Raw genomic sequence first — 144,179 nt, forward strand, 5'->3', positions numbered from 1 at the left:
TATTATAAATAATACGTAAATAAGGCAAATGATGGGAAAGTTTTAGTTTCAGTATGATTGTTTGGGTTAAGATGCGTGTTTAAATGTTTTAATCTGTAAAATATTATCTCAAATAATATCTCAAATTGGTTTATTTTAATATCTAGTATATTTTTCAAGATAGTGTTCCATTAAATAATAAAAAAAAATATTACGATTAGTTATTAGATTATAAAACACATAGCTAAATGTTTAAAGCGGTATTATCTGTAGATAAATGCTATTTCATTTCTCCTGTCTCTGAAACTTTTCTTAAATAAATTATTCAATCTGATCTTTCAGCTATTTTTCGTAAAATTAAAAATTGTATTTTGCGGAAATGTGCATTTTTTAAGTACATCAATTAATTTTAGAAATGACTTTTTACATAAGGTTATCATCAAAAAAGGTATACAGCAAAATTTTAGGGAAAGGTAACATAAAAGCTTATCTACCCAATGTTGCAAAAATATAATTTAAGAATATTAGTGAATGAAGTAATTCTTAAGACAGACAAATAATGAGGTTAAAAAAAAATTTGTTGATGCCTGTTAAAATTCTGTATAGCCATCCAGACTCTTAGAGCTTCTGGCAGAATTCTCTGCAATCACTTATTCCCCCAACTTGTTGTAATTTTTTTGTTAAAGCATCATTTCAGTCTGGTATCTTAAATTTTGTAACGATCCTATTTGGTTTTTGTTTGTCAAAACTATTTAGGTAATAAGCTTGATAGCAATATTCATAATTTTATCCCATATCTGGCAAATCAAGTCGCTATAAAGATTCTATTTACATTTAAAGTATATAGTATAATTTCGATTACGTGTTTGGTTATTACAGTGATCATTTTATATGATTACAATGGTTTTCACCTATTAACACACTATTTTAATCATACATACTAAATTATAAAAAAAGAACTTAATTTTTTTTTTGTAGTTTTCAGAAACATCTATTTAACGTGGTCGGTAGCTCTATTATGGTTTATTTTGCCTACTTCCTCAACACCATAGTATAGATAGGCAATAAGAATTTCTTTCTTGTTAGTGTCTTAAGAGTCTTGAGGTTCTTAGAGAAATTTCGGTGGCATGTTTGCTAGCTCATTTTTATCTAACCTCTTTACAATACCTTTGGCTATTTAAATCAGAGAGTATGAATGTATGCATACTATAAGGAAACTTTTTGGTGGTCACGTGTTTTGTATCTCCATTGTGAATTTAATCTTTACCATTTCCGACTGTTGAAAATTGCTTAAATAATGTATCATTAATGATTTAACGATCCTATTTGCATTTAAAACTTTCTGCACCATATAGGTAACATGTTCGTTTACTCAATAGTTTATTTTATCTCGTGATGGTGTTTTTGTCCTTTGAATCTCCGTTTAATACAGGCATGCATAATATTATTATTGTTCTATTTTCATTTAAGATTATTTTTCTCTGGTCATGCTACAGAGGATATAAAATATACTGCTGTAAATCTCATATGTTTTATTACCACCACATCTTTGATAACATCTCTGTATTTTTATATGCTATCATTCTGTCTCTCACATAAAGTTAACCGGAACGAGTATCATATAGAATATTTAATTTAAATTAAAAATCACAACATCAAACATATCGTATTTGCAAGAATAATTTCAAAGATTTTATTCAGCTTCCCCATTAAAAACTGATGACGCTTATTCTTTATTTTTACTCATTTAGAATAAAACTTTGAAAATACTTTTTAAACGAGTTAAATTTTTACAGAAAGATTAAAATAACTTCATAAATATTTCTTAAACGTTATCTTATCAAAGAGTATTTTTATGACAATTGACCAAGTATAAAACGTTTTTTTTTAATATTTCAAAGACATTTCAGGAAACTCCCAAACATACCAAAAAGGCTTCATAATATTACAAACACCTCAAGCACATCAAAAATATTCCATACATGTCACAAACATTAAAACCATATTTTATGACCGTCGTTGAACAGCAAACCCAATTTTCAGTTTACAACTGCCAATGTTCAACTCCACAGCTTTCTAATTTTAAAGACGAGGAACTCCTGGATAAAGTACTCGGAAAAAATTTCCTTCATAGGGGACTTTTTGCTTAAAGTAACCTGCATTTGCGTTACATGGTGAGAAAAACCACGAAACCGTTCCACAGTTAGCCTTATGGCAAGGGGAATCTAACCCATGATACTTCGAGCACTGAAGATATTTAACGTCAGCACTGTTGTTGGTGTCAGCCTGGTGCGGAATTCGTAACAACTAGCTATCAGTGGAATTTGAAACCTGGATTACCTCATTGGGAGGAGAGCACTGTATCCCCTGACCCGTAATCCAAACATATTTAACAATTCTCCAAACATATTTTATAACCGTCGTTGAACAGCCGACCCAATTTCATGGGTTTACGACTACTAATGTTCAACTCCGTAGCCTTGTAATTTTGAACCAATCCAGAAGACAAGGAAACTCCCGGATCAGTACCCCCAGAGGTATTGATTTGTTATGGGAACATGGAGGACTTTGAGACTCGACAGATTTAACGTGCATCAGTCACCATTTACTACACGGGGAGTCTTCGGCCGGCGAGGATCGAACCCACGACCTCTTGGGCATGGGCCCAGCACCCTACCGACCAGGCTATCCCGGCCCCTCCAAACATATTGAGCATATTAAACATATCAATATTTACACGCATTTAATATCACACTCGAAAATTATTTCTTTTTCAACTATATCTGAATTTTGACGCATGCTTTAAAAAAGTCTTACAGTGAAAATTTCCATTAAACAGTAATGTTTAATTTTGTCAATAACAGTAACAGTTCAATTTTGTTTTGACCTTTTCGATAAATTGATTTAGATTTGGTGTCTTTACAAACAATAAAAAACTACTTTTATAGAGAAATCATATTAGAGGAATTATCAAAAAAACATTATTTTTGAAAAAAAATTTAATGCTTTAATTTAACAATTTAAAAAAACCCTTTGGTATAACTATTGCTCTCTATAGCTATTAAACCACGTTAAATTACCACTGATAATACGTAAAATAATTCGTATTGATCAGAATTTCTTGGAGAAATTCCCCTCACTAGGTAAACTACATTAGCACTAAATCGACTAATGTATTATTTGCGCAAATAGTGGTTACGAGTAGAATGCTTGTAGTTGGTGTTTGGTGACGACTTTTGTTTACTTTATTTACTTAACGAATAAAACTTCCATTCAAACAACGGTTACAGTAATTCCAATAAAAGATTATAAAATTACATAAGAAGTATTTTAACTATAGTTCAAATACCATTTTGGTGATATCTGTCTGCTTAAACCATAATTAGCATAATAAATAAATACTTCAATAAATAGGAAACTTACTAATAGGATCCATAAAATTCCTTGTGATGGAATTTAATTAACTTTAATGAATTTAGCTTGATTACAAAAGCTTTCCGATTTTTTTTTTTTTTTAAATTTAGATGTTCCGTTACATCTTGCATTCGAAAATTTTCGTTAACTGGAGTTGTATCAGTTTTATCCGATTATGTTTAAATGTTTTGTTATTTGAAGAGTTTAGAAATCTGAAAGCTGCAATTTTTCTAGTGATATCCACCTTTTCCTTTTAACCTATTAAATATGATTGAACAATAATCTTCAAAAAGTATTTTTTTAAAAGGACACTTCTTTGCATATTTCAACTGTCTGAAGTAAGTGTGATACCAATTACTTCGAAAACAAATATGTCTTACTCTTATTCCAGAACTTTCTCTTCTTATTCTATTTTTGATTAGCTCAATAATAACTATGTGAATGACAAATACTACTTTGAGAGATGATTTTGCATGGATATAATGTGCTTCTTTGTACATCAGGTGTATATGTTACAGTTAATGACCGAACTCAAAAGAATGTCGTCTTTCACCGGTGAATGTCAGGAATCAGATAGTCGCTTTTCTGAATGACAGGAATATTTATTATATTCGATTTGATATTATATTATTCGTTGATATTATTATATTTATTCGATACTTTAATATCTGCTGAGGATAGATTAGAATAAACATCACTCTTCCGAGTACCGGTTAAATAAATGCCAGGCAGTGGTATCTTACTTAAAAAAACATTGATGTAGGGCATACAGGGCAGTGGCACTGAATCCTAAAACTGCAGAATAGGGAATACCGGACAAGTGTATACCGGGAAATGATACTTAACTAGATCTAGTATACATTTCTTGAACATTTACCAAAGTGATTATGTGATTGTTAACATTTACCGGAGAAATCAACAACCACCAATTTCAGTATTTCGCAGTAAAATATATACAACAAAATATATACAACAAAATATTTATCTGTACTACTCATTATAATAAAACATCTGGATGCTTTAATCACTAAATATATTCTTTATTAAGATCAGTTAAAAATATTTTAAGCTAATACAATCCTTGTCATGTTCTTTACGTCATTAATAAAATAATATTAACTAAATAATATTATTTTATTTATGTATTATTATTATATTATTATTATATTAATAATAATTATTATAACACATATAATTACGTAATAATAATAAAATAATTATAATACATAATTAGTCAATTAAGTATTATTATGTTAATATATTATTAATAATTATACATAATAATAATTATTATAACACATATAATTACATAATAATAATAAAATAATTATTATACATAATAATTAGTCTATTATGTATTATTATTATTATTATTATATTATTATTATATTATTAATAAAATAATGATTTAATAATAAGTAATAATTTAGTAAAATTATAATTTTATAATTTATTTAATTGTAACAAAAGTGTAAGTGTTTTTTCAAAGTGTACTTTCTAAAAAGTCTTTTGGGTAGCTTTTAAAAATTACTTTATTTTATTTCTTTCATTTTTATTTTTATTAATCAAAACACAAATATCAGAAATATAAACCACGTACAAAACACCACAAACAATTTAAACGTATATCACGTAAGCACAGATCAGATTGGAAGGTTCTATAGAATAATATGTTCGTAACTCATGGGACTCTTTTTAAACGGTAAACATACAATTTTGAAAAACCATAGTCTTGAGAGAAAACTCTTAAAAAATCTCATTTCGGCATCCTTGTGTCCCAAATATTGCATCCACCTTTTTCTCGTTACCTCAAACTTAAGTATTTGGGCATGCGCTTTAAAGAATCATGACGCCACATTCCCTCCTAGTATTGAACGAAGTATTAATTCTGAAGTTGCATCAGTTGGCAAACCTTCGTTGGCGAGATACAGACATCCTCGTCGTGTGGTCCGGATAAAATGCGAGTTGCACGTTGTTCACAAACAATTCCGCGTGTTTCAATTGAACTGAATTATTTATAATTTGCTGAAATTGTTTGAATTGTAATTCTGACATGGATTTTGAAGAAACATACTTAAGTACTAGCTTTAAATTAGCTATATTCAAAATACATTTTAATGCACTTTTCCAATAGCTGAACATTTAATAGTACAAAATGAGCAATTATCTAATTGAATTACAATAAATAATTTTACTTTACGATTCGTTTTTTTATTAGGAAATAAACTTATTATTGATGAAAGATTTAAAGTAAAAGATATTCCAACTGTACTCATTGACGCTGTAAAACTATTTAACTTTTTTACAGTTCTAAATTCAAAGTGAATCATAAAACTATATGTTGCAATTTAATATAGTTTATTGAATTTTCCTCTGATTCACTTTTGTGTTCAACATTTTTAAAATTTGTCGAACTCAGAAATTTAAATAATACTGAGTGTGCATTTTTCTTAGTCAAAAGCTTTAAAAGAGATTGAAGACTTGCAAGAAAAAGTATAAAGAAAGTCTAAAAAAATCCATATTATGGATGCAAGTTCATTTTTCTTTGAAGATAAGAAAAAAATAAAATAATTCCATCGTATCCATCGCCAAAAGACAGCATTTGCAGTGACAAATCTACAAAAAATGCACGCACTTAATTGCGTTCCAAGCGAATTTCGTTAAACCAGAAATAAATAAAAGAAAATATAATCATAAAAGAGACAAATACTGGCAATATGCAACAATAACATACTCTGTATGTCAGAAAAAAGATGGCAAGAAAATGCAATCTTCAAAACAAGTAAAAAACGCCTACTTTTTATATCGAACCTAAAAACATGATTACTATCATTTTTGGTAGTAGAATCTTTTTAGGTAGTATCGATTGACCCGTATCTTGGAGTTTAATAAAAAGAGGTAGACAAAAAAGTGAAAGGAGCTTTTTTTTTGGTCTTAAAGGAAAGAAAAAGGTTATTTTATTCTTTTCTGCAAACTTTCATTTTCTGTGCATTGTTTAATGAATAATGTAGGCTGTTCTCTGCCACCTTCATGGGATTTAAGCTGTTTCTTTGAAAGCCACATACTTTCACAATGGATTATTTGACAAGCACTTTATTCAGACTCTTGCCGGGAAACATGCTTTTAGACTTCCCGAAATGTGTAGTGTGCCAACTACTTTTTATTATAGGTAAGTGTTAATATCTTTATAAAATCATTTAATAAAAAGAACCCAGAAAGTCTTATTATTTCGACAGAAATTTATTTTATCAGCTATAAGTTATCTTTAACGTGTTTTTCAGCTATATTTTATAAGTTTATTTATTTTATCAGCTATAAGTTAAGTTATAAAATCTATTTTATCAGCTATCAGTTGCTGACTTTTCTGAGAAAAAGTTTAAATCTAATAATTTTGCTTAATTATCACTGAAACTTTATTCACTTATTTAATTTTCCATGGTAGAAAAAAATTAAATATTATTTGCCAAAGACACTATTTAGCAATACAGCAAAATGTAAATATTAGTATTTCTTTGTAATTTTAAATAATCATTTTAAATTTATATTTTAATTACATGATATTGATAGTGCACATTTAGAGATAAAATACAATATCAGAAATTTAATATTACCTATATTAAAATTTACCATTAATACAATTGCAAATCAGTAAATCATTGTCATAATTGTAAAAAGATGCATTATATGTTAATATTATATAATTACCTTGTTCTAAGATAAATGTGCATCATTTTTAGTTCAAAGCAATTTAATTTTGAATACAATTAATTTATATAAGATTATAATTGTTATTTAAGTAAGATACATACATAAACGTAAACTTCACGTCTTTTTTAAAATCATTTTTGTTTCATTACCTTCACATGTGTCAAGTCTAGAAAATGGGCCCATATTTTTGATGCACTTGAAACTGTCATTTTAGTCATGTATATTTTGTGAAGTGTGAAGTGTTCAATCAGGTAATATCCTGGAATAAGTTATTGTTAAAAATAAATTATAAAATATTTTATTGGTATGATACATTAGCCTAAAATTAATAAAAAAACACGCAGGTGATATTTTCTGTTTTAAGGTAATTATCTATTAATTTAATTCATAATAAGAAATGCCAAGCATACAAATGATGATAAAGTAATTATTATTAAAAAAATAATCTGAGTAATTAGATAAAGAATTTGAGACAAATAGTTTGATATGGCAGTGGTGGTTGGACTATTAACAAAGCAAAGTAAGAGCATAAACTCAACTTAATAAACTTGGAGAATAAACTTAGAAATTAAGAGGATATTAATTAAGAGAATAAACTTAGAAATAAACTTAAAATAGAGAGGATAAACTTAGAAATTAAGAGGATATTAATAAAGAGAATAAACTTAGAAATAAACTTAAAAATTCTATTAAAGACTAGATGCACTAATACGCGTGAAAATAAAATGTTATTTGCTATTGCTTACGACTTTAATTGTTTCAGAAGGATATAATTAAGTCACAATTATTTTTGAATTATGAAAAATTATAAATATATGTAATTAAGTGCTTACAATTTGCTAGAGTAAAATGATAATAATCATGAAATTCTGCTAATAGTAAAAACTATTTAAATAAAGATGATGTACCATAAAGAAAAAAAGTATTTAGTCTTCATTTCATAAAAAGAGACATTAATCACTAATACAATTTTTTTAATTCAAATTTTAATAAAGATAAAACTTGCTGGCTTAAAGTAAAAAATAAATCTCTAACAGTATTACATGATAAAATAATCTGTGCACATTTTAAAATGCATATCAATGTTCATGAAAAATTCATTATGTTAAATGAGATATCATTTTTTTTATTTTGACTAGTATAAAGTTTCTACATTAAAAAATAAATTTATATTTTTAAAATATAAAATGACTACGTAAACAAATATTTGAAATGCCATTATAAATACAATTTAAATCCTTTTGAATATTTATAAAATGCAAATTATTTAATAGACATATCAGTGGGGTGTTGTAAATTTTTTCTAAGCTGCAACCAGGAAAATATTTTATTAAAATGCTGTCAAAAAATATTAGCATAATGACACTAAATAATAAGTAATCTTAATCTTAAATAATAAGTTTATTATTCAAAATTTTGAGAGTAATTTTAAAATGTTTACACTAACATGCGCAAAGTTAAAGCATTTGTCCAATGCTTTTATTTGGAAAAATATTTTATAATCACGAAAAATTTTATTTTTTTAAATTCATTTATTATTATTTTTTAATAAAAAGAAAACTACGCTTCAGTGAATGTTTCATGAAAAAGTTCAACAAAAGCTTGAAAAAGAAACTTTGTTGTGTACGTATAATCTCCTTCACTTTTTATTACCATTTAAATCGTTTAATCTTATAATAAGAAGTTGTTTTTGGAAAAGTAATTTAAAATGTTTCTGAATTGTCTCAATTCAGTTCATGTTTTTTTTTGTTTCGAATATTTACATTTCCTGGAAATTAGTTTTTATAACATAAGATATATATATATATATATATATATATATATATATATATATATATATATATATATATATATATATATATATATATATATATATATATATATATATATATATATATATATATATATATATATATATATATATATATATATATATATATATATATATATATATATATATATATATATATATATATATATATATATATACAAAGATAGGGGATATATATATATATATACAAAGAGGAAAACGAAGAAAATTAATAGGTTTTTTTTTACTGCGCATAAGTTGCAAGTATATAGAACTCATAAAATTATATAAAAATGAAGAGAAAACATGGAAAATAATAAAGATTAATGAAAAGAGAATAAAAAAAAATTAAATATATTATAATATTTTATATTATTCTTGAAAGATTACGGTACAAGTAAGTTAATTGGAATTCGCTACTAGCTTTTTAGATTTTGTTTTGTGTTTTGTACTGTTTTTCCTATCTGTTTATTTTCTGATTTTTGCGTAATATATGTTATAATTTATGTGTTCTATTGTGTTTAAATTTTTGAGTGCTCCTCACACTATTGTATTGATATATTTTACTTTGGCTATCTCGATACAATAGTTGAAAGCACTCCTTTTTGCGAATAGAATCGTGCGAACTGATGAAGAAATTATATCTTTTCACATTTTTTTCCGGATCTTGAATATCAAGATTCAAGAATTAAATTGATTTATATGCCAAAATGAATAACTGCAAAACTGTGAATTAAATATCTGAAGTTGTAGAAAAAGATTGAAAAAAAATCGAACCAAACTAATCAATTTTAAGTATAGACAGGCACGCAAGTATGTTTGAAGGTGATCCAACTGAACCTTTAATGTTAGAGTGTCCCTTGCATAGCATAAAGCTAAGCGTTACTTTGCCGTAGAAGGCACTTCTCAAATACTACAAATCCAATAAAAAAAAATAAGAGATCGCGCAAGAGATTTTACGCACATATTTACAGTTATTTAAAATAAACATTTCATTATTAGAAATAAGCTTAATTAAATTAAATTTAGATATTATGTGTCTGTAATTACTCATCAGAATATTAGAAATCCAGTCAATTAATTTGTTGACAGGGAACTGAAAATTATTTCTTTTATCAAAAGCATCAATTTGAGTTTTTGAAAAATTAAATGTAATTAATAAATCAATAAAATCTGAAGATAAATTAGATTAGTTAGTTTTTATCAAAGTTGACTCCTATCAGATATTATTATTCGGTTGTCAATAAATTGAATACAATAAAAATCATTAATAAATATGAAACCCTTCCTGATAGATAAAGCAACATTCTTTTCAAAGTAGTGTAAATGAAGGTTAGCTAGAATATTTGAAAAATGAGTTCCTTGTTGCATGTCCAGGAATTGCTGAATGGCATTGACATAAATAAAATTTTAAAAATACGGAAATTTTTAATGTTATGCCAATATTCAAAATCTATAACTAAAATCATAAAAGTATGAGAAAAAGATCAACTTTAAGTTTGTTAAGTGGTGTAATAGTAAAAGAGATGCTAAAGAACTAATTTTGTGTAATGGAATTTATAAAGCTTTATTATTATAACTGGCTATTAATTTTAATAATCCAAGTAAAACCCGAATCATATGAATTAATAAATAAAATATTTAAGTATTTAGCAAACAATTTATCTAGTGAATTCATATGAGTATTCATACCACAAGTGATAAACCAAAATTTTATGATGTCTTATGAAATTTCGGGATGATTATAAGGTAATTAAAAATTTTCTTATTTTAAATATTAATTTTTTATTCATTTTTAAATAAATATTCCTTAAGTAAAATATCTTCAGAATGAAATTAGAATTAATTTAAGTTACATGAATTGTTTAGATGTACATTAAATAAAAGCCTTTACTATTGAAAGAATTGCTATTTAAATTAGGTTTTAAAGCATATTTAATTTCCGCCGTACCTCAGACATCTAATCTTTTACGAATGGTATTCTTATGATAATGTATTACTCTTATTGTCGACAGTCCATTTATTATGGTTATGATTAATAATTATACTTTTGATGTTTATGAAAACATTAGTTTCTTAAATGATTATTTTCTTATGAAGCAAAATTTGAGCCACATGAATTACATTTTCAACTATACATTAGTTTAATTCTAAAATCAACTTAATGTAACGTATTATTGGCGAAGTTATAGAGAGTTGTTTTTTTAACAACTCATACAAAGAAAGAAGTGATTCACTGTAAGAATTCACTGTTATAAACTGTAAGAATTCCGAATCAGTTTCTTTGATGTTTTTTTGCTATCATCAATCATATTGAATGCTAGTATTTAAACACTGCAATGGAAGAAAAGGGCTAATTTGCACTAAAAGTGTTTGGCGTACGCAGTAAAAAATACCAGATCAAATTACGGTTAAAGTTACTGTAAATTATGTGGCAATTTGTAACTTACCAGGCTTCATATTAATTGATATCAGTTTTTATCCGAATTAGCTGTGATGAACGGTATGATGAGCTACAGGTCACTTGATAGTATTGCATCATGTCATTTGTCAGAAAATTAGAGAGCCTTAACTTCCATGACCCCCTAGACCAACAAACTTTCTCTGTTGCAGAAGTTTACATTAGAATTTCCATACTTAGTTTATTTTCGCTATCAAAATAAATGATTAAGTTAGAGAGCAAATCTAAATGGTGACAACATTTAATTAATTAATTATTATACTAAGTAAAATATTATTTGCATTTTCAAAATCGTGTGCATCATAAGCAGATTAGAGATTTTAATAAAAAGTTTTTCGAAAAATTTATATTTTGAAACTTAGATCATTTTCCTTTTTCTAGACAACAAAAAACTGTGATGAAACACCTATCTAAATTTGGTTGAGAAAAACAATAAAATGAGTGTGCTATTTTCAGTTAATGCCTAATCGAAGCTTCACACACAGTTTAAAGTATGTAGTTTAATCTAAACGCTAATATATGAGAAAACGTACACCAATACCAGGGCCCCGCTGTGAACTGATCGTTAAGACAAGGTACCCAGCAGATCACCGAAGTCAAGCATCACTGGCTTGCGGTCAGTGTGCAGGTGGGTGACCATTTGGATTAGTCTGTTTAGGGACCGAGGGTGTGCAGTATTGGTCCTAGTTAAACTGTTCTACTGTAAAGTGCTCGACTTCGAGTGTAGGTCGTCGGGCTACCGAAAAGGGATTGCCATCCCCTCTGTAGATGACCAAAATTGTGATGGCATGTCTTCGGATCATCCTCAGGTATGTTTCTCAGATCGTCGCTAATAACCCATTGTACAGCACTAGCGCGACGTAAATGAGCTACAACAATTACTACAACTTCAACAACCAATATCAGGTGCATTAACACTACAAATTATCTTCGTCACGTCAATTTCGGCGTAAGTTTGCAAACTATCAGATGACAACTGTAGATTGTTTGCAATTCGAGTACAATAAAGGTAGAAATTTCTTTGCAGCAGGAAGGACGATTCTGCTTCGTATGAACAGAAATAAAAAGTTATAAAATGCATGCATGTTCTTATTTGTATAATAAGCATATTTATATTCTATTAAGAATATTTACAAAAATCTGTCAGTTGCATTAATATTTTTTATAATATTTCAATTCTTTCCTGTTTGGTTCTGTTAAGTTTAGCTCAAATTCATACTAATATTATCTCTGCGTTGGGTGCATACTTGATCAAAAACTAATTGTGTTTAACAAAAATATCAGATCCATAAATCCTAAAGATTCTCGCTTTACATTGTACCGTAGTGATAACTTTGCTGACTCTTACGTGCATAATATTTTACTGTAAATGCAAATTTCAATTTTACTGAATAATAAAAACTTTTCTTCTATACACCAATTAGGGTAGAAGAGCATTCATTGATGTAATATGTCAGAACAATTGACATAATGTGTACGTTTCAGAAATTTCTATAAAGGCCACATAAAGCTTTTCAAAATTTTCAATGTTAGCTTCTAAGAACCGTGTGATTTTGTTTAGAAGAATGTTAAGAATTGCTTTTTCAAACAGAATAAATTTTTATAGTAATCAAATGATTTTACAGTGTACAAAATCTAGGGAAACTTGAAAAAGTAGAATAAGATAAATGCAATGTGTGTTAGAAGATTCCTAATTTAATTCCAATTCTAGTTTTATTAGCGGTGGACGAATAGCCGACAAAAATTGAAACGTTTTAATGGTAAAATTGGTCGCATTTGATAAAATTCAAGGTTTTTGAAGGAAATGCTGTAGCTTTACATAATTTCTTTTTCGGATATGTACATAAAAATATATTTAAAAAATTCAACATATACTATATAAACTAGCTTTATTTTGATAAAATTAAAAGAGATTACGTTAATATCTTAATTAGCTTAAAGATTATTTTCTTGATTATTCATTTATTTAAAGAAATAAGTTTTTTGCTTAATAAGTATTCATAATTATATTTACCGGAACGTGTTAGTATTAATGAAACATATACTTTCCTAATTAAGTTCTTTCTTATGTTGAGAAAATGTATTTTGATTTTCTTTTAAAAAAACACAACAAATAAATAAACATCATTAAAGCATTTCGAAGTCAAACTATGAAGTTAGATATTCTCTTTGTTAGAAAAGCGTTTGCAAAAAGAGAAAAACTGCATTTATTTCAATTTGAACGTCTCGTAAAAAGGGAAAAAAATAATAAAGAAGAGAAGAAAGAAGAAAAATGTAAATTCTGCAGTAAACAGTTGAATTTAAATGTTCCTTATCTCGGAATTTTTTATCGTTTTTATGCAAAACGCACCCGTTAAAGACTTACAAATCACACAAAAAATGCTGTTTTTAGAGCTTACTGCATATTTAAACAGCCCTGATAATTAGCTTGAATAATTTACAAGATGCGATAATCGGTCTGTTCTACAAAAGTGTTGAACTTTTATGTTTCCTCTGAGTTATCAATAAAAATGAGAATTAAGCGATAAATATTCCTGCATTTATTTTCATTAAACAGCATAATGTTTAGAAGGCTGGTTTAAACTCCATTTCTTCTTGCTGGTCAGAAAAAACGGGAGTACATTTTAATGATAAAAACACATAGTTATGTGAGGAAAAAAATACTATTTAATACTTTTTTCAAGGGCTATTTGATAGGATTATGTTTTAGCTAAATGAGAATTAATTGCATTTTTTAAATATTTTTTTTCTAAAAATGCAATTTATTTTGCGTATTATAATCATCAAATCACTAGTTTATTAGTATTCAACATGATTTATGATAGGATTAATTGGCGATTTGAATTGATTGATAAGTATCATTGTCGGTTAGGTTTATTGGTAATTATTAAATGATTGCAAGGGGAAATTGTTTGTTATTGTTACCGATTGTAATATGCAATTACATTTGAAATAATGTGCTGAATATTATTAACCTTATCATTGATGTCGTTTCACATTTTTGATAGTAAAAACTACATATTTTCAAAGAAGTTGCTATAAAACGTATTTTACTACTACGAAATTCTAAATCAATTTTATTCTAACAATCTTGTAATTGAGTAATTTTTATTTCAAGATTAAGATAGTACACAGACATTACCTTTCTATTCATTTGTTACCCTTATTGAATGTAAGCTTCGTAGTGAAAACTAGAACTTTTTATTGTTTTATAAAATAATTGTAGAAATTAATTTAAGAAAATATTTTGCTAGTATATATATAAATTTTTTAAGAAGTTGAAAAATCTGATTCTTTTAAAACAGGGTATAATATAAAGACGGTTTCCTTTTTAACTGCTGTGTTTTGAAAGTTTAAAATTTAATTTCAACTTCAAAAATGTAAAATAACATTTAATGAATAAACTCTCCTCATGTACTAAAAACAATGCTTAACATGCCTGTGTAAATGAAACATAATTTCCTCAAATCCCTCCCCCCATTACAGAAGAAAGTAAAGGATTTTCAGCCACTGTTTCAAATTAAATAGAAGAAATTTCTGTGAAACCTTGGGCATTAATTTTTTTCTGAAGAAGCGTATATTCCTTATTTTATTTTATTTATTTATTTGCTATAATTTCTGAACTATATAGTTTAATATTGAAAGTAAGTTTTGGGGAAAAATTTATTTTCCAATAAAACTGATCATCTTAAAAACTCAAACTTCAATTTTAAAAAAGAATTATTTCCCTCATTTATCACAATAACAAGATCTGTCTAACGCCATTTTCAACAAAGATTAATGACTCCACTAAAACAATTGTTAGAGATCTAATTTTCAAAATGCTTTATTTTACTCTAATGGAATTAAACGTGTCAGATTTGAGCCTCTTAAATTTGAAATATCGTTATACGCTGCCATTTTCTCGGAGAAATATAGAAGAAATTATAATTAATTGTATTTTATTTAAACTGATGAGGTGGGCATAAGTTGCTTGTCAAATATATTTTCTTAATTGAATTCTTGTTCTCATGATTTATAAGTTCCGTTCAATTTATTTCAATAAGAAGAAAATAAATTAAAAATTTAATTAAACAATTATATTTTTGTTTGACATGAAGTATTCATTGTCATCGATTAAAATAATATATAGATTTAGTTACGCTCAAATATTTAAGTAATTTATTTACTTACATTATATATAATTTAAAAATTTAGGTTAGATATGAACTTCAAGATTGCATTTTTAAAATTCAAGTACGCTGGCTTAAGGTAGTATTTCCCAAATTGTGGTACGCATACCCCCAAGGGTACGAGAACAGTTTAGCGGGGGTACGCGTTCTAATACGAAATATCTTACAACAAACGAAAATTTCACAAATTTTATTTAAAAACAAAGCTAGCCATAAAAAATTACGATGACGTATTTTTCTACAGACTAGTTTTTGCAGAGTAATCAGTTAATAATTAGTGGTGTCAACAGCCAGTTGAGATTTTAAACTCTAGTGCAATTTTTTTATAGTAAAAAGCACATTCATTTTTTTATTAGTGGTACACAGCGTTACGAAAAATTCAGAGAGGGTACACAAAAGTAATAAGTTTGGGAAACACTTTGTTAAGGTAATGATTTTGAAATAGTGATTCAAAGTTTCACTTGCCAAACCAATGATTGTTAGCATTAGTCACCATTTTTTGTCTCTTAAAAATGTACTTAATCTTGTCATTTTATATTATTATTTTAGAACTGGCGTTGAAGAACCGATCTGATTTTGAATTCAGTACTATAGATGTACATTTCTATAGCCTTGTAATTTTGAACCCTATCTAGAAGAAATTGGAATTCTTGGTGTTGGGGTAAATTAGTCTTCACCGAGGACTTTTTCAGGGAAGTAACACGTACCTGCTTTACATGGAGAAGAATATCACGGAAATTTCTCTTGTTTAGCCGAGGGGATTCTAACCCAAGAACTATTTCCCACTGATTATATTTTAAGTCAGCACTGTGGTCGGTCCTAGCCCGGAGCGACTTCGTATCAACCAACCACTGCTGGGGTTGAAACCTGGAATACCTCATCGGGAAGTAAAAGCACTGACCCATGAGCCACTGCGGCTCTGTAATTTAGGCTAGTTAACAATGTGAACTCAAATTGAATGTAAATATGAAAAATTCAAAGTTTATTCATAGGTGAATTTTTATATAACATGACCAAGAAGGGAAATAGAATTTTTCATTTATATTCTGATATTTTATTTGATGAAAAAAAAATGACAGAATGGATTTGGGTAATCTCAATTGATAAGGAAGACATTCAGTTCAGTCTTTTTATTTGTGTTGAATACTGAATTTCTGAGCCTGTGTCCTTCTTCCTTAACAATGGGGCCTTAACAATCAGTAAATGATTATCATTGACACTGAATGATGATGGGCAATGAATAACTTTCCTAAACTGATAACCTGTTTTTATTTTAATTCTATTACCTATTTCTACTCCATTTTATACCTTTTAAAAAAAAATCTGGTGACCCCTCTCCTTTAATTTCACTTAATCCACAAATGTGCCCTTTTTTTCAATAGTTGTTAATTGGAATTTGCTATGTTTACGATGCACATCTTTCAAACCATTAATATAAATAAATAAAAATAAATAAATTGAAATAAAACTACTTCAACCGGAAAATCATATATATATATATATATATATATATATATATGCGAATAGTAAATGTATGCGAATAGTAAAGATATGTGAAAAATGCGAAATTAAATCTTACATTAAGAACATTACTTTTAACCGCTGGAGAAATGACTGGAGGTCTAGTGACAAGGGAAGACAAACCTATAAATTTTTTAAAGATCCAAGCATAAAGCGCCTGCAGGCCAATTTTTATTTAAACCAGCTCCTTACTGGCCACGGAGTGTTCGGGACCTATCAACAAAAATATTTCAAAAAATCAGCTTCATGCATTTACTGTGGAGTGAGACAGGACATTGATCATCTACTTAAGCACTGTCCAAGATTCCGGGCACTTCGTGGAACCCACATGAATAATTGCGAAGAGGAACATCAATTCTTCGCTATATTGACCTGCAGGAAAATTGTGACTCAAATTATTAAACAAACCCTCGAGGACATTCTAGCCCCAGATCAACTGGCCCCAGTCATGAACCAACAATAGAGCATGTCATCTTTAATTTTTACTAATCAACTTTTAGCCTTACATTTTGAATTTTTATCTACTTTTGATTTTAGACTTCATAGACTTCTAGTCAGACTTTTACTTTTAGACATTTACTATTTGGACTTTTAGCTTTCATTGATTTTAGTTTTGAGATTTTTTATCTCTTGTTTCCTTATTATTATAATCATTTAATTCTCGACATTTACACCGGCGCTATTGGGTTTCATTGCCTTTAACACATGTTTTTAATTGTCAAACTTTATTGTTAATCCACTTTTAACTGATCACCACCACTGTCATTTGGCGAAATGTTACTGTAACTTTAGTTTTTAGAGAAATTTTATTGTAATAATTTTACTTTTATCTCCGTATACCCCCCTGGGGTGGGTCGGAGTTCAACCTTACTTATATATATATATATATATATATATATTTAATTTTTGAAGTGTATGCTCAACAAAAGTTTGAATTTAAAACAGTTGACATTTTATTAAATGATGGTCTTAACATGTTTTAACATTGCAATGATTCGGTTTATTCAGCTGATGATTTTATAAACCAGTAATTATATTACTGGTGGTGATTGTAATTACAAGTTAACTGTAAGGATTAGAAGAAGAACGCTTGGATCTAGTAACTTCACCAACAGCTAAATCAACTACTTGCCTCCCAATGAGGTGACCCGGGGTCGAATCCCAGCGATGGATGGGTGATACGTACTCGGCACCCTGCTCACACCAGCCACAGTGCTGATGTGAAATATCCTCAGTGCTCAGTGGTAACTGGATCATAGCTTAGAGTTCCCTTGCATTCAAGTTAACTGTGGGGGGTTTCCGTAGTATTTTTCACCATGCAACACTAAAGTGGGTTAATGCAATCAAAAGTCGATTTTCTCCCTATATTTTACCCAGGAATTAGTTACATTGCCTTCTGGATTGGGTTAAAAATTACAAGGGTATGGAGTTGAGCATTGATAACCGCAAAACCAGAATTGGGCCGGCTGTTCAACGTCGCTTATAAGTTTTTTTTTTTAGTTAAACTTATGGGTAGAAGCTAAAGAGCTTCGTATTTGGTAAACTAATTTATGTTTATGCTAATTGACAAATTTTAATGTGCTAATTAATTAATGAAGTACATATTAAAAGCTGAAATCAGATATTAAATCAGTCAAAAACATACTTTTTTCGTAATAAACATGATCGTTTTACAATAAATATAAATTCCTGACTCTAAAGTTGACTCAACTCTAAATTTGGAGAATTTAAACACAATCCAGAAAACAGAACCCAGTCTCAATAGTTTTTGAAGAAAATAGGACCTTTAAGTGTTATTTTCACTTTTTTTGTATCTCTTGAACGCTTTATGGAGAAAAGGAAATTTTTCGTACTCAATCCTCAAACTCTTATATCTATGTAAAATATGGTGTCTATGTAAAAATTTATTTGTTATATTATGTTATTTACTAATGGTTATAAATGGTATGAATTGTAAGCTACACAACTTTTTAACCATTTCGACCTATGCAACTGCAAATAACAAAATTCAGAATGCGGAGAAATTTGCTGAGTAGTTCCTGCGGGCAAAAGATTTAAAACGCAATTTCTTTGAGATTGCTCAATATGCAGAGAGTAAAATTATCGTAAAGGAGTCTAAAGTTTCGATTGCTCCTCTAACCAAACTATTGGGAATTTGATTCCCCATATTGCAATGATCCCGCATATTTTGAGAGTCAAAAATCCGTCCCACAGTGGACTGATCGTTATGACACGGTTCCCAGCAGATGACCGAAGTCAAGCATCTCTGGTTGCGGTCAGTATCCTGGTGGGTGACCACTTGGATTAGTCTGCGTAGGGACTGAGAGTGTGCCGTTTTGGTCCTCGTTAAACTGTTCTACCGTAAAGTGCTTGACCTCGCGTCCAGGTCGTCAGATCGGGGGGTGCTATCCCTTGTGCAGAGGATCAAAATTGTGATGGCATGTCTTCGGATCATCCTCAGGGATGTTTTCCAGACCGTCGCCAATAGCCCATTGTGAAGCTCAAGTGCGACGCAAATTAACTACAACAACGAGTCAAAAATCCTAATCCGTAGAAGAAAAGAAAAAAAAGCGTTTATTCTTATTTCATATTCTGTTTCTGTAAAAGTATCACCTGCATTTATTAGTTAGCATATTTATAGTTAAGTTGAGATCAATTATTAAAAACTGACAACAGATCAAAAGTCATTAACATGTTTCGCCATTTATTTTGTGCACTGTACTCCTTTCTGAGATTATGTGTACTTGTCTTTGGAAAAGTGTCAATTTCATTTAAATGATGGAAACACAGAACTCGGTGCATAATTGGATTAAAACACTTCAGATAAGTTAACACCAAATGCCAATTATTTTAACTTAGTCTTACTCTAGTGCATCACTATTTAATTATATTCAGATAAGTTTACAATCCATTTTGAAAGTCATTTTAGAATACAAATATTCTTTGACGATCTGACAAGAGATATGTCAAGTATTTTTGAAAGGTTGCGAAGTTTCTTTCCCTACTGAGTTTATTTTGGATAAAGTTGGTGTTTGACTTTAAAATCGAAAATTTTAAAATATTCCAGTCACGATTTATTTTAAGTTTTAATGTTCTTTTTAAATTTATTTTAATTGTTAAATAGAAGTTAGAGGTATATTATCGGTTTCAAAATTCAGAATTTTATTTCAAACAGTTGATATATCTTGTAATAAAGTCTTATTTTATTTTTACATTAAATGGTGTATTTCCAAATGGTTATTTTCATAAAATGGATAAAAGCAAAATGTAAAAAAAAACATTAAAAGTTATATTAGTTTAAATAATCAACCAAATAAAACATTAAAAGAATGTAAACTGACATTTCCATTAATGAATAAATATACTAATTAATTACTGTAGGAAATTTTCTAATCAAATACAAAGCAATAATAAAATTTATAAAAAAAATTAGACATTTTCTATTAGAAATAACAGAAGACCTTCTATATGCATCAGAGTTTGTTTATGCAGCCTGTTACACATGTTAAATGTCCCATTGAAATCGTACATTGAAAAATACCTACCTATCCACATCGAGTCAGCTGGTACATTAAAGAATTATTAACTGTTTTTAATTCAATTAATATCGCTTCTCTATTGCAATTTTTTATTGATATATCTTGCAATTTTTTATTGCAATTCAGACCGATTCACATGATAGCATTTAAAGAGAATGTAAAATCATCCGGAGAAGAATTTGTCAAGAAAATTGTGATACATTGTGAAGATACAATGTGTGATACATTGGAATATATTGTGAAGTAGTACAGCTTCTATCAGCAGAAGGTGATGGCAGAATTCCTTTACTTAGGTCTGACCAATAACTATTCAGAGTTGGGGGATCAAAACTCTTTATTTACTTATAATCAATCTATTAACCCCCACAATGGTTGTCCTATGTCTTAACAAATACGATGATGACGTTTGCACTTTACAAAGAACTTTCAGACCATTAGTTTGCAGACATTTGTATTAATCAATTAGTTTTCATAATGAAGTTCTCCCATGTGACGATAAATGACCTCATTACTACTTTGTTAAAAGTAGTGGATAAACATTTTACTGGTAAATTCCTACATTAAGATGCAATTTACTGGTTGCAGGAAGTTCATACATATTCCTATATCATAAACGTTCAATTAAATGTCTCCAGTGTAGAATCGGGAACCCCATGGTTTGGCAATAATTTTCGTTGAGTTTTGCTGAAATCCTATTTCTGGTTACCATGATATAATTTGCTGTCTGCTTTCAATAACGTCATCTTCGGGTTATCGCAACTTTTGTTTACATTCATGTGCTTGGTTCTTAGTTTATTTACATAAATATTCGTTTATTTCTAGATATCGTCAAAAATGAGAGGGCTCCCGATTGTAAACTATTACCAATTAAATTTGTTAGCAAATACGTTTCAAATGATTTCACCTTGTTCAAGATGTAACCTAGCGTAACTGTTATCGTGTTAATGGAGGATAGCCACTTATTGAAAGTGTTCCATTTTTATTCTGTGCATAGAGCACTTAACTACTATTTAAATTGCATTGTTCACATTGGCTTGCAAAAATTTCAAAGGTAGGAATAATTGCACAAACTTTTCAGATTTTTAAAAATCTTAAAAATATTGACATTATGTATTTGTTTTAAAATTGATTTAAGTTCAATTATTTATATTCGAGGTTTATTTTTTTTTTACTTAAGAAACTGAACTGCATAAGAAATCCCATCTAACAAATGTCTTTGCTGATAATCCATCAAGTCATTAGTGCGACACTTTTGAATAATAAAAACTATTAAATTTAATCCAACATCTAAACTCAGTTGTTATAGCATCAAAATACGCGGTTAAAATTTTTCTATAATGTTAGATTACAGAAGAACCTAAAAATCGTAAATTTTGAAGAATAACCTTGGACTTAGTTCAACATTTTACTACAACAATTTTCCGATTACCGCTGATTGGCACAAATCTGCACTTTATCACTTACTATATTGTTTGTAGTTAAGAATGCACCTATTATTTAGCGAAACAATGAACATTATTTTAAAGAGTGTTCATTTATCCTCTGTATAATTGTCTAAAATTTCTATTGTTACATATTGTTCTGTTCTGAACACAACCATCTCAGCATGATTTTACGCTTACTTTAAATGTTCATATGCGAACTGTTTGTAGCCTATCTGGTTATATTAATTTGCACTATCACTTATAAGACTTTAATTCGTAGCCTAAGAGGTGGCACTGTTACAGCTACTGTATTTTTGAGGTCGCTTTTTGGGGGAAAACTTTGAGCGTATGTTTAGGCGTGTATTAATAAATCATTACTGTTTAAATGTAACCCTCTTTCAGTTGAAAGAATTTTCTTTTGTTTCAGATTATTTCCTTTCAAAAAGAAAATCTATTCCATAAGTGAAATATTCCTTAACTCTAAGTGAAATAAATGTGAATAATTCTTCAAATAAAGCAATAAAACTAACAATAAAAATCAATAATCAATAAAAGTCAAATCAATCAGAGTAAAAATACTTTTATTTTGTTTTTGCTTGCAATACTTATAAAATATCACTGAATGCTTTCAGTCTCATTTATTTTTTTCTAATCCTTTAAAAATTGATTCTTTCAATTGCCACTCAAAAAGTTTTTCGTTTATTATTTAACTAGGGACTTAACTCACTGCATTATCTAAATGCAATCAAACAATTGTAACAAGTAAGAACAAGCTGAATTTTTTTTTTCTCTTTTGAAGTTAAATGAACTGCATATTTCATGTTGTTCTGTCCTTTTTTTTAAAACTACTTTTGTATTTTTAATTTCAAATATCGATTTAAATTAACAGTGAATAATTTCACATTTATTTTTAATATAAAAAAAATTTATTTGAAAAATTTAATTACACATGGGGATTATAATATTTTTTTTTAAAATTTTTTTTTATTTAATATTACTTCTATTTGAGGAAATAATGTTATCTACAGGCTGTCCTAGATAAGACTGGCATTTTTTTAATAATTTACAGCAGTTAAACACTTAAGGTTCCAATAATACATCTTGCTGCAAATTCAAATTAATTTTTCCTTTCAAACTTTCTGTTTTTGAAAAAAAACCTCCAAAATAGGAGTTGCAGATAACCATGTAAATAGAAGAAAGTTAATTGGAAATGACATTTTCAAACTGAATCAATTGAAACTAAAGTTTTTCAAAAACTTTAAATGAAATTTTCTCTTAGGAAAGATTTGCTGCAAAATAGCTTCCACATTTTCTAAAGATCCACCGTCAGCCACATAATGTGACAGGTTGCGATGTGATTTTTCAGTATTTTACTTCGATTTATAAATTGTACTGTAACATCTGACAAAATATTTTAAACCAAATCCAGAATATTTTGGAAAAACTTATGTTTTTCCTCATAAATTTGCTACAAATTATTTTTTAACGTAAACTATTTTCCTGTCATAAATTTTTGAGAACCATCTTTAGATAGGAAATTATATTGCATTTTTATATACTACTACTCATTGACTAAACAGTCTCTTGATGACCCGGGCCTTCCTCACAATAGCTCTCCATTTTTCACGATTTTGGGCTTAACTTTTTAATATCCTCCAAAATATTATCCAATCATTTTTCCTTGGTTTCCTACGTGGTGTAGACCAACCTAGTTTAGATTCAAAGGCACTGTAGTAACTCACGACTTACGCAATTGAAAAGCGCTCTTCGATTAAAAACGTTCGATCGCTATATGGTGACCGGTTTCCAAATTCAATTGTAACATTAGGTCACTATCGAAGTAAAAAGGTTGCGCTTGTCGAAGAAACTTATCTCTCTCGACAGTTCACGTGTGCTATATTCTTTCTCTGCCAATAAAAAAAATCATACAACATACAAGTTCTCACCATGAGATAAATTCTCACCATGCAAGTTGTGCAAACTTCAAGTTTAGGGCCGGGATAGCTTGGTAGGGCACTAGGCACATGTCCAAGAGGTCATGGGTTCAATCCCCGCCGGCCCAAGACTGCTTGTGTTGAATCACAAAGTCCTCCATGTTCCCGTAACAAATCACACCTCTGGGGGTGCTGATCCAGAAATTTCTTTGTCTTGTGAATTGGTTCAAAATTACAAGGCTACAGATTTGAACATTAGAAATCGTAAACCCAAAAATTGAGTCGGCTGTTCAACGACGGTTATATACATAAAAAAGCTTCTATATTGTTTTCTGACCACTAATGTTAGAATAATTTCCAGTATTACCCTTATTTTTTTCGTACTCAACTACTTAGTATATGAACAATAAATTGTGTTTTTGAAAGAAAATTTGATGTGATTGATATAATTATTTCAAATGTCTAGTGAAAACTTTTGAAGCCAATTTGTAATCAATTTTAATTTTTGCTTGTAATTTAAAATGATTTATTGAAATTCCAAATATATTTTTTGGGATATTCATTAATAACATTATCAGATGAATAAAAGTCTGTTCAGAACTTACTGTAATGAATGCATACTCACATTACCCAAAGTGTTATTATCTATTTTTCCTTTTTTATTGATGACATTACAATTTCCACTTACATTAAGATAGGAACTTCGTCCAAATATAAGACAGATTTTATTCCGTATGATGGAACTATCATACAATTTTTCACAAGCAAATGTATTTATATCATTACGATCCCGCAATACAGGGCATAAGACTATAATAAATATGCATATAATGTATAAGAACTAGTAATGAAGAATAATGAAATACAGGATGAAAAACTACCTTCTATTGAAACTAATATACGCTAGTTTTTTTAGATAGTTTGCCTATTTCTATATAATTAATTAAACATAGATTCTTATACTATGTCAAGTCAAAATTCTTGATGATCCCATCAAAAAAGTTTGATGGTTTATGTTGGTTTCAGTGTGGTTAGTGGTGATCCAACATCATTTCATAGTCACCATCATCCAACATCTTCTATTCTGCGTTCATGGTGCTTATGGTTGCTGGAAAATGATCCTTAATACTATGATGGCTAACCATCAAGAGAAGTTTGATTCTCATGAACCAACAATCCATGATGGTTCCACCTAAACATTTCCATAATGGTTTTAATGGGAATTCTTGTTTGGTTCTCAGGAATATACCATCGAAATAATTTAGTTTTTTTTATGCTGGACCATCAGAAATCAGTCCAAATTCCTAAATTAGGATGATGGTTTTCATGATCTTTCCAACATTTCATTTCCGGTATACTATGCAAATTCGTGATGGCCCATAATGGTACCTTAATACGTTTTCATGATGGTTTAATGGAAATTATTGTTGTTTCTGTCTATCATCAAAAATATTTATTTTTTATGTTAGCTCATCATGAATCAGACAGAATTCCTTTGTTGGGATGATGGTGATTCACGATCATTCCAACATTTGAGATATAAGAATGATGGAAGTTTCTGACGATTAAACATGAACAAACCCTCAAAACAAGTTGCCATTTTTATGTTGGACCATCGCAAATCAGTCTGAATTGGAGTGATGGTTACTTATGTCGGTAACCATCAAAAAATATAACGGTTCATAATGAAATTATTGCTGGTTACCATCAAGATTATGATGCTCCATCAATGGAAAACCATCAAAAATTTTGTCTTAGGAAATGTTTATCGAACAGGTGGCAAACATTCAAGCATATAATAGTAGAGTTAAAAAGCAACATATTCAAACATTTTGAATGTTTTTGTTTCATCAAAAATGACGTCAGTTGATATTTCCCGTTCAAAATTAGCTTAATGCGAACGAAAGGTTGATAAATCGCTGAAAGTGAGAGCTTTATTTCGTACAATTTCATTTTATTTCATAAAATTCATTTCATTTCAAAAAATTCATTTTATTTCAAAAAATTCATTTAATTTAATTTCATATAAAAGTATCAAACTGTTAGAAGTTATTAAAAATACTTGCACAAATAATTTATTCAAGGAAATCTCATCTTGAATGCATCTCACAAATAATTTATTCAGGAAAATCTAAGCTCTGCAAAACAGAAATTTTCAAGCAGACATTTTATAAATTAAAAGTAATTTTTCCGAAAATAAAACTTTTTAAAGATTTTTTTAATTTTAATTTTGGAAAGTAATGTTTTTGAAGCAAGCCAGAATAAACTATTAGATTATAGAAAGTAAGTTAATATTATAAAAGTTTGGAATGCTTGTACGTCACGTTCATTTCAATGTATTAACAATTTATAAAATTCACAATTTATAACATTAACAAAATTTTTAACATTATGAGATCTGCATCTTTTTTCATTATTCATTATTCCAAGAAGATTATTCTTTTTAACTAACGCAAAACTGTTTTAGTTAGAATAACTAATATTTTTGAGCATATAATCCATAAGAAAAGATTCATAAAATTATGAGAAATTCACAATGAAAGATTTTACTAAGAACGTATGTGACAAATACCAAATTAAGTTTTGTTCTTTTTTTCCCACACTATTTCCATTTTCCTTTTAAATTTTATTTTCACAAAAATTTTGTATTGGAAGTTATCATTCCTAAGCATATTAAAGGAAATAGCATCTTAATTAAATTAAGTACAATCTTATGTTTCAATACCTTCAAAATTTTTTTATTGGAAATATCCTTTCTTAAATTCGGTGCAATCTCTGTATTTAAAATATTTTAATTCTTGAAATAATAATTTTTCTAAATCCATTTTAAAATTTCTTCATACAAATACAGATTATTTGAATTGTTTCGAGTAAACTTTTTTTTCTCGCTATTTGATAAGTTAAGTACTTCCCCAACACAACTGTGGATATATGGGGATTAACCATAGAAACAAGAAAAAGCTTGATGTTCCATAGTAACGTAGAAATAATTGTTTCGCGTAAACAGCTCGGCCATTAGGGAGAAGAGATAAGCCTAAATGTGACGACCCAACATTTCCTTCTATGAATGCCTCTTGAGGTTTGTTTAATAGCTAATGCCGGTACTGAGATCTATTTGCTATTTTGATCACGTAGACTAGCAAGGGTAGAGTGAGTCATTGAAATAGAATGGATTTATTCCAAGAAATGATATCTGATTTAATTTATTATGCTATTGCTATCAAATACATATGTCTTTGCATGGATTACTATTATTATGTAATATTTCAAGAATTTGCTGGGTCCTTGTTTTTAATGGAAAGATAAGGGAAAAGGGCTTAAAATATATTGAATTTGCTTTGAAAATAATATATAAGATGCATATGAACGAGATTAAAATATTTTGAGTGCGATACGAAAATTGCACATTAGGCTTACTATTTAATCAAACTTTTAAACAAATATGTAATGGAATTTTTATCTATAGCATTTAAGGGACAATATACTTAGATGAATTCATGCAAAATAAAATTTGACGAAAACTTTTGAAAAAGGCGTTTTTAAATCAGTATTATTTTGAATATAAATGAACTGCATTATATTAAATTACATCACTAAAAGCCTTGATTTTTCTGACAATATCAGGAATGAAATATAACAGGCAAAATATTAATGCTCTACAGCTACTCAAAAATAAATGGTTGGAGAGAGCGGCATACGTATGTCCAGACAACGCTGGAATTCGAACCTAGAACATCTAATAAAATGACGAGTGCTCTCTCCTGTGAGCTACCACAGTTCTAGCATCTTAGTGTGAAGGAAATGGATTGTACTGTTTGTCTAAGATAGGTACTCTTCCCGCCACAAAGTCTGCGGCAATCTGGTGCCATTGAAACAAGAAGAGGGCATCTTAGGGAGGGTTGCTTCGATGAAGAGGTCTTTTTTTCTCTCTCCGAAACCAATCCTAAAAAGGGACCCCGCACCCCTACTTGAAATAATCATACCTCGTTACCATAGTCACCGTCGCAGCCCCAGACGAATGTCTGGCAGAGTACCTATCTTAGACAAACAGTATGTATTTTATCTTAACAGTCGTATTTATTGAAATAGTTTTCAAGTTGTTTTTGTTGTCATAGGCCATTAAGGCAAGGGCGTCGATTGTTCTTGCTATCCAGTTGCGACATCGATGGACAAGAAATCGACTTCAGCCCTACCCATACGTCTCACCAGTTTATAGGATTAAACCCATTCATACATCCACAGATCATAATTTTGACTTGAACCAGAGAACAATCAATCTCCAATTCAGTATCCTTATAGATATTGATTTCTTATGGGGACATAGAGGACTTTGAGATGTGACGTGCACCAGACACCGCTTACTAAACGGGGAGTCTTCAGCCGGTTGGATTCAAATCCCCGTTCAAACGCACAACGGAAAAGCTTAATGCTCTACAGCAGCGTAGAAAATAATTGATATAAACAGCTTGATCATTAGGCAGAAGAAATAAGGCCTAAATGTGACGACCTTACATTTTTTTCTATGAATGCTTCTTGAAGTTTGTTTAACAGCTAATACCGGTTCTGAGTTGATCACGCAGTTCAAAAAAAGTACAGCGTGTCATTGAGGTAGAATGAATCTATTCCAAGAAATCATATCTAATTTAATTTGTTATGTCTTTCCTACAAATGCGCATGCATATGTCATTGCATGTGTAATAAAAGAGGATGTTCTGCATATATTTAGATGAATTATTTTGAATAGGAGAAACTAACCAGTGAAAGAACACTTAAGCTTCGCTTGCCTTTTAAAAAATCATATTAATTTCAAAATTCGTAATTTTAGTTAAATGACAGTGTCAACATACTAATTGCAATACATAACATACTAATAATGTCAACATACTAATTGGATGTTGTTACTAATTGCAAACCACGTAAAAAAATTGTAGAGACCTTACATAATATTGTTTTAAAGTTTTGGGAGTTCAAATAACAAGTAGTAAGAAGACCAAGTGAAGGAACAGCTCTTACCAGTGAATGAACACCCGGTAAAGGAACACTTAATTTTGGTTATTTTTTAATGCTCTTTATGAATTTATAAGCCATACAAATATTTAAAAATATATTTTTGAAATTATAACATATAAGTACTTGGAAAATGGTAACTTTTTTTGTAATCATGAATTGAAAATTAAGGTGTCAACATATTAACACATACTGTTCATTAACTGGGAAATCTATGCCCAGTAAAGGAATATGCCTGTTCCCTCACTGATTAGAAGTTGCTTTTCGAATTTTTAACATACTTTTCATGCGGAACTTCACTAAAGGTACAAGAAAATTAAAGTTTATCTTTTATTTTCATTAACTTAGAAAAAGCCCAGTAAAGGAACACTTGTTCCTTCACTGGTTTTTCTTCGTTTGGTGATCCAGTGAATAAACACCCCCTTATCTCAGTACTTTATTACGTTATGATAGTAAAAAAAATAAGACGTAACTTCAATAATTATATTTTGAATTCTCTTTTTCACAGTGAGAAAAATAAAACTATTACAGGCAATTATAAATAAACATATAAATACAAACACTCACCTTATAATTTTTTTAAAGAAACAAGGTGTTGCAGAGATAATAACAAATTCAAAATTTTTTCCAGAGAAGTCTATTTGACCAGGTAATTAAAAACATTGCTAGGGGACTTCTCGTTGCTTGGCAGTAAACTATTGTTACCAATCAATCTAAAGAAAAACTTTCAAATTCTTATTTTTAATCAATATATATGAAATGTTCCTTCACTGGTTGGTTTACCCCAAATTATATTTTAGGAGCGTATGGATGTTTTTTTTTTTTAACAACAGCCAATAGGAATGAAAATATATTGAATTTACTTTGGAGCTTACTGTAAAGGGGTTAAAATATCTTGAATATGCTATATAATACCTTTTTTTATAGAAATGATTAAATTAATATCTAATAGCATTTTTTTAATACAAAGTGAGCTTTTATATTCTTCAATAACTTGTAAAATGTAGCAAATAGAATAGAAGATAAGATACCAAAGTGATTTGTAAGAGAGTTTTAAACATAAATAAATTGTAATAAACAAAATGTAATCCTTTAAAGATTTATTTCTCGATTGCATTAGTACATATCATATTTTTAGAATTGTATTTACATTTGAATATAATGACAAAAAAAGGGATTGAAATAAACTGCTCCGAAAAATGGACCAATGTGTATAATTTTTGATCTAATCGGATCTACTTCTTAAAGGTTCGATTGATGAACTCAAATATGCTTAAAAATAAGTGGTTACGATATCTTAAGTGGCGAAATAAGACACAGAAGCGTACTTGCTCTGAATAAACACACCATTTTTTTCAACGGATTCAGATTTTTGACCCCTAAAATATAGAGGGTAGCCGCAATCTGGGAAATATGGTCCCTATAGTTTGGGCAGGAAATATATAAATAATATTTCGATAAATAAATATAAAATTTGTTTATCGAAAGATGCCATGCAAAAAATAACTTTCAGTAAATAATTATTAATTTTATTATTTTATTTCAGAATGGTTGAAAAACAGTTTTGAATTGCAGTATACAATTTTTAGCATCATTTTAAAGAATATAATTTAATTTAGCAAAATAAAAATTTGGGCAAAATCGGTCGAATAGTTCCTGAGAAATCCGATTTTTAATATCTGACTGTTTTGAAATTCAATTTCTCAGGAACTCTTCGAACGATTTTTGGCGAATTTTTTATTTTGCTGTATAAAATTACATTCTTTTAAATGATTCAAAATATTTTATACCTCACAATTCAAAACAATTTTTTACCATTCTTAAATAAATAATAAAAAATAAATAATAAATATTTAGTTAAAGTTATTCTTTGCATGGGATTGTATTTGGATAAACGAATTTTATAATTGTGTGTAAAAATGCTTCAATTCGCTTAAACATTTCTTCAGATATAGCGAAATGAGGCAAAAGTGAAATTAACATTAAGGGGTTCAAACTTTGGAGAGCTCTCTTGACCAAACTACTGGGACCACTTTCAAGGTCAAAAATCCGAATCCGACAAAAAAAAAAAAAAAAGTTGGGAGGGTCAGAAATCCGAATCTGTCAAAAAAAAATATGTTTCTTCAGAGAAAATACGTTTTATGTTTGATTTCGTAACTTAAAAAATCGTCTGCGTTTATTTATAAGCATATTTGAGGTCACCCCTTCAGCCATTAAGAATGAATGCTGAAAAGTAAAAATCCGACGATTAGATCAAAAGTTATTCAGGGTGGTTCGTTATTTTGCACACTATACATTAAAAATTTGAGTATGTTATTCAATAACTTCCCTTTTAAATAAATTTTAAGCACATATCCAATAGAAAGAATAACAAAAATTAAATTTCGAAATTCATAAATATTTTTTACAGAAAAAGCGTAATTTTATTTTTAAAAAAAAGTAGAATTAAGATAATGTTTCACAAACAGATTAGATAGTAAGCAAATTGAATGGATTACTAAGCATTATAATTTTATCGGGAATAAAATATCACCAGAAATATCCTTCTTTAATTGTAACTTAAAATGATAGTCCTGTCTAAACAGTTCAACCATCAGAGGGATGAGAATTAATTCAGGAATTTACTTCTGGGAACACCTTTTAATCTTTGAATGTAGGCTAACGCAGGAACTGAAATATATTTGCTATTTTGATTATGTCGGAACAGGTAAGTAAAGGACATCTTTGAAATAGTATGTATTTATTCCATGAAATGTTTTCTCATTTAATCCACACCTTAGTTGCAATTAAATAATTTTACTGTATCAATATCTTCATCTGAAGTATTTTGGAAGTATTTGCTTAAGGACTTTTACAGATATATGTACTCAAAAGATATAAGAGAGACCATTATATGTATTTATTGCTAGAGTTACATACATATGATTTCTGTTCAAATAAATATTTTGAACGTCTATCTACTCTAGCAAGACTTGTTAAACTAATTACATATGAAAGTATTTTTTTAATTTTTTTTTGTTTCATTCTAAGTTAGCATAAATAAATTGTAACAAACAACCCAAAAAATCAATGTATCAAAACAGTCATCACTCTAATTATATCAGGGATAGCAGGTAATGAGAGAAAAGCTTGATGATTTATAGACTTGTAAAAATAATTATTTCGTATGATCAGCTCAGCTGTTGAGGGAAAGAGTTGAGGCTTAAATATTGGGATCTCATAATTTCTGAGTGTGCCTCACAAGTTTGCGTAATAGCTAATTGGTATTTATTTGCTATTTTTATTACTTAAAATTATGTAGAGTTTTCGAAACAAATTGATTTTTTTTTCCAAAAAAAAAAAAAAAACTATTATTTAACTTATTTTATAAATTCTATCGAATATTTTTAAAATGTGTATTTTTTTATGTGATTATAAATTTTTTTTTGCCATTGGCCTTTAATATTTTAAAACAGGGAATTATTTGGAACATTTACATGGAATGTATCTTTTATGATTTTTTTTCTATGAATTAATTTTCTGATTTATAATTACAACACATATAATTTTTTTTAATATTGAAAAATAATGTTGAAAAAAAATGATAACTTGAACTATTTTATTATTTTATTTGAAACAACGTCAGAATTGTTACAGGGAATTAAATTCGAAGAATTTATTAAGTATAATGAAACAGTAAGAAACGTAATTTAACATAGTTTTACTTTCAAACACAGGCAAAACCTTGAGGTGTCTATATCCTCATTACTTCAGTTGATTTTTATTTATAGGTTTCAACTGTGCCTATTGTTAATTTATTATCATAGCAAATGTTAAATATATTGAAAAATAAGCATTTAATTATGGATATTCAACTCATTCCTGCATATTGTCTTTTGCATTTTTCAGTGTTTGGTGAGATGCAGCACTCAAAGGCACCTGTTTTCACCTTCGAGCCAACGGGCTTGAATGTATTTTCGAATTCATCTGGTGTCACCATACCATGTAACGCAGATGGCCGTCCTCCTCCAACGATTCGTTGGTTAAAGCATGATGGTCAACCTGCCCTAGACATATCCGGATTACGACACATTCGACATGACGGAGCTCTCGTTTTTCCACCTTTTCCAGCAGAAGATTATAGAGCTGATGTACATGCCACTACCTATAGATGTGAAGTGACAAATCCAGTTGGCACAGTTGGAAGTAGAGACGTCCATGTTAGAGCTGGTAAGCAAGAATTTTTTTTAAATAATTTAATTTTTGAATTGTAATAAAAATATAGCCTGATGCTGTCGATTCAGGAATTCTCAGTTGAGGAAGCAAATGAAAATTGTTCCATTTTAGGCTGCATTTACTCCATAGACTGATGGTATCTAAAGTGAAGTATGATTGCCCGGTATCCCTTAGCCCGACGTAAAACTGAGGTTCCACTATATATATATATAAATATATATATAAATATATATATATATATATATATATATATATATATATATATATATATATATATATATATATATATATATATATATATATATCCCAGTTTTACGTCGGGCTAAGGGATATAAATACTTTTGTATTAATAACAACATTAAAACTCTTTCGTTTTCATAGAATGTCTTTGGTAAAGAATAGGTGTAGAAATTCTATTTTGGGACTTCAAGGATGAAAACATACCTTTGAATTATAATTAGATCTATATTTCAAAGGAGGAGTAATTTTTAGAAACACGACCCTCTTTCACTTCCATATTAGGAAGCATTAAATGATTATCGATGATGCTTAGAGTTTCAAGGTATGTACAATTTGAGCCTATTTACCTTTTTTTTCATTAGTATATAGTGCAGGAGCAATTGTTTTTGCGTGTCTTTTGCTGTACGATGTTGCCAATCTAACTTTCGCCGCTACTGTCTTGATATTATTCAGCTGGGAGCTGATATTATCCTTTTGGGTGAGGCTTCTGTTTACACCATACTCCAGTAATAAAGCCTCTTACAATCTATCGGCTTATGTTTTCTACTATGTAAATTAAGACACTACCGAAAAAAAATAACGGGGTTGTTACCCTGTTATTACATATATATATACATATTTAAATGAATTCTATTCTTCCTTATTTATGTATAAAAATGTTAACTAAACACCTAATAATTAAAATAAATAAATGATAAAAATGAATAAATGCATCAAGGCGTCTTAGAGGAATGAAAAATAATTTTTGACATTAGTTAATTTGATACCTGCTCTATGAAAAAAATATTATAAATATAAAATAACAGATGACCGTTTTCCTCAAAAATTAAGTTTAGTTCTCTAAGCCTCTATAATTCTAAAGTGACATCAACTAATATTCCTTAAAAAATATTGCTGAAGGTAAAAGTTAGCCAATTCCTTCAAAGTTAACGGCATGCTTTATAAAAAGCAGCTTTTCTTTTGTCGCAAGTTCCGTGCAAAGTTACAAAATTAAAGTTTCCGGAAGTCGTTTATTTTATTTCCTTAGAATACTTTCTATCAAAGGCTTTTGCTTCAGGATCTACTGTGTTGGTTTTTTTTCTTGAAACTCTGGGATTTGTTGAAAGTTTTTCCCCCAAATAATTAATGAATAAAAAAATTACTTCATGAAGAAGAATAGAAAGTAAAACATATTTTCACTCCACAGCAGCTAGAAAATTGTTTTTTAATTTGTTTAATAAAGCTCATTTTATCGTTGTTAAAAAACTTTATTTACTTTTAATATTTTTTTTTCGTTTAATGAAGAGAAAAGTTTTAAAAAAAGTACCCAACACTTAAACAAATAATATAAATTAAAATAAAATAAAGTTCCAGCATTTTTGTAAGAAATATTTCCTTGTGTTACATTTTTCCTTGGAAATAATAAAAATGTTTAAACTGTTAAAAAAATCCTTTTTAACAGTTTAAACAAATAATAATGTTATTTAAAATTTTTATTCAAAAAAATAAAAATTTCATTTAAAATTTTTATTTAAAAATAAAATTTTAAGTAAAATTTTTTATTTAAAAATAAAATTTTATATAAAAATTTTATTTAGCCATATATACTACTGAAAAAAGTATTTTAATGAATAATCAGTACCAAGTTGAAAAAAAAAATATTTATAACTTATTTTCTAAATTTAGCATAATTTGATAGAACATTTATATTCAGTGTCTTTTGCTTATATTTTTCTTACAAAAGGATTAAAAAATAAGTTAATGCATCTATAATAATAAAATCACGACTTCGTTCTTGTGTCTCTTACAAGTTCAGAACTGTTTGTTCTATAGACCTGAAAGTGGGACAGTGTGTAAAAAATGTAGCCCTTTATTCTAAGAATTGTACAAAAATTTCGATTGGATCGTGCATGAGAGACATTTAAAAATGGAATTTCTTCCATGGTTTAGAACTATTGCCATTGATTTAAATGAAACTGCAGATGATTTTAAGGATAGTGTCCATGATTTTTACTTGCTTATAGATCTCATTAATCAATAAAAGAGTATATTGCAAATTCTTAGTATTTAATTACTTTTTATGTCATAAAAACTCAATGATGAACGAGAACGTAATATAAACTAACAACGTCACCAAATTAGTATTCCCTAAGTTATATGAAATAACGTGTTTATTTTTTTGATATATAATTAGGCTTTTAAAATTTGAAGTTCAAAAATAAGTTATGAACGGAAAAGAAATATTAATGCAGAAATAGAGCTAAATCATTTAGGAGAAAGGTATAAAAAAACACCATCGTATTAGTGGCGCTAATGATGCTTGATTATTTTTGGTAACAAATTACTAATTGGAATAAATAAATAAACTACATACTTAAGGGAAAAAATTAATGACGAAATTATACTAACTGATTTCGGAGATGCAAAGTTAATCCTTGAAATATTATTGATGCCTTTGAGGCTTAAGTAATTTTGTTAATAAGTGCTAACTAGAAGAATAATAAAAAAACTATTGACTAAATCGTAAAATACTGGTAAAATGATACTAACTGGCTTAAGAGAAAACTTAAAAATCGCCATCCTATAATTAATTTCAATGATGCTTAATTAATTTTGATAATAGGTAGTAATTGAATTTTTTTAAAAACAATAGGCTATATACTTCAAAGCAAAATTGATGGAAAGTTGAAATTAAGTCGTTCAAGAGGAACATAAAAAATATCACAATACCATTATTAACACCGTCGGTGCCTCATTAATTTTTTAATAAGCACTTTTGGTATCATGGTAATGGATGCAATTTTAACTAATTCCAAATATACTAATGTGAGTAAAATTAATATATTTGGTACCTTTTAAAACTGCATTGATACTATTCAGTTTTATCATAGATTATGTAGAAAGAGGTGTTTTATGGCCTTCAAAAGGTTATCTCAATCATGAGTTGACCTCGAGTAATAATATCATTCCAACAGATACCGAATACAGTTATTATTATTTTGATGGGATGAACTACTAAAAAGGTTAATTTAATTACGTTAAGTCACCGTCAAAGGCAAAAATTATTAAACAAAAACAATTGGAATTATTTTAGCTATATTCACTGAATTGGAACTTTAATATTAAGGCATGGTTTAGTATGATTGGCACGTTGTTCAGCACTGATTTAATAATATTTTAAATTTTTTACCCCATACGCACAATAGGTATTCAGATCGCCTATAAAAATATAAAATTAAAAATCACGTAAATAACTTTTAGGTTCAAAGCAGTCTTCGGTGTTTCGGTACCAAGAATCTACTTCTATTGCCAATATAAAAGAAAATCCGACAACCATTTTACTTAAAGTTGAAGATTAAATTTGTTGGCGATGACATTTTATAAAATTAAATAAGTAATTCGAAAGGAAAAAGAATATTAAAATAAAATTTCGGTATCATCGCAATAGATATATTCTTTTATACACTTCATTCCTTAAAAATACGAAAAAATAGCAACGATATCAATAATAGCGATTTTCAAACAATGATATTTTGAAGAAAAAAGTACTGCAGTAAATGAAAGAGGAGCAAAAATTAAAAAAAAAAATGTTTTTCTATTTTTTTTCGTTTACATAAATTGATATGTATATTCTCAGTGCCTCTTGCTTTCCTTTTTCTGATTTTTAAAACAAAGTTTTAAAAATAAAATCTATTTAAGATCAATAAAAAAAGAACATCAAAATAACCTTAAAAGTCTAAAAAAGGCTTTTGTGCTTTGCTTTAAATTTCTGCAAGCAATATGAGTAAGAATGAAAACACTGAAAAACATTTTATTCTAAGTTTAGGTATAATTAAATTAACTATCACGCGTCTAATGCGACACAAACTAATATTTCTTTAAAAAAATATTGTTGAAGGTTAAAATTTAACCAATTCTTTCAAATTTAACAACACGCTTTATAAAAAATTGCTATTCTTTTGTCGTAACTTATGTGCAAAGACTCCGGAAGTCATTTATTTTATTTCCCTAAAATACTTTATATCGAAGACTTTTACTCCAGAATCAGCTAACATTGTTTTATTTTCTCAGGAATTCTGGGGTTTGTTTCCCCCCCTAAAATAATTAATGTTTAAGAAAAATTTACTTTGTAAAAAAAAAAGAAACTCATACATATTTTCACACCACAGCAGAAAGAAAATTGTTCGTTAATTAGTTCAACAAAGCTCACTATATTCTTGTTAAAAAGAGTTACTAAATTTTTAAGGGGGATTCTTTCAGACTTAATGAGGGAAAAAGTTGAAAAGAAAATTACAAAATTGCTTAAAAAAAGTCAAGTACCAGCAAATTTGCTACAAATGTTTTTTGTAAGATTTGTTCCTTTAAAAGAAAAGAAAAAAAAACAAAAACGAACAGATAATTGATTTATTAAAAATACATAGAACTATTTAAGTTTAAAAAATTATAATGAATTAATAAATAATTACCATTTAATTTTAATATTATTAATATTGCCATGAAATTGTATCACTTTAAAATATATAAAATATTTATTTAAGTTCTTTAAACTTCATTTCAATCTGCGTATATCATGTTTTTAATAAATTATATGTAAGTAATTGCAGTTTTTAATTATATATTTAAATAACTTTAAGTTAATATATTTCCATTATTTCAAGTTTATATTTTGCATTAAATAAGAATTTTAATTATATTTTTATGTAAACTTAAGTTAAACATTAATTACTCCGCAAAATGATGTTGATAGCACATACTGCAAAAAAAGGTATCTCAAAATTGAGCCAAAATAGCTCCGAATTAAATAATACTCGAACTTGAAACTGCACGTACGCAAATTTAAGTACAATTCATAGCCTTAAGAGTGAGGTGGCAAAAGGAGAGCGTGATAGAAATGTTCACTGACTAGCTGCAGGATTCGAACCAAGGACCTCTGACATCGTTGCAAGATGCTCTGAAATCGGTAGTTCTAATCCCCAATCCAAGGAGAGTTAGCAAGCTTTATACAGTGGCAACCGCAATGACAGCCTATACGAATTTCCGATTTCAAGTATAAAAGGGGTTGCGATTTGGAAAAAATAACTTAGCCAGGAGATCGAAGACTTTAGTTTCACTTTTTACTAATTTCGCTAGATCTTAAAAAACTCTTGAGCGATTAGAATGTCGCGACATTATAAAAAACATCCTAAAAGTTCCTCGAGTAGGGTGTGTGCCATGGTGGTTGCAATTAAGGTGGTAGCATCCTACTAGGTCCCAGGTTCGAATTCCACCTGCAGCTACCGAGCATCTCTTTTACGCAATTCTCCTTTCACGTCACTTTTGAGACTGAGCATTTTGCTCAAAAATTAGTAAATGCTGTTTCAATTATAAATACATGAGTTGTCCAATGCGACTTTATAGCCATTTTGACACATTTTTGCTCAATTTTGTGAAATCCTTTTACAACTTGCAGTGATTAAGGCACTAACTAATGGTTTACAACCTATGTTCTAACCTCTGTGGAGGTTTAAAGTTTACCTAACTTAAGATCAATGTTTTCAATCTCATTACCTAGAAATTAAGTATGGCCGGTGCGCAATGTTGACCGCATTGCTAAAATCACGCCGATGGTCTCGGAGACCTATCCTGTGTTGTAGGAGGGCTTTCCTTTTGATTTTTAACACAAAATATGATTTATTTTGACGTAGTTGTCAACTACTAGATTTTTCTGTTCTATTGGATTTCACTAATATCTTGCGATTTTTGCATGCTCGAAAAAAGTCCCATAAACTTGAAAGGCTTCTAAATATATCCCTCTCAAACAAATTTTACTCACCTTTTGCTGGTGTTTCAGAATTTAACCAGAATTAGAATTAAAGTCAGCCTTAGTAAAATCAGACTAAAGCTTTATATATTCAGTTGAAAGTACTTTGTTTTAAAAAAAATTCTAAAAATCGCAGTTATTTTTACAGTGATCAGGTCAGTTGTTTCAGTTAACTAAATAGTCACCATTCGAATCCATGATGAAATCCATTTGCAGTGTGGAAGCTCTAGTTGACTTGAAACGGGCAAATGTTTCAAAACCGTGATACCACTTAAAACGTGGAAGTACATTGTCATACAAATAAGATCATAAGATGCTTTTTTGAGATTACCAATAAATCGGAAGAAAGTTTTTAGTCAATACCAAGAGAGGCCATTCATATTAACAATCCAAATATATCCAAATCCAAATCCAATATCGAGTATCCAAATGCTCATTTGATGAGATAGTACTAATTGTTCGTTAAATATTTGAACAATGTCTAAGAAAAGACTTGCGTTAAACTATTTTTTTAAACTTTTAATCAAAAAAAGTTTGTTTTTGAAAAAATTAGTGCATTTTTTTGTAGGGCAAGATCAGTATTTTCCGTAAAAATTTATAACAAGGAATAGAAATAAAAAGCCTAATTGAAGGATCATTGTCAGAACTTTAACCCCGGAAGCATTTTACATAAGCTTCCACACTAAACCCCATACCTTTTCATCCCAGGTGGTTTTAAAATCAGGCACAGTTTTAAATTCAGTCGTGACGTCATAGCAAAGATAAAGAAGCAAATTTTGCCTTTTATTAATGTTACAACATACTTTTCTTAGTTAAAAATGAATGTTATTGCAGAAAATGCATGTCACTACAAAAGTTTCATAAATACTTTAAACTAAAAACACATTGTTCTTTTTTAATTTATGTGGAATAATTGGATTACAATAATATTTTCATACATGCATTTAATAAGGCTTTTAAGAATTAAAAATCTGAAGAACAAGAATAATATTTTATTTATATTCCTGAACAACACAAAAAAGTTTTTCACCAAGAAAACATCTTTGAAACTAGCAATTGGAGTTATCATTTCTTCATAATTACTTCAAAATTCTTTTTTACAGTTGCCAACCAGAAATATGAAATTCGTTTGTCGGATGAGTTCGTCTTACGCGGTAATATGGCTCTTTTAAGATGTCCAATCCCAAGTTTCGTTAGTGACTACGTAAAAGTGGCTTCTTGGGAAAGAATAGATGGATTTCTCATTACTCCTGGAATCATTAGCGGTAAGAGACTTAATATTTCCTTTCTTCATACGGACTACTTTTCATTACTTTTTTTCTGGTCCAATCTCTACAGCTTCTTTGAAATTCGAAACAAAATGCTAAGCCTCATGGAAAGTTAATGGTTCTTTTGAGTTCATATGAAATAATAATATTTTAAGAAGGATTTATTCGGAATAGAGTTCTATTTTTTTTCTGAATTTAATTCTAAAGTGTTTGCAGTAAGAAAATAAATGATTATTAAAATGTATAGTGTGTAAAACATTTTAATGCTAATTGTAAATAAATAGATAGTTTTACTTTTAAAAAGATTGTTGTATATTTGCTTATACAGAATTTGTTGACGAATTTTTTCGCCAATAAGTGGATTCTGCATATTGTTTCTTTATTTATTCATTTAATTTTAATTTTCTAAGAGTTTGAGTGTCACTTTTTAACTTTTTAATAATTTCAATTCAAATTTTGTTTCCCAAACACAGTAAAAAAATCAGGATGAAAAGACAAGAAAAAGTAAGATTTTAAAAACAGTACGATTTTAATAGCACAATTTTTTTACCGTAAAATTTTAAGGAACAAGGAATCTAATATACGTAACTTTTACAGTCGTTTACTATAAAATCAATATAATTAAATAAATATTACTGTGAAAATTACAGAATAAATTTTACCGTAAAAATTTGTTTTACAGATGCTACAGGCTATGCTTCTAAATGTAAACTGATTCGGAATCTCTTATAGTGGAGATGCATGTCAATTTTTCTTGGAAAATAAATCTCCTTAATAAGATTAGTTAATTAGATTAAATGTATTTAATTAATAATAGCCTATTAATGTACAAACGATAATTTGAATGTGCTTTATCACTTCACTAACGGGAAGACAATGTTTTTACATTTTTTTTTCATAGTTTTATCTAACATTTACGTGCATTGTTTTAGAACTATCAGCTTTATACTCCACTCCTAAAAGTATTATTCTTATGAAAAAAATAACCTGATTTTTTTCAGAAACAAACTTGTGATCCACTGTTCGTAAATAGCATAATTTATTTAACACTGTCTGTGTAGATAGTAATTTACCACGGAGAGAAAAATCTTTTTGATATTTGCATGTTTCTTAACACTAGAAAGACGGTTGAGGCCTTTCCCGCTACTGTCGTTTTTTTCCCCGTAAATTAAAAAACAAACAATAATATACTAAAAGTTTGATAGTTTCTGACTGTTCATAATTTAATTCAATTTAAGTGCCCAGTTAATTATTCAAGTGTTCGCCTTATAAGAACGTATATATAGAATCATATACCTAGAATGACGGAGGGGGCAGAAAGACTCCTAAAGTATTCTGGTAGGTACCCCAGGTAAATTTGGGCAAAAGGAAACCTATAGGATATATGGTATACTCCTGTCTCCTTAAAAACAGAGAATTCCAAAATATATTAAATTTTTTTTTTATAGTTAAAAGAAAACTCAATAATCCAAGAATCTAATGCATAAGAATAGAGGGAAAGTTAGTGTTCCGTTTAGTCAAATATTTTCGTTAATCAGATTGACTGAAATGCCTCAAAACTTTGATGACCGATTCATAATATATATCCTGTGAAATGATTAGGATAATATATTATGATTTTAGATGCCAGATTGATAAATTGTCAGACAGTCTGGGAAGGGTCAGACTGGCCCCTTTAGATTCCCCAAGAATACAACAATGTTTAGTTTTTCTAGCATTAAAGCTAAATATCAAAAGATTTCTAAAACATTTTGTTTTAGAAATGCTTGTTTTATGTAATTTTATTTTATATACACTATCCAACAATAATGGAAGAGACACTTTCAGTTTTTGATATTTTGTTAAAATTTCTCAATAAATACTTAAAGGAATTTTTGTAACTTTAGAGATGTTTAGTCATGCGACTTTTCATACTTAGCAATAAAATTTATAGCTTTCGGAGGTTTGAGAGACATACAATAAATTAAAAAAGAAATCAAGTATTTTTGAACACGCTGTGCCAGGAAATCAAGTAATAAGCTTGTAACTTGTAAGATGACTTTAGTTGCTATTTTTAATAAATGCATAAAGGTTTGTAAGCCTATAGTAAATATTTACAGATATATGGACATTTTTGTAAAAGGCCTTAAGTTTTCACTTAACGTTTTTTGATTATAACTTTATAGATATTCAATAGAATTAAACAAAATATTTGAGCAAATTAATTAAAAAATTTTCGATTTGAAATTTTAAAAAATTCGTTGAAAACTGCGCAAGTTTATGAGTATTTAAGCTTGTTCTTTAACACTGCGCAAGTACCGAAGAAAATTTAAAAAGTTTTTTTCATAATTTTGTAGTGAATAGTATTTGGCAACTAATAAAAAAATTTGAATTTAATATCTTAAAAATTTAAAAAGTTTAATAAATTTTCTAAGAAGTTTTTTTAGTTTTAAAGGATGCCTCAAAACGATCAGGGATTATTCAGAAATTTCATTTTGAAATATTAGACAGAATTTAATAACATATGATAATACCTTACAATAATCATCATGCAAAAGAAAACATACTTTTATGCAGGTGATCCTCCACAAAGCCGGTCTCATTTTCAAAAATCTAGGTTAACAGTACAAGATGAAATTTGAAGATAACCCCTTATCGTTTTGAGTTTTATTTTAAAAGGTAAAAAACGGAAATGAATTAGAAAATTGCTTAACAATTCAAAATTTTAAGATATTCAAATAAAACTTTTATAATAAGTTGCCAAATACGATTCCTTCCAAAATTATGAAAAAACATTTTTAAATATTTTCTCCGTATGCACAGTATAAAATAACTAACTTAAATAATCATATCTTATGCAGTTTCAAAATTTGTTTTTTAAATTTTAAACCAACAATTTTGTAATTAATATTAAATTTTCAAAAAATTTTGTTCAATTCCATTGAATATTTATAAAGTTATAGTACAAAAACGTAAGACAAAACAATTAATTTTTTAATAAAAATATCCATATCTCCATAAATATTTATCTCCATAAATACTCTAGGTTTACGAAACTTACAGTTACTAAAAATAAGAACAAACGTAATCGATGCATCTTAGAAGTTTTTTGCTTGTTTTTCTGGGATAGGGTGTTCAAAAATACTTGTTTACTTCCGCAATTTATTGTAAGTCTTTCAAACCAATTAAAGCTTTATTGTCAAGTAAGAAACATCGCTTGAACTAAACTCCTCCAAAGTTGCAAAATAATCCTTTAAGTATTTCTTGAGGAATTTAAAAAAATGTCAAAAATTGAAAGTGTCTCTTCCATTATTGTAGAGTAGTATATAAACATATTTTAGAAATGTAAACATATTATACGTATTTGTTACATATATTTGCTTTATTCTGCCATCACATAATAATTATAATTTCATTACAGGGAAGTATGGAATGTTACAAAATGGTGATTTGTACATTCGTGATACTACAGAACATGATAGCGTATACACGTTCCGATGTCATGCGGAAAATATTGTAACAAGAGAGAAAAAAGTCAGCATGACTTATGCAAAAGTCATTGTGACTGGTAAGTTATTGCAGATTTTCTTAAAAAGGAAAGAAATGCCTTGCATAGATAAATATATGAAAAAATAGTTATCATTAATCAAATCACAATAAAAATACTCGAAATATAATATGATTTAATATCTAATCCTATCAGCATAAAAGAAATTATCTATATAAGTAATGTCACAAAATTATTTTCATTGTTGTCGTTGTTGAATTCTTATTGATAAGAGAACAACTTGGTTTGATCTAAGGCTACTATACTAGTTTAATCCAGTTTTCTCACTTGTAAATGCAAATTACTTTGGTCGTCATCAGTATGAAATTAATAAAAAAATTAAAATTATAGTTTACTGGAAAATAAATCTTGATCACCCAGTCCCAACCTAAATTAAGCCTTACCTATTGAAACGCAGAGCTATAAGCGATAAGCAGAGAGCTCGCCGCACTTAACTATACTCAATACTCAATAAATCTTGATCCCTAATTTAAATGCGTTTGTCGGTAATATTTATTGATCATACTTATAAGGGCTTGAAACTGAAAACGTTATTTCTTCATTAGAAAGGAATATAATGATATTACCTTAATATGCAATATTTTCTTCTAAACATCCTGAAAACTGAAATTTGTATTTAAATTTTTAAAAAGTTGTACTATTATTGAAAGTATACTCACTTTTATTATACTTTTTTTGTCATACTCCATCCAGTCAACATATACAATTAAAATAGTAAATTAAAAATTGTAAAATTTCATTATGGATTTATTTTTTATTCTGTTACTGGTAGTGTGTCAACCACTACAATTGTTAAAGACCAATTCACCGGCATGTAACATATGTTAACTAGTCTCTATCTCGGAGCTCCTTTTCATACATAAGGATTGACATTGTTTACTTTCTTACTTTATTTAACAAAAGCTGGGCACCTGGGCCGCGCAGAAGACCCATATCCCATTCTTCGTGAAATTACTGTAAAATTAAAAAGTAAAAGCAGTTTGTATACAGAGTCTCTGGGGTGACTGTTTGACATTGTTGATAAATACCTACCCCTTATTGGTGACCATCGGATATCATCTGACAACGCCTACCTCATCAGTAACTCCCACTTCTACTAAAACACGCCTACTTCGTTGGATGGCCTACATTGAGCAGTTGGCTTGTTATTTCCGACATTGTTTTCTTCGCGCTGTTGCTTCTCAGTATTGATCACACACAACGAAACCTGTCCACACTCGAGTGCTAATAGCAACGCAGGAGTGACCACGCACACAATCGAGATCTTTATACAGCTTTGAAGTACAGTATTCAAAATCCGGTGACCTCAATACAAGTCTCCCGACTTCTCGCGAAAGCAACAATGAATCAACTAAGTGGTATGGTATTCGTTCATCGAATTCTATCGCAAATAAAATTCTGGTGGAGGAGTTATGTAGCGTGTCTACCACTTCAGTTATTAAATTCCAGTTCACTAGTATATAAGACATGTTAACTCGTTTACTAGTGTTCCACTGCCTACAAGTATTCCTCTCATATGACTTCCACAGCTTTAGGCTGTGGTGAACTTTTACATATATTTCTTCTTGAAATTTATGCCTAATCAACTTAGGACTTTCCAGTTTCGATGAATCAGTTAGCAGTGCTTCGCGCCGAATACTGAGATACAGAACATTTCCAGCTTTCCAACTCGTTTATATTTCAGAGTACCTATAGATAGATGAAGGGCAACATTATCGATAACTCCTTCCCCACATTACTAAATTTCTTTAGCTAGAAACAACTATTTTTATTAATAATTAAACGACAAACGGAATTTTTCATTTTTTACAAAATGTCTGATAAAGAAAAGCTACATTGTGATTAGGTTTATATTTTATCCCAATAGTTTCGGGTACCAAACCTATGGAACCAAATATGTATTAGTTAAAGCACTTGTTAATTTTATGTTGGTGACAAACAAAGAAATTTTGATCTCTTCTTCCTTACTGAAAGATATCACTGGCAATGTGAATGCACAAAAAAAAATTAGAAATGGGTTAAGAAAATTAGCTTTATATGTTTGATGGAAATCATAATTTATTAAGTTATTTTTTTAAGAATATCATATGATATATTTTCTATAGAGTCTCTATATAAAATTTAATTCTTTTTTTCGCAATAGAGCCCCATCACAACCAACCACCGAGGATTATAACTCGTTCCAGCCGAGTATCAGTCCCCGTTGGCCAAAAAGCTACTCTCTCCTGTTTGGCACAAGGTCATCCCATACCAACATACAGATGGCATAAAGTGGCAGGAGAACTCAGATCAGTTCCAGAACTTGGCTCAACAGTTCGACAAGAGGGAGGAGTTTTGGTGTTCCATAAAGTTGTGTCTGCAGATGGAGGGACGTATATTTGTGAAGTAAGCAATAGTGTTGGGCAAGACAAAGTGGAAGCCGAATTAATAATTGAAGGTAATAAATTTTTATTAAGTTTTCGTTCTAACATACATAAACAGATTTATTTATTTTCATAAACTGAATAACAATTGAAGATTTTAGTAGGTGATGATTATAAGTTTAATTTTAAGGATTTTGGTTACATAGGCATTAAAGTTTACTCGTAAACCATGACTTATTACTAAGCTGTCGTTGTTTGTTTTTTGTCCAAAAAAGCCCAAAATAACCTAAAAAGAATTTTCGCTGAGAAATGTTATCTAATTTCAGTGAAAGAGAGATTCAGTAAGGAGAGATATTATATAAACATTCCATTTTATAAAAACAGGAGAATTGAGTTAAATCTTGTCTGAAAGTTTTCAATTGACGAAATTCAGAAATATTTAACACTCATAAAAATTGATCACGTCATAGTACATATTCTTGGAGTTTTAAATTGCGAAAAAAAACATTCAACTGCATGTTGTCAATTTATATCAGAACCTTATTCCACTTCACAAAAGTCAAAAACAATCACTGAGTAATGTTGTTAATTAAGATTTCTGAATTAAAGTGATTTTTCAAAATAAATCAATGCTGAAAAATTAAACAAGACTGAAACAAGACCTTTTTGAAAAGAAAAAAAATCACTTTAGGAAAGATAAAGAAAGAAGTCTTAGTTTCCATAAGCAGAGGAGTATAAAGAATTGAATCTTCTTAAAATTGAAAAAAATTATATATTTTATGTCATTTTCTATACAAGAGATAATTGAAAAAGTTTGCAAAATTTAAGTTTATTCCCTGAAAATATAATAGAGAAAGGTTTATAATGATAAAAATTGAAATCATCTAAAAACAATTATCAAAATTTCGATTTAATTTTAGCGAATTTTGTTTTATCTTCGTTAGGCTTAACTTTTCTTTAGAGAATCTGCAACTAATTTTCAGTGCTACAAAAAGTCAGATGCAAAAATATAATCTCTCATTCTAAAAGTAGCTTTTTGATTAATAAAGAATTTGAATTTTAAAACAAGTGCAAAATATTCACTGATTACACTCTTAAAACATTACAAATTCAATAACATGATCAAAAATTAGATTTAAGCTATATTATTTTTATATCTTTAGCATGGATAACTTGTTGTGCAAATTGAAAACTTTTTTTTTCCAAATTAAAAATAATTTATCTCTACTAAAACTGGTTTGAAAATGAGATAATTATATATTCTCCCCACTGCTGAATAAATTAATTATCAAGAAAATTAAAAAAAGGAAAACAGAACTTTGGCATTTCGGCAATTCACGAGATGTAAAAAATTCTACAAAAGTTGGACAAATGAAAAGCATAGTCTCTTAAATGAATATAACCTATTTAAAAATATTTATTATAACTTCTTATGAAGTGTCTAAAATTTATATAATATATTATTTAATTTTATTTATTATATTATTATTATAATTAATTTATATTATAATTATAATAATATTATAATTATAATAATAAAATTATATAATAATATAATTATTATATTATTATATAATTTTATTATAATTAAAAAATTAAATAATAAAAAATAAGAAATAAATAATATTAAATAAATAAAAAAATTAAACTAATACTCTCCAAACAATTATTCATTTATTTTTACTTTGAGTTAAACTTTGAGGCTCATCTTAATATAAAGGTATTCGCATATTAATCATTTAATTTCTTTTTTACAATAAAAAATGACAGTATCTATCGTTTCAAATCACTATGCTTGATATCACAAAAACAAAAATAGTGCTAAAAAATTTTAAAATGCGCGTTTTTGCTTCATAGGACATTAGAAAACTTAAAAAAGAAATATCACAATAATTATATACTAACGTTATAAAATTCATACAACTTTGAAGATAATGTTAAAAGATAATATATAAAATGTATTTTCAGTCTGAAAGATAAATATTAAAGTGAAAAAACATTTACTTGCTCCGAATAAACATTCCTTTCTGCTGGATGAGCGCTTAGAATACTTACAGGGCCCACGCTAAGCATTCGCCACCTCGACAAATGTGAAAAAATCATAAATTTGGCAAATAAAATTGTTCTTTGGTGAAAGCATTGGCGAATGATTTAGAAGAATAATTAACTTTAATAAATTATACTTTACTAGAAGTTACCTTCTAGTAAAGTTAATTTTTTTGCCTTCGAAATGTTTTAAGAAATTGATTAAAGAATAATAGCTATTGAGAAAAATAATCCGCAAAATTATTCTGATGAAATATGAATTTGATAAACTTTAAATTAATAAATTTAAAAATTAATTAAGTTTGAGCATTTATATAAACATTCAAATTCATAAAATAAAGTTACTTTTATATTAGATATTTTACTACGTTTCGTTAGCACCGTTTCCAACAAAAATGGGGAAAAAAATATATCTATCAACTCATATTATTCAAAATATTGCAGGAAAAATAAGAGAACTAAAAAGTAGGCAGAAATCCAAACGAAGATAAAATTCCAACAAAATTTGTGACTTTCGGGTTATTGGAAGATCTATAAAAGAAACAAAATGCCGTAGACAGACGTAAAAAATGACGTAGCCATATTGCTACTTGAGTCAGATTTTCATTTCGAGAGAAAAGGAATACCTTATAGCTTTCAACAAGAGGCGGCTACAGAGAAGGAAAAAAAAATGCCTTCCCTTTTTATATAAATTTATGACCACAAATATATAGGAGCTGAAATTGAAAACATGTTGCATGTTTTTGCTTGGAATGTAAAAATTGGTTTGAAAAACATGTCTATGCTCGCATTGAGGTTCAGTATTGGATGAATTTAACGACCATAAATGCTTTCTTCTCCTAAGGAGATAAAACGTAGATAAGTAGGCCGAACGATGGTATTTTTTTTCCCTATTCGTGTTAGGGGAAGGAAAAAACTTATCGACTCTATCCGTTTTTCATATCTACCCAAAGTTTGCAACTCTTTTTTTCTCCTTTGCTATGTTTGCAATTTATATTTTTCTTAGGTAGCCGTATTGACTTTTTATTGGAAAGGTTTTCCTCGGTATGCATTCGCCAACTGATAAAACTATGTTATCTTTCTTTTTTTTCCAATTTTTATATTCTTTGAAGTGAGCCCTCGGAATTCTGTATTCCTGTTTTATTTCTGTTTATGATGTTGAACGCAAGATCTGATATTTGAGCTTGTAAACTAAAACATATTTTTACTACATTTTTTTTTATATTGATCGAAACTGTCTGAGTTGCTTTAGTTTTCTATTTACCAATACTAATTTAATTTAGAAAAAGAGTTTTTACCCAAGCTTCAGTCATTCTAAAAACATCGCAGCAAAACTAAATAAAAATCCATTCTTGCATGTGACACTAAATAATAAGACTAAAATATACATCTCTCACGAAACTAAAACAACAAAGCGACAAGAAATGTAAATAATTTCGTAGTTTTCAGAATAACTTTATGTTTTTTTTTTTTTTTTTTGATCATTTTAATTTTTATGTGCACTTATTTAAAAATATATGAAAAAAAGAACATTTCCGCTATAATTAAATGAATTAAATAGTTAATTAAAAAACTGTTTTTTATTCATATTTTCTGGTTCTTTTATTTAACATTTTTGTGTAAATCCAGACATTTGGAAACCAGTGAAATGTATTATTTAACTACTTTTATTAATCACTAAGTTTTAGAAAATGCTGCACTAGCTCCATGTATGGGCTTATGTGGACAAAAACAACCGTTTTTTAAAGAAAAATATCACAATTAGATTTAAATTAGAGAAAATAAACGCAACTTAGATTTAAGTAAAAATGCAATAAAACGTTACTGTAAAAAACGCACTTCACGAGTAAAAAATTATATTTAACACAGTTTTTTTTTGTTGATAAATTTGTAAAAAAATGTCCATACCAGTCTTTTTTTCCTCTACTCAGAGATAATTAAGGTAAAAATACATTATCAGAATTAAAAAAAATAATACATTCAAATTGAGATTAAGATACCGAACATATATAAAGCGTGAAAGACAAAATATTCTACAGTTTACTAACCAGAGACTCGGATGATGATGAGTAAAGTTGTGCTGCCATCTAAGTTTGCTAGAGAGTGTTAAATCTTTTTGCAATACAGATTCACCAATTGATGATTGCATAAGTACATTTATCCTTCATTACAAAATCTATATAAGTAATTAACAAACGAAATTGCATTAATATCCGTTGTTTAAACATTATTATAAGGAAACATTGTTTCAAATTAAATAATCAAAATTCATATCATATATAAATAGAGGAATTTCCATTAAAATGCATAAACACACTTTTCTTTAAGAAACTGATACATTTTTTGACAAGAAACTGTTGCATCTATGATATGCAGCGTTACGCACTTTTTCACATACTGCTATTAGATGTTTACTGCTTTTAGTACTGTAGCATTGCAATAAAATTTATTATCACTTTATTTCATTTCCGAGAAATATTCTTCTTTGGACCAAATAGAATTTAACGCCTTAACTCAGTTGATGTTCGTCAATTTAAGATAAAGAATTAGCTATTGAAGACTTAAATAGGAGATTTAACTTTCTTCTCCTAAATGACTCTCCTTGTGGTTTCGGTCTGGTGATTGTAGATCATCTATCTTGAGACCGGGCATTATCTCCGTCATTCCACATCGAAGAAACTTACGCTACTTTTCTAACTCAAACTACTCTCTTAAGTAATTTATTATGTAGGATCTTTTTGCCGGTCTGTAGTTTTTAAATCTTAAAGCTTAATATTTTATCAATTTTCAAAAGTTTTGTATTTAGAGTTACTGAAGATCTAAATTATGGCATGCAGGATAATACTTAGCGAAAATTTTCATCGTTCGTTAAAAAACCTCTAGCTTTTCTTCTTTCAAACTAAGAAGTAAGTTATGTCTTAACTTCATTCAATTTCCATTATATATTTGACTTCCTTAATGTAATAAAAAGAAAATTATTGTATTCAATATCATATATTGTAAGACAGTAAAAGGTTAATTTTATCAAAACTATATTATATCATATTAGATATGCTTAAGATTTTATATTAATTATACCAAAACATTATTTTGCATTGCATATTATGCATAATATAATTTTCTTCATAAAATTGTAATTGGGAATTTTTTTCCAAGCCGATTTTGTCCCGAAATGAACTAATTGTAAAGACGCGGCTCCCAGTAGAACACCGAAGTCAATCATCATTGGTTGCGGTCAGTAAGCGGGTGGTTGACCACTTTGATCAGCCAGCGCAGGGACAGAGGAAGCGCGGTATCGTTAAACTACTCTACCGTAAAGGGCTCGACTGCGCACGCAGGTTGTTGGGCTACCAAAGTAGGGGAGCCGTTCTATAGAGGATCAAAATTGCGATAGCGTGTCTTCAGATCCTCCTCAGAGATGTTTCCCAAACAGTCGCCAAAAGCCCATTGCGCAGCTCTAGTGTTACGTAAATAAAGTACATACCAAAGTTTATTTTCGACCTTATCCTAAGAAATTCCTTAAGAGCTATAATAACAAAAAAATCGCTGAAAACACATAACAACTTATCCACAAGAATATGGCCAATTCGATTCTTTTCCTTTTCAATATTGAAGCATTCTCCTTAGCAGGAAACAAAATTTTTCTAGTCAAAACTTTATTGAAATTTATCTCAAGAATATCTTAATGTCACCAGGGAACAGCTACAGTCTTACATATAAGCGTATTAAACAGGAAATAACACAAATTCTTGAAGCCAAACTGAAACCATTGAAGGAAAATGTCCAGAGTTTGATGATATCAGTGGGTATCAACTGCAAACTCAAAACTAATAGTTCACAAATTGCGTTGTATAATAATTGAAAAAAAAACTCATATTTTAACTTTCAGCTGTATTTTCTTGCATTGATGTTTAAGATGATGAAACATTTATATCGCACGCAGATTCTTCCACAGGAATTTTGGCCCATTCTTTTTCTTCTTCATTCAACTGAAGCGTGCTCCTAGCAGGGAAAAAAATCTTTTCATGTCAACCTTCTTGCGAAACTCATTGCCGAATTATTCGAGTTTTATAGGAAAACAGCTGCTGTTATATATAAGCATATTTCTCAAGCAATAGCACAACTTATACAAAACCAAACTGTAATATGTGAAAAGAAATTTTCAGAGTTTGGTGAAGTCAGTACATATACTACCGTTGTTATCACATTCAACATATTGCTCACAAATTGTTTTGCATAATTTTTGCATTAAAAATATAGATTTTAACTATCAACAAGTTTTATTCTTATATAAATGTTCGATATTATTGACTTTTTAAAGCTCACACAGACGATTTATTTAAAAGAATAGTATCTTAAATTAATTAAATTTATTGTTTTTATATGATTACTTTCTTTTCAGAGCCTCTTCGAGTTAGTTTATTTCCTCCAGAGCAAATATTAGATGTTGGCAAGACGGCAAACTTCAACTGTTCGATTCAGGGACATCCATTCAGTGCCGTAGTTTGGCGAAAGGATATGAAATCCTTGCCAAATAATCAAAGAGTCATATTTCCAACACCTACGTCATTACAAATAAGGCAAGTAAGAAGACCTGATTCTGGAATTTACCAGTGTTTTGTTAGCCGAGAAGAGGTTTCAGAGCAAGCTAGTTCAAGACTTATTATTGGAGGTGCGTAGAAATTGGAATTAATATTAATTGTTTTTAATTAAGTTTCATTGAAGTACGTAGAGCACATAATATAAGACAGAAACTCAAAGGATGCAAGAAAGAAACTTAAAAAAAAATTAAAAAAAGAAGAACAGTTATTAAAAAAATGACAAAAACTTGAATTTTTTAAAAAACTTTTAAAATAAATGTATTGTTAAAAAATAAGAAAATTTGACATTGAAAATTTATCCTTTCATCATCAGCTCACACGATTATATCAGTAAAAATAGTGCTCTGTAATATAATATTAATACAACAAAGTCAAATTATATCAATACTTTAATCAAATTAATCAATTATGTATGACTTTGTATGTCATGACGTCATCTATGACTTGCAAATATGATTTGAAAATATTTCCATAACTAAGTTGACAAATAACAAAAATGACGTTAAAAAGTAATATAAGGTAGCAGAATATATTTTTTAAGCACATTGTCATTTATGTTAAGAACAACATCCGATTTTTCTGATGTATTGGATTAGCTCGTAGGGTGTATTTGCTCAAATCCAGTTTAGTCAGTATTCTAGCTACGTAGCATAGACATTCTAACATATTTATTTCAAAAATGAAAATTTTTAGTGAAATTCTAATTCTAGACACGAAAAAAGTAACATGTAACAGTCCTTTTGAAATGAGCATCAATTGAAAAAAAATACAAATTTAGATAAGACAATATTGAAAATATGAGGTGTAAAAATTTATAGCGAGAAATGATAGCTGATATATACCTCATTTTTTTAAGTTTCCCAATTATGTATTGTAACCTGATTACGGTTAATGATAATCTTTGTATCTTTATTCTTCAATCTTGGTAACGCAATGTAATATTTTTTTCTTTTTCTTTTTGTAATTCTATGATTAGGAGATTTTAAATGAAAAAAAATGTTCACTATATTCATATTTTCAAAAGGAAAATAAAATAAAAAAATTATGTTTATATTTTGAAAATAAAATAAATCGGAAATCATTATGGATAACACATATTAATAATGAATTATGGACCATAAAATCATGTTACATGTTTAAAGAATATGAGAAAATATGATTTTATGAAGAAAACAGTTAATAATAATAATTTTGTGAACGGTTTAAAGTTTTTAGCTATATAACTGCTAAATAATTACATTGAATATTTAAAAGTTTTGAATTGTGTTGAATCTTAACATTGCCCATTGTTGGTAAAACTAGAATAGCCAAGTTGAACCATTCTAACATGTAAACAATATTTCTTTGAACTCTATTAAGTATATTATATTTTACCACTTGATATTAAACGCTTCTTTTTTTAAACTTAAAACCTTATTGAGTTTAGGAGAACAAATTTGCATTATATTATAGCACAAATTACGGATATAATAGTTTAAGGTTATTTATTTACAAATGCCAGACGTTTAGCAACTAACACATTAGCCTCATTTAATTAATAATAGTTTAAGCTAAAACAAGGTTCTTTAGTTGTTATAAACGGCAATGGTATTTGAGTTTCAGTTTTGTAGTAAGGTTTGCAATCTCGTAGTTAAAAATGAATATACACACACACACACATATATATATATATATATATATATATATATATATATATATATATATATATATATATATATATATATATATATATATATATATATATATATATATGAAGAGTTCAATTGGTGTTTAAAATTACACAGGGGACATAAAATTCGCGGGGCTGCTTTAACACCTGGCTTGCTTTTAGGATTAGTGGTTTTCTTTTTTATATCCGTCTCCCGCTCATAGAAAGAGCCCCTGCAGACCAAGATTTCTTTTCTTAGATCCAAGGCAAAAAGGTTAATAATAGAATAGTCATTAATAATAGCATAGTCATTAATAAAGGTTAATAATAGCTATTCACGACCCAACAAAACTACAAATTTCTAAACGCATGCATAGAGAGTTAGAAGTTTGGAAATGCATTGGACTTTAATATCATTAAAAATTTTCACCACCTGATAACGTTGCAAGACAGAACAATATTTTGAAGCAAAATAATAATTTTGAAATAAATACATAGTTTTTTTTTCAATTTAACACTTTATTTCGGCTTATAGCGGCAAATATGCACCAGATGTCAAAGTGTCGCTGTAATGATTAAAGGTTGAGCCATTTTTTCCTAAAAAAACACATTAAAGTATACTACTAGAAGTTAAAAGTGCAAAAAATTAGAAGTTGTTTGATGATGGTGTTAAAAAAATACACTAAAAACAACCCTTATTAGGTAACGTATTCCAGTTATTTTTTATTAAAAAGGAAAGATGGTGGCTTATAACTTACAAACTTTGATCGTGTGATTTTATAAAGCAAGAGAGATAAAAAAAATATTTTTCTAAAAATATTGCCTGAAGCTTAAATTAATATTTTTAATAAAGTGGTTCGGAAATTATGAAGAAAGTTTTTGAATTTGAGTACACAATCTCTTTTCAAAACACCTTGAAGCAAATTGCGTGCTTCCTCTTTCATTTAACAGTGTTTAATTTCGAAAAACCTATCATCTAATTAAAATGTTGATATCAGTAAACGTATCAAAATTAATTAAATTTCGGCTTATTTTTTTAAATTAAAAAATAATCTAGAGTGTTTAGATTTGAATAGCATTTTTCATGATTTTCATTAGATATTTTTCTAAGCGTGATTTCAATTACTTTCTCCAACATATTTATACAACAAAGCAATTAAATACAGCATAACAATTTGTATTTTATTTAAAACAGAAAAAGTATTTTCTTAAGGTCTATAATATACTTTTTAACAATAAAAAAATTGAAAATATGTGTTCCATTCGAAGGATAAGACTTAGACTTCTCACAACTACTATATGAAAGTCTTTATTTTGAACTAAACAGTTAAATAATTTTAAAAAAATATTTTACTCATTGAGTATGAACCTTTTCACTTAACAAAGACTTAAAAAAAGCTTAGTTTAAATTATATTTTTCTGACAGTGTAGCCAAATCTTTTTTAATGAACATAAGAAACAATGTTATATAAATGGTAATGTTTCAAGTCTAAACAATTAACAAACTTAACTATGCTTTTCAAAGGGTGTATAACTTTTTTAAATAAAACAAGTACCAAAGATCTAGTCACATTTTTTCTTAAAACCATTTTATGACTAGTTGTAATTTGATTATAAATAACCAAAACTAACTAAAAATATGTGATTTACTTGAAAAGTGTGAAACTACTTGGAAAACTAAACTCTATTTAAATAATTTTTCTGCCAGATTTGGCCATTATTTGGAAAAAAATCAGTTCAAATCGCAATCCCGATTACACGTCTAGTTTATAAAATGACCTCCGTTAAATTTATGGGAGGTGGGAGTAAGAATCACCTAACGCAACACGTGGTTTCTTATAACTGCTATATAGTGTAGAAATAATTTTAAGGATTTTTAAAATTTTGCTGGAAATTTTCCTTTCTCGACTCTCGAGCGCCGTTGAATAAGGAAGTGATTTCTTCAAGGGTAATGGTCACGTGGTCAATGACAGCAACGTAGAGAACCAGCAAAGGCCATGTTGCTATTGGCTGAACCATGCACTATCAATTATAACACTGGAACGCTAAAATTTGAGAAATAGTTTAATAATTTATATTTATTTATAAAATTAATTAATGGAAATTTATTTAATTAAAAATTATTTCATACCAATTTTTATAAAAAAAAAATTGAATCCATTGTCAAAAGAAAACCAAATTTTACCCATTATTAGAATGCACTCCTTTCTGAGGATATAATCGCGTCAGCTGATGAAGAGATTATATATTTTTTCTCGGAATTTTATATTATATTTTCTTAATTATTTTCTTCTTTTCTTTTTTTATTATTCCGTAATTTTTTCCTTGTTTCTCTACATATTTTAATTTAGAGTTTGAAAAAGTTTAAATATTTTTAATAATTTTTTATTTTTATTTTGTAGATCAGGTTCCGAAATTCAAGTTGACATTCCCGGAAAAAATTCTTAGACCAGGAAGTTATGTGTCATTACTTTGCATTGCTTCCGGCAATCCAGCACCTCAAATGAGATGGTTCTTAGACGGGATTTGGCAAGTGTCCACTCGTCCAGGAATTCTCGTGAGTACTTATTTGAGTGGCAACGGCGATGTGGTCAGTTACTTGAACTTCACTTCCGTGGATGTAGCGGATGGGGGATTGTATCATTGTGAAGCTTTCAATGAAGCTGGAAGTGTGAAGCATTCCAAAAGATTGAACGTATTTGGGCCCTTGTTCATAAGACCCTTGAGTAATCTGACAGCACTAGCAAGTTCAGTTTTTACAGTTAACTGCCCGTTTGGTGGATTTCCATTTGATAAAATTTCTTGGAAAAGAGGTAAGCAAAAGTTTAAATTTCAGGAAGAAACTACTATTCATCAATTTAAATACACTTCTTCTACTTTTTTTTATTCCATTCAAAAAAGAAAAAAAAAATAGCATTGTACGAGGGTTGTAAATTAAATAGTGGCAACTTAACCTTGAAACTCACAGAAGGGCGGGCATGTGTAAATAGGTCATGGGAACGGAGAAGTGAACCTGCTGTCGATGTGTAGAGCGCAAAAAAGAGTCGATCTGCTTAGCAGGGTAGTTGTTGCGTGGCGTTAAGGAGAGGAGTTTTGTTTTCATCGCTCTAAAGCATGTTTTCAAAAGGTGATCAGCGGTCGTCATTTAAAATCGAGGTTGCCCGTGGCAAAAGTGCAACAGAATGCTATCGAGGATTAGCGAAAGCCTGTGGGGCAAATGCTTTACCGTATTGGACAGTAGCTCGATGGGTTCAGGCATCTCGTCTTTTTCGTCATTAAGCCTTTTGAAAACGTGCTTTAGAGCGATGGAAACGAAACTCCTCACGTTAACGCCACACAACAACTATCCTTCTAAGCAGATCGACTGTTTTTTGCACTCTACACATCGACAACAGGTTTACTTCACCGTTCCCATATCCTATTTGCACATGCCCGCCCTTCTGTGAGTTTCAAGGTTAAGTGGCCACTATTTAATTTACAACCCTCGTATATTAATATATCGACGTTAACGGCTATGTACTACTTTAGCTTCTTACATTGCTTACATTAGTTTCTGAATCAAAAATTGTTTGTAAGAAAAGCAAAAGTATAATTTTTTTTAACGGGTTGTCCAAAAATTTTAATTGGGCGACAAACTTTTTATCACCGCGTGACATTAGACAAAATTTCCACATTTCCACCAGAATTTTTCATGTGTTACAATTTTTTACAGTGTGAAAATGCTAACTCATTTTTATTTTCGTATCTATTTAAAAGTATTTTCCATATATTTCTATAGTAATCACTATTTATAGCAAATCCCTTAAATAATCTCGATGCATTACCCGTAACTGAACTTTGTAAATATTGCAAGTTTTGAATACCAGTTAAAGATTTATTTGAATAACTATAGATTAAAAAAAAATATTTTAAACTCCACAACGCATCAAAATTTCCGAAAAAAGAAGGGATATAAAATTTTGGCAAATTAATATTAATATAAGTGGAATTCTCTTTTCCGATTTCATCTAACTTCAATATATCATTAATAGAATCTAAACATTTCTCAATATTTTTGATTGCTTAATCAGCAAAATCTTTTGATTCAGTGAATTTTTTATATTCAGCTTGCAATCATCAAAAAGCTAATAATCATAATAAACTTCTTCAAGCTTATCGCGACATTTTAAAGTGGTATTTTGTAACGCAAATACCCTTTGTAATTTTTTTTAGAATTAACAGCATTTTCAAAGAAACAACAATATCTTTTGATTTCGTTAACTTGAGTATCGAATGTAAAAGGAACATATTTTTCCCCATCTTTGATTTATGCAAAAACCCTTTTCCATTTAAGAGTTTCAATTCGGATTTGAAAAGCAGGAACCTTGTCCGCAATCATTTAAATTCAATTTAATTAGTTGCTAAATGTTAACATCCGAAATGAAGTTGAACTGCCATAAATATTTAACACAACAAATTAAACAAAACATAAATTTTGATTTCTTTATTGACTCAAGCTCTATTATAAATCAAGTTAATATTGATCGATTCATAGCAGAAAGTCATTAAAATAAATAAAAGATTTTCGATTTCAAATGATAATATTTTCGATTTCTTATCTTCATTATATCATAATATCAGATTTTGATTATATTTATAGATTGAATGGTGGCTCCAAACTGTTTTGTTTAGTAAGTTTTTGAAATGCTATGTAAATGGGCCAGCCTGTGATTTGTTGCTCTTAAAAAAGAATATGATTTATCTAAAAATATTGTGAATTCCAAATACCAAGAAATGGGTATATGAATTTCACAATTTAACTCAATTTACATCTTGATTCATACTTCGGATTTAGGTACAGTATTTATTTCATTCAATTCCATTGAGAAAAAATTTCAAAACTTTTAATTTCATTGAGATCTTTTAATGCCATTAAGATAAAATTAACGTTTTCTATGGGAGAAAAATTTTATAAATTAAAAAAGCCCTGCTGCTACTTTTTTAGACTTATTTTTATTTTAAGACGCATAAATTTAATTGGCAAATATTTTAATTTTAAATTTTCGTATTTTCGCATTTTAATGTATATTTTTCTACTTGAAAACAGTTAATTAAAAAAATATTAAATCAAACTATTTGAAAACATAATCAACACAAGAAATAAGTTTGAAACGTCTGAAAAATTTCGTAAATAAGTGCTTTAGACCTATTAAGAGTTAATATTTTATGTTTAATTAAAAGAAACATTATAAGAGTTATTCAAAAGCATACTTTTGTTTATTTATTTAAGGGTTTTAATGCTTATTTAATTATTATTATCAGTTATATCAGCAACAATTTTATTTAATTTAGCCTTATTCATATGAGTGTTCTTTACGTCTAAATAATGCTCTAATTATTTCTGCAATAATATCGCAATATTGACTGAACTTGCATTTAAATAATCTCTTTTGAAGTTTTCTTGTTTAAGTTCCTACTCATATTGTTATACTAAGAAGTATTCCGTCAAAATATTTTTTCCAAAGAAAGTCTCTTAAGTCTGCATTTTTAAAATTTTTCTAAACGTTTCTTACTTCCTTTTTTTTTTTTTGGAAATGTTAGAACAAAATGCTCGTTAAAGAGATTTTTTTGCATCTTTTTCTTCGTACGTCATGTTTTTTAGAACACTAAAAAAATATTCTTTCTGGTAGAAACTCGCCTATTTAACAATAATGCTCCGAGTTAATGAAACCTAAAAAAATCCTTGGAGCTCTTTAAATAATGTTTAAAAACAAACTTAAATCTATTCCTTTCTTTTAAATAAACGACAAAAAATCTGTGTTGTAAAAACTCTTAAAAAAGACTTTAAGCTCCGGAAAACCAACCATAAAGACATTTTAAAAAAAAATAAGGATAAAGACGAATATAATAAGGGTAAAAGCAAGGTAGCACAGCATTTTTAAGTTGTGAACAAAAGGTATTTGCTCTCTGCTCTTAGCGTTTAGCATGTTATATAAAAGAAGTGTATCTTTGTAAAGACTTCGTAAAAAAAAGGCTACATTGTTTTTGTTAGTAATTGTCTTTTGTTTTGGAAATTTTACGCCCCCTCATAGGATATTAATCATTCACAAAATCTCAGCCCATCTATCAAATTTCTATAAACACTGCTTTTGGGAAACAAATAATTTGCATTAAAAATAGCTAAAAAATTATAATGTCATCCATCAAAAATGTTAGGATATTTCTTTTTCTACCGGGTATTTATCAGGCTTTGGAGTGTAATTAAAAACAATAATAATGAGGAAATTAGAATAAATCTTATTTTTTATATATTTTAGTACTTTAATTTTTTAAATAGTGGGTTTAAAGTTACATTCAAGTTAAATTTATAAAATGATATTTTATTCAATAAAATAATTTTTTGTGGTGCTAAAAGTGAATAAGTTTATGAAAGTGAATAAGCTTTTAAGTGCCTCAGAGCTGATGTGCAGAAAGATTTTAGCATAACAATGTTACTCTAGAAAATTTAAGATAAAGAATTTTTTGTAATTACAAACAATAACTTGCAAAACGATTTAATATTTAAATTAAAGATATTCAATTACTTAATAATGTATAATAGTGAAAAATCTTAAAAAATCCCTTAAATAAGCAGCAATATTTACGTAAGAAACGTTGAAATAAAAAGTGTTGATCCTAAAATAAATACAAAGTACGTCATATAAAGCAGATATAATTTACATAATAAAATCACTTTATTTTTGCAATATTTATAAACAAAAAAGAACTTAGTAATTAAAAGCATTTTTCATCAAAGCGTAATCAAACTTACATTTTTGAATAGATGAACAATTTTTAATTTTTGTATCCTTGATTGGGGTTTTAGCTGGTACAAATGTTTCCACACTAATACATTTATGTTGATGTTATATGTTACTTATATGTAACTTATATGTTAAGGCAATACATAATGAGAAACGATATACCCCATGAAATTTATTATGTTCATTTTATGAATGATTTAAAAAGAATTCTTTTAAATAATACCTTCCTTCTTTTAAAGTCATTGCATTAGTCTGAAGCTTTTAAAATATTTAAACAGAAAGTTATTTTTTAACTATCTTGATATATCATAATCTATTCGTTAGTAAAAAGAAAATGATCATTAGAGAATTGAAACATCTTGATCCATGACTTTCTAATGTCTACACTTTGGAAGGAAAAAATACTGGATGGCAACATTTTTGAAAAAGAATTCTCAAAGCACACTAGAAATGCCATAACTTCTAAAAGAAAAATGTCCGTAGCTAAAAACCTACACAATTTTTCTTGTGCTTCATGCTCATTATTTTAGACAGAAATATCTTGATAAAAATAATTTCTTAAAAAACTCTTTCTTAAGTCAAATGTGTACTAACGCTCAAAAGTTGCCTTCCGGTTCTTTATAAATTTAATGATGTTTCGGTGTTTTATTTTCTTTATAATAAAACTTGTTTAATGTCATGTTTCTGGTCTGTTTTAATATTTTCAAAGTGAGTCATTAAACATTCGAAATGATATGACTTTCTTTAAAAAAAATGCTTGAGAATATTTGAATTCAATTCTTTTAAGAAGTACTGAAATGGACTGTTTGAATTTTAAAACCACTCATTTTTAATATTTTTTTCCTATTTTCTAGTTTCTTTGCTCGGCAAATTCATTTAAGTTTATTAATTGAAAAAAAAAATTTACGGGTGATAATCATTGCGTTGTGAGTTTTTAATCTCTAACTAAACATTAATTTTTAAAGAAAAAAATATAACAGCTGAAGAGGTGAATAAAAATTGAACCACAATAATCCAATTTAAAAGCATAGCTTTGATGGAATATGTATATAAACTGTTACAAATATCTTAGAAAAAAAGATAAATAACAATTTAATTAATTGTTTTTTTACAATATAGAAAGTAATATAACTATAAATGTAATATAACTATAATATAACTATAAAGTAAAATAACTATAAATAAGCTGGTATCCAAACTACTAACTGTGAAAAAAACGTTTATTAACTGCTTTCACCTAATACGGTGAAACGACCAGAATTTAATAACACCAACTATCCCACCTAACGAAATTGCTTAGTTCCTTGCAGCTGGGTATATATTATAGCTGAGAGGGCTAATCTGTCATTCTCATGACAGACAAAACAGGGGTTCAAGTCCCACTGCAATATTTTATCTGTTCCCTTCAATCATCACGAGTTTCCAGAGTCCGAATCTCCCCGATTAGTGACCCCTTACAATTAGAATACAATACTCTCATTCAAACATAGATGGCGGCACTATAAGGTTTAACATAATAAAATCTATTATTCCCCATCTCTTAAGTTATGTGAAACAACCGGATAAACTAATTAAACCACATTAAGCAGTTCATTTGATAAAATACAACCCAACCAGAACCTAACTCCAATGTCTATTATTGAACAAAAACCCTAGCTCCTATGTCCAGTTACATTTCTTTTTTACGGTTTTAAATCCATGCTAGTTGTAAACGGTTAGTTGCTTATTTTGTATTCATGATTTTCTAATCTTACCAGTTGTAAAAGGTTAATAAACCGTAAAGTTAAAAAAAATTCTTCTCAGTCAACTTTAGTTGGTTGGGCAGACTGCTGCCGAAGACCATAATTTTAGAATTATATATATTAATATGCATTAATTATTAGTATTAATATGTGTTTATTAATATGTACTAAATATAGTTATTGGTAATAAAATATTTATTTTTTTTTCGAATTTCGCAGAGATGTAATTCCTTCTCATGTAAAACTTGCAAAAAAAAAAAAATGAGCAATGCATTTATAAAACATTTTAATTAAAAGAGAATGTCAGACAAATCTTTAACAATTCATCCTACATTTTAATTAATAAATATCATTATTTATTCACTTTCGAAAATTTAAAATTGAGAACTTTGTCCCTATTTAACGAAAGAAATAAGCCAGACAAACTATCTGACAAACTATCTTAAATCACAAAATCTGAAGGCAGCATTTATTTTCAGAAGGAAGACTACTGCCAATAAATCAAAGGCAACGTGTGTACCCTAACGGTACAATGGTTATTGAAGGAGTAAGACATCGATTAGATGATGGTCGTTACAGCTGTGAGGTCACAACAGGCCAAGGAATTCCTGTTTCTCGAACATTTCGAATATCTGTCCGAAGTAGGTGACCATCTGTTCTTTATTGTCATCTTCACCTAAATAACTTTTAGTAGTACCGATATGTGTTCTCAATATGGAACTTTGCGAATCAATGCTGAACGTTTCCATTTCAACAAGTCTAAACATTTTTAGGACACAGCAATCAAAAAAAATCGATAGTGGAAATAATATGTTAGGTACTAAATCTAATATTGCAGTTTTAATGAACATAAATATATAATTAGAGTATTTATAATAATTATAATATAGTTAGTTAGATACATTGCAATCGAGTTTTTCAGAACAAGGGCAACAATTCGTTTAGCTACTACGTTATAAATATAGTACAGTTCCGTTTATCTGGAAACCGATTAACAGTATTGTCAAATTAACCGAATCATGCGTTTTCTTCTATTCTTCTTAAAAAATACAAAACAAATGCCCTTTTTCTTTGATTCCCTGTTTTGGGTCATTTTTTTTCTTCAATTTTCAGTGTCCTTTGAAAGAGCACGAAATGTTCGTAATTATGCCTTTCAACAATTTGGTGTCTTGAGCTTTGAAAAACTGAGAAAGGAAGTTATCTAAATGTAATTTTAAGAACTTTCTCGGAGTTTCGATCTTTAACGTAAGGACCTTAGTCCCAACTGATAAAACATTTTACTGTATATTTAATAGTTTGTAATTGGAAGATAGCAAGAAACTGAAATAATTGATGTTTTATGTAATTAATAGATTACAAGAATGGGGAAGAAAGGCGCACGGACCTTAACTCTAATACTGCACATGCGCAAAGTAATTTAGGCTTAAAAGTATAATTAGTGTTACGGTTAGGAGAAAGGCGCAATATTTTTATTTTATTTATTTGTTTTTATAGCTTTTTCTATGTTAATGTATAGGCGAACGTGTTTATTACTCCATCATATCAACATGTTTACTTTCCACCTTGCGCCAGCCAGAGTGTGGTGTCCTGATAGGAACAATTGCTGGTGCAGGAAAGTCAGTGAATGCGTTAAGGGGCCACATTATTTAAAATTGAATACAGTGAAAAAAAAAGCTATTGCTTATATTTAAACTTCAAGCAATTCCAAACATAGGGAAAAAAATTCGTTTTTCTGTCAATATTAACGAAGTTATACGCAAGCAAAAGGGGCTGTGGATTTACCCACAAAAAATAATTTTAAATTTATTCTTTTATTTATTTATTTTTTACACGGATATGCTTTTTTGGTGTTTTGCATATTACTTATATCCCTAAGGATTTTTTTTTATATTAGAGAAAGGACTTTGAAATAAACAATGTTTGGAATCGGCATGATAGATTAATTAAAGCTGGGCATTGAGTCAGCGTTGAAACTAACTAAAAAATTTTAGAAGCATTATATCTTTGCATACAATGTTTTTTAAAATTTTGCTTCTTTCGATTTTATAATTAGAAAATATTCATATGTAAGCAAATTATTGCACAAATTTCTAGCAGTGATCAGAAATGCTTTTTTTTTTCTTTTTGATATGCTAAAATAAAAGTCTTAGGGATTTAAAACTTGGGAATCTTTTAATTTTTTCACATTTTAAAAAAAACTGGGCAATATTTATAATTCTTGAAAACTAATTAATGTAATGATTGTCAATTAAGTGTGTACGTAAAATAACAACAAAAAATTATTTTTGTATACTTCTACTCAAAATAGTTTTCCCGACCGCATAAATAAAAAAAAAATAAATAAATAAGTAAACCTTTAAAATTATAAATGAGATTTTTTTAAAAGGATTCTGTTCTGTATTTTAGCTGGTCCAAAAGTAGCTAGTTTTTCTTTCAAGGACGACCTTCACGAAGGAATGCTGACAGCCGTGACTTGTATTGTTGATTCCGGTGATGGTCCATTGGCCACAAGATGGCTTAAAGATGGTCAAGTTCTGCACGAAGAAGAACTAGATGTAGCGGTATTATACGCCCAGGATGGACACGTTACAACATTGACCATCCGTAATCTAGAATACAAACATAACGGAAATTATACATGTGAATCAACGAATGACGTTGCTACTGGATCTTACAGCGCTTTTCTTACTGTGAAAGGTTAGTAATATATATAAGAAAACACTTGTATTGGCTATTTAATTGAGTTATCTATTTATATCTTGTAATTTAAATTTAACTTGTTTTTAAATTAAGTTCCTCCGCGATGGATTTTGGAACCAAGTGATTTAACTGCTGTGTCTGGACGCCCCGCAAAAATAAATTGCCAGGCTGATGGAGTACCTCAACCTCATATCCGTTGGAAAAAAGCGACAGGTACAGAAATCAGATTCTATAATGATATTAATTGTACTGATTACTAATTTTTTTTTGTTTATAAAATTTTCGTACAGCATTTATTAATTTATATTACAGTATTAAAACAATAAAAAATATGGGTGGATAAAAGTTCCAAGTAACTATAATATTTTAGTGAATTTATGAAAATTTGATTTACCTTTTTCTTATCTGATAAAAATTTCAATCTGATCAAGAACAATGATGATCACTGGTCAAGTTTTGAGATAAACTGGTAAAAGAAACTTGCAAAAAAGCAGAACTTAAAGCAAACCACTATAAGAAGCATCATCATCATCATAGTTGACCACACTGCCAAATGTGGGCCAATGCCTTCCTCTGAAGATGTCTCCATAACGACTCCCTATAATCCCCTGCAATAAGTATTTCAACTTCTTTAAAAGCTCTATGGGCGTATATTAGGGATTGCAGTTGATGCAACCAAGATTCATAGGGAAATGTCTAAAACGAGAACAAAAATTTACAAAGTCGAAAATTTTGGCACCCAGCTAATCAAAAAATAAAAATCAATTTAGCTTAAACGTTTTTACGTTAATAATAATATAAAGACTATACACTGCCTTTATTTCCTCTATAGGTGCTTTTAAATGGCAAGATCTGCAAATCTCTATCACCCGTTTAATTATTTTGCAATATATGGCCCACTCTCTTCTTCACTGTTTCTTAAGTTAATCTACTGTCACAATCTTTCTAAAGTTCTCGAATAATTTAGAAAAATAAAATTGCATAACTTAACGGGGTTTTTTAACAAAAGAAAAAAAAAATATCTTTTTAAAAAGCAAAAATGTTTTTTTCAATTTATAGAGTTAGTTACTTTTGCGTAGAAATATATAAGCTACCATATAAAAAAAATCTTATATTTCATACAGAACTAAGTAATTAGGAGATATATTTCTTTATATTTTCTTCCAGTGTTTGAAATTGTGAAATACAGTTACGAAGTTTGAATACTTCTGTACCTTCTGAGTAAAAATTTTCCTTATATTTACTCTGGTGCTTTCCTATTTGTCCAATAAAGTTTCTACATCCTATATTCAATTGTATCGTTGTGAATTGAGATGCAAATTCTCTGCAAACTCGCTCAAATATAGTCTTTGAGAATGTGAAATAAATTTGTATCGTTTTGTATTCGGTATAACAGTAAAATAGATGTATGGTTTATATCTTATTAAAAATTCAGTTTGAGCAAAAGAAAAATGTATAAATAACAATCTTATTCTGTTTTAAATTTATAAATGAAGTAATTAATTTACAGTGTAAAATTTGAGTTCCACAATTATATCTACAGATATTCTTGAAAAAAATTAAAACGACTCGTTGAAAGCCCTTGCCCTTTTTTGATCTGCCCAATAGATTTTCAGTAATCGTATAGCATTTAAAAGCGTGGTTTTGTAAGAAAACGCATTTTTTTTAAATTTCCACACAATGTTATGAATTATGAATATTTTCCTGGAGATGTTATCTTCTTTAAATTTGAAAAAAGAATAAAATTCTATTGAAACATCCATCATAAAATTTAAAGAAAAAAATGAGCTAAAAAATATTAGATAGTAATCCAAATTAGTAGAATAGGTTAGAATTATAATAAGAGTTTTTTTGTTTCTTTTAAGGGTGAATTAAGATAATGTTATATAAACAAATCGTTAGTTCATATTTTATTCTACAAATAATCCGCACATGTATTCAAATCAAAGTTTTTGCAATGTACTTTGTACATATTTGTTTTGTCGAGAGATACAGTGATTGAGAAATTGAAATTTAGGTGGATTACTTTTCATGTAATTAAATTACTAGATGAAAATTGCATATATGATTACCATAACATTAATTTAAATTGTACGTTTAATATAGGATCACTATAATGTGAAAAAGTTTTAAAATTGTCGAATAAAAAATCATAATAATCCAGCCGGCCGAATACTCCCCGCGTAGTAAAAGCTGACTCGTAGACATCAAATCTGCTGGGTTACAAAGTCCTCCATGCTCCCATAACAAATTATACCTATGGGGGTACATAATAGGAGATTGATCGTTCTTTGGTCCAGGCCATATTAATGATCTGTGGATGAATGGGTCAGTCCTATAAACGAGTGTGACGTATGGGTGTAGCAGAAGTCGAATTCTCGGTCATAGATGGCGCCACTGGGAAACAAAAACAATCGCATGACTTCTGCGTTAATGACCGATGACAACAACAACAACAATACATATTTTTTTTAAATGGTATATTTATATCGATAAATAGAAAGATGACTTTTTCTGATTAATGCAAATTATTTAATTTTTAAAAAAATTGAGCAAAATAGTAATACTTTTTTTTAAATATATTTCAGAACATCCCCCTGAACAGTTTAAGACTATTGTGAGTAGCTCCCATATTCATATTTTGGTGAATGGTTCACTTAACTTTCAAAGTATTGAACCATCGGATGAAGGATACTATCTATGTGAAGCAAATAATGGAGTAGATGTTGGATTAAGTACAGTTGTGAAATTAACAGTACATAGTAAGTATATTTTTAATTATTTAAATAACTTTTTTATTTTCGGCAAATTATAAAGGGGACAATGTTTTCAAACTATTCTCCTGCGCATTTTCAAAAAGCTTTTAGATAAAATTATTTATTTTTATCACACAAATCTGACGTCAACGTGTGTTATTGAGAATTTTTTCTAATAAAATTAATAGTTTAAGTATGATCAAGAAGTACTATATGTTAAGAATTTCGATTTGCTTACTAATTGAATTTTTCTAAGTAAACATTGTCATTTAGACTTAGATTTAAAGTAAGTGTTTTAGTTATTTTAATTAGTAAACTATGTAAAATCTGAGGTAAACAAACTCTTTTATTATTATTACCATTCTGATAAAATTAATTAGTGAAAATTCCCAACTTTTTTTTTCTTTTGCTATTACAGGTGCTCCCCAATTCCAATTTAAATTTAAGGTAATTGGAACAAGACGAGGTGAAAAAACCATTATCGAATGCAGCTGCTATGGGAATAGACCTATGAATTTTATTTGGCGAAAACAGGGAGCCATTATAGAACCATTCTCTGAACCAAGGTATTTTATTTACTTTTTTTTTAAAAAAAAAGCTTGTTTTCTCAAACAAGCTTTTATAAACTTTACTCTGAGCATTTTTCAAAATAAAGAAAATATAATTGTTTGAGACACGGCAGCTGACAACATCACTTGTATTTGCAATGAAATTCCTCACTTTATGACTTTATAGTGCACGTAAAGTAGAAATTAAAGTAAAACAAGTTGTTTAAAAAAAATTTCCCTAAAAAAAAATTAAAAAGTAAAATATTCTACTCAAATAACAAAATATTTTAACAAAGATGTTACCAAAGAATCCCATACTGATGAGAGATGCCGTTGTTTTTGAGTGATATACACTCGGGTGCGGCAATGCAGATCAGATAGAAATGTTGAAGTATCACAAAAAAATCCGATAAAACAGATATTTTGAATTATTTTCTTGGGTTATTATTTTTCCTTCTTATTCAAACATTGAGTTCAGACAATTGAATGTGAAGTGGTCAGAAGCTTGTGTGCTTCCTATCTAAAGATTGGATATTTAAAATTTCCTTAATTGGGTGCATTCTATTCCAATAATAAATTTAGTCTTAAGGTCCTCTAAGTTTCATTACTGCCTTTAAAATATTTTACGCCATTAATATTTTTCTTATATTCCGGTACAATGCTCAAAAGAATAGGAATACTCTGAGTACCTTTTGATCTAATCATCGGATTACCACGTACTTGGACTTAATGATCAGTCTGCCTCAGACAAAAAACGTGGTTTCTCTCTATAAATATACTTTTTTTTCGACGTATTCTGATTTTTGGCCCCCTTAAAATAAGGGAAGTAGCTCCAATCTGGAAAACAGGATCCCAATAGTATAGTTAATGCAAAAGAGAGTTTGAAAGTTTTATACCCTTAATAAAGAAAGGGCGTGCAATATTTAATATCTCAAGAGCAATTCAAACGATTTCGTCCGAATTTTGTATTATCTATTTAAAATTACATGAAGACATGCAATTATGTTCCGGTGAACTACTTTGATAATTATGTTCAAAAACTTCTTAATTTGTTTAAAAATTTCCCTAGATATAGAGAAATACGCAGAAAGTAAAATTAACGTCAAGTGGTCCTAACTTTTGTCCTCTCTCTGGTCTAAAGCATCGAGAAAAGGTTTTCCTAATTGCGGCAACCCGGTCATATTTTTATAGTCAAGTCTCCGAATCCACCAAAATAAAAGTATGTTTATTCAGAGAAACCACGTTATTTTTTATATTTATTCATAACTTATAATCCTAACATATACTTTTTCTCATAATAGAGGTCTCGCATTTTTGTAATGCACCAAAAACTCCTTCCGTTTATTCTCCTCAAACTTCAATCCACGTCGAATTGTTTCAAATGATTTAAACATTTCATCATATGAAGGTTTGCTAATTTCTTCGTCTCCTTCGCCTTCCTCATAATTTATGGCAGTATTGTTTTTATTTTTCACACCGTCCAAAATATCCAATTCAGTTAATGTTTCGGTGGTTTCAGCTTCAGAATCAATGGAAAGAAAATCATTAATCAGTACATCATCATTAATTACGCGGTTCTCTCTTAGCTGTACCCATATTTTTTAAGTTCTTATAAAGAAATGTCATCCTCATCCTCCGTACTTTCCAAATTCTCAGCGTTGACAAAGAATCCAGCTTTAGCAAAACTGTTATGAATGGTACAATCTATAACATCATAGTTCCTTGCTTTAGAAATTTCTGTTATGCTTTCTCGCAAATTGATAATTGGCATAGATTGCTTATTTCAAGCGCAGTGATAACTTTTCGTACAATTTTTTTGCGGCAGTGCAGTTTAAAGTTTTTAATCACCCCTTGATCCATTGGCTGTAACTTCGATTTAGTGTTTAGAGGCAAGAAAAAAACTGTAATGCTTTTGTTTTTCAGCTTTTTGTTGATTTCCTTCGAATGGGCAGGGCAAAATTAGAGCATTATTGCGATGATCTGCAATCATAAGTTTATCCAACTTTTGAATCTATTTTTCACAAATTTCTGACGTCAACCGTGATTTTTTGTTGAAGTCATAATCAACCTTCAAAGATCCCCTTTATCTTCCCTGCTCATTCCCTCCTTTTCTAGAGGTGTTCCATTTTCTGTATGAAATGCAAACAAAAAGGTAAAGGAATTTTACTGCTTTCTCTAAAAGTGGATGCAAAAATCAATTCACAGTCATTTCCCCCATAAAATGCATTAAAAAGTTCATAATTGTCTCAAATATTTTGGAAAATAGGGAAAGTAGATTTTAAAAAAAATCGTTAAATAGAAAATTCACTGCACTATTTGGAAGTTATTTTACGAAGAAATTTCCACATTCTTGGTTCCACGAAAAAATTCGCGAAATAGAGAAATTCGTAAAATGGAAGTTCGTTAAATAGAAGTCCGACTGTAACTTAAATATAGCCTGCACTAATTAATTTGCATATTTAAGGTTAGACCCTAGAATTATTAAAGTGTAATCCTAGTACGTGATAGACTAATCATTAGATCAAAAGTTATTCATGGCATTCCCTTTTTCCACTCGTAAAATAGCTTCTGCAAGATAAACGTAGCATGTGTTAGAGTACTTTTGCTATTTGGCTAACCATGACATGCTTATAGTTTCCATCCCCTATAATGCCAATAACAGTTTCACAAATCATGTCTTCTACGGAAGCATTTTGGTCTCAATGCTGAATCTATAATTTTTCTGGAATTCGGTAGACGGAAAAAAAGGTCCCTGGAAAAAAAGGTACGGAAAAAAGGGTCCCTGGAAAAAAAGGTCCCGGTAAAAAAGGTACCTCCATAGGGAAAATCTGTAGGGATATTTCCCCTCTCGCTTTCTGGGCAGCATGAATGCTTCTCGCTGTTTCAATGAATATTTTTTTTTTATCTGTAATAATTCAGATTAGATCATTGAGGTAAGGAGAAGGTAAGGGGGGGGACTTATGGGCTGGGCTGGTTGTATTACGCTTTTTTTTTAAATTTTATTTCATTTATTTATTCTTCTTTGATTATTTTTTAAAGCGGGAAGATACAATTTAAATTTTTCAATAATGTTTTGCTTTTTTTTGTAATTTTTCTAAGTGAAAAAATGTGTTATTTACTATTTTAAATTATATTTTGTGAAGAAGTTGCTAATGTGAGGCTTAAAGTAGCCAATCGGGGAAGTTGGTAGGATTTATGTGTTGGATGTTTATTCGTGATTGGAGGTGAAAGTATTGGTCCTTTTTAATTAGTTGAAAACGCGCGACACGAAAAAAAAATACATGCACGGAACAGCAAAAAGCGCTTCAATCTAATCTTCTCATTTCAAATATTTTCCCCTACAGAATTTTCCCTACACAGGTACCTTTTTTACCGGGACCTTTTTTTCCGGGGACCTTTTTCTCCGGTACCTTTTTTCCTAGAATCATGAAATTCAGGTTAGATTTAAAACAATAAGCCTACCAAATAGCAAACTTATAAATCAACACGAAATTGTAATTGCTTTCTTAATCTGTCATTACCTTTTTCAAACTTGTTCTTTTGTCCATATTAGTCACACCACTTTACTCGTGTTTGCCTCTTTATTTTCCTATCTTTACTTGACGTTTAGGCACTGTGTTCTTATTTATGGAACGGAAATTATAGTATGCCCATTTGTGTTCTTTCATTTATGCTTTATTGACCTTAAACAAATTTCAAGTCTACATAGCACAAAGTATACCCCATTCTTTGTTGGATATTATTACTATGTTGAAATTTTTTAATCAGAAAAACAATAATTGGTTTTTGAAACTGATAGTAGTATGTTTGTCAAAGAAATCATTCATATTTGTTAGTAGCAATGTTTATAACTAATATTTAAAGTTAAAAATTATCATCTTAAATGCTTATTTTAATAAAATGAATAAATTATCACAATTAGAAATTCGCTACATATGTTTTAATAATGGGAATTACCAATTTTTCCTTCTATACCTTCATTGATATGTAACTTTATATTTAATTTATTTTTTGCATGTTTACAATTTATCTAACTTAAAATATGGAACTTCTTTTAAAAAATTTCAGGTATCGAATAACCCAAGAAGAACTATTAGATGGTGACAGAAGTAAAATAATAATTGAAAAAGCTGAAAGAAAAGATTCAGCGTTATTTACCTGTACAGCTGTAAATGATTACGGCGAAGATTCAATGAATATCCAATTAACGGTTCAAGGTAAGTTGAGAAATCTTGCAAGATTTTTTTTCTAATGATGCGGTGGAAATACTTGATTTAAAGCCTGATGCTGTTCTGGCTCAGTCCTAATTAATTTTAATGAGGATCGCATTTCTTGCAAGAACCAGGCTTTAATTTGCTTTATTTGTGGTTTCAAAACTCGTGGCAAACCGCAAAGCATGGAAAAAAAACTAGATCATTAAATTTAAAAAGGAAGATTTTGATCTTAAAAAATTGAAGATTAGAAGGATTTTTTTCTATAATAACCTTGGTTTTATGATGAAATATCTACAGATGTGTTATCTTAATCCTTATTATTAGTTAGGAATTTTATTTTCTTAAAGAACATATTTTTGCGAATTAAATCTATTCAAAAAATATAGAAACATAATTTTATCCACATAATCTGATCTTCATATTTAAGTAGACAAAATATTTTTAAAAAATAAAATAAAGTAGTTTTATTGAAGCGTATAAATTTATTTCAAAAATACTGTCCACCTTTTAAAAATGATGTACTGGGTACAAAAATGCATCAATAACAAACTTTCTAAAGTAAAAATGAAGCATAGCAATTTGTGTAATGAATATTTAGTGACTAGACTAGATCTTGTATTCTAGAAATTCGAACATAGGGCTAGTCTAATTGATTTATCAGGTTTTAAACACTGCATATTGAGAGGTATAAGACCTGTAAAGTGGATGATTCATTGTACTCACATATTTTAAAGATTAGTCTTGTGCAAGACAAACCCTTTTATCATCTGTCTTTTTCTCTTGACACTGTAAATAAATTCCAGATAAATTAATGAAAGTAAATGTTACCGGCACTCAGGATGACTGTACTTTTTACTGTAAAATTCTTTTTTATCGTTAAATTCCAAGGATCGAAAAATCTAATACACTGTAATTTTTACGGTAATGTTTACTGTAAAATCACTGAATCAGAGAAATTTAATAAGTATTACTGTAAAATTACGGTATAAAGTTTTACGATGAAAATATATTGTACGGTAAAAAGGATTTCACGGATTTTGTATTAAGGGGGCCAATATTTTTTACCGTTATTTTATCTGGATTTTTTACAGTGTACTGGTTTGCGTGATGTTCCATTTTTTTCACCTCTTCTAGGTCACTTGAACTTCTTTCGTGTCATTTTTCATTATGATCTTATGGGAAGGACATATTTTATGTACCTCAAATGATAAAAAACTACTGCTATGACAGGCATTGAATGAAACGAAATGTTTAGAGAGTTAGAATAAATATTGCGCAAGTTATAAATAACAAATTTATTAAACGATACAATTTTGCATAATGAATTACAACACAAATGATTTATTTTCACTAATTTAATACGCTTTATGATATAAAGTATGATAGATAAAGTTATTTTGATATTAACAACTGAAAACATTTATTTATGCAAGATAAGTAATTCCTATTTGTTATTTTACAGACATACCTGATGCACCACAGAATTTAGAAGTTCATGATATTTCAAGCAGGAATGTTCGACTTACATGGAGTAAACCATTTGATGGAAATTCTCCCATTGTACAGTACACAGTTATGTGGAGACGTTTAAATGGTAGTTAGTCTTAGTATTAAATAAATTATAAAAAATAAATAAAGCAGTGCCTATGCTACGTTGCATTTTATAATACATTGGAAATATATAAATGCTCAATATTTAAAAAAAAAAAAAAAAAAAAAAAAAAAACCGAGAAAGTATCTAAGTTTTATTTCAAAATTGTCCCGAAAGATGGCGCTTCCATTTCTCACTGCATTTTTTTAATGGGGTTTAATTTTAATTTTTAAAGCCTTGTATAATAAATACATAAAAAAGTATCGGTACTTCACTGCATTTAGCGGAAAAAAAGGTTATTTCATTAGAGTAGGAAATGCAAGTTGTAGTAAAATCTTACCCTATTTATATTCTGAAACTTATTCTATTCGATTAATTTAAAATATTCTATACAATTCGATTAATTAAAAATATTCTATTCAATTCTATTATTTAAAAATATTCTATTCACTTCTGTTAATTAAAAATATTCTATTCAATTCTATTAGTTAAAAATATTCTTTAAAAATATTCTATTCAATTCTATTAATTAAAAATATTCTATTCAATTCCATTAATTAAAAATATTCTATTCATGCAAAGGGAGATTCAGTATTAATCCTAAACTGGAAATTAAAGTAAAGATTATTGGACTAAATAACAGCTTTTAATTTTTGCGTTGATAGTAGATAGAAAATACTTTGTCCGAATCAAAATTATGACAATTACTTAGCGAGTGACAATTTTTAGTTAGTAAAGTATGTATGAAATAGGAAATCGATTAGAATCTGGGAATTACTGGATGCTAATAAGACTGAATAAATTTATATATTTCTATATTTTCCAGTTTTTCTTTTATATTAAAGTTAAAGCTGCAGTTTTCGGTTTAAATTGTTAAATACTTATATAACTGCGAATAAAATTCATAATAAAATAAGGTAAGATGTGAGGAAATAACACATATTAAATAAGCTCTTGTCTAGGTAACTCTTCGGATGGACCTGTATCTGTACCTGGATCAGAAACAACTGTAACTATCAGAGGACTGAAACCAAAAACTCGATATTTTTTCCGGGTAAAGTGTCAAAATTCATTTGGCGAAAGTCAATTTGGTGCAGAAGTTGCGGCAACATCTTTAGAAGAGCGTAGGTATAGAATTTTTTTAATATATTCATAAAATCTGTTAAACAAATTAATTTAATATCTAGAAGAAGAAAATAAACAGACGTGTTTATTTAAAAAAATTTTTTTAAGAAAATATGCGAAGTTGAAAAGTTAAGATTAGCTCATTGAAAAAGGAGAAGAAAATGACCAGAAGTGTAAAGAAATTTTTTGAAGCTTAAGAAAAGTGATTTTAGAACAACACATTTATTACTTTTTTAGAAAATAATTTAAAATAGTTGAAAGTTTCAGAAATATTTATATATATATTTCACAACCATTTCTTTCAGGAAAAAGGGAAAAAAAATACTGTATGTTGAATTTCTTAGTTTTTTTGCGTTCTTTCTTTAAAACCGGTTAAGAATTCAATGTTTTAGAATTTTTTAGTTTTTTTTTTTTTTTTTTTTTGCTGTGTTTCTGTAAAACCGGTTAAAAATTCAATATTTTAAGCTCAAATATTGCTTTCTTATACGTCACCAGTTGTAATTCCTAAATAGTAACACAACGTTTGCACTAGTTGGATGGATTTTATATTTTAATTTAAAATATATTATAATCATTGGAGAAGCAATGAAATGGTTCGTAAAACGTAACTTGCTTAGTTATTAGTTTAGTAAATTTGATAAAAATTAACTCTTTATGATAATTTAATATCGATATCCTTTTTATATAGCTCCACGCCACCCACCTGAAGATCTGAAAGCACTAGTTCTATCATCGAGGACTATAAATGTTACATGGAGTGTAAGTATCGATATTTTTCAATCAACAATAGCAATTAAGGTTGAGTAGGTACTCTTAAATCTTCTTCAGTTTCGGGCCAAGCATTTAATGTAATTTAGTCGAAATTTTTTTAGATCAATGATGTTTTTCTTTCTTTCCTTTCTTTCTTTTGATAAATGCCGAATTTTGGAGCTCAATAAATGTACTCAAGAAAAAAAATCTAAATAATGGATCGTATTGTTTTTATTATGCTGTATAACCAATCAAGATGTACTAGTTCAGAGACGAGGCATAAAAATATATATGCACTACAAGTTTTATCGATTGCAAACACGACGCAGAAGAGATGGCATAACGAGATTATTGTAGGAAGGAATGGGCCATGAAAGGACGTGGCACAGTAATGGTATAAAAATGAAGTTTTTTTTAATAACTATATGAGTTTTATGTAAGCATGCTTGTTTTATTACATGAAAATGTAAATGGTCATCAACTATACTTTAAAAAATTCTGGATAAAATTACTTGCAATTCGGGTGTTCATCCGTAAAATGCATTTTACTCAAAAATTCATTTTCAACGTAAAACATTATACCGTGGTAATTCATTTTTTTCGATCCATGTCAATTCATTTTCGAACCGGCATTGAAAGGTGAATAACGAGGGTGAATACATTATTGATTTTTAAGAAAATCTTGATAAAAGAAATACCAAATGCACCGAAACGACATTATTTTCCGGTTCCCCTAAATGGTATTTCCCATTTGTAAATGTTCGTTTTTGTTTTAAAAAAAATACAATGAAATTCTTCGAATTATACTTTTTTTTCAGATGACCATACAAGATGACAGAAGCAGTATTGAAGGATTTTACGTCGGCTATAAATTGTATGGAAGTGCTGATACGTATACTTTTAAGCCTATACAGTTTACCTCTGAACCTTTACAACACTTTTTGATCAGTAGTCTCAATCGGTTCACTGAGTACAGTATTATCGTCCAACCATTTAATTCCAGAGGAGCTGGGCCACCATCGGAAGAAATCAAGGCGAAGACCTTACAATTTGGTACGAATCATTTCCCCCCTTTTTTATTCTTAATTTTAATTGCAAAAGGAGAAGTTATCATTGAAATAATGTAATTATATGCACATAATACAATTATATCTGATAAAGTGATGTAAAGTACTCCTACATCAGCCACTTATCAAGACCAGGAGATCATGTGGGTTAAGATTCTAGGATTTCGAAACCAAAGTTGTCCACTTTGAGCACCAGTCATACATATTTTCAATACAAGGTGGTATCCATCAATCTGAAGCTGATCTTGTCTTAAGCCACCCACTGGAATCAAACCAAAGATCTTCACCTGGACAGCCCAATATACTGGGCAATCGTAACTCCTTACCTGATTAAGTAAAAGAAAATTCACAATTTTTAAAGCTCTTAAAAAGTGGAATGAAGATTCAATTTAAATTTTGCTTGCTCAGTGTATTTAAAAGCCGTGTCATTAGTTTAGATTAGTAAATAAGTGGAGAATAAAAGGAATATAAGCTATCATAAGCTATTCATTGTGTGAAATTAGTTTGCATTACTGCATATACATTTGAAAAAAAAAATGTAATTTCGAGTAGTTTAAAAACTGTATTGTCGAAATATTGAAGTCAATCCATGCGGTAACTTTAATGATTATAATACTAATACTTCGATGATTATATAGTAATTATGATTACATAGATTATGATGATATAATAATAGTTTGTGATTACATAGTAATGGTTACATGGAAGATAATAATGGCTTCTGTTTTTTGTTTTAAAGAAATAGGAAAACTTTTCTAAGACAATTTTAACATAGTAATGAGCTAAGTTATTTCGCAGTAAACTGAGTTTAGAAAAGGTTTATTTTTATCAGCATGTCGAATCATTCTCAGAATTATTTTAAGCTGTGAAAACTGTATAGTTCTTATAATATTAAGTAAACGATAAAATTCGAAATAAAATTGAATCTTTAAGCATCTAGATTTTATTTTTTATATCTCTCTTAAATCCAGATCCTCCTGGAGTACCAGTTATCAAGACATACTACGCTACATCGACTACAATTAAAGTGTCCTGGGAGCTTTATGCACTACCTAGTGCTCCTGTGTCAGGTATGCAAAGCTGATTCCAAATTTAATTATAGCAATTTTAAAATTAAAATTTAACTTTAATGCAGAATTAAGTACCCTGACTGTATGAAGCTTTTAATTTAGAACATGCACAAAGATATTTTAATTATACAGCTTTAAAAATCTGTTTAGTGTTTTCTTTAAGGACATAGATGTAATTGGAAAAATTTTATTTGTAATATTTCGCGTAACATTTTTGGATAATTCTATTATTCTTAAGAAAAAAATCACTTTTTAGCAACTAAGTTAAGAAAATGTATACTTTTAATAAGGCTCACACATTAAAATGAATTTATCCATACCGCATTTAGTTTCTGACTAGAAGTGTTTAAAAAAATTGTGATGAAACGCTTCATTTTTTTTCAAACTTTGCTTATGTTTCACATTTCATTACGCAGTATGTACAGAGTTGTTTAATAATTTTTAAAGCCATTTTTATTTTTGTTTCTCAAAATTTGATTATACAACTAAAAACACACACTAAATAAGTAAAAAAAAATAAAAATAAAAATTTTTGCAATCTGTGTTTAATTTTGTTTGTCAAATTATTTTTTATGGATAAAAGTTCACATCTATCTAAGCAATTTATTTTTAGAAATTAATGACACTGAGGAACATTTTTTTTTTTGTTTTTCACAACAGTGCAAATACCTAGACTTGCCTAATTCAGGTGCGGAATTTCAAATCTTAAATAATTTTGCTCCTAAATAATAAATATATTTGCTTAAATAGTTTTGCTCCTAAAGCAACAAAATTTTCTGAAAGAACACTTTTTTTTCTTTTTGTCGCAATGTAAAAATATAGAAACGTTATAAATAACTGGGGGTCACATAACTGATCCGAAAATCTTCTTCGGTGATTAGGAAACATTATCAGGATTGAAATTAAATTGGAACTCCAGTCCGGAAATGTCATTGTGCACTTCCCTATTATGAACTGTTCAGAAGCGCGCAGCAAAACAGTTTATACTAAAGAACCCTTAGCTGCCGCTTATGATGCCATTTTCGATAAGAAGTGTCTATATAATTTTATTAACGTTGAACTAACTCTGCTGAAAACACGTCGCAAGTTTTATGGGACTAAAAGATTTGTGAATTTCGACTTAAAATAGACCGAAAATGTCTTTTAAAAATAAATCTGCAGTTTGGGGAGAGAGACCGATAGCAGATTTGAAATTAGCGAGACGAAAGCTTCTAAGATCTGTTTTAAAATGTCATACTGCAAAAAAAAAATGTTCCTCTGCGTAATTTACGTAACAATAATGAAAAGTTTCCCAATTAACTCAAAATCTCACATTTAGGATATATTTTAAGACACAAACTTGAAGACCAGCCTTGGCAGGAGACGCATTTGAATGGTGATCAGACAATATACACATTGAAAGATTTGCAATGTGGTTCAACTTACTATTTAAGCTTAGTAGCATATAATGCTGTGAGCCACGGAAATTCAAGCGAAATTGTATCAGCAAAAACAAATGGAAATGGTAAGTCAAATTTTATTGATAGATATTAACTAAAAATTGGGAAACCAGACTTGTCATATGCCAAAATAAACTCTTTGTGTCAAAGCTTTAAAACACATTCGATGCTTTTTTACTTTTTGTTCAGACATTTTTAACTTTCCGGTAAGGCCAAACATCTTCCAAAATCTGATGAATAACGAGTCTTTTTTTCTCCATATGTTGATTGTTATGAATTTTGCACTGTTGTTGATGCATCGGGAAAAAGCTTCCTTTTAAAAAATCGCTCAGGTTGCTGAAACTTGCGTTGTATTGCGATATAACGCTATTAATGTATGCTATCTACTGCATAAAACAATTTAAATCGAAATAATTGAATAATCGAAATGTTAGATGAAAGACAGTCAAATAAAGAAATACATTCCACAATATCACCAGAATGAAGGACAAAGAATATATAATCGGATATATTATTATGTATCAAATTTCAAATAAAATGAGAAAAAAGCACAGATAGTAACACAAAAACTGAAGAGTTACTTCTTTTATGAAGAACTATTTTAGAACCAAAACAACACGGTATAAAGTACTAGTGTAATTGACAGATCATTAGTAAAATTCGTTTTACAGAAAATCTATTTTTACGGTACTAATTCCGGATCAAATTAAGGTATAAAGTAACAAGACTTTGTGCGCATCAGTCGTAAAATCTAATTCACCGTAAAATCCATTTTTACTGTAAAATATTATACCGTAATTGGTAGAGTAGAAACCGTATAATGAGAGTGATTCAGTAGTTTTAAGGTAATTATTACTATAAAAATTATTGTTACTGTAACTTTTACAGTAATATTTATTTAATGAGAGTGATTCATTTATTTTACGGTATTTATTATTGTAAAATTAAAGTATATGCGTTTTTCGTTTCGTAACATGCTCCAGTAAAAATAGATTTCATGGAGTCATCCTGAGTGCTGCTACTTCTTACAGTAATTTGATCTGGAAATTTTCACAGTGAATAGCATCCCTGCTTATGTCATATAATCTATGCTTTATTTTTCCATTATCTCTTTTCATAATAAAGTCAACACTTCCACTTGGAAAAGCTATTCTTCTTAAAATAAAAATTTAGAACAATTTGATTTGGAGATTTATTCAGAAGAAAACCGAACCTGACAGAAATATATTTAAAATAGAATTCTACATGAGGTTTTGGATAATGGTCAATTTTCATAATAGCAATTTTCAAAAACGATTACGATTAACGAGGCATGTAATTGGACAACTCATTTTACAACATAAGTTCGTGCACAAAACAAGCTTATCACGAAAGAGAAAGAGTATGGGTATTTAAAAGGTTGAAAAAACAACAAGCAATTAACCTAATTAGCCCCAAATCTCTTGTAATCAAAATTATTTAAGTAATAACCCATTTGCGCTCAGCAAATTAAAAAATCGGAATTCTAAATCATTGTTACTAAATACCAAATGCTTCGTTACATGCTTGAAAATCAAGATGTAGACATATTTTACGCTTCCATAATTTATCCTTACTAATTAATTAATCTGATCATGGATCGATATTTTTAGTCACAAAGAGTTGAGTCTACGAAAGATCTCTTATATCAAATTGATTACTGTTGCTAGGAGTGATTAATACTGTGTTTTAACTTTAAACTTCTAAACATTTTAAATATCAAAGAGGATAAAGCTATTAATTATTTATCGCTACCTCAGTTATTTCTAATAGTAATAAAGTTTTTTTCAAAGTAATAAAGCCACGATTGGAAGTAGGAATTACACATCTATAAGTTATACGAACTATATTGTTTTAAATAAAATAGATTTTGTTTAGGAGATTTAAATTAAGTAAACTATTTTATAATCAATTATTAAATTTTATATTTTATAATTAAAATTAATGGATGTTTTTGTCTCTAAATACGTAATGAGAAAAATTAAAGTGAAAATCAACTGAATTATTTAACTTTAGTCTCATATTCTAATTTTGAATTTAACTTTGTTTTGATCTAACTAAAGACTGGATATACACAAATATTGATTGGTTATTTGCTTTTCTTTCTAGTTAAATATCATCATTGTCTTTAAAAAAATCCTATACAATTTTTAGAAAAAATAAGGATTGATAATAATATAACTGTTTTTCATTTTGCTATTATTATTATTATCGTTATTAAATGAAACAGGAATATAATGATTACCATTTAAGAAAGATTAATCAAAATGAACAGCAAATATTCCACACAAAATGCTCTAGGCAAATTCAACATACTTGGAATAATTTATGGAGTGAAATATATTATATTAACTCTAAGCCTGCGGAGAAATATTAGATATAATGAATGAAGCAAAATATAAACTATGTTTTTCATTATGTGTAGTAGTTGTAGTACTCTATTTACATCGCACTGGAGCTACGCAATGTGCTATCAGTGACGGTCTGGGAAGCATTCGTGAATCTAACACAGTAGAATAGTTCTGCAATGACCGATCCCACACGCCATCAGTCCCTGATCAAAATTGTCACCCGCCTGACTTAGTTGGTCTACTGGGCTTTGTGCCTTACAGTCAGTTCACTGGGGAAAAAAGTAAAGCGTAAAAAAAATTAAGTAAAAAAAAATTTAATCCAATTAATTGTATTAATAAAATTAAGTAAAGTTAAGTAAAAAAATATAACTAATAACTGATACTAAACTATTTTTCAGCCCCTATTGCACCTGACAAACGAATGTTGCTTACTGTCAATAAAACAACAATAATGGTAAATTTGAACAGTTGGCATAATGGAGGATGCCCAGTTACCTTTTTCATCATCCAGTATCGAACCATTGGACATCCGGAATGGACACTGGTCAGTAACAATATAATACCAGAACAACAAACAATAACAATCACGGATCTAACACCTGGCGCCTGGTATTCATTGTTGATGACAGCCCGTAATGATGCTGGTTCTACTGATGCGGAATATGTTTTTGCAACACTTACTGTGACTGGTGGTAAGCATTTTCTTTGTGCAAAACTATTTTGTTACATTCGGAAGGCCTATTCAGTGTACCTATAATGGTCGTGCATGGCAAAAATTACCTATCGTTAAAATCGATTGCAAAACTTGTATGAAAATTTATATAGATGAGAAAATTATTTCACTTTTCTAAGTCTAATTTAAATTGTGACTTATTATGCTTCAATTTAAATATCCTAAAACACTTTATCATTTTTTGAAAATCTAATATATATAATTCTCTTACGTGGCTCCCAAATTTCGGCTATATTTCTTTTCCGCCGGTGGCAACGTTCGCTCTGTTTTGTTTACGTTACTATTTCTCATACACGACGACGAAAAAAAGCCTCATTACAACTCCCCGAATGGCAACGCTAGAAAATCGACCAATTATTGCCGCTAAAAATGGCACGTGCCAAATCTAACTGAGATGGCTTAACATATAACTCTTTTAAAAACGGAAACTGGAATAACCAGAGAGCATCAGCTGCGGCAATCTCACACTATTAAGGTAGGTAGAAGTGAGTAGTCTTTGTCGATAGATCTCTATTTTAGTATTTTGTCGAAAGCGCTTTTCTTCACGAATTTATTTGACGATTTTTGATTTATATCAAGAGTTATACTATGGCGCATTTCTAATAGGTTTAACGAATTACATGTCATTTATTTGAATTCAAATTTATTTTAATGACTTAGTATTTACTAAAAAGATGTAAATTGTTTTTTAAAAAAAGTTTTTATATGGATTTGAATGATTGTTTTGAATTCTTAGAATTTCGTGCATTTGCAATGTACCTAAGTTAGTAGCGAGCGAAGCGAGCTTGGTTGGCGAAACAAACCATATAAGATTGCGTAGCAATTTTCGGGTATTGGCGAGCGTTAACGAGCAGGGGGGCAGCTCACTAGTATAGAATAAATATATTTACTTACGAGGTCGATCTCATCTGAGGAAAAATACATGACAACCCTTATTTTATTTAAAATAAACATATTGGTTTTTCGCAACAGTTATTTTCTTTCAAACAAACTTATTGGAATTTCTTAGAATAACTATGAACTTTATTATTCAGAAGGGTATGCTTGCTAATTGGGATTTGAATGCAACTAAAAAAAACTAAATAACTATTTTCTTCAAAATTATTTTTCTCAATACAGTTTCTCTCAGCAATATTTTCTACAATATTCTTTCCACTTTGAGGAAATTCAAAAACTAATTTAGAAGATTTAAAATAAAAATAAAAAAATGTTTCCTCAACTCAAGTCAACAATACTCGATAAATTCAACAATATTTTCTACAATATTCTTTCTACATTCAGGAAACCTAAAAACTAAATTAAACGAACGAAAATGAGAAAGAAATTCAAAAAATAAATGATTTCAAGGATCAAAATAAAAATAACTGTAATGCTAAAAACCAACATTAAAATATAGGTTTATATATATTTAATTCAAAGAAGTTTTTGTAGTCGTAGGGTGATCAAAAATAACATAAAATTGACAAATTAATATTCTTATTTTTGTATTAAGTTCGTGATGTGACAATATGATTGAGAAATAATATCTCATATTGTTTTAGGTGAAATTTATAAAAATATAAATAATTGGTCTTCTGCTTCATTTTTTTAAAGGAGGCAAAAGCTTTGAGATATATATGAAAATGTAACATAACAGAAAGTAATTAATTCGAAGCATGAAGAAAACTGTTAGGGGATTATTTGAAATTAACCTAAAATTTTTGTTCTAATGCTGCCAAATGGCTATGTGTTACTTATTTGCAGTTTGAGTTGGCGATTAATTTTGAATTTTAAATAGACTTATTAGCTAAAATTTGGAAAGCTTAAAATATAATGGGTGAGGAATGATAGTAGAGGACCTCGATTAAATAAGTTTAAAAAAAACTGTGAAAGGAAATGGGCAAGACCGTATTCAAATAAATCAGGTAATATATAAATCGGAAAATAATATATAAGATCGATATATAAATATATCGGAATATTGTTTTGATACATCACTTTCTATTTTAATGCATCACACATCGATTATTTTTCATTAAAGTTATGATAAGTTAATGTTTCAAAACTTGATGACAGTACATAGGTCAAGAATACAATTACTATTTATCAATGCCCTATTTTTATCCCATCTATTAAATATTATATTATCTTTATATTGTAATCTTTTTTCTTTCTTTTTTCTCTAGAATACCCTCCTCGACCTTCAGAAGTGAGTGATGTAAATGGTTCTTTTTACCGTCACTTGACCATCACAGTGCCCGTCATTTGTTCCATTATAGTTCTTGTTGCAGTACTTTGCGTGGTTTGCATCATCACTATGCGAAGAACTTCCGCTAGAAGTCCCAGAACTCCAGATGGTAGGTTTTTCTCTTTCGAAAATGTGTTCCGAAGTACAATAACATTTATAACTTAGAAGAAAATTACATAGAAAATTTCCTAAAAACGATTTATTTTTATGGAATAACTGTTTCACATCAATTTACGGAAATGTCTTTCGATTATTGATCGAAAATAAATTTTCTACGGCTTGAATAAAAATGACTCATAACTAAGCGAAATGATTTTTTTCCCTACGGGAATATAAATGGTGTAATGTTAAGACAGTTTTTAAATACCAAGTACATTAATTTATCTTTTAACACTGGTATTTAGCTCAGACATAATGGCTTTTCAATTATGGTTTCCCTTTTTTTATTAGAACTACTGTAACTTTTTTTATTAGAACTTATGCGTCGTACAAAAAGAGAAGGAAATAGTGAATTTCCTTCTGCGGATTTTTTAAACGGTGCTGTAATGCACAGAAGCTACTTTCACATGTATATTACCAATTAACATAATGTATGTACAGTCACGCATAAAACATAAAACATAGTGATGCATTTAGCTTGTTATAAGGGCGTTTTAAGTATTCTGCTAAGTTGAAAAAAAAGATAAACAGTAAAAAGACAAGGTTTGCTCGTTTGTAGTTTACAGGTAGCTCGTAACCACAGCCTTAACACTAGAAAGACTGGAATACCTATATTTCCCAAAAGCAGTCAAAATGACTGCATTGTGAAAGAATAACTAATGTATAAAGAAATTTGTTTAAAATTAATTTTTGATATTATTTTCAGTTATATAACAAGTTATTAGTAAATATTAACAATAAAAAAAAATTATGCGTGGTACAAAAAGTCACCAAATTCTAAGAAATTGGGTCATCATTGTTTCGCTAATTGAAATTAAAAAGCAGTCAAAATGACTTCCTTAGGCAATCTAGTGTTAATAATATAATTTTAGCATTCTTGTAAAAAAATTAATTCAATCATAATCATTTATGCAATAATTGTATAAGCATACATATTGATTGTCACCCATTACGTTAAATTAATACATTAACCCCTTCCTTCTCACTCCCGTGAAAATGACGGGCTGGAGTGTTCAGTAGTCACGTGTCAATAAGAATAAAACTAATTAATTTCTTTTGCCCCAAAAATATTTTATTTCTCATTTTACACACCTGATGGCAGTACCTGAGTATTTTTAAGGTAATTGTAGATAGTTAGTTAATTTTAAACTAGTTGCAGCACTAATCAAATACGTAATGCAAATACAAGAGCAAAAAAATAGGCACTTTTATGACCGTTTTCTTGAAAATTAACCGATCGTTAAGGGGTAAATGAACAGAAAGGTTATAGAAACTTGACAAATTATTATTTAGAAAGGCTGATGTAAATCCTTAAAATTTAATTTTTTTACCTATTGAAACCATGTGTTACATTTCTTACGATCACTTTGCAATAACTTTTTTATTCCCTCGAAAAATTAAGCAGCTTTGGTTGCTGGTTTCTAATCTAGTTCTTTTTAATTGTGTTGACACATTCTGGAAGAAATTTTGTTTTTTTACATAGCTTAAACATTACTTTCCGTCCCTTCATTTTCAATATTTGTTTGACTTCATTTTTGACATTTTCAGAACATATAATGAAAATGGTATACCTCTCATGATAAATTAATAAATTTTAAACAGCATTCTTGTTTCACTAATTAGTTGTAAGAGTACTTAATTTTTTTTTAATATTTCAGAAAACTTTAAACTTCATGAAAATTAAAACAAAACTTTTTGCTATCATTGTTGTATTTAAATTAACCGTGGATTATATATTAATTCGATTTTTAAATTTAGATTAAACAATTCAACATTTAGATGAAGTTAAAAATCACCGAACTGTTTGATAAATACTTATCTGGTCTATATATACATAGTTAATAGATACGTTATTTAAATCATCAATTTGGTAATTTTTCCGTTCATGTATTATCAGTTTACTTGAAATTCTAATTCCATGCTCTTAGTCACTATGATGAAATTACCAAATTTTACCTACCGCATTTATCAAATTTGATCAAACATAGTATCATTCTTATTGTTAATTTTACAAAAATCACAACCAAAGCACTTCAATAAAATTAACAAGTTTTTTGGTTTTCCCATAGAGCCAGAGACACGGTAAATTTTACCATATACAGGCAGTTTCAGGCATGCTTTATTTTCAGTGTATAATACCGATTATATTATTACCATATTTTTATTTCTTCTTCATTTCAAACACTTTAAAATAACATTCTTAACAAGTTCACATTCTCCCTAACTACACTTAACTATGCCTTTTAGTTACATTATTCGAAGTAATTGTAAAAGAGAATATGTATGTTTTCTTTCTCTTTTTTTCACTTCTGTAGGTACAGATACACGTGAATCTACAAAACCTGATAATATGCCACTTTCCGTAACATATGATAGCAATCAAGAGCCTGTGTATTATCCGTCCCCTTATGCCACAAGCGGTACTTCTGGTTATTGTAAAGATCAGTGTGCCAATTCCAATCACCAACAAAGCATGGGCACCTTTGGTAGTAACAGATGTGGTTTTACATATGACATACCATACGCTCAGAGAAGGGTAAAAATTGTTAGCCATTTTTTATTCTTTTGCATTCAGAAAGTTTTATTGCAGTTTTTATAAAAAATATCTTTTTTTTCATATTTCTCTACATAACTAATGAGTAAAAAAGTACTAATAAACCTGGAAATGTTAATTTTTAATCACTTTCATTAACCCTATGAAATAGTTTTGTCGTTGTTGTTTCTAATGACACTTAAACAAGCCAAGATCACCAGGCATTAGCTAATTAAAGGCCTGGTTTCTTAGGACAGGACGCCGTCAGCTGGAAATCAGCGCTAACCTCTGATTGGTCCATTTGTGAGTTTGATAGTGTACGTCATCGAACGCTCATCTTGAACTCGATGACGTATACTATCAAACTCACAAATGGACCAATCAGAGGTTAGCGCTGATTTCCAGCTGACGGCGTCCTGTCCTAAGAAACCAGGCCTTAAGAAAGGGAGGAACCCTTTTCGTTTGACAAGAGAAAACCGCAAAGATGAATATTCGTCTCAGCTCAAAACTCCATGGATGGTGTCAGCATCACTGATTCGTGAAGTGACTTCCTCAATTTAGACTTAGATATGAAGAGGAAATTTTCTTTAAATCCTTGTCCTCATTGACTTACCACTTAACTTTCGATTACAAGGATTTCACGAGCATGTCGAGGAATGAACCCCGGTCTTTCAGAACAGGTATCTAATTCTCTAACTACAAAGCTACTACGGTTCATAAAATAGTGTTTCTTGCATCAATCGATTCGCTTTATAATTTTCGTAAAATATTTTTTTAAAAAAATAAGGAAAAGAGAAATAAATTTTTTCTAGATTATTTTACAAGCAATATTGCTTTTTGATACTAAAACAATAACTTCTTGTCTAGTACATAAATACTCTAGATTTAATACATATTGTACCACAGTCAGAGAGACAATAAATTTTATCAAATCATAATGTTGGAACTTACTAATTATATACGCAATATATAAAAAAGGATTTTAAAATGTCTGCTCGGTGTCTGCTAAAGGTAACGATGATTGATTCTCACATCAATATAAGAATTACAAATCCCTGTAGGTTGAACGAATGCCCATAATAACAGGATCGGAAAAGTGCCGCTTTTTAAATAGTTTTTCGATATATTTGTTATGATTTGTTTTCGTGTAATTGCGGATAGTGGATAACTATCATAAAAATAATTTGATTATTGGAAGAGTTGTGCATAGAATAAATATGTAAAGTGGTAAAACTACTGAACATACGCTGACAGCTGTGAAACTTTAAATAAATTTTTTTATTGTTTTCAGTGACTGCAAAAAACACGTCTCCTAATAATCTACTCACTATCTATAAATTTCTTTTCTTTCCTAAGTTTTAAAAGAGGGGGATGCAAAATTTCAGATTTAAGAATACCAAATTTCACAACTAACATAAACTTTCAAGTTTTCAAAATAAATATATAAATAACACTAAATAATCATAATATTTCTGTAAGTATAGCATTATTTCTGGGCGAAACCATCAAATGTATTCTGTCTCGTAACTCCAAAAAGGAAACGAGTCTGTTGGAAAGCAAAATGGATACCTCAAAGTGTCGTCACGCGTGGTCCTTGATGTCATGGTTTACTTGATTGGCAGGTGAATCAAGACACTTGCTTATGCCTTGATTCTGCTGCCAATCGTGTTCGACAGCCACGCGTGACGTCACTTTTCAACAGAAGTTGATTCAGTATGATAATAAACTAAGTTTAATAGTTGTGACGTTTACACGCGATCTCGTATTGCAGAATCAGCTGATTTCAGCGGTTTTTTTCTCGAGTTCCGGGTACCCAATTGCCCTAAATTCCTAAATGGCTTCGAACTGCTCTCAGTAGAAAGCTCTAACATTCATGACAAAAAAAAGACAAAAACAGACTTTATATATACATTTTGTAGCTATTTTTTGTCAAATTTAACATTATTTATTATTATTTGCTCTGTCCAAATTTTGTTAACTCATTGTATATACCCATTGTATACAAAATGAATCTGTCAATTTTTTTTGATTGGCTCTTTTTTGGTTCCTTTTATTTTTTTTTCATCTGCAAGAATATGTAGGAAATTAATCGATTAAAAAATATTTTTATTATCAGGAATTTAAATGCTTATAAATTATTTTTAAATTATAATATCTTTAAATACGGTATAACAGCCTAACCAGTTCTACTTCTTCAAAATATTCTAAGAAGTGGAACTGGCATTAGTTATGTAATATTAATAGTAATTTATTTTTTATATAATTAACTTTAGCTACATAAGAAAAATTTCTTATTGATGATAAGTCTTCCATCTGAAAAAAAATTTAGTACAATCGAGAGCCACCCTAACAATTAACAGTTATCTTTATTTGATTTTTTTTTTTTGATTCATTGATGCCCTAGAGTTTAAAGTAATTATCTAGGGGGTCAATTCTTCTTGTATTCAATTTTTGGTACCAGTAAATCTGTTCCTATTTCAAATACCAGTAAATTTATCAAAGGACCCCTTATGAATATCAGATCATGTCATGCAGAAATATGCATAAAATACTTCCTAACATTTAAAAAACCAAATTAATATCATATTTATTCCTTTTTTCAATAAATAAAAATCATTAATATAATATGTAATCTTTTTATACCACAACCTTAAATTGAGAGCAGAATAAAATATATTTTTAGAGATTCCCTCTATATCGGCCTAACACGTTAGCATAGAATTCGAAAACCATTATTTGTTTGCTGATGTTTTCGATTTCTTTAAAATTCTCTATTATTTCCTTCGCTCTCTTCTTCGTTTTTCTTGTAATAAATAAAAAAATATATATTTGAAATTGTGTGGATTAATTTCAAATTAAGTTTTAATATAAATATACTTTATCAAATTATAAATTTGGGACAATCGCACGGAGGATGTGGCTGCAGGGCTAAGCCACCTCCGTCCACCAAGAAACCGAAAATTGGGAACTTAAGCATAGTTTTCGCCAAGGAAAGCTTAGAAATTTATTTATTGGCTATTAATTGATTGCCAAAACTCTTTTCTGAGCTTTGCGCATTCAAATGTGTTGGCAGAAAAGAAAACGCGAGAAATAATAACGAATTTTTATGAATCCAAAAGATTAGCAACCATATTACGGTTTTCGAATTCTATGCTAATGCGTTAGGCAGTCGTAGACGGAATTTCTAAAAATAGATTTTATTCTGCATTCAATTCAAGGCTATGACATAAAAATCTTGCAGATTATATTAATGATTTTTATTTATTGAAAATGGAATAAATAAAATAATAATTTGGTAACATTCAAATGTTAGGAAATATGCTATGCATATTTCAGCATGACAGGCCATCTTTTCTATGAGTGTAAAATGAAAATCCTTTTTTATTTGCTTAATCTATACATATATTTTATTTTACTTAGGATGTGAAATTCGAAAGTAACTATCAATCATCAATAGTATACTTACCAGCATATCACCATGCAGGTAAGCACATAAATCAATGTTTACATTAACTTTAATGCACCAAAATTCTTTTTTTTATATATTTAACTAGGTGCCTAGGCATATGTGTAAGAAATATACGAATATAATTTAGATTTGCATACTAAGAATTATTTTTTAGGACGCCAATTATGCACCAGAGAAGAACAAGCGATTTACGAAATTCCAGATTTAGTGAGAAGCAAGCAAAATACCAGCCGATCTTGGAGAGAACCTGGAGATGGGTAAGAAATTTACATTTAATGAGTAAACATGTCTGATCTCCGGTAATTAGATTTGCATACACGGCTGAACAAGATCAGTTGACTTTCATGAATCACGGTGATTTTGAACCCTCAAGTGTACCGACGCGTGTTTTTTTTAACCTGAATCATGAGATCGCTAAAAAAACACATGAACGAATATAATGAATTTTTGAAAAATTATTATGATTGACAAAATTACCATTATTTGTTAAAATTTAAAATCATTTTGATGTTACCTTTTTTTATATTTAAAACTGACTTGATTTTTCTATACCAATAAAAAAAAATACAAACACAGATTTTTTCATTATTAAATCAATATTATAGCCTTAAGGCACTAAACATATTATTCCCAATCGTATAATCATCATAAACTAAATCTACATAGTTCTATTTGATGAACTACAGGAACAAGAAAATAATATCTCGAAAGTATGTCTTTAAATATGCTAGAATATCTCATAATTAAATTTAGTCTAAGCGCTTTTAATGCTTTAAGAAACATACCAATTGAAAATTAAAACACAGTTAAAATTTTAACGAACTTTGATTAACTGTAGATTTGAAAAAAAATACTAATTTACTAACATTTTTAAAATAAAAGCGATATAAAAGCATTATCTAAATAGATAGAGAAAAGAAAAATATCTTATAAGAAACTTTGAATATATCTTATAACACTCTATAAACATTCTGCTTAAAATGATTAGATCTGTGGGAAAACTCAAAAAGATTAATGTTTACTATTCTAAACAATTTAAATAACTAACTTAACTAAACTCAAGATTTATGTGTACTACTATTAATTAATGCTACACCAACAGAAAAGTTTGCTTTCAAGAGAATACCAATATATATATCTTGCTTACTTTAATAACTCCTCGCTCTCTCTTACGAACAAATAAAGCTTTTTCTTACATAAACTAATATAATGAATATTACTGGCGGTTGAAAGTGCACATAAGGAAGTGAAGTAGTTACTTCAACTTCAATGCATCAGTCTGAAGTGCTCTTATTTTCTTCAACAGAAACTCTAGTATAGGATCGGATGATGACAATGAAGACGATCTCGTGCTCTCTTCCAAGGATCACATATTTATAGAAGAAGCTCGAGAGTCAGAAACAGAATGTGACCGTCTCTGTAAGTATTTGATCTTCTTCATTTTAATTACATCATCCGTACTTTTCATAAGGAGTGCGCGGGGCCATAAAAGAGATTTTGAAATATCTCGACGAATAGTTTTCTTAGAGACTCATAATTTAATTAAAAGCTTTTGAAAACATTAAGTTGTACGCAGTGTTCCAATAATCAGAAAACGTATTATGAGTTTTAGGGTAGTTTAAATTAAATTTGACTATATTTTTGTTTTAAAAAAAATCAAGTTTTGAAATAACATGTACGAAGAGTTTTAAAAATGTTTTATATTTAGAATTCAAACTCTCAATAATCATTCGGCGGATTTCGTATTTTGCTACATGTAAAATTGCATTTTTTTTTAACAAATGATACATAAACATTTAATTTTTTTTAATATATTGAAGTAAATAATAAAACTTTGTCCAAAATTAGTTGCCACTGTTAAAGTGGATGGAATCATGAATAGTTTCCGAAGCAGCTTAGTAGAGCGACATTGGTAAAATTATACTACTACTGAATTCACGATTCATATTTCTAGAAAATAGTTTTATGTGATTGTAGGTGAAATAGTCCTTGAAATTGAAAGCAGTTAATATGAAGATACCAAACGATGGCCCTCCGAAAGAGTCCCAAAATTTAGTCTATCAAAAACTTTTTTTTAAAGTTCACATGAAAAAAAGCGGTTTTAAAAAAGTTCTATTTTATTTCATTGTATCTGCATTGTCTTTTTTTTACATTTTTCTTTAATTATTTATTTCTTACAACAGGATAATTTTTGAAAGCAGTTAATATGAAGATATCAAACGATGGCCCTCCGAAAGAGGGAGAGAGTCCCAAAATTTAGTCTATCAAAAACTTTTTTTTAAAGTTTACATGAAAAAGCGGTTTTAAAAAAGTTCTATTTTATTTCATTGTATCTGCATTGTCTTTTTTTTACATTTTTCCTTAATTATTTATTTCTTATAACAGGATAATTTTTGAAAGCAGTTAATATGAAGATACCAAACGATGGCCCTCCGAAAGAGTCCTAAAATTTAGTCTATCAAAAACTTTTTTTTAAAGTTTACATGAAAAAAGCGGTTTTAAAAAAGTTCTACTTTATTTCATTGTATCTGCGTTGTCTTTTTTTTACATTTTTCTTTAATTATTTTCTGCTTATAACAGGAAAATGTTTGAAAGCAATTAATATGAAGATACCAAACGGTGGCCTTCCGAAAGAGAGAGTCTTGCATTGTCCCAAAATTTTGTCTCTCAAAAACTTTTTTTTTTTTGTTTACATGAAGAAAGTGATTTGAAAAAAAGTTTTACTTTTACTTCATTGTATCTTTATTTATCAGTTTTTCTTCAATTATTTTTTGTTTATAACAGGGAAAAATTTTGAAAGCAGTCAATATGAGGAGACCAAGCGATGGCCATCTGAAAGAGAAAGAGTTGTTTTAACATAAAGTACTTACAAGTGATAATTGTGGTTTGTATAAATTTCTGTTCACTTTTTATTAAACATGAACTTTTTCCTTTTTTTTAATTCAAATAAATTTTAAAATTTTCAGGTAAACATTTTAAGGAAAATAAATATAACAAATATAGCCTAAGAATAGGAGGCTTATTTAAAGAAAACAGACATACTCTCCAAAACTCTCATTTTTGACAATATTCAACAATGTCTGAGCTATATTTTATTATTATAAACAACCATTTTGTCACTAAGTCGCATGATTTTTAAATAACACGTGATTTCATGAAAATATCTGAAAGAAATGCAAAATATCTCTTATATCAGCGAAATTTTCTTCCTCACTTATATTTCATCTTAATACAATAGTGGAATTCTCACCATTTTTTGTTTTTGAAGTAATTTATAGTACAAGTTATCGTGATCGTAAGTTTCGATGTAATATAAGAAATAATAATTTGACCAGTCATTCTCTAAGCCCATAAATAGAAAGTACTTGTTCAAAACTCAAATAAATAAGATTAACAGATTTTTACGATATCACACTGACTTCATAAGATTAATTTCTTTTCTCTCTAGATGAGCTTAATTTGGAATGAATTGGATCATAAATCAAACTGATTGGTGCTATAAGAGCAAATGGATGTGATTATAAGAGAAATGAATTGACTCAATTTCTTTATTTGTACAAATATTTTTATGAATAAAATTTGTTGTATTCCCTAATTTTGCTTACCTCTTTATCAAAAAAAAAAAAAAAAACACTCACTGTGCTTTATTTTTATTAACTTAAAAAACCAAAGAAAAAATATAGTCAAATAAGTTTTATAGTATAGAGTACCTATTTGTCACCAGCTGCCTGATTGTGTGGAGGAGATAGTTTTCGCCTTCCACAACTTGGACTGAGATTGAACTTCCAATGTTGAAAAGCGGAATTTTAGATCAAAATGCATTTGCTTCGATATTGTCTTAATTGTACGGTACTTTTTCTGATGCAATTATCCTTTGCGGCTTCAGAGCCGAAAAAGTCTGCGCATGGTTTGGGGATGTAAGTTGATCACTGCTACCCTATCTAAATTATGGTAGCGTAATTACTGATCTCCATAGATTACTAGATAATTGATATGGAATAGCCTGAACTGTAGAGGAGAAGCCCACAGCATTCGCTAAATCACTCAGATACTTATTTTGTAATGTCCTTGGCGGCTTCAGAATCGAAAATGTTTACGCATGTTTTGGGAAAAACAGTGAGGATGTCAGGTGATTACAGCTACCTAATCTAAATTTTGGTAGCGTAATTACTGATCTCCATGGGTTACTAGATTGTTAATATGGGACAAACTGAACTGTAGAAGGGACCGTGGGAATGATTGTTGTCTTAAAGAAATTATTTAAAAATTATTGAATCATCATAATTGAAATTAATCTGTATTTAAGGTAATTATTTTTTTATTAAGTTTAATGAGTATTTTATTATGATTATTTTAATGAGTATTTACACGGTTAGAGGAAAATATGGTTCAGAGTTTCGTTTATTCGAAAGAGAAATTTTGTTGTAATTATAATAATTACATTTCTGTTATTTTTCTTTCACTGACATTGACAAGAATCAAACTAGTGAATGGACGTTTGAATTTGTTGAATTGTTTGAGCTAGTGAACGGACGTTTGAGTTCTAGAATTCTGGGTAACCTAAGCTTCCTCTTGACCCATTCCTAACTAAAAGGATCTTCATGCTTGTGACATTGCATCAATAATTCTGCTGCGCAATAAAGATTAGAGAGTATAATGGGCAAATGAATACCAATATCATAGTCCTGATCCTAAATCCATGGGGCAGAATGTTGGCAACAGTTCAGCTCAAAAGCGAGGCAACTATGAGGATAGAGTGATGAATTGAGCCAAAAAGGTAAACCAGATTAGAATTCCAGCGGTGGCTGTTTGATACGAATACTGTTCCAGGCTCACACTGACCACAGTGCTGATGTACCGTAACCTCATTGGTAGACAGATCATGGTTCAGAATCATCTTGCTATAAGTTAACCATGGGAGGTTTTCGTGATTTTCTTCTCCATATAACGCAAATGCTGGTTGGATCCATCAAACAGTGAAGCCTAGCTTGTCCTAATACCTGATGCAGGAGTTCCAATAACTTCTGTGTTGGGTTCAAAATTATAAAGCTACGGTGTTGAACATTGATAGTAGTAAACTCAGATTTGGCTCTGCTGTTCGACGCTAATTATGAAGTGAGATTACATATTTCATCACTAGTGTGTAATCAACAAGAAAACTAAAATAACCTATTTATCCAATTCAATAAATTAAACCTAACCAAGTCTAGCTAAACCTCAGCCAATGTAAGAGCCATAAGTTTTTGAATTGAATATATATATATAGGAAAAAAAAGTTATTTTGCTTTTTTTTTTAGCTTAAATGTATTTTCGTCCTTTACCGGTTTAAAAATAATGTTAAAATAAGTTTCCAATAGATTGCAAATACTCATTTAAAAAAATTCCTTATAGCATAAATAACAGCACATTCAGGGCTGCCAACTATCACGCCTTTTGAAAAATATTTTATAGAGTGGCAGTTAACCAAAAACTATACCTTTCAGAAATTGAATTCAGAATTCTGTAATGATTTTAAAATGCTCACCATGAAAGAACTGAAAAAAAAGCGACTATTTATATCAACGTTTAAATCATCTTCTTTTAGTGGAAAAAAAATGACTTTAAAACAAATTTTTTACACATTCAAGAATAAAATTTGATCCTACTAGAAAAAACTCTCACTTTTAATGTATTTCGGTAATTTTAATAATCATTTCGTCCTAAATTCTCGTGATTTGTGTAGAAACACGAACTCTTGAATATATGAAGAAAATGTTACCTCAACTTGGAACCTTATCATAGTGCATTGAAAAAGATATTTACCTAGAATGGTACAATAGAATGGTAGTCATAGAGTTGGCTTTGAGCCAGGAAGATCACGGGTTCGAATGCCACTTCGGGCATGGGTGTAATTTATATGTCCTTCTTGTGTTGTTTAAACATTCATCCACTTATATGGTGGTACACCTCTACCATATTGATTAGACTCTATGGTGGTCTTAATCCACCTACATGATTGCAGACATTTATCTACCTAAATGGCTCCCATAAAAAAGTGATTATTAGAAAAATTAGATTCATTAGGCGCTACGATTTGTTTCCCCCCACTTTTTTTTTAAAAAAAAAGGGAATGTCGAATTATTTTTCTTTTAATTTTGACGAAATTTGCTATTTAGCAGAAGTGATGACAGTTATTTCGTCAATGTGACGAAAGTTTTTCACGGAGCATATACTGGAACCCTTTCGTTAAAAACAACGAAAGTTGCGTGAATTCTGAGTAACTATTTTTAACAATGTGACAGCCCTGCATATTTTCAAATTAATACGAGTTTGTATTTGAATTTTATTGATTTTTATGCAACTAAAATTAGGGCTTTATGATAGGATAAATAATATATTTTCCATGCTTTTTTCCCATTTTAAGATCTGGTCCCAATAAGCAAAGACCACCTACAATTATATAAAAATTCCAAAACTTACCCAATAATAAATACCGAGCTTCCATTACATCTCAAAAATAAAATATAACAAAAATAAATACATTTAAAAACCCTTCTGTTTTTGTATTGAAACAATAAAAATACCATGTTTTCAAATTACAGAAATCATATTTTCATGCAAAATGAGTTTGTATTATTGTACCTAAGCAAACAATTGAAATGCACTCAAACGTCGTTGGGATTTATTTCTAATTTACTTCAGTACAATAAAGAACAAAACAAAAGCGGGAAGAAATATATCAAAATGCGATATCCAATAATTTTGAATTTCTTTTTAATCTTGCCGTTCGAAATATCAAACAAAAGATGGGAAAGAAACTTGCATTAATGCGCTAATAAAGTTAACTGCCATTGCAGTCTTGTTGCTATCTACGAAACACATTTTATAGCTAAAAAGTTTCGCCAAGGGGAAATATTTCCATCCATCGATAAAACTATAATTGAATATCGACTTCTCTCTTACCTGAGATTTATTATTATTAATTTTCTTGAAGCGGCTTTTCTCTCGGTTAATGCACTTGTAAAACTTTTAGAAATTAATTACTTCTATGATATAGTGAAGATAGCGGAATATTTTTAGGTTCACTGGTGATTACTTGCTCTCATGTGATTCATCTCCAATGAAGTTCTGATATGATTCAAATGTAATATTTTGATAAGAAATATTTTTGAATAAAACTACATATTAATTAAAAAAGTTTGCATTAAATTGTAGTTGTATTGTAAGGAAAAGAGATAATCAGCAGTTGCAGAATTTCAGTGAAATAGATTCTTTAAACTATATATAAAGCTTTATTTTATAACCGTCGTTGAACAACCGACCCAATTTTGAGTTTAAGACTATCAATTTTGTAGCCTTGTAATTTAACTTCAATCTAGAAAAAAAGGGAACTGATTGAAGAAATTTTGCCTTCACGGAGAATTTTTTGATGAAATATCCTGCATTAGCGTTACATGGAGAGGAAAACTAAGAAAAATTTTCATGGTTAACCTGGCGGCAATGGAACTCTGACCCAAGAACAGTCTATATTGTGTATATTTTACATAAATACTGTGGTCGGTGAGAACTGGGGGCGTAATTCATTCTGAACAGTCATCGCTGGGATTCGAGCCAGGGATATATCATTAGGAGGTGAGCGCTCTATCCCCTCAGCCACCACGACTCAATCATTTTTGCAGTAAGTTAAAGTAGCTTCGTTATTTCAGTTTATCAATCATGGAACAAAAACATCAGCTTCTAATTTAAGATTATTTTGTCTAAAAATATCTACAAGAGAATAATTCTGTAAATGATAGGTTCTTAAAAATAATGGGAATTCATTTTAAAATGACGGTTTATCATTATTGTAATAACGGTTTTTTTCCTCATTCGAATTAATTTAAATTTCAGTATTTTTTTGAATAATTATTAAACATAGGTGCAGTTTTTGATATACTAAATTAGATTATTCATAATACGAGATCTATGCTTAAGTATTCTCTTATGAAAAATTAACTTCTTTTTAAAAAAATGAGAAATTTTTTTTCATAGATTTTCTAAATAAATTAATGGGTACTCTTCAGTTGAAGGAGAGCCGTTGGCGATGCTTAATTTTTATTTTGTCCAATCAAAAAGCCCATTATATAATAATTAATTAATAAGAACATAGTTTATTATTTTTAATAATCCGATTAATCAAGAGATGGGAGTTTCATAACCTCTCAACTCTACATTAGTCATTTTGAACGTCTTAACGTCAATAATTGAAGTTCAACGGCCCTGTATACATTGTCCCGTTAAATTCTACACTGATTTATTTTGAGGCAAGTGCGCCTCTTCCCAGTATACACCATACTAAAGTTTTTTTTTTTTTTTTTTTTTTTTGGAATTGAAATGATTTGTAATTTAAATCATTTTAAATTTCTAAATAGTTAGGAGTGATTTAGAAAGTTCAGTTCTCAAAAATTGCATTATCAGAATTTCAAGCCTTCTTAATTTAACTTCAATTTATAAATTACTGTTAAAATCTTGATAACCTGACACAATTGTATACTGGCAGAAAAAAATCAAAAAAATCATAGAATGACATGCTGTATAATAATACGATATAATAGCAGTATAAATTACTAGCTAGATAATAATACGATATAATTAGTAGTACAAATTTAGTAGTATAAATTATAGAACTTTGCGGTTGTAGGCTAAGTGGTTAAGATATTTTCGTGCTAAGATTTATTTTTACGTTGAAAAAGGAAAGCAACGCGCCTAATTGTTTAAAAAAAACATCAGTTTAAAGTTTCTGAAAAAAATTAACTAACTCTAGTAAATATTTATTTAATCGGGAAGACTTGCAACTCGAGAAGAAGACGATCACTGATACACAGACACGTAACTTATAACCTCAGAACCAGGTGATCGTTTAAACATAAGGTGGCAGGCTTAAGTCGAGCTTAAGTTTCTCCACGTAAGTTTGAAGTAAGAATGTTAAGAGAAGTTAATTAAATACAAGGCCGTATCGCACATAGCATTGAAAGAATTGAAATCTTTGTGAAAGAATATAGAATGTGTCACTCAAGATAATCGATACTTTTTGGGATTGACTGATTCGAAATAGTTCCGAACAGTTTTTAATGCAAAGAAATGCCACTTTTCAACAACCAATCAGTATTGAGATACCCGCACTACGTCACTTGCAGACATTCCAGTATATAAATCTGTTATTCAGAAATGAAATTTTGTGAAAGCACTGAATTGAGTACTCTTTCTACGACATGCTTAAAAAAACAATTTGTATAAATGCAGTTCATTTTTATTTTCCTTTGAAAAATTAAAATATTAATTGTTGTTATAATATTATAGCTAATACCTTTCTCATACAATTTTATGATCAATAAAAGTTTATAACAATCAATTAAACGTAAATAGAAATGTTGATTAGTACTGAAATAATTATTATTATTATATTTATTTTTTTGAAATTTTATCAGAATAAGCAAAATTTTAAAAAAATAAATGATAATAATTATCTATTATAATGATAGGATAATGATAATAATAATAATAATTATCGATTATAGATAATTCTCGAAAAAAAGATTTCTATCACTAAAACAAATGTCAAATATAGCTTATAAAAATTATTTTTTATACCTTTCCGAAGCAAAACTGTTTGACTTACATAAAAGAAAAGGAAAAAAAAATCTGTTTTTGACGTCGATATACATCGTGAGTTTGCTTTTTCTTCGTTTCAATAAAAGTTTATAACAATCAAATAAGCGTAAATAGAAATGTTGATTAGTACTGAAAGAATTATTATTATTACATATATATTTTTTAAATTTTATCTTAACATGCAAAATTTAAAAAAAAAAAAATAATAATAATTATCGAATATGATGATAGAATAATAATAATATAATAATAATAATATAATAATAATAGTAAATATCAATTATGTAAAATTCTCGAAAAAAAGATTTCTATCACTAAAACAAATGTCAAATATAACTTACAAAAATAATTTTTTATACCTTTGCGAAACAAAACTGTTTGACATACAATAAAAAAAAGGAAAAAAAATCTGTTTTTGACGTTGATAAATATTTTGAGTTTGCTTTTTCTTCGTTTGATTTTTTTAAGTAACTCTTCTCCTTTTTAATGCAACAAATGTTTTAAAAAGCACATTAATGCTAAAAAATTATAAAAAAAAAGAATAGCTACTTAGAGAAGAGGAAAATCTGTACTTTTTTTTCTTCGGTCGTGTTACCATAAGTTACAGTAATAAATACTGGATTTGAGTTTCTGCATGCTTTGATGGGAAAAGTAAAAGCTTATTACCTTTCATAAAACCCAACATCTGACGGAAAAATAGCTTTCGCTTATTTCTTAGCTAGTGATAATTAAAATATTAGGGAAATAAAATAATATTTTACTATGCATTTCTTGGAATTATTATGCACTATATCATTGTTAATAGTTTTATAACCAAATTATTTTGTTAATTAGTTCAGTTAGTTTAATAACATTAACTATAAGAACACATAAATTAAAAATAACATTAAGTTTCTAAGTGCTTTAAATTGCCTAAATAATAATAACTTCAGAATTTTTGAACTTTATTGATCTTAAAATATTGATTCAAAAAATGTAATTAACAAAAATAAAGGAAACTATAAACAATATATTTTTGTAACTATTCGAAAACTAAAGTTGATTTAAATAGATGTTACTTCATTTGAAATCTACAGCGAATGCTCAGTAAATATGAACTTGTATTATTACTAAACATAATAGTTATAGTTAAATAAAAAAAAACAGAAACGAAAACATAAATAAAATATCACAATTGATATCGGGTTTTTTCGTTAGCTTCTAAAATAAAATATTTGTGAATATTTGTTTTAAAACGCTTAAATGAAAATTTAATCTGCAAAGTGAACACTTAAATGGATTAAAAAACAGTAATAAACAGCAGCTGTTCTTAATAGTTTCTTTATTTTTTTTACAAACAATTTAACGTATCCAAAATTTTAAAATTTAAACGTACATGCCGATTAAAAATGTTTTATTACGATAAATATGCTCTTGTGAAACGCATAAATGTAATGGTGAAATGTATCTTTCAAATAGATAATCCTGAATTGCAAAAAAGGGATTTTGTAAAACCTACCAAACTTTTGAAGTAAAACCTGGTTTGTAAACCTAAGTGGTAAATAAACTATCTTATTGCTGCATATCCTTACATTGAGTAAAAAAAAGCATGGTCAAAACAAATAGAATATGGTAAAATTTACCAAATATCTGGCTAAAAATCTCAAAAACATTTACTGAAACGCTATGGTAAGTATTTTGGTAAAATTAACAATTAAATCTGGTTTTAAAAAGTATAATAAAATTTGTTTACTTTATCATGAAACCTTAGAGAATGGCTTAAAATTCATTTATTCTGTTTGATTTACTTTTCATTTTTGTATTTTTTCTATATGTGTTGTAATAAAAGCAATAATTTTTCCGGTAAACCGGTACCATATTAATAGATTAATTATCAAATGATTAGTTTTAATACCGTATACTTTGGTTTCATGAACCAGAATTACGTTTTTATTTCACTAGAACTAACATTACCACACCAAGAAAAGCATATAATTTGTATCTGCAGCTTACTATATTATTAGAAATTTTGGATTGGAGTGAGTTGAACAGTATTATAATTTAAATTTGCTGCAATCTGAATTAGACTTAATCTTACTTTTCAGCATTGTATTTTTACAAAATATATATGCTAAACTATAGCTTCAAAAACCAGAATTTCTAGTAAATCACTACCATAATGAACAACAAAATGATCAAATAAATTGTTTAAATACAGCATATTTTAGTTTTATTTACCAGAATTATGATTTGTTTTAGTAGAAATGTCATTACAATACAGTACCATAATTTAGTAAGAATTTTTTCTCCGTATATTAACTGTCCAAATTTCACTCAAAAACATTCTTTTTTTAAAATTTATCAAATAAAAAAGTAATAAAACATTTTTCTTCCTTATGAAATACTTAAAAGCAAAAACGAAATTTTTGAACATTAGACATAAATTTGTGGTATGTCTTAAAATATTTTGTTCTTCCATTAACAATAAATATATTGAATTACTACTCTTTTTGCTTGCATTATCAAAACAAAATTTCAATAATTCTAATTATTCGTCGATTAGAATAATAATTATGAATTTAAACTTAAAAGATTGTGGCGAGAACGATTATCTTTGGGTCCCAAATCACTAAATAGTATTAATAATGAAAATCATCTATTTCAAAATCAAATTGCAATATCAGTAATATGTAAAGTGTACTAATTTAACTTTCAATTTATGTTATTCAATCAATACTAACACAGCTAGTGTTTCAGCGATAATCAGCTTGTACCAGAAAATCGAGGTAATAATGTATTGAATATAATACTGGAACAGAAGCAGATACCTAAGCAGTGCACGGATTTGCCGGGATTGAGTAATTACATTTTGGCGATGCCTCGTTATAAATCAATCAATCACATGACTCTGATCTCTTCCGGCCCTCGTCACTCTCAAAAGACAATTAACCATATTCTGCAACATTAATATTGACCTGATAATACTCGGTGTCAGTATCACAGTACACGTAAGCCGATTTATCTAGTAACAAGCTAACCCAAATGAATAATGTTAAATACACATGCATAAAAAATAGAATATTTTTTGCTCTAAGTGCAACTTGGATTTCTTTTTTTAAAAAAATGGAAACGTTAACAAAAATAAAATTGCTAACAAAATAAAATTATTAACAAAAATAACAAAAAATAAACAAATAAACACTCTCTACAACATTAATATTGACCTAATAATACTCGGTGTCAGTATCACAATGCACGTAAGCTGATTTATCTAGCAACAAGCTATCCCAAATGAATAATGTTAAATACACATACATAAAAAATTGAATATTTTTTGCTCTCAGTGCAACTTGGATTTCTTTTTAAAAAATAGAAATATTAACGAAAATAAAATTGTTAACAAAATAAAATTATTAACAGAAATAACAAAACAAAATTAACAAAAAATAAACAAAAAAATAAGCAAATAAACACAATTAACAACATGAATATTGACCTAATAATACTCGGTGTCAGTATCAGAGTGCACGTAAGCTGATGCATCTAGCAACAACCAAACACAAGTGAATAATATTAAAAATACATGCATAAAAATAGAATATTTTTTGCTCTAAGTGCAACTTGGATTTCTATTTAAAAATAGAAATGTTAACAAGAATAAAATTGTTAAAAAAATAAAATTAATAACGAAAATAACAAAACAAAGCAAAAAAAAACACAATCTACAACATTAATATTGACCTGATAATACTTGGTATCAGTATCACAGTGCACTTAAGCTAATGTATCGAACAACAACCAAACACAAATGAATAATGTAAAATACACATGCATAAAAAATGAAATATGTTTTGCTCTAAGTGCAACTTGGATTTCGTTTGAAAAAGTAGAAATGTTAACAAAAATAAAATTGTTAACAAAAATAAAATTGTTAACAAAATAAAATTATTAACAAAAATAACAAAACAAAATTAACAAAAAAATAAACAAATAAACACAATCTTCAAAATTTTTACCAAAATAAAATTATTAACAAAAATAACGAAACAAAATTAACAAAAAAATAAACGAATGAACACAATCTACAACATTAATATTAACCTGATAATACTCGGTGTCAGTATCACAGTGCACGTAAGCTGATTTATTTAGCAACAACCAAACACAAATGAATAATGTTAAATGCACATACATAAATAGTAGAATATTGTTTGCTCTAAGCGCAACTTGGATTTCTTTTTAAAAAAATAGAAATGTTAATGAAAATAAAATTGCTAACAAAATAAAATTATTAGCAAAAATAACAAACCAAAATTAACAAAAAAAAAATAAACGAATGAACACAATCTACAACATTAATATTGACCTGATAATACTCGCTGTCAGTATCACAGTGCACGTAAGCTGATTTATTTAGCATCAAGCTAACCCAAATGAATAATGTTAAATTCACATACATAAATAGTAGAATTGTTGATTCGTTAGCGGAGTAGCACAGTAGTGAGTGAAAGTGTTAACTCACATAAAGAAACTTGAAGATTTAAACATTTCTTTATTTCATACAGTACCATCTCGATACAGCGTACAACTGAAGATATTAAACATAATTAAATCTTAACAAAAATGTTGGTACATATCCGGAAACAACAACACGGTGACGTGACATAGTGAAGAGACAAGACAAGAACCAAGACAAGAACTCATGCTTACAACAATGCATGCCTTATATACAGATTCCATAATTATATGCTCGGATGACGTCACTTACGTTATCTGAAAAGAAAATGTCTGTTGCCAACACACGACCGAAACTTAATTCTGTTAACTTAATGTATTCAGAGGAGTAACAAACCACTCCAACAAGAATATTGTTTGCTCTATGCGCAACTTGGATTTCTTTTTTAAAAAATAGAAATGTTAACGAAAATAAAATTGCTAACAAAATAAAATTATTAACAAAAATAACAAAACAAAATTAACAAAAAAATTAACAAATAAACACAATCCACAACATTAATATTGACCTGATAATACTCGGTGTCAGTATCACAGTGCACGTAAGCTGATTTATCTAGCAACAACCAAACACAAATTAATAATGTTAAATACACATGCATAAAAATAGAATATTTTTTGCTCTAAGTGCAACTTGGATTTCTTTTTTAAAAATAGAAATGTTAAGAAAAATAAAATTGCTAACAAAGTAAAATTATTAACAAAAATAAGAAAACAAATTAACAAAAAAATAAACAATCTACAACATTAATATTGACTTAAAAATACTCGGTGTCAGTATCACAGTGCATGTAAGCTGATTCATCTATTGTAAAAAACGCAGTTCAAATGTCTTTTGAATAATGGAAATTGAATTAAGATATTTTCGAAATCATCAGGAACAATCTCAACTCGAAAATGGAAGCTGGAATTTTTATGCAAAGAAAAAATTTAGAATGGAATTTTATCACCATTGGCAACACAGAAATTTCATCTCTTAGTGTAACTTAATCTGAAACAAAAAGTTCAAAAGCAGCTATCTTTTAAAAATATAATTAATTTTATTTAATGAAAGTTGTAGTAAATCTTTTAAGGGAAACAAGCGTCTTAAAAAAAGTAAGGAATCATATATTTCGCCAAAATAAAAGCTATTTTAAAAGTTTTGCTGCTTAATTTTATACCTAAATTTAATGCCAACCAAGAATTGCGTGCAAATATATTCTTTTAGGTTTTAAAAAGCTGTTCCAAGCCTGCAATTTTCACACGTTTTATGTCGAGGTAAGTAGGGTTCTATTCACGCGGGTGTATGTAATTTGCACTGCATGCTGTTTATAAGAAAAGAAATTTATCATACGTCGTTGTTTGATTGCAAACCATGAGAAAAAGAAAACAAAGAGCTAAATTCATGATGACTATTAAATAATAAAATATTTTAAACACAGAGGAAAAAAAATTTAAAATTAGTGTATTGTATAGAAATGACATTTCTGGAAAAAAATATATATAATAAATAAATAAAACATACTTTTTGTTAATAAAATCAAAATACACGGTATTTAAACCATTAATTTTGTAATTTTTCCTTTAATATGTCAATGGTTTATCGGAAATTCTGATCTTTGAAAGTATAGAAATTTAGAACACAAATAAAAAAAAAACTAAGAATTTCTAAAGATATGTATGTTAGGAAAACAGCACTTCATCAGGGGAAACACTGTCTGCCAGCACACAGAAGCTTTTCTGTCGTTAAGGTAATACCAAAACCTGATTCAGTGATTTTACAGTAAATATTAATGAAAGGATTGCGGTACAAAAAATTTCCTGCTCAGTAGAATTTTAAAGTATAACTCGATTTAATGGGGAAAAAAGTACTGACACCTTGAGAGCCGGTACATTTTACCATAATGTGATCCAGAATTTTTACAGAGTAGTTTCATAAGAGTGTAGTTTCATAAAACAATGTAGTTTCATAAAATTCATTAGAAATATATTTATTCGTGCTGCATTTCATTCGTTAAAAATTTAGGTGTGTTCTTTAAGAGCTCAATATAAATATTTCGGATAAGTAAAATTTATATTGAGTTTTCATTTTTTGAATTTTGCTTTAAATAAAATTTCACAAAAATTTAAACTTACAATTTAGAGTGGAGGTCTAGGTAACATGCAGTTTTTTATTTCATTATTTGGTTATTTACATGATTTTATTGTAAAGCCTTGAATTATGAAATTCGAAACTTCAAATGAAAAATACTTATTTATTTAGTTTAAAATTTTCAAAGCATGCATATATATTATATATATATATATATATATATATATATATCAAACCCCACTATAGTGAACCTTCAAGGAACCGATATTTCGGTTTACTATAACCGGGTGTTCACTATATCCGTTACGCAGGTAATTTAACTAATGGTTCCCAAACTCCTCCCTTTTATTACGCATTATTCAAATAAATGACTAAAAATATTATGTAGTAGCAAAAAATAACATTATGCTTGTATAGTAAGGCACGGGACCGAACATTTAGTTCACAGTGTCCGGGAGTTCACTATAGCGGGGTTTTACTGTATTATATATATATATTATATATATATATATTATATATATATATATATTATATATATATTATATATATATATATATATATATATATATATATATATATATATATATATATATATATATATATATATATATATATATATATATAGCTGAAAACGTTCCACAGTTAGCCTGAACGACAAGGGAATCTGACCCATGCTCCGTCTTCCACAGGATATTTTATTACAACCCAGTGGTTGGTACGAGCCGAGTGCAGAATTCGTATCGACCATGAGTCGCTGGGATTCGAACCCGGATCACATTGTTGGGATACGAGCACTTTATCCCTGTAATATACGGAGTGGAACCTATATTATATAATCTGATGAACCTATATTAAGAAGCAAAATAAATTAAACGCATTTAATTCCAAATTCTTAACAGCAGAAGGTATTTATTCAAGCAATTCATTCTAATATTTCTATAACTTCCCGCGGAAACATAACGCACAAAACTTACACCCGAGACTATATCGACCATACCTTAATGCTCTAATAAATAAACAATATGATATAATTTTAATGTTTAACAAATTTTACAAAAGAGGAACTAAAATATTTCGAGACCTTCTTTAGCACATATTTTATAAAATGTGGTAAAAAAGTTTCGCATAATCATCACATCAAGATAGACCACAGACACCCACCGTACTCAATTATTTCTTTAATTAAAATGAAATACAATGATTTAGATGTAATATTTTGACATTAATTCTTATCGAAACAATGAAATAATATCCCTTAACAGTAACTTCTCAAACAACCACTTAAGAATATGTCAGAATCAGATTAAGTCAAAGTTATAGATGTCAGAACTAATTTACAGAAAAGATACTTTTGCAACAACACGGGAACGCCACACTGTCGACACACACACAGATATGTAAATTTTAAATATTTGAGTATAATAACAACGTAATGTTTGGAAAATGTTTAGTTGCGCCCAAAATATGAAACTTAAGAAGATTAATTACTTGTTAAGCTGTCAGTTGCGTTGATCTAGCAACTAAAGCAATTCAAAGATTTGTGCAAATATATAAAGGTAAAAATGCGTTTAAAGTTTCAAGAAAGTATTCGGTCCTTTGATGTTTTAAGTTTAATGAATGTCGTAATTTTTCCGAATTTTGAAAGAATCCATTTAATGTTTATATTTCATTAATAATACATTGATATGCCTCTTTTAAAAATGGTTGTTATTTGAATTTATTGAAAAGGCAAATTATGACATGAAGATTGAAAAATGCTAAACTACTCTAAGAGATTACATTGATAGAAGACGGTCAGTTACGGGTAAAAATTGATCACAATAATAATTTTATGCCATCACAGGCCGTAACTGAATTAATGACCGTTACATTAATTTTATGTCTGTATAGCTATCATCTGTATGTCTATCATATGTCTGTATAGCGAAAAAAACACAGGTCTTCCGGTATTTTTTCGCATAAAATACATGGCCCACTCACCGTAATTTAACATTAATCTCGTTAATTACGGTCAGTGACCATAAATAACAAAAGGCATTCTTCAGTTCGTTCATTGACGTTTTTTGATTCTCAGGCAAATGATTTAGCGATTCTAGGCCAATTATTTATGACCGTAATTTAGCATTAATCTCGTTAATTACGGTCAGTGACCGTAATTAACAAAAGGCATTCTTCAGTTCGTTCATTGACGTGTTTTGATTCTCAGGCAAGTTATTTAGCGATTCTAGGCGAACCTTAGAGCAAGGCAAAATAGTGCAATGCAGCATTTGCTGAGGGATGAGTTGTGCCTTTGTTTGCCATGGTCACCAATATAGAATGAAGATTAGAGATAATACTTTTTTTTGACTCCTGCTGGGTTCAGTTCCCGAAATTTGATGCTATGACTACAATGAAAAAGGGTTGCAGACATATGTCTATCATATGTCTGTATAGCGAAAAAAAACACAGGTCTTCCAGTATTTTTTTCGCTTAAAATACATGGCCCACTAACCGTAATTTAACATTAATCTCGTTAATTACGGTCAGTGACAGTAATTAGCAAAAGGCATTCTTCAGTTCATTCATTGACGTTTTTTGATTCTCAGGCAAATTATTTAGCAATTCTAGGCGAACCATAGAGCGAAGCAAAATAGTGCAATGCACCATTTGTTGAGGGATGAGTTGTGCCTTTGTTTGCCATGGTCACCAATATAGAATGAATAGATTAGAGATAATCCGTTTTTTGACGCCTGCTGGGTTCAGTTTCCAAAATTTCATGCTGTAACTGCAATGAAAAAGGTTGTACAACCCCAAATAGTATTATAAAGCTTTATAGAATAACCGTATAAATTAATGGGCAGATCCATTAATTTTGCTGATTTTTTTTTCAAAAGCAAAAGCTGAAATTAAAGGCCAGTTCTCAAAATTTTAGGATATTTCTTAGAATATTGTTGATTATGAAACATACTGAACTGAAATTTTAAGCAATTTTAGTATTCAATTTTCAAACTAATATATCTTTAAAATTTAAGTAATGAGTATCCCTTAATTAATCATTTATTTTTAAATATTTATTATAAATTATATGTTTGAAGATTAACTTCTCTAATGCTATATATATGAATAATAAAATAACATATTTTGCTTTTTCAATATAACGTATTTTAATTATTAGATATGAACAAGCCCTTATTTACTGCCATAGTTTTAACAGTTTTTTTTATTCTTTTTTATCGTTATTTTATTTATTATTTTTATTATTTTACTGATAGATCAAAGTAATTAAGAATACTTGTCTCACGATATAGGTCTGAAATTGTTTCAACGTGAATTCAATTTTGTCTTTGAAAATGTTTTTCATTCAAATTTATTTTGAAAAGAGCGATTCTGAATTGCTAATTTAATAATTTGTATATAATTTTACTTAAAGTTAAAGATATATACATAGTCACGGAAATTACTTTGTTGGTCGACAATGAATAAATCCTTTCTTATTATATGTTTTTATTAAATAGGTTTTCATTTAATCATTATATAATATAGTTAAAATATTTTGTCTTCCAATTGAAATCAAATGAAAAGTAAACTCTAGTTCAGTGATTCTCAACCACTGTGCCGCAGCACTTTTGTGTGCCGCCAAATATTGGAAATGATACAATAAAAATTATAATGCTTTTTTTTATTACAAGTAAGGTCTAAATTAAAGAATATATATATATATATATATATATATATATATATATATATATATATATATATATATATATATATATATACATACGTAAATAAAAGCTAATCATTAAAGTAAGCTGTGCAATAAATAGTTATAAAAACAAATTAGCAAAGGATAACTAACAAAAAACAAACTAACAATTAGTAATTAGCAAAAACACTAGTTAACATGAAATCACAAAAAAATAAGAATTAATGTAAAAAATACTATCAAATAATAACTTTAGAAAACAAGCTAACAATTAATAACCATCAAAAAAAAAATAAATAACTGTTACTAACTAATAAAAAATTAGTCGAAAGAAATAATTAATCTCTTAATAAACGTGCTTTTGTAGTACATATTATTTTATTTCACATTCAAAATCATTATCACAAACTATTTAACACAGTGTATTATAGATAAGTAAACAACTTTTAAACTAATTTTTTTTCATTGCGTGCCGTCAAATTTCGAAATCGTTAGAAATGTGCCGCCACAAAAAAAAAAGGTTGAGAATCACTGCTCTAGTTAATAGATTTTTCTTAATGAATTTACAAGTAGCGTGGTTGCAAGTAATAACAAGTAGTTTGTTCTAGAGCAATTACATCATAAAGATCTATTTGAGCATTTGATTCAAAATGGAGAACTTTTATAAGTGTGTTGATTTTTTATATCAGTTTGTTAGCAGATGTAGCGGCATTTTTCTTTTAATTTAGGTTCTGCAATCGTCAGACAACTCAGACAAATAAAATTTTACTACAATGCCATAAAAAGTTTGAAACCTCAAACTTTGGACATTTTTAAAACATTCCATTATCAAGAATAGCATTTCATTTATCGAGAAAATGACAAAGTCAGTTGACTCAAAACAGAGTTTCGTCAATTAATCATTTCAATTTTAAAATATTTTCGTCTGATTTTGTCTGATTTCTAGTTTAACAAGTAACTCGTCAATGCTTTGGCAGTTTGAAAAAGTTTTTAACTATTGATGTTTCTAGAGTTATAATGTTGTGCGAAAAATCAAGTAGTAGCAATAACTTTTGTCAAGATAACTGCGTTAGAACTATTTTGCATTAGGACTCTAATATATATTTTTCTTTTTTTTTACGAAAAAATTAACCAGCTGAAATTGAAATTAAAAATTAAAATAAGTGCAAATGACACCAAGATTTATTTTTAACAAAAATATTTTGAATTGCCTAATTTTTTAATACATGATTTAGGTTTGTCTTCAGGTATGACATTTAGAATTGTAAAAATGCGTATCGCATATGAAAATATTTCTCTACACAATATTTTATTTCTTCTTAACGCCAGAACAGCCAGATTTTGGACACACCTAACATCACAATTTGAGGTACCTTTGACGCTAATAATAAATTGATGTTATTTTAAAAAAGTGGGATGTAAAGTAATACATGTTGTTAAAAAGTCAATATATAAGAGTACATTATTTTTATTAATTTATTTAAGTATATTATTTTTTGTTATTATTACTAACGTGACAACAATATAGTTTAATATTATACTACAGATTTTTCAGTAGCAGAGGCGTAAGTTATTTGAAAATGAATAAAAGATATGAATATAAAACGTACTCATTAGCAAACAATATCTTTTAAAACGAGAAAATTTATATCATTCGTTAGACATTAGCGTAGGCGTACAGTATATCCGCATGATGTAAAGCAAAACGAAGGATCGAAAATCCATTTCTAGCGTCTCTCAGAGCTTTCAGAAATTTAATTCTGCCTCTTATGATGGTGTGAGTTATGCTTATTTTATTTTAATTGTTTTTTTTTTTTTGAATTAGAGTATATCTGATGCGTAAAGCACTAATTCATAGTTCTACGACTAATACAAGAATCAACTCGCAATCCTTATAATTGGTCTGGCAAAGTATTTTCCGATTTATGTCAAAACACTGAGGACAGCGATATCCTTAAAGTTGAGAAAATAATGCTAACCACCCGCAAGTTTCACATCTGATTGAATAATTCCTTAGCATCTTATCAGTTAAGTCTCGCGACATTTTGTACTATTGTAATAAATGGCAATGCTTAGCTTCTACTTTGTTCAATCGTCTGCGAACACATTCGAATGAATACTATTCAAAAATATGACACTTTTTGTTCTTTTGCACCCATATATTGAGGGTTTTGTTTCCCTTTTAGTGGCAAAAACTGAATGCCATGGAAATTTTCTGTTGTTCAGATATACTATCACAGTAAGGTGGCGCTTTTTCCTAGAAAGAAATTCATCGGCCTGTTTTATTGAGGTAAAAAGAATTGTTAGTAGTCCCACTGTGTCTGAAGCAAAGAAGTGATTCGTAATTGAAGACCTTTGCGTTTCCCAAGTTGCAATTCAATTGGCTGCTTTTCAACTTGCGTTAGTGAAGGCAAACATTCTAAAAATGTTGCTCAGATCTTATATCAGTTGAAAAAAGATATATATGTCAAAGATATATGACTACTTCGTCGAGAGATAAATTTTTGTTTTGATTAACAAGGAAGGTAACATTTCACCAACAATTCCTTTTTGTCCAGGATTATAACAAAGTAACTATTTATTATTAGCCTGCACATGGCTTCTTGCAGACGCAGAACGAATTTCTATTTCAATTAGAATTCAAACAAGTTACTTTGGACATCGAATCTGAGAAACACCCCCTAAAATAGAGTAGGATTCAGTAAAAATCACGTGGGAGAAAAATACGAATGATGTCATTTCGTTTGGGCAACTAAAATATCAAGTTTCTTGTTACGCAAGCTGAGACTTTCTTTCTCCTACGAGGATCTGAGACGCCATATTGTGTGGAGAGTAGTTACAGACCATGTCAACCGTCATCTATAAAAAGGTACCCCGACATAGAGTCGAGTTAACTTGTCTTATATACTAGTGAATTGTAGTTGTAATTTTGTAGTGGTAGATACGCTACACGTATAATCCAACAGAAACTATTACCTGGCTTTTTTACGCAGTGGATCACGAAATTTGTTCTACAATTATCGTCACCAAAATTTGTAGATTTGCAAAATTACAAACACAAACACTTGAAGTTTTGATACAGTATGCTTAGAAACAATTTAAAAAACATCAAAAAATATGAGATTCAAAGCTCATGTGCTTATGTACAAACAACATTAGAAATGACAGAAACTATCAAAATGACGTCAATGGCGCTTCTCGTGTTGAATGCTTTAAATAAGAATTAATGTATTTCACACAAGATATCTACATTTTTTGATTTTCGTTCTTCCACCACAAAAGTAGAAATATGAAATTAATTGCCAGGAAGCAGTTTATTTTTTTTCTTATCCTCAACTAACGATTGGAATTAAAACCTCATTTAGGAAAGGTGACGTTGTTTTTTTTTTCTTTCTTTTTTTTTACTTGGTTTTGGTACAGAAGAAAAAGTCATTATTATTCACTTCTTGGGTGATTTCTTTTAGTTATAGATAAAGATTAATTCCTATCATACATTTTTCACAGAAAACTCTTAAAGACTTCAAGAAGAAGGTAAACTCTGATAATTGAAAAAGACGGTGCAATTCGACTTTTTTCTCCAGCTGTTTTAAGATTTATAAGAAGGAAACTAATTGCTGCTCATATGGATATTAAAATACTCCCCCCCCCTCACCTTACTCGCCAACATCCATGATTACTTCATATTCATTTTTGTTTTTTAACAATACACAGATTGTTTATCAATTTTAAAAATTAGCAAATTACCCCAGAAATGTTAACTAGCAATTACTTTTTAACTGCATATATATATATATATATATATATATATATATATATATATATATATATATATATATATATATATATATATAGGTTAATTCTCAAATTTAACATACCACAGGTGCAAAAAAATAAATTATTTCTCAGTTTTTGCATCCAAGAAAATATTTATTTGTTATTATTTGTAATTCAATACTTTTGCCTGATAAAAATCTGACAGTAATATTTAATGTAACATAAAAATATCAGTATCTATCTATCAATCTATATATATATATATATATATATATATATATATATATATATATATATATATATATATATATATATATATATATATATATTATATATATATATATATATATATATATATATATATATATATATATATATACAGAATTTTTTTTAAAAAATAAGTTCATGTTTTTGTATTGAAAGTAAACATAAATAAAACTCACTGATTTAAATAATTCGTAGCCACCAATTACTCCTCATTGTGTAAAACATCAAATTAGTTATTTATATCACATACTAGACATTTCTTTCTATGTGACCTCTTATAACGAAATAAACATATAAGAAATCTCCTGTATATGATAATGCTAACTAAAATCAGTTGATTATACTCTCATACTTTGTTTACAATTATTTTAATATCCATTAAGGCGAAATAAAAACTGCCATTTTTCGTTAATCGCCATCTTTTTTCTAATAATTCTTGCCCTTGGGCAAAACCAATATCTTCGCTAAGTAAGATACAGCCACAATTCTCTCCGTAAAAGCTGTCAAGTGCTTCCTAAATTATTCAGTTTATAGTTCTGCCCGCTGTAATAAGTATCTAGCTACAAGGAACTCATTGGCTTTCTAAGGTGGCTCTAGTTGGTGTGGATAATATTTAGGCTGTTTACCCGTAGAAGGTAGCAACAGTCAATAAATAATCTTTCTCACAGTTAATAATTTAAAGGCCATCTTTTTTACGGTAATTTGACTGTCTTGTTTGATTATGGTAAAATGCCAATTAAATAAATTATTATTTGCCTTTTTTTTAGAATATTCCAACTGTGTTAGCCTCTTTCAAAAAAATTCCCATTTTTCGCTTTAGTTATGAAAAAAAGTATAATATTTTTCAACCGCTTTATTTTTGTAATAATATCAAAATGGAATATTTTATTAAGATAATGCTTGTTTTATGCTTACATTAATTATTTAATTGATGAAGAAAATTACACAAAATAATTTGTTTAAGAAAAAACAAAACGAAAAGGTTTAGCTATGAGTTAGATCACACATTTCAGTTTCTATCGATTCTGTAAAATATCTAATGAAATATTTTCATTAAAAAGTAAATTCTCGATTTAAACTTAATAAAACATCGACAACTTAAATAAAGTTTCTAACAGTAAAATTTTTAAAAATGTTTCAATTCCTACTAGGTTAATAAAATTAATATTTTTTTCTAAAAATTTAGTGATTTCAGAAGAAAAATTTATTTAAAAAAATTTATGTGACAAAGCCACGACTAATTTATATGATATCATGTAGCATGGAGCATAGCATTAATAATCAAACTCAACTATGCACCAATTAGGTGGAAAGTATTTCCTATACATACGTAATACTTCATACAATATGCTTTATTTTGAAAATTTAGTGATTTCAGAAGAAAAATTTTTTTTAAAAAATTTATGTGACAAAGCCGCGACTAATTTATATGATATCATGTAGCATGGAGCATAGCATTAATAATCAAACTCAACTATGCACCAATTAGGTGGAAAGTATTTCCTATATATACTTCATACAATATGCTTTATTTTGAAATGAAGGCTGTTCACTTTGTAATGCAAGTTATAAAAATTTAATTCTTATTATTATTACGTGTCAGAATCCAAAACATATGTTTCGTAAACAAATAATAATAAAAAATGTCTTCAAATTGCTATATATCTAATGCTACAGTTATTAAGATATTTAATACAATAAAACTGAATAGTATTTGCTTAATACGTATAACTAATTTGGCATTGGAGAGCAGATCATTATGATCAGCCATTAATATACTAGTAAAGTCAGCTCTGATGTTATCATCATCACAACTGAACATTTAATTAAGGGCTTTTCTCTTCTATTTTGTTACAAAATTGCATGTTTCAATTAGTTTTGAACAATTGCCTCTTTGGAATTGTTGAAGAGGTAAGTCAATAATACTGATTTGTTAATCCAGAGTTTAAATTTTGTTCATCTGGACGTTAAGTATTCAGAAATGTAGCCATTTTAAGGATTTTATACCTTAAGTCCTATCGAAATAGGAGAACTAAATTTGATGAAATGCTTATATTATTCAGCTAACATAAAACTATTCAAGACCAAATAATATATCGTAAGAGCAAAAGCAATCTGCAGTGGTCAAAATAAAATAAATTGAATTATTTAATAACAGTTCAACAAGTTATTGGGTGTGTGTGTCTGTGTGCTATTTAAAATAAAATATTAACTCTTCAAAAGCTCACACTGCAAAAAAACTACGGTAAAAAGCACCAGCACTCAGTAGGCAGATATTTCTTACCGTAAAATTAATTTTTAACGTAAAGTTTTCGGAACAAACATCTGATCTAACAGCCAAAAAAAAAAGGCTCCCAATTGTAAAACTAGACAAGAGTGAATAACGGCGAAAGTCTTGAAAATGGGCTCCTATTTTTGATGTGCTTGAAACAAGTTGACTGTCATTTCAATTTTATATATTTTTGAAGCGAAGTTTTCTATCGGGTAATATCTTAAAACTGCAGTTTCTTGGGATTATTCATTTAATCTAAAATACTTTATTTTGTCAGTAATATTTAATGCAAAAACACTGAAACAATTAAATAAATATTACTATAAAAATTATGGCGCAAAATGTTTCAGTAAAATTTGATTTTACGGATGATGCATTCGGGATGTAATACTATTTACTATAATTTTAACCGGAATCTTTCTCAGTAGTCGTATATTTATAGTTCGATTTCTCAGAAAATAAGAGACTGATTTCGCGGAAAATTAGTATACTGCCATGTAAAGTTACGTTCTTTAAGATGATGTAAAAATTTGTGTCTTACAATTCAAAATTTCTTCGACTGTTCTTATATAAATAAAACAATAATTGAATAGTAATAATGATTTTGAATTGAATTATTTTTGGTTGTAATTTTTTTTATTTGCTGCAGAAGTTCTTGAGATATGGCGAAAATTAAAGTTAACATTAAGGGACCCAAACTTTGGATCACTCTCCTGACCAAACTATATGGGAACCATATTCCCTAGATTGCAGCTACCCCCTATATCTTAGGAGTCTGAAATCCAAATCCGTCAAAAAAAAATTTTGTTAATTCAGCGAAAGTATGTATTTCTGTCTGATTTCATAACTTAAAATGTCGTCTGCACTAATAAATTAGTATATTTGACGTTAACACTTCGAACCATTAAGATTGAGTACTACGAAGGTCTGATTAATGGATCAAAAGTTATTACTGTTGGTCAGTTTTTTTTGCAATGTTTATACACACTGTCTATCTATATACTTTTAATGTATGTTCTATCATACATCACATAATTGGAATTCGTAATGTATTTGTATACTTTGAGTACTTGTAATCAAGACTACGTGTAGTAATGATTACCAGCAATCATATATTTTAATTACCTGAAACCGTAATTACATATAATCATATATTTTAATTACTTGTAATCTTGATTACCTGTAATCGTTTCGTGATGTGATTGCAGCTATTCATGACCATATGTAATTAGATTACTTGTACTAATTATCAGATCCATGATAACTTGTAATTGTAAATACCTGTAGTTACAATAACCTGTTATTGCAGTTACGGCAATCACAAGAAGTCAATTTTCTATTAATAATTATCTCTTATCATTTACAGAAGTAATAGAGTACTGTTCGAGCTATGTCCATTTTCGTAAGAGCTCATTTCGAGCAATGTCCACATTTAAAAGATAACCGAGGATATGTTTTCGTTTTCCATATTTCAATTGGAAAAGAGCATTTATTTTTATCTCCACAACCCAAATTCATATTTTTACACTGATTCAGAATTTTAACTATAATCTTTTACTTCACCATTCACTGTTAGAATTTTCATTCTAAAATAACGGTAAAATAATTGGCAACAGTCGGTCCATTCAATTAACCGTAGAGTTTGCTGTAAGAAACTTTCTTTTTTACCTTTACAGTTTTGAAAGCACTTACAACTTGTAAAGTTAAAAAAACATGAATATAAAACTATACGGTTTTTTAACTATATATAACTAGCATGGTTTCAAAAGAGTAAAAAGGAAATTTTACTGGGCATTGGAGCTCGGATTTTTGTTGGATAACAGGCATTGTAGTTAGGTTGTGGCTGATTTGCGTATTATCAAATGAGCAGAGGAATGTGATTTAATTAGTTTATTTAGTTGTTTTTTCCATCGTGAAAAATTAGAAATACTAGAATTTTGTGTTCAGCAGCTTTTTGGTGAAGCCATTGATGCATGAATGAGAGTATCCTATTTAATAGTACAGAGTCGCAAATTGGGGACTGCAGGACCCAGGAAACTCTCCATGTGTTGAATATGGAGGAAATACTGTATCAACGCTGCGACTCGAACCCCCTTTATGTCTGCCGCGAAATTTACAGATTAGCCTTCTCGGCAATTATAGGTATTCAGTTGCTAGGCACTAAGTAACATTAGTATATGGTCCTGGTTGGCCTCAATTGGTGAAGCTAATATAAAGCAGTTTTTCTCAAAGTTAACAGTTTGAATGATATCTTATATTAGTTATTTGACTGTTTTGTTTGAATATGGTAAAATAACAATTAAATAAATTGTCAGTAAACAGTTCTTCCAATAACTTTTATAACAGTGCTGGTTTATAGAACTAAAAATGTTTTCGAAATATATTTAATGTCCAGAATTAGCGCAAGAAATAATGCAAAGTTTAAGTGTCAGCCTAAAAGCATTTATTTACTGTATTTCCTAGAGAGTACAGTGAGCTTGCTATGTCTTCTTTTTCCGTTTTTCGATCAAAAAGTAGCATTTTTTTTAATATCAGGATTAAACAGATTCATACTCTTCCTCTACTTCATAGTTTGAACTTTCCTTTCTGCATTCAATCAGAATTACTGACATGAAAATGTTTACGAAATATATTTGATCTTCTGTACTATCGCAAGAAATAATGATTCAATGCAAAAACTAAAAGCATTTTGCTTACTGTGGTTTCCTTAAATGGCGTGTAACTAAACTAATTTTTCTTTCTCCAATATTCTTTTTTCCTTATGTCTAAGGAAGGAAGAAAAAAGATAATGGAGAAATAATTATTAGATATATTTCAAATCATTAGAAACGGAAGTTCCTTTATTTTGCTATTATCTTTCTGTACTGATTAAAGATCCAAGATATATACATTTTATCAAAATAAGTACCTACTCTTTTTTTTTGCTCTTAAAAGAAACAGAAGAATTAAAGAGTAACTATTATCATACTACTTTATAGTAGTCAACAAATAATTAGTTGTTCTATTGTGTATGTTTTTTTTTTAAATTTAATGATTGGAAAAGTGTTTAAAATTTATTATTTATTTACTTTTATGTTTTTATTTACTTTTATGTTTACTTATTAACTTTTATGTTTACTTGTTAACTTTTATATTTACTTATTTACTTTTGAGTTTTTTATTTACTTTTGCTACTTTATATGTTTATTTTTATGTTTACTTATTTACTTTGATGTTTATTTTACGTGTATTACTTAACGAATATGTTTATTGTGCATATTGAGAGATACAGCGTCACAAGTATAATTATTTATTGTAAAAATGTGTGCATGAAAACGAATTTTAATAACTCATTGGAATGACTTGCAATTTTCTTATCAAGTTTTTTTTCTCCTTTTCTTTAATTATCATTGAAGAAATAAAATGAACGAAATTTTAAGAAGTAAAGTAATACTATTAGTATTTTTGAAAAACTAATAAAAATAGTACTTATTTATTTTGCTAACGCAAGTAAATTCAGTTGCTGTTTTTTCTTATTTATTTATTTTTATTCCTTCAAAACAAGAAAAAAAGGAATGCAAAAAAATTTAAAAAATCTGAATTTACTCTTTTTATATTGACGACTTTTTCACCTGTGACGGCGAAATAAGTATCATTCAAATTTTATATCCAACAAACCATAGTTTTTCTTATCGTTTAAGTAAGATTTTTCATTTTCTTTATTCTAATGTGTTTACTCTTCCTTAAAAAAAAAATGATCATTATTATTCTGCATTAAAGTATCTCGTATTTTTTGCAGTCAATATGGATAGAAAATTTCGTAATGAGTATTACAAAAAGAAAATTTGCCTTTGAATTAAGTAACAAAGATAAATAACCAACCAATTACGATTAATTTTATCTGTATACCATTAATAAGATAAAATGCTGGGATACATGAAAGTTAGATAATTTGTGAAAGAAATACTATGTGAGAGTCAATTGAAAAATACTCATGGACTTCTTTTCAAATAAAACAGTTTATTTTATCAATCGAGGTAAATTCTTAATATTACATAGTTACTAGAATCGTTACTAGAAAGTACCAATATAGATATTTCGTGGAAAAATATATTTAAAATACTTTTTTCCTCCAAAATTCAATATTTCTTTGGTTTTATTTCGAGCGTTTTTCATTTGCTAGATATATGTTTAAACGGAACGGCAATTACACTGCTTGACAATTGTTAAGGAGCAACAGATTTATGTAAAGTAGTTCTTTCAACAAAAGACAGATAAGCAGTAAAATAAAGTGTAGAGGGCTTGGTAAGGCAATGCTTGTTATTTGGTTAAAAGGCAGTGCATGCAATCTCTTCATTCATTAGAAAATTCATAATGTTAGGTACTTTAACCAAAATTACACTACAGGTTTATGAACTTATTTCTGAGAAATTCAATGTGGTGTTGCAATAATTAAGTGTAAAGTGTTATCAAGATATAATTTGAGTTCTTACGATCGTGGACGAGCAGTTAGACGACTGGAAGCAGGTCAAAATGTTACCCCTGTAGCTGCAGTAATGGGAATGTCAAAAAGCGTCATCAAGCATCATGCACACTGTCTGAACACAGCTTTACATATTTGAGTGAGGTAGCGTAATATCACATCTATTGCAGAGAGATTATTCTGGATCATGCTTGTCTTCTTAGGGATGTGGTAGGTCCAGATTTTCTTATTAGATACGAAAATACGTGGTCACACAGGTGCGTTGAGGTTTCACACGCACTTGAAAGTTAAGATATTGATTGTATACCATGGCCTGTGTATTCCTCAGACCTAAATCCTATAGAGTATGCCTAGGATAATTTTGGATGGCTTGTTTCACAAGGAATACGACTTTTCCAAATTGTGCAAGAGCTCAAAACCGTTTAGTGAGAGGAGTGAGGCAATATCCAGCAAGGACTCTTTGATAATTTAGAGGACAGCATGAATAACAGAAGCAAAATGTGCACAAGTGACCGAAGTAATCACACATCTTATTAAGGTACTCATTTCTGTATCCTTCTAGCAAAAAATATGGCTTTTGGGAATTGTCCAATGAGGATCTTTTTAATTTTATCATTTTTCAACGTGTCGATATCTGAACTATTTTGTATCCAGTACCTGAACTACATTGTCTCTCTAAATATGTACTTTCATTTCATCAATCAACGTCTATTATTAATTATTCCGAAAAATGTAACTGCTCCAAAGCGATTGTCAAGCAGTGTATTAGGTCTGGTTTTAGATTTTATTAGAACTAGCTCTATATTATTTAGGTCGAGTTGAAGTGTCAACTTTTTCGTTTAAATGCCTCTGAAAAGAGGCAGGATATAAGAAAATAATCGGAGAAAAAAAATTTATATAGAAAAAAAGCGCTAGAACAAAATTACTCATATTGAAAAAAAATCTCAATAAAAATATTAAATTTATTTTTATATAAATGTAAACGTAACTTAAGTAATTTTTCATGCATATTCTTAGTTTACATGCTAAACTTCTCATACTCATGTAGTTAGATACCTGAAATCGTTGCCTATTTCGCATCTTTCTTTATACTTCATTATTGAGGAAATTTTTAATAAAAGATTTAATAATTAAGTAATGAAATTAAATGAGAACGTGTCATACATAATTATAGCAAGTCAAAAATATTTATAAGAAATATATTACAATTGGTAAGTGACACTTGATCTATATTTTTTTATAATACAAATCATATTGCTGTGGAAAATTAATTTGACTTTCGTATATCTAAGTTGCTTTTCAACAATAAAGAGTCAACAAAACAATTTCGCATTGAAAAAATTTATTTACCTTTCATTTAATTAATTGTTTAAATACTGTGAATATATTAGAGAAGAACAACGGTAAAAACAAGTAATTGAATTTTTTTAAAATTACAATACTCCTCGCTACTTTTTGTCAAACAAACTCAAAAATGATAAAGATAAAACAGAGATTTCAAAGAAAGTTCGAAAACTTTTATTCTTAGTTGCTAAAGTTCAAAAACCATTTTTTCGTGTCCTCAGGCCAAATTCTCATCTTATCTGACATGCAGTTTCCATTTTTGAAATCACTTTTCAGTATTGTATTCTTATACTAGATCATAAAGTATTAAAATAAAAAAGCAATACTTTTCGTTATTCGAGGAGTATGAAATTTAAGAGCTTTGTTAGCAAACAAAATATTTTTTACGAGATAAAGTAAAATATATCAAAGCAAACAAATGAATGTATTTATTCGGTTAGTTAATTTTTTAATATCTTTTCTTTTTTTTTGGGGGGGGAATTAAGTATAAAGGAGACTAATAGTATCATAAAAGTCAATAAGTGTGCATTATCATTTTTTTCACGTGTATAAAAATGTTGGTGTGCTTACATAATAAAATGAAGGATGTGTCTGTACTTTTCTCTGTTATAACTCCAGAACAATTATATCAATCATCCTTAATTTTGATGATGACTGCAACAGGCAATTATAACCTCGGAACAAAAAATTTGTTCGAAATTCCCAATTTTTTCGTTCTGTAGAGGCGTTTAAAAAAGCAAATTTTCCAAGTAATTAACCATTTAATGGTCGCATACTTTTGAAGAAAACGATCAATGAAATGCCCATTTTTTTATTAACGAAAATTCTATAAAACTAAGTGTTAATACAATATACTCATTTTTAATTTTTAGGTTAATTTTTAGCTTACATGCTTGATGAGTGTTGATATCTAGTTAAATATAAGCTCTAACCACATGACAAATAGTCTGGCACTGCCATCTGATGTATAGATTGAGAAATAAACATGATTTCGGGGAAAAGAAAAAGATAGCATTATTTTTTTTGGCACGTTACTTCTAAACACATCATTCTGGAAATATCACGGGCACGAAAAATATGAAACGAAACTCCACACCGTTCTTTTTATTCATAAATAAAGATCAAGAGAACTGAACGGTTTATGTGCATGCTTTTAGATAAATTGCGCTTGGAGGGTCATTTGTTGCATTTTGAGGATGATTTGGCAAATCAGTAACACGGAAAATCTTCAGTTTTTAGAGTTTTAAAAATTCCAATACCTATGTTAAGATTTATATCTTTCACAATCTGACCTCTCTCTCTTATTCTTTCTTTCTTTTTTTCGCTTATTTTTCGCGATACTTTTGCTTCCAAATGCAAGATTATGAAATGAATGAACGAATTATGCATGAAAGACAAATATTTTAACAAAAATGAATAAATAATTATTATTCAAAGAAAAAAAGTTGCGAAAAAATTGAAAAACAAACAAGTAAATTTGCGGTAACTATTGAACGAATGGGAATTTTAACAAAGAAAAATATTCTGGCTGAAGCAATAATTCCAAATGATCTCCTCTACAATTTTTTAACGCCGTTGCTGCATTTTTGTAGACAACTTGTAAGATAACACATGACATTTAACATATCAATTTCTAGCATCCTGTTAGAAATTTCTTGGAAAAATGGATGAATCGCAAATTATTCTACCGATAGCTATTCAACAATATTCAAGTATACAACAACCAGTTAAACAACCAAAGTTATATTGCACTAGCCCCTACCTGATGAAAAGCCTAGTTCTAATGTCCAGTTTAATTTCCTTTTTACGGTTTTGAAATCATACTAATTGAAATTGGTAAAGAAACAGTATAGTTTGCATTCATCATTTTTTTAGCATAGTAGTTGCAAATGGTCTCAAAAACATAAAAGTTTTAAAAAAAATGTTCTTTCTTGTAAACGTTACGTTTAATTGGACGAGCACGCTGGTTACTTCACCATATTTTTCGAATAAAGATTTTAACAGTTTACTTAAACCAATAATCAAATCGTTCTTTTTCTTATCTATCGAAATTTTTCACTTTGTACATTTTACTACGTACCTTCAAATTTTTCCACTCAAATCTAGCTGCGGCAGCAGAATTATGAAAATGACTTTTAAGTGACAAATCTTTGAAATAATTCAACGTGAGATATATAAACTCAAAAAAAAAAAAAAAAAAAAAAAAAAAAAAGGTTTTAGATTGACTTAATCCTTGTAATATATTGTTTAAACAAATTTCCTGAAAAAAATACTAAATTGATTTTAAGCTTTTTTTTATATTTAAACGTAAAAGCAATAAAAGTAATATAAATACAGATAAAATTATTTTAGAGATCATGAGAATTTTCAGATAAAAATTCAGTTACATATTCTACAGAAAATTTTCCTTGCGCATTGGCTGAGAGCGCATTGAATATTCTATGTTTAAAAACATTTCAAGATAAAAAACCCATGTTTACAAGCACAAAAAATGGTTCCAAAAGTTCTTAGTGGAAGATATTGTCCTTTCTTTGAAAAATATTTATAAATACAAGGTTCAATTCTCTTTTATTTTATTATAGTTTTTGTTTTGTTGTCTGCGAAGCAAAATCTTGAAAATATAGTTTTATTTTTGTTATAAAATACGGAATCTTTTATCGTCAAAGATATTTTGACTCAAAGATTTTTTAAAGGAAGCATTTTTATCTTTGCTATTAAACGTAGGCTACAGTACTGTATTATTTGAAAAAAATGGTAAATAATAGGAAAGTATCTTTTTCAAGTTTAATCGTTCAAAAAAATTCATTCTGTAAATTATCTGTTTCCCTTTCTACCTTTTAATTGGGAAAGAAAACTTTCTTTTGTATCTGGACTATAAAAATATGAATTCATCTTTTGCATTATTTTTACGGTATAATTTTGCCTTAGTAATACCATATTTCTCAAATAGCTGTGAAATGTGGAATGATATTGGTATTGAAAAAAGGTTTTTCCTATATTTTATATTAAATCATCTTGAATATCATTGATATTTGTTTTTTCAATTTGTTAAATACTTTTTTCCCAATTGCAAGCATTAATTAAGACAAGTTTTAAAGCAATTTAATTAGAAAAATTTATTATTCTAAACATAAATTAATTAAAAAGAATTAGAGTTGTGCTGAAAAGAGCACATATCTTTTAAAAATGTATTTCAGAACTAAAAGATATTTCAAAAAATTAAAAAACCGTAGCTGATACATATTATAATATTAATATTGATTCCTCAAAATGAATGCGCAAGGTTTATTTTGATCACAAGTCAAAATAAAAGAAATTCAACTCTTCTGCTTAGGAAAAGAGCAGAATTAAAAAATGAAAGGATCAAAATATTTTAATTAATTATTTTTAACAAATTATTTTCTAATTAATTAATTTTTAATTAATTATTTTTAATTAATTATTTTTTAATAATTATTTTTTAATTAATTATTTTTTAATTAATTATTTTTAAATAATTATTTTTAATTGATAATTATTTTATTAATTATTTTTAATAAACTAATTTTCAATTAATTGATTTTTTAATTACATAATTAATGTGTTTTTTCCCTCCAAACAACTATTTAAAAAATTTATTATTCTGAAAGAAATCATAATCTTTGTCATGAAGACTTAAAATGACAGAAAATCATCTAACATTCGCCAGCTAACAGTGTAAGATTGATTTTAATGTCAGCAATACAGCCCTTATTACATAACCTGAACAAGGGGCCGTTCAAAAAGTACGTACATCCCGAAGGGGGGGGAGGGGATTTGCTATTATGTACGGTTTTGTACGATGGGGAGGGGGGGAGGTATTATACAAAGTACGTACTTTATAAACATACACCAAATTTAAATTTGACTTTATCCTACACACTCCTTAAGTAAATATTTAATTTTATTTAAAACATAATTATTTTAATTTTTATGAAAAAGGGGGGTAGACTAATAAAATGTACGTACTCTAAGGGGGGGGGGGAGTAAGACCTTATGTACGGTAATGTACGAAGGGGGGGAGGGGTTTAAAATTTCTCCATTTTTGTGTACGTACTTTTTGAACGGCCCCCAAGGTCAATAAATGATTATCAAATAAGCAATGTAAATTTGAAACAATGTTAAATTTAGCGATGCTAGTTTTACGCACAAGGAGGTTCACATTAAATTTGCATAAACAGACCTTTTGTATTGGAATTGAATCTACTTTGGCAAAATAAAGCTACGAAACTTTCTGAAATCAAGACAAGGTTGATAGATCCATTATTTTGCTTCCTAAAAAATGAGGTTTTTGCCTCAACCATGTATTGGTGAGAAAGAATAATTTTAAAAAAATTATCTCAGATTTTATGACCATCGTTGAATAAAAGATTATTTACAAAGATTAATGTATTACTTTTTAAGTATTTTAAATGTCATGGTTTGCCTAAATATTTAACGTTATTAAAACAAATATAGTGTTAGAAAGCAAAATGAGCAAGAAACAAAACAAAAAATTTTATCAAATAAAGTTTGGAGTAAATGCTGGGAAATTATATATTTTTCCGTGTCTTTATTCAATCTTTTAAAAAAAAGAATATCGGTATAGTAAAATTTTTGCTTTCTCGGAATTATCATTCGCAACGTTTGCCGTAAGGTTGCTTGTTATCTGGGTTGTGGCGTCTTCTATTTATTGGAAGAATAAATATTTCCATAGAAAGCAGAAACTACACTTGCATGAAAAATATCAGCTAATTTATGTTGTTTTTAGCAATAACAAACCATTTTAATTCCAGAGAAAGCAAAGAGGAGTTGAAAAATGGTCGTTAGAAATATCTTCATGATGCTATTGGAATGTTTTTAACCCCACATAACTCTAATGTCATTTGGTGGATTTCGACTTCGTTTTTTTGTTGTCTTTTTTCATAATCACTTTGCTATTATTCTTCTAACATAAAGCAAGCATCAAATCCCATTTTATATGGGTTTTAAAAATATAAATTAAGGTATAATATTTACGGTTCAGCAGGGGTATTGTCATGGTAAAAAAAGAATATCCTTTTTTAGCAAGATCTTATTCAGTATTGTAATCGAGATTTTCGAAAAATATTACATTGCAAGAGAAGCATTTATTTAGGGTAAGAACAAGTAGATATTGTTCCAAGCTTTAGAAAACTTCGAAAATTCAGAGAAGGAAAGTACTTTTTTTATTAATAAAATAACTTTCAATTACGGAGACGGATATTTTCCGGTTAAGGCGGCTTTTCCGTTAAAAGCTTTTCGTAACTTTTTCTACTTTTCTTCTCTACACCCTCTTATAACTCTTGACACTCTTCATTTCAGAAAGTAGGACTAAAAAAAATGTTATACAAGAATCTAGATTTATAGTTTCAAAAAGCAGGTTCTGCTGACTGTCTTCCAAAAAAAAAAAAAAAAAAAAAAAATGAGAGAAATTTATTTCCTGTGGCACAAAGTTAAAAAAAAAAATAATAATAATACATAGCTATTTCTAAGTAACGTTTAAATTCTAATTTTCGTGACATTTCAAAGATTAAAAATTGTTTTCAGAAGAAAGCGTGATGGAGTTTGTATTGATATATGTTTTAATCGAATACTATTTTCTATTGGCTCAATTTTTAAGAATAAAACTTAAAATAAAAGTTAAGATGATTTATCGCCGAAGCGTTGAGCCTCTGGGGAATAATGCGCAGAAATTTCTCTGCAACGTATTTTTTCCCCATACAGAAACCGGTTTCTTGGTGCGAGAAATCTGGTATCTGAAAAATTTGGAAAAGGCCAGAGCTAATGCTCACAAGCAATTTATGCTCATTTGCAAATAACAGATCTAAAATATTCAAACCACAAGCATTGTTGCCTTTTTCTTCTAAAAAAATGCCACTATATTACAAAATAAAGTATTAAACTATATATATGCTAAATAGTTACATTGGAAAAAAAAACTCTGCCATTTGAAATAAATTGGAAACATAAATGAATAAAATAAAGAAAAGAAATTCTGACGTCATAACACATTTTTCAAAGTATTTATACGTTTCTTATAGTTTACTGCATTTTTGTAACTTTATAGTTTGTATAAAAATTAAAATTATAACAAACATAAATAGATTTTTTTCTATCTTTTCAACAACTTAATTACATCTAATTAGGCAGACAACAACCACTTGGGTTCAGAATAAAGAAACAAACTAATTTTTTTCCTGATCATGCAGCAAATATTGCAAAATTTATATCAGAATGATTCAAAATATGACAAAAAAACTGAGACAACAGGTTAACAATAACACGCAGTCAATTCAAAATAGTTTAAAAATTATTTTGTAGAATGGTATTTGATGAGAGCCAAATACGGAGAATGAACTTTCCCGATGGCAATGCAGATAGCAATAAACTCTCATGTTCTTACGAGGTTGAAAACTGTCTTCTGACAATTAATTGCCATTCTCCATCGAAGTTGATTTTAACCGTGGGAAGTTTTTGAGAGGAGGTGGAAAGATGCAATTACATGGCCAAGAGGATCATAGGTCTGGAGATGTGGCTAGCTAATACATCACGTGAATATTTTCGTTGTCAAAGTGTTAATGGTGACCCTATATTAACATGTATTGGTGTTCTTTTAAATGAACTGGGGGTCGTCAGAATAGATACAGATAAAAATATATCAGATTCATTATATCAGATACGTCAGAGGAGAGCCTTGAAAAAAGTCATTATAGAGATCTAGGTGCTATGATGTGAGCAAACGTATGTTGTATAATCTCACAGATTGCCACTTTTTCTTGAGAAGCATCCTGGCTTCTCTAAGGCATAGAATGAGAACTTATGGAGACGTGGTCCAAAAGCAGCTAGTTTTTTTATGGATGACTATTGATTTCTAAGCAAAGGTTAACTGATCAATGAGCACTTTCAAGGAATTATTCAGAAGATTGATCAACAAACTGGATATTGTGATCTAAATCCCATGAAGCATGACTGAAACGTTCTTGGCTGAACGATTTCATCTCGCCAATTCCTTCCGATAACCTCCCTGATCCAAAACCTTTTTAAATGGAGGAGTGAGATTGCTGAAAAAGTTAGATTTATTGTTCTTGATCATTTATCAACCTCGTAAACCAAAACAAATTAAAGTAAATGCATTACAAATGAAAAGTTTTAGGGTAATTCTATGGTAAGTCACATTTTAAAAATAAGACAATATTTTGGATTAAGTTATTACGATTCATGATCTGGGATAAATACTAAGATATTGTAAGATAAATTTGTGTACTGAACTGCTACTATAAAGTAAAATCACTTAAAATAATATCTGCTTTAATATTTTCAATATTTTACATTTATAAATATTTTAGGCATGTATTAGAATTAACCAAAATTAAATCCTTCTGGCTTAGACTTTTTTTTTTGCAAAGTTATGCTATTAGTATTTCTTTAGCATTTCAATTGCCCCTATTCAACGTAAAAAAAATAAAAAAATAAAAACTGTTCTGTCAATTGTTCTGTTGTTAACGAATATAAGATTGTATGAAATATTTCTAAAGATTTGCCGATTCAAGTGCGGGAAATTACAGTAATTAACATTTTGTTTTGTAAGTTGAACGACCATTTTTACTTCGTATTTCTTTTGACAAAGGTATTTGTAAGTGCTTAAAGGGGAATTAGCTCTCAAGAATCATTGAATCTGACAAAGCACAAAGGAAAATTAAAAGAAAAAAAAAAGTAGTGACGATTTAAGAAACAAAACTATCGGAACAATAACGGCAGATTTGTTTCAAAGTAACTTTCAATTACGAAAAAGGATTCTTTTTTTCTGGTTCGGTCTTTACGTTAAAAGCTTTCGGTGAATTTTCTTCTTTTCTACTCCATTTAAACTTATAGCTTTTGACAATCACCAATTTAAAAAGTAGTTCGTGAAAATAGTGCTAAATCAGGCAACTTGATTTAAGAAACCTCTAAATCACTCTTCTCTCTTTTTATAGTTTAAACAGTTTTGATTTATTCAGATTACGTTTTTAAAATTTTCGTCTGCGTTTAAACAGTAACAGTATGATATATATTGTATCAGCGTAAAATGTCGTAGTAAATAATACACTGCAACTCATAACACTGTAATAGTTTTTTTTAATTAACTTATTTTCATATATATATATATATATTATTAAACAAAATAAAATTAATTCTTTGGCGACTCGACTTTCAATTCCCAAGATTCTCTTGAATATCTCATTCCCCTTTTTAAACTAAAAGATGTTCTTTTTAGTTACTACTGTGATTATAAAAATATCCTTAATTGCGAATTTGTTTGTTGGGAAATTCTAATTCTAATTTGCCTTTTTAATACTTCGTTTTACAATAGAAAACATATTTTTGTTCAAATTTATGGAATCCTATAAGGATCCAATTTTTTTCTCTCTCTTAGTTAACTTATTTTACATTATTATGAAAAAAAAATTGCTCTTAATATTAAATTTGTTTCTCAATTTATTTATGCTTTAACTTTAATTTTCAAAATTATACCATATTTTTAATTAATATTGCTCCGAGGAATTAACCTTGTGTTATATTTTAATTTTTTGTATTTAGGTATTAAAACAGAAGAAAAAATCTGCATTCTAGATTTATGCAATAAAAAAATTATTTTAAATTTAATGTAAATAAACTAATTATTTGGAGTTCTAATATTTTTTAAAACACTTTAATATCATTTTTAATTAAATGAATAGAATTAAACGAATTTTTAGGAATCGATTTAGGTATCGAAAAATAAATCGACAAACTCTTCCAAACTTGGATGATAAAACAATGTATATCCAACTATTGTAATTAAATTTTATATAATATCATTGTGTTAATTGTAAGTTATAATTATTGATAAATTTATTAAAAATTTCTTTGTTAACAAAATTTAAATTTTTACAATGAGCAAATCCAATTCGGGCAAAACCGGGGCTAATAATAATCAAAAATTAAGAAATAGTAAGAAGAATTTAATAAAGATTTTTTTCTAAATTTCTTTGAATAATACCTTTAAAGACAATAATACCTCTGAAATCATCCATATTATCTTTTAGAATTAAAATTCAATCTTGTAACTATAAAATTTGAATTATCCAGTTTTATATTTTACCTTGATCCTATCATCCTCTATTTACGATTTCATTCTCATATTTTGTAATCTGGTAAACTTGTTACGAAAATATTTTAAATAACTTTCAAAAGATGCCAGTAAGTGGAAGCTCCTATGAATTCACTACTCGAGTTATATATTAAATTTTGTGTTTCATTCTGCATTTTCTTGAATTTTTTTTTTTTATTTCTTGCTTAATATGTTTTATTATTCATTTCTTTTGGCTTAATTTGTTCTATTTCCATTTAAATTTTTTTGACAGCCCTCACACTCTTGTATTGGTATATTTTGCTTTGGCTTCATTAATCGAATATTAGAAAGCAATTTTTTGGGGATATAACCGTGTGAGCTGATAATGAAATTATAGCTTTTCTTTATTTTGTTTCAAAGCTCTTTAACTTTTAATTTTCTCAGTTTTGAAAAAAAAAATTAAAATATTCTACTTTAATAATTTTTCTTTCTTCTTAAATAAATCTTAATATTTTTCCATATTTTCTTCATATTTTAGAGCTAGTTTAACTACAAATAGTTCGGGAATGGTATTTAGTCTACTTCAGAATTCGGTTATGCTGTATGCATACGCTGAAAATGGATAAAACAAGCATAATAATGGTTTACATTGAAATAAAAACGAACGAAAAGGAACTGTTATAAAAGTTGAAAATGGTTCTCAAAAAAAACATATTTTTTTATTGTTGAATATAGTTTTGTTTTTCATTGAAAAAATATTTTTTTCAATTTTTTTTTTTTTTTTATAAATGCATGTCCTTTGGATTATTTTTACAATATATTGCCTTATTTTCTATAGCATTTTACTTTAATGATTTTATAAAATTACTCAATTATTAAAGAAAATGTTGATTATTGATTAAATATTAAAATAATTGCAGTTTTAAAAGAAACGTAATTGGTTAAGTTATGATCCAACTGTCACAACCCTTGTAGCCTTCTTACGGAACTCTAGGGTTCCGCTGAACACCTTTTTGGGAAATACTACCTTCATGGCATAAAACAATTTATTTGGTTAAACTTCCTTTTTTGTGTTGTGTTTTTTACCAAATGGTGGTAATAAAACTATAAATTTGAAAACCGGAATTTCTGATAAACCGTTACCATGTGAATGGAAATGAATGGTTTAAATGCAGTATATTTCGGTTCTTAATTCCAGAGCTATGTTTTTTATTAGAAATACCATTACCACACAGTACGGCTATCAGAACTATTTTCTCTGCTCAGACATGGGTACAATTAATATTTCTCTCGAATTTCTCTCGAATTAGGATTCAATATTAAAAGGGTTTAATGGATATTTATTTAGTGAATGATCGAAAAAAATGTTAATTCTGCTTCTAAATAATAGAAAATATGATCTGCTTATTACGGCTAAACATTATATCAATAAATAAAATTGTTACAAAAAGTAGTTATATCGCTTCTTATTTTTTATATATGAAGTTTATAGCATATTATATTGTTATAATATATAATGAGAAAATAGAAATAATGAAATGAAAGTAAAAAGCTTTTTTTATATCAATATTCAATATTTATATCATGAAGTATAAAAGTAGAGTTTTAACAGCCAAAATATATATTTATTTTTATTTATTTCATTCGAATGTAAAGAATGAAGATAAGATATTCATGTTTTGCTAGATGGCAACATACTAGTTTTTATGGTTACTTTATGTTCTTACTCGGCTAGCATCATACTGGTTTTAGTAAGGGCTTTTTTTTTTGCTTCTGATTCTCAGTATTTCGTGAAAAAGAGAATAAAAGTTTTCAGAATTTATGCGGAAGCACACATTTTAAAGTTGGAACTCTTTGTTTATTCCAGCATTGTGCAACATTATTCAGAGTTGCATAACGTCATAACTTTTTCTTTCTTTATATCTCATTTTATTATGTTGTATAAAGGTTTTTACAGTATGTTTGTTTCATTTTTATTAACATTTATAATAATCAGATAAAATATTTTCTGAACAGAAATAAAAAAATATAATAAAAATGTTTACTGCTCCAAAATTTTTTATTTTTTTAATGCTTAACTTTGTTTGGGTACTCAATGCAACAAGCTGCCAAGCGTTTAAAAATTTTTTCAATTCTACATTTCTTTAAATAGCTAAATGAAAGACAAATTATTTTTAGAAAATTGCACCTTTAAACTTCAGTTAAGGGAGCATATCGTTAACACGTTATTATTATGTTATCGTTAAGATTCAAATATTTTCAAAAATTATTGTAAAAAGAATCCTTTTTTACTACTTCTAAAATATCAAAATTGATTTCCCGTGTATCTTAGATTAAACCGGTTGCGACTTTACACATTGTCGACTCCCGGGCACCTCCACTCGCCGCAGTTTTATTTGTCAACTGTTTCACCGCCTTATCTAGTAACCCTCACTCAGAGGCAACCCTACGCTCGCCGCAATACAGCACTCGCAAAAGTCATAAACGAATCTTCGCGCTCATGGATATTTTTAAAAGTTGCTTGTTGAATTAGGTTAAAATTTTATCCTCTATTAAGACTAGAAAAATTCAAATAACGAGATCAAAATACTTCGTCCTTCTATAAAGAAAAAGTTACATACACACAATTGTTTCAGTTAATTACATACATATTGCGGTTAAAAAAATTTTCAAATAGAAACTATTCTTGCAAATTAAATAAAAATCTGGAGTAATAAAATATTTATATCTTCAGCATAATCAATTTCTTTTGAATATCTTAATTAATAAACAAAGTTTAAAAAAATAATCCCCTATATAAATCATCGCATTATTAAGTGTACATATTTTTGAAGATAAAAGTATTAAAAAAATTTACGCAGTTTGAAAAATAATTATTTTTATTTCCTTCATTTTTACCATGTGTTTTCAATTGTTTCTATTTTGGAAAAAATTAGTATTCTTCAAACTGCTTACAATATCTTAAAAAAATTGCATATATTTTATACTGAACAACTTTTGATTGACAATATTTTCTTCATAAGAGAGTCCTTAAAAAAATTTGAAAATATTTTCATTACATTTGTTCAAATATTTTCTGTAAAATGCGTGCTATTATGAAAACAAGGAGAAAAAATATTTTTAGTAAAGCCATGACATAAAGAAACAAATCTATGACATATTCACTACTATTTTCGTATAGTTAATTTACTTTTTATAACATCAAATCATATTTATTAAAACTTAAAGTTGTGGCTGCTCAACTTTTTTTAATGTTTCTTAAGTTTGTCAGGGAAAATTCCGATATTTTCCATTTTTCTTGCTTCTATCACTATTTGTATATATCTGAAATTACTCACCTTCGTTTTAATTGTTTCCTAATTAATTTTATCATATATTTTGCTACATATATTTATCCTTTCATTATATGCTTCATTAATTTCATAACTTATCCATCTTGTAACTTTTTATTCATAATTTTATAACAACTTTAGCTCATTACATTCTATAACTCAACAATTGGTATACATATTTTATAATTTCTTTATCCAATTTTTGGGCTTCTAAATAAGATATGGAAAAAATACTATGAAAATTATTACATTTATTGTCAATCTAAAATTAGGCCTTTTTTCCTCCTAAGTGCAAAAACACATTTACTAACTTAATGTAACGTAATTTAACACGATTCATCTTTCTTAATAAGAACGATTCAGAGAAAAGCAGGATCAGTAAAAGTGAAATGTGTATTTTAATTTATATTCTGCTTCAAAAATGAGACAAAAGAGACACAGAAAACTTTTCTGTTATTATTTAATAGTATTAATTAGTCTTTAAAATTCCGAAAGAATTTTTAAGTTGCTGGAATCATACAATAGTCTCATTTGTAACAACTTGTTTTTTAATTTTTTTTCACACAATAGCTTTTATTGTATGTAATTTGCTTTAAAAGTTCAAACATTTATTCTTAGATTATCATGCAGTCTATGTGTCTGAAAACTGTATGACCTATTTTATTTTATTTGTTCCTTGCAGAATGGTAATAATTGTTTCTTATTTGGTAATAAAAATCTTACTTTTGCTGAGATCGCAAGAGTTTTGTTTTATTATCATAACATCGATTAATTTTTTTGAGAAAAGTGTAAGTCCTCAGCCTTTCAACCATATTGCTTTAAAACTACTTTATTTATTTAAAGCAAATTATTAAATTTAAAAATTGTTAAGATTCTCTTATTTGACTCAATATCTTGTCTTTAATGAATCAGAAGTAAATAAACAGATTGTCCTTATATGATATGAGTTATGATATGAGAATGTCAAAGTTGATGCTTACTGTTTACATTATATTTTAATTTTACAAATCATAAAAAGTTTTCTTTAATCAAAATTGTGTTCACCTCATAAATACACTTTAACTGCTACAAATTTTTAAGTCCTGGCTACCAAAGCTGTGGAGTTGGCTAATACATATGAAGGAATTTATAGTTTGGGACATAACATTTACAAAAAAGTGTCAAATCTAAGTACAATTGTTTGGAAGCAAATATTATTCGCACTGCAAATCATTACATCAAATTTAATCATAGATATCAATATCAGAAAAGTAAAAAAGAATAAATTCATGTATAAAGCTGACAGCAACAATCTCCTCATCATTACACGTATATAAAATGAAAATGCTTAAAACTCATAAATTGTGTAGTTACTTAAATTAAAGGTTTTAAAAACTGAACAATAAGGTACAAAACCCTGCTGCATTATTGAATATTGCGTCCACATGCTTGATAAAGACACCATAAATTATTTGCAATAAATTTATAAAAATAATTATAAAGCTATATTCTATCCTACACCCACAACAAAACTTTATCCTAAAAAGGATATAAAAAAGTAAGAAATAAATATGTGTTTCAGGAAGTCCGAATAAAAAGAGAATGATAATACACAAAAACTTTTAAAGCAGCTAAATTTATTCACACCTCATGTTCACTCATGCGTTTTTTAAATCGTATGTCGCAAGTGAAACATGCGCGAATTAATATTCGAAGATTTTCGCGAGAAAATTTGAAACCCGACTTGGCGAATGTAACATTGGCGAATTTCAAAATACGGTGCCAAAGAAGTGCCCGGGAGTCGACAATGTGTAAAGTCGCAAACCGGTTACCATTTGCATTGGCTACCATTGCTGGACTATTTTCTATTAACAGGTATTTCTTCTTTTTTTTTTAAGAAAAAGAGAAAAGAGAAAAATAAAGACAGTCATATTTTAAATGACTTTGTCAAAATATTTTTCCATGCATGTAAATAAAAGTTGCGAAATTGCTATGAATGAAAAAAAATTACTTCTTGAAAAAAGCTACTTTAAGCACTTAAAACTACTTTAAAACATAGTGATATTATGAATAAAATTTTAAAAAAATAATTCATTTTTAAAAATTGCTGTATTTGCAATAACTCTTAAAAGTTTAGTGCCCATTAACGTGTATTATATTTCTTTTTAAAAAATAAAGATTTTTGATAAATAATTTCAATCGACTTTTGCGACGCATTTTTCTATACTGGTTATGAAAATCGCTAAAATGTTATGTATGAACAAAAATTTGATTATTCTATAAACAATACTTTTATAAAGAACGTAAAACTAATGAAAATAATATGAAATGCTGCATGAAATTTAAAATATACTATAAATTTAAAAAAAGGTACTGTTTTTCATGATGCATCACTAACTAAAAAAACATTAATTTATGACATCTTTTATAAACTTGATTCACATTTTTTTACATATTTTCTTAGCTTCCTTTTACCATTTTTCACTATGTTCTTTTGCCTATCAGGAACCTTTAAAGCTATTTTTGAAAAAGAGTTGATAATTCCCGATTTTCAACTGTACTTTGTTTTGTACAGTACAACTTACAACTGTACTGTACAACTTTCAACTGTACTTTTTAAATGTTTTAACTATTTATAGATTCGGTAAAAATTCAATATGGCAGTGCTCTACGATAAGTACCATTTTTTCTACTCATCGAAGAAGCTTTAACTCTGTTTAATGATGCACATTGGTTATCATAAAAAATTTTAATACAATATTTACATTTAAGCTGTTTTAGATTTTGTATGAGTAATAAGTTGAAATGAACCTGCAAAATATTTCTGAAATTATGCTAGTATTTTAATACAACGAGCCATAAAAAATTTCAAGATACTATTCTGCAGTCTTGTGCTCTAGAAATGTAAATTCTTTTCTTCAAACTGTACATTAGAAACAAAATTCGATAAAAATATTCTTTCAGATACAATTCTTTTTGATACAAAAAAAGAAAATTCAATTTTATTCCCATCTTTTTTTGAATCGGAAAAAAAATCATCATTTAAATAAAAAAATATCGATAAGAATGAAAAACGGATGGGTGACAAGTAGGATTGTGCCACAAAGAAGAAATTTTAAAAAGGTAAAAAAAAATGTATATGCGCAGCAAATAAAGAAAAATGATGCCTGCACAGGATTTGTTCTAAAAGTAAAGAATATTTTTAAACAAAATACCCTGAACTATTTTTAGTATACATATTTCATGTTGGCATAGCAGAAAAACCACTTCCTGTATCACATTTTGTAAAAAATAACAAAAGAAAAAAACATTTTTTAAAATTAAGTTTTATAGAAATTAATCCAGGTGTAAATTCAATAAAAATTTAGCAAATTCAGTTTTATAAATACTATCAGCTTTCTATGTATTTCGTTAAGAAATATCTTTTGATTTCATTAAACAAATAAACTAATATTCACACAGAAGAGAAAAGTCCCGGTAAGTTTACCATGTAGTGAGACAATGCCATTTCTAGTAAAAGATTATTAAAAAAACTGACGTATAGGATATTTAAACTATTTAATTGATAATTATTTCCTTTATATAATAATAGTATACCAGAACTTCAGGTTTTCAAAATCATAGTTAATATTACGACGCATTTAGTAAAAATACAAAACCATAAATTTAGTAAATTTAACAGAATTTTTTTTTTATGCTATGCTCCAAGGTATCATGATAAAAGTACCATATTTTATCACATTTACCAAATTTTATCACATTTTATAAAACTATAGCGTGTTGTTAATAAGTTTTACCAAAATTATTACCAAGGTGCTTCGGTAAAAATACTGAGCTTTTTGGTATTCCCATCGAATCAAAAACACGGTAAACTTTACCATATGGGTCATACTTTTTTGTGCCTAATTTAAATTTAAAATTTACTGATGTCCATTACTGCTGTTAACCATTATATTTTTACTCACTTAAAAGATGCAGGGACTTGAAGCAAAAATTAACACTTTTCGTCTCTGTTGAAAAAATTCGTATTCATTCGTGTGCATAAAAATATATATCGAATTCATAAGATGCATCACACATTTTCATAAAAATGATTATTCACGCTGACTTTTCTTGCCAATTTCAAACGCAGATTGGATCAAAATATAAAAGGCCCTCTTTAAATCATCGACTGATTCTTATTAGATGCATCAGCTAGGATCAATAATTAATCTGTGACAATGCCAATCTTTCCTTTGGCTTTAAAGCATAAGAGGTATCTGAATGGACTTGATAATATTTTTTAATGAAAAATATTTAAAATATGTTTATTAGTAGCTTTCAAATTTGTAAAATAGATGTCGGGTATAAGTAATTTAATGTATACACTGAATGGCCGAATTATTATGACCACCTCAGAGTTTTATGCAAATGAGTTATTGCGTCACAGCGTTGCCGCTAGAGGGCAAGATAACCATAACACGGGAATGCTGGACAAGTGAGTCATCAGTTATACTGTGCTGCTTGCTCAGATATGGGAAAGAAAAGTGATTTAACTGAATTTCAACGTGAAATGATTGTGGGTGCGAGATGTGTCGGAACGAGCATCAGCAAAACGGCTGCACTTGTGAAGTGTTTTGGAGCAGCAGTTGTTAATGTGTACAAAGAATGGACAATCAAGCAAAAAACCGGATCTCAACGTCAGACTTGTGGTCGTCACAGGGTACTGAATGCTCGATCAGAGAGAAGGCTGGCCAGGGTTGTGCAGCGCAACAGGAGAGCAATAGTGCGACAAATTGCAAGTGATCTTAATCAAGGAGCAACTGTGAACGTCTCTGAACGTACTGTTTGACGCACATTGCGCCGTATAGGGTATGGAAGCAGACGACTGAAGGGGTGGTCATAATAATTTGGCCACTCAGTGTATATTATTAATGTTATTGAGTTTGGGTGTTTAATGATTTTCCACAAAAATTAACTCAATTTCAAATATTTCTGCGGAATTTAGTGAATTTTGTTGAAATTCAATATAACTGATTAAATATTAGTTATATTTGTGAAAAAAAGGTATAAAATTAATTTTATTTACACAGAACTCAGTACATTTTCAAATAGTATGGTTTGGTGTTCATTTTTTATTTAAAAAAAAAAAATTAAAACTCTTATCGACTTCACCTAACTCACTTTTTATTGACTTTTTCCATTTATTACTTTTATAGAAAAAACGGATACAGATTAGAAAACTAATGAATAATTTAAAAAATACATTAGGGCGAATAAATTTAAAAGTATAATAATTTTCATTTTTTCTAAAAAATTTGTATTATTTTTGTTTTGTTTTTATTTCCAATTTATATTTTTGAAATTAAGTTTTTATCACAGTTTTTTCATTAACATTTTTTTTTTACAATTTTTGTATAAAATTTTATGTTTTGACATATATTATTTATTCAGTTAGTTTTTACTTTCACATAAATTACATAAATATTATACTGTACTTTGGACATAGCATTAAACAAAATTGGTGTTAAGATTTACAGGAACATATTTTTATGCTAATGAAAGACATCCTTGTTTGTAAGGGTAAGTGCTCAAAAAGAATATTAGTATTTTATTAAAACTGTTAAAACTGACCAAACTATTTACTTAAATGTGTTAGATAACGAACGATGAAAAAGAAAACCTTTCGGCAGCATCAAGATTTCTTAATTTCCGCCGAAGATTCCATCAGTAAACGAAGCAAAGTGGAAGGGAAATAACATTCTTTCACCGTCATTCCATTGGGACTTGGTTGGCAACATTTTTATGGTATTTTGTCACGTTGGCATTGACAGGAAGGAAAGGGATTCGATTCTATTCCTTTCAGTAAAATAGAGTGTTTTTGTTTCATTTTTTAACTGACTTTGTTCTTAGTAACTAATGCAAGCACATGTCTCAAAGATGATTTAAAAATAGTTCGGTAAATAATAATTGTTGGTCTGAAATCGCTAATATACACAAGTTTATTTTGCCTAATTACAGTAACATATGGCGTTTTTCATAAGAAAAAATACTAAATATCTTGACATTTTGTGGTAAAAATAATAGAATGCAAGGTTGAAGCATACTATATAGAACAAGACATGCCATTTTAAATTAGAATATATTACACTATGTTTCAAGTAGAACGGTATTACAGTTCAATATAAGGTATATTTTCATAAATTTTTTATGTTATTCGAATTTAAGGTAAATATTCAAGAGTTCCACTGAATTTTCTAAGAGTGTAAGCAAAAGAAAAATAAATTCTAAATTATTCCATAAATAGGATTTAAGAAAGTAAGAAAATGACTTGATTTTTCTCTTTTTAGAACTGATATTTTACCTATATCTTTTCTTAAATGGCAATTTTATGGGGAAATTTTTGTTTTTAACAATTCATTATATCATCTTATTGTACTTACCTTCCTTTGGGAAGTATGAATTCTATACCCGGACGGCCAGTTTCTTCATTTTAATTTTGTTCACTAAATTTTTTTACATAAATTTTTCATTTATTTTTCGTTTAATTATTTCATTTTAATGGAAAACTATTATGAAAACGAAATACAAAATGCGTAAGATACGCAAGCTTTACTTTTGAATGATTTTATTTTGATGGATCGGAACTTTGTTGCTTTTATCGAAGTGCTTCGTAAAAATTGTTTTTAACATCCAAACATAGCTTAATAGGTTTTTGAATCTTCAGGGAAACCAAATATAAGATCATCCATATTAAGCTATTTGCTTTATGTACAATTTTTGCTTTTCTATATGAAAGAGGAACTTTTTCAAAACTTTATGAATTCGAAATTGAGTGACACATAAAGCGTGAATGAATGAATTCGCGGATAATCCTCAAGACGCTTAAAAAGATACACACTTCATCATTTTTTAAAGATAAATTTTAATATCGATTATTATCTGTTATTAACAGTTTTCTCAACATATTCTTCTTTTACTCTTTTATTTCTTTAAGAAAAAGCCTGGCAACTTTTTTTTGTTCCATTGTGCTTAAAAGGCACCAGGCTAGGATAAAACAGACTATTAACTCGGGATTTCTTTCACTTTTGAAAAGAGAATGCAGGCAAAAATGTTCGAAACACGTGAATTAGTTGTTTTAAAGAGTTACTGTGCATACATGGTTTTTGGAAACTCTTATAAGTAATAAAAATAAAAATAAACAACTGACAACAATTCTGAAATCATGCAGATGGCCCATGAATTATTCAAACCCCTGCTTCATTCCTTTTCCTTCAGGGGTCTAAGTGTTTTGTCCACTCTCATTTGTTAGTTATGACCACTCTCATTTGTTAGTTATCAACGTTACTACTGATAGGAGTTCCAAGGATGTGCGTTACAAGTTGAAATCTATTTATTTTCATATCTTAAACTTTCAATTATTTCACAAGACAGTTCTAGACAAAGAATTGGAAGACTTACTAGAGGCATCAAAATTTGCTGAATATTTGTTATGAAACAAAAAATCCATTGTATGTTTTAAATTTTTTCTCAGCTATGTAATTGATTCACATTTATTTCGAACAATTTAAATTGTGGGCATTCACACATAAATTTTATAACTTTGCAGTTCTTTATAAAAGTTTGCAAAAATAAATCATCCAATCAAAATCTTAGAAGTTCTCCAAACTCGAAATTCAAATCAGACGTGATTTTAAAAAACATACTCTTTTAAAGAAAAAAAACAGTAAATGGATACTACATATTTAGGCCTCGCTTTACTAATTTTTTTAGAATTTTTCTTTGTCCCATGACTCATCAAAACTACCTCGGACCACTCATGAACAACCAATGA

General features: G+C 28.5%; 1 protein-coding gene across 1 annotated transcript; it reads left to right on the forward strand.

Annotated features, from left to right (window-relative positions):
- Nucleotides 1–5,294: 5,294 nt before the first annotated feature.
- On the forward strand, nucleotides 5,295–95,545 carry LOC107448733 (cell adhesion molecule Dscam1). Its single transcript, XM_087154057.1, has 27 exons — nucleotides 5,295–6,562; nucleotides 32,858–33,178; nucleotides 40,307–40,468; nucleotides 43,872–44,018; nucleotides 46,162–46,455; nucleotides 52,830–53,099; nucleotides 57,079–57,489; nucleotides 63,680–63,841; nucleotides 65,607–65,897; nucleotides 65,994–66,113; nucleotides 68,489–68,662; nucleotides 69,075–69,222; nucleotides 73,273–73,421; nucleotides 74,881–75,012; nucleotides 75,972–76,133; nucleotides 76,823–76,893; nucleotides 77,703–77,937; nucleotides 78,923–79,021; nucleotides 80,340–80,525; nucleotides 83,228–83,521; nucleotides 85,728–85,898; nucleotides 88,264–88,484; nucleotides 91,902–91,965; nucleotides 92,105–92,207; nucleotides 93,257–93,369; nucleotides 94,735–94,834; nucleotides 95,399–95,545. The coding sequence occupies exons 1-26, from the start codon at nucleotides 6,466–6,468 to the stop codon at nucleotides 94,809–94,811; spliced, it is 4,674 nt and encodes a 1,557-aa protein (XP_087010183.1). The 5' UTR covers nucleotides 5,295–6,465; the 3' UTR covers nucleotides 94,812–94,834; nucleotides 95,399–95,545.
- Nucleotides 95,546–144,179: the final 48,634 nt, after the last annotated feature.

This window comes from Parasteatoda tepidariorum, chromosome 10, assembly GCF_982258835.1.
Source record: "Parasteatoda tepidariorum strain Cologne lab strain chromosome 10, Ptep-v5.0, whole genome shotgun sequence".
Taxonomy (NCBI): Eukaryota; Metazoa; Arthropoda; class Arachnida; order Araneae; family Theridiidae; genus Parasteatoda; species Parasteatoda tepidariorum.

Bases quoted from the DNA above. Each gene is read 5' to 3' on its own strand.
- LOC107448733 (XM_087154057.1), top strand. From the start codon at position 6,466: ATGGATTATTTGACAAGCACTTTATTCAGACTCTTGCCGGGAAACATG. The intron at 76,134-76,822 runs GTAGGTATAGAA...CTTTTTATATAG, and splicing joins GGCAACATCTTTAGAAGAGC to CTCCACGCCACCCACCTGAA. The intron at 85,899-88,263 runs GTAGGTTTTTCT...TCACTTCTGTAG, and splicing joins AAGTCCCAGAACTCCAGATG to GTACAGATACACGTGAATCT.